We start from the raw sequence: 114103 nt of genomic DNA, 5'->3' as shown, positions 1-114103 counted from the left end.
TCATAAAGTTTTGGGAGAGCCACATTTTCACCTTTGCACTTTTTTCCTAAAAGAACCCTGCAGGTATTGCATATTCCACTTGGAACTCATGAGTCAGAAAAGTCAAGTGTGAATGAAACTGATTTCTTAATTTGTTCAATCAAAAAAGTTGTCAATTCTTGAGTACATTTGTTCAAACATAGGAAACAAACTGTTTTCCTACAGTCATCATGTTTTTTAACAGAATTTGGCATTTTTGCTTTGAAGTTAAAAAAAAGTTGTCATGCAGAATTTAACACTTCCTCAGGTTAGAATTATTTTGTTCTATCTCCCATTTTAAACTTTGAAAGAAAGTTTTTGATTTTTTTTCTATAAGTAAAAATTATTTAAAATTTTACTATTACTTTTTTAAGAAATAATAACTTATTCTTTAAATAATTCATATTTAAAGAAACTATTTAGAAAAAAAATTTCAAAAAAAAAATTAATTTTAAAAGTAATCATTAAGTAAAATTAACAATTCATTTTCTCCCAACGTTTAAAATTGGAGATAGAACAAAATAATTCTAACCTGATGACTTGACAAAAACTGCTTTTTCCTGGAATTACAAAAACTTGTTTAGAATTAAATATTACTCACTAGGGCTTCGTTATAATAACAAAATGTTTTTAATACAATTTCTGACTTATTTTTATGATTTTTATTCCAAAGATACATATTGTACCGTTTTGCAAACTTTTTGGACAATGCCGAAAACTTCAAATTGAATTTTTTTTCTCGGACGGTCATAAAAGATTTCAATTTTTGGATTTTTCATATCAGGAAGGTGTGTATATTGTTCCCACCAAAGGGTTTTTCCGGTGCTTTTCGGAGTAATTATTCTCATTTTTAGACAAGTGTGATAAGTTACATGAAATTAATTAATTGTTTTATTTTTAGTTATTTTTTCATAGGCATGATGTTTATGAGTGAATATTAGCATCCGCATGCATCATTTATTTAGTCATAAATGGTAATGCTTATGTCACATATGGTTTGTTATGTAAAAAATTAAACGTTATTGACATTAGATAATACTTATTTATAAAATTTGTTATATTTATTGCACAATTTTTACTTACTAAAAAAAAATATATATATATTTTTTAGAATATATATATTGTAATGAGTTGAGATTATAGAATACAATAATGATTTGACCAAAAAAGAATGCTGCTTGAAGCTTATAATATTGTTTTTAGTTTAAATGAAATATCTTCAAGTGATAACTCAAATGATGACTTAGATGATGAAGAAGATTCTATTTTTCTGATTACAATGATGAAGATGAATAACAAGAAAGTGATCATAATAATCAAATTTTAGAGCAAAATATGATATCAAAGAATGGTGAGGAAATATGGAGTGCATGTCCATAGCCTCCGAGAGAAGTTTCGGGCCCTGGAGAAGTTTTTCAAAGGGACCCTCATTATGATCAATTATATACCCAGGAATTAAAAATGAAAGTTAAATAAATCTTTTAAAAGTCAAAACTATTTAAATCTTTTAAAAATTGTTTTCCCCATTAGCTCAACTTTATTCAGATGCGGTTCTTTAAGTTAACTATATCAAAACTTATCAGTTAGCCATTTTCCTAGCTACTATTTCCTTTTAGTAGAAGTTTCAACTCGAAAATTGTTAACAACAAAACAAAAGTGTTGTATAAAGTTCTTTCAGAAAAGGTCTTACTTGAATAACTCATAAACTCTTTATATCTTCAAATATGGTCTTCTGTTGCATTTTTAATTGCAGTAATCGTTCTGAAAACTGCAAGAAGTCGTTTTATAGAATGCTTAAGGTTGTTAATCACCATGATACAGATACAAAATTGTTGTCAACAGAACGAAGAGCAAAATGGTTTGCTGTTATAAAACGTAAAGATATCGATACTAGTGCCAGTCACTACAGAGTTTGTTCTAATCATTTTGCTTCTGGTTAATATTAATATATTCATTCTTATTCATATAAAAACTATATATAAGATATTTTTGTACACGTAGAATAGCCTGCACAACTGAAAAATGTCTTCTTTCTTCTCTTATTGGGAATTTTGTTTATTTTGATATTGTCTTTATATAGTTAAAATATTAATACGGCTCTAAACTTTTAAAGCATTTAAGTTCTTCTTTGGTGGCAGGGCTTGGTGCAAACAATAAATATGTAACAATATCAGCATGGGAGATTTTAGGATAGAATTCTGGATCGGAGGGATAATCTGTCTTTTTCAACGTATATGGATCAATATTATCAATTTTTGAGATCTTAGTTCTATATCTAGTTTTACTTTGGTTTGAAAGGTTTTTATAATAATCGCTCTCTGCCATACTCAAGACAAAGATTGATTCAATTATATATTATATATACTAGATGTCTAACTTCGATCCGAAAAGTGAAGCCGTGGAAGCCATTTCTAATTCGGGCAAAAACATGCATTTTTAACTTTTATTTCGCACGTTGGATATAGCTTTTGCCCTTATTACAAATGGCCGATTTAACTTGTAAACAAAAAAAAGCGGCTTCACTTTTCGTCTAATAAAATCCCGCAAGTTAGGTATCTAGTATATATAATATATTATTGGATTGAATACGCTCAGTGTTATAATTTGTTTGTGAACCAACATGGCGGATACGCATAATTTAGTATAAATTAAAACTTCACTCGGAACACAGAATACCGTAGTGAATTCTTATTTTTTCGGTTTTCAAAATGATTCTACTATTGTTTCTTATGTCCCCAAGAAAAATAAAGCTGCCATATTATTATCAACCTTTCATAACAAAACTGAAATTGTTATTGATAAGAATAAAAAGCCACCCATCATTCAGGATGACAATAAATATAAAGGTGGTGTTGACACATTTTACCAGGTTGTCAGATACTATTCGAGTCGTAGAAAAAGCAATCGATGGCTACTCATAATGTTTTGTAATTTTTAAATATTGCAGCATATAATGCTTTAATTTTGTTCTTGTCAATTCCTTTAAATTATGAAAATGGGGCTTCACATGGAAGAAGAGAATTTTAAAAAGAGTTGCAAAGAATAATCTTTTACTCCAAAAGCAACCAGCGTGATCAATACAAGGACAGTAGATTAAAAGATGTCATATGTGTCCTCGTGTAAGTAACAGAAAAACTCGCCTGCAATCTGTTTCATGCAACCGTTCCAATTGCAAGGCTCATAGCAAGATTGATTAGGAGAAAGATGCTTTAATGCATTTTTTTTTTTTTAAGTTTTTATAATTTTTTTTTTTTAACTTATAGAAAAACGATTCCTGGAGTTAGTTAAACAAATTAAATTTAATAAAAATACAAAGGTCTCTGCAAAAAGTTAGTTGGGGTAATTTAAAATCCCACCCTGACGCGCGTTCTCCTTCCGGCTCGCCAGGTGCATACAAAATATTATAGCCTCCTCAAGACCAACGCCGTCAATACCATCTCTTTAGCGTACTGCGCGCCGAATAGTCTCTCAGCAAGAGTACAATTGAAACTCTCGACTATCAATTGCTCACGATGGTTTCCGATAGCTGCAACCCGCATCTGTGCACCTTGTTTCTTGAGGATCTGGGTAATAGCCCCCAGAATTTCGCGGCCGGGATTTACCTGAAGCAGATGCGGTCAAGTCATCGACCTCTTTAGGATATGCGAAAAAGAGCATCCGGAAAAGGAGGTGCGCAGAACTCACATCGTAACCATTCGCTCTGGCAACCCCCGAGAGGCAGATCATGCCGCGCTCTGAAATATTAATCAGGCTAATTCGGTCAGCCATGCAGCTATCCGTCTCAATCTCTTCAATATTGCAATTGCTATAATCACAATTGTTATTGCTACTATCACCACTTTATCATTACCCATTCTTCTTTTCGAGGTGAGAGGTTGATAACCATGTCAACTTTAGCAGTCAGCTCAATCGCTAACCCTTCGGATCAGCCATTGCTGATCCGGTTCCCAAGTCTAAATAGGGATATGGTTGTCGTTCCTGGCACAGTACGCTTGGTCTATGATGTTACTCTTACGAGGGGGATAGACCTTAACGCTCGTTTCGTAAAAAATCTCGGATGTGCCATAGTAAAGAAAATGACAATCCGAATGCAGGGAAGTGAAATAAATTGCCTTCAGTCCTATGGAAATTACTGAGCTATGCGTAACCTATTTATGTCTCCCTCTCAGCAAACCTCTTCAGATCGCTTGATATAGGGATGCGATGATCAAGCAGATCCTAGCAATCTAAACCTACTAAGGTCAGGGTCTTCCTCTGCTTCTGCTACTGGACTAAAATTCGGGCGCAGCTAACGCTTACGTTAAGAATCCCTCGAAGTATTCCACTCCCCTAGAATTTGAGATGGTTACGGGGAGGGGTCCTTTCCACCCCTCCAGCTTTGGGGATCACCTGGAGTATGATATCGTGCTCCGCAATATCATACTCCAGGTGATCCCCAAAGCTGGAAGGGTGGAAAAATTATATCGTGTTAATTTCACATGTGACAGTCTAAAATATGTTTTAATCGCCTGTCCCAGTTCTGTGAATTTGGCGCGCCGCACGGAAAAGGCTCTACCAAGTCTCAACCCTCTAAAAACAGAAATAGCTATAGAGGGGAGGAACAACTTGTTATACTCTAACAGTATGTCCCTCCACAGAATAATGGTGTAACTATAAATATAACCCCTACATCGGCTAGAGCAGCGTCTGTCGATACTAACGTATTCATCGTGCTTGATGCTCTAGCAAAGTTTGATGATGGTGGTTGCTTCATTGATGCCTTTATTGAGAAAAAATATCTCAGAGGCTACTTCAATCCTGCTACTGCCGGCTCACCATATACCCTGTTATATACTTCTGTTGATAATAAGATGGAAGAAAGATACCCAACTCCATTTAATACTTTTACTTTATCAGACTAACATTCCGTAGAGCTAAGGATGTTCGATCACTTGAACGTAACAGAAGAACAGCACATTCTTCTGGATTGAAAAACAGAGTTATACATTCGCGAGCTCACCAAGCCAGATAATACATGCGATTAATACAGGAAACGCTCTATCAGCTCAAAAAAAGAGCTTACAGAATATCCCCAAACCAGCGGCAAGAAATTTACGAAGAAATAGATTTAAAAAAAAAAAACTTTTCTCAAATCTATACTTTTTAACGGTCGACGAAATAATTGAAATTCTTCCTCAACATTTTTTTTAAAGAGCTAATTGAAATTTGAGCAATACAAAACGTCCGTGTTTTGAGCACGTTTCTATTGACCTTGAATATTTCCAAACCTAAAAAATTAGGGTAACATCAACACCAATCCTTTACTTTGACACTACGGGAGTTGTTTATCCGTGTTTTCTTTTTATAAGATAGAGTAGAGAGTGACATTCGATTCAATTTATCTAGCGTGACTGATGTAAAATTGGTTACTTAAGAGATTTGTCTAGAAAGAGATTAAAAAGATAAGCACAGTGGTATTTGCGTGAACTTTTGAAATGCAAAAACACGGGAGTTATTTTTAAATTTCTTTACTTCGTTATGTATAAATATTTTTATAGTAAAAATAATAACCTATTTCAAAGTTTATTAAAAGTAATTTTTAAATTTTTTGAAGCAAAATTTTTACTATACAATTTTTTCAAGTAAAAAAAATTTGAACTAAATTTAGTATAACCCCCGTGTTTGGACTAAAAAAATTAATTCATGCCGCTAAACTTAACATTGACCTTACAAAAGTTCATAGTTGAAATTAGAAGCGTGATATGTCAGCCTTATAACTCTGACGTTAATAAATTCTATGATTTCATGTAGTGCAATTTAACATGAGAAACCACCTTTTTAGTTAGTTTTTTTAGCATTTAAACGATGAGCCACGATAAGTTATTTCTAAGTGCTTTGCTTCAAGATTGAGCATAAGTTTAAAGCACAAGACTACTATAAATTTTAAGCACACAAACTATATGGCTAGAAAATTGCAAAAGGAATTTATAAAATCCTTCAAAGCGATAAAAGCTTATGCTTTTAGTGTAGCGTTCATTGTAATGTTGAGTCATTTAACTATAACAAGAAAAAGATACTGAAACAAAAAGTTTAAAATTTTAGGAAAGATAATTATTTCAGTTTGCTCCTGAAGTTTTTTTTATATATTTATGCTTCTTTAAATTACCTTAACTAGATATTAAATTTAAAAAGATAATAAGTTTGTCTTAAACTCTTCAAAAGTTAGAAACATAAAAAATCATAATGTAATTAAGATAGGAATAATAAAAATACAACAATAAAAATTTAATGTATTTGTAAAGAGAAGTAGTAGTAAATTATATTTACTGTATTTTTTTCAATTTAAGTTTGCTTGATCTGTAATGAAGAAAAGCAGGGTGGATTTATATATATATATATATATATATATATATATATATATATATATATATATATATATATATATATATATATATATATATATATATATATATAAATCCACCCTGCTTTTCTTCATTACATATATATATATATATATATATATATATATATATATATATATATATTTTCTTTATTACATATATATATATATATATATATATATATATGTAATAAGTTTTAAATATTTTTAATAGACATAAATCAAACTTTTAACATGTTTCTTTTGTAATTCATCTTTTTTTTGTTATTAAGCGATGGTTATCTGGTTGAGCTTTAATATCTAATTTTGAATTAAACAATTTTTCTTTTCTTTTCTTTTTTTTTTTTTCTTTATTTTTATAATAATCTCTACTCAAAATATGTATTGGTGAATTTTGTAATTTTATATTTAAAAGTTCTAAAATATATCAATCTGTTTTAAGGTCTAAATGACCACTTAAGAAATGTAAGCAGTGGCATGTTTTTTCCCCTGGTGTTGTATTGTCATTGTTAAAGTGATTTTTTATGAAGAAATCTGAAGACTTAAAAAAGTTATTCTTTTGTATAATATGAACACTAGTTGTAATAAAGTTTGAAGTTGATAAATATATGCTATTTAACTATAAAATATAGTTGTTAGTATTATTGTTATTAAAATTTTATTATTTGTGATTTTTTTTTATGTAGCAGGTTTTAAAAAAAGTAAAGTTTTGGTTCATACTTGTGAAATTAAAAAAAAAATTGAAGTTTGAATAATTAATTTAAAAAATTTTAGTTATTTAAAAATTATAATTTAATATATATATAAAAATAATATAAAAATAATTTAAATTTTTTACAATTTTTTTTTACTTCTGTTTGATCCTTTATGCACTTTATTATATAAAAATTTTTTTTTTTTATCTCTATTAAGTCTACTTTTTGTTTCTTGTTCGCAGTGATTTGTTTATAGGTTCACATATACATTGTTTTCCTAATGTATATTTATCTAATCTGTGAATGGTGTTGCTTTGAATTAGGACTTACCACTTCCATGAAATGATAAATATTTGCACAAAAAAAGTTTTAATCACTATTTTATACTATGTTAATAAAGATTATTTTTAACTTCTTGTTATAGATTTTTACAAATTTCTGACCATAGATTTTTAAAAAACTGTTTGTTTTAAATTATGGTGCTTTTGAGACTCATCAAGGATGTTCTTGGACTGGCATTGGTGATGCTTTTAATTTGTATGTTTTATTCATTTGTTGTTGTAACTATCATTTGTTTAAAGAAAAAGCAGAGAGAAAAAAGACTCAAAGCTGCTATGGTAAATGTACAAAATATAATTTTTTTTTTAGTACTAGTTTCTTCTGAAGATGAAATACCACCAAAAGAATGCTTTGAAAATAAAGAGATTCAGGATGTGACACGCTTGTTCTCCAAAAAGGATATTCCAACTTCTAGTGCTAGTGACATTAATCTAGAGATGGGCTGGTATCGCATTATGGGTGATGCTGGAAATAGTTTGAAACAAGGCTTTGATAAATTTCTAGGAACAGAAAGTTCACCTCCAAATTTTTGTGGGACTGAGTATGCTGGCACATTAATGGAGGAACATCCTACAAAAGAAGAAGGAATTGTAGAAATGACAGTTTGTTTTAGAGATAGACATTGTTTTTTTACTATTTTAAATGATTGTCCTTGTCAAAAAAACCAAACAATATATGCACGAAATTGTGGGAACCACTTTGTATATTGGTTATTCCCATCACCTGAAAAGATGAGATATTGCACTGGAAACATAGGATTGAAAGGTCCAGTAGGTATGCATTAATTTATCTTATTAATTGAAATTTTTTTTTTTTATTGAAAATACTTGAAGAGTTAATATAAGTAATATAGAAATAGTAATTCTATAATTTCTTAATTCAAGGCTAATTTATGGCATTTGATTGCTGATTGGACATAATTTCAGGACCTGAATTGAGATATTCTTCTAATTTGTTAAGCCAATAAAAAGTTTTTCTTTGTGTGCTATTGTTATAATAATGTTTGATATTTTACTTTAAAACTTCTAAAATAAAAATCAACAGGTTAATTACTGCTTTAACATCAAATTTGTTGAAGTCATGCTTTTTTTGATTTATTTTTTTGTCATTTTGCAACAATCAACAAATAATTCAAGATATATTGCTCTAGTTTTAATTTTTTACAAATGTGCTGACTGTTTTCACTTTATGCTCTACTTTTGATTATTTTTTACTAAAATTTATATTATTGATTCCAATAATATAAAATTCAGTAACAATTTTTTTGTAGTGCATTTTACACTATAAGTTGTTCTACTAGTACTGTAGGAAAATATTCCTGAAAGCAATCAGTATTCATTTAAATTGCAAGATATAGACATATGTTAAGAGATAGAGACATATATTTGATAAATCTTAAATTCCCTTACAGCATTACAGTTTAACTCAAATAACTGTCATTACTATGACTTGATACATTTATGTTTTAGTTTTAATGATTATCAAATCAAATCTAAAACTGACTTTACTATATCTAAATGAGTAAACTGTTATCCAAATGAGCAATGCAAGTGACAGTATCCCAAAACCATCTTTTTTGATACTAATTATGTCTCCTTTTTTTTATAGGTCTTTATAATGGCATAATAAGCAATTGAACTTTGTTTCCTGCATGCAGTTTCATAGTAACCTAATATTATTACAATTGTATTATTTACAATGTAAATATTAACATTTACATTAATATAATTGTTGCAGAAAGCTGCATAAAAAATCCCTATTGCATTTAATTTATTTCAGTCATTGAAGAAGACAAGGTCTAACAGAATGTGTTTTTTTTCTCTTTCTCTTTTTCCTATAAGAAACCGCAGAACAATAATTATGGAACATTAGGGGAATTATTTTTCCCTTTTTTTTTAATGGGGATTAAAGCAAATTTAATTAGTACTTTATGAAATCTGTCACAAAGAAAATATTTAAATATTGTTAAGAAGATTTGAGTATCATCAAGTAGATGAATTACAACTACTCAGCCTTTTTACATAGCACACAGATGTCAGAATAAAAATTGTCAAGTTCTCTACTTACCTTAAATTAAAAGTGGATATAATAAGTATGTAAAAAATGTGCAATAACATTTGACCCAATTTCAGCTTAAAGTTCAACTTTTTTTGCCATAAAAAGTATATGTTGAACTTAAATCATGCAATAGTTTAACATTTTTGTATTTTTAATAAAGGAATTTTTAAACAAATCTATTAGGTTGTATAGAGTATGCTTTACAAATGAGGTGTAGTGTAAACTAAAGAAATGAAATAAACATAATAAACTAAATAAACTTCAGAAATGAATAACATATAACTTCTTTCTCAGACACATTTCTCAGACCTCATGATAACTTAAAGTATGGTCTCTTAACAATATGTGCTTGGATACGTTGTATGGAATTTGTCTTGCACATATCCTACTAACTGTATATTGAAAAACATCAAGCTAGATCAGAAGAGAAAAAGATTCCTGTCTTGTTAAAAAAGTAAAAAATTTAAGAAAAAATGAAAGAACAATATGGGCTTTTTATTGATGTTTTAAGTCAGCTAAGTCAGGTACTAATGATGGAAATACTGGGAGGAAGTTTATTGAGAATACTCAAGTAGTATCTACCATTACTGGATTTAATTTACATTTGATAAAAATAATTCATGTTGAGTCACAAAGATTGTCTTCAGGATTGCAAATTAATGCTCTCTAAATGTACTGTAGAAATGTTGCATATGTAGAATTGTACTCATAGTATTATATGCCACCAAGTTTGCATCGTATTTTAACGCGAAGGCATAAAGTTGTACAACAATTTTCTTTACAGATTAAAATGCTTTCTGAAGAAGCTCAAGAATCTTGTAACAAGGATTTCAAGATCTTTTTCTTTCCTCAGATCCACTTATCAGTAATTTGAGCTGTCTCTAATTTTATTTAGTACAGCTTGGCAAAAATTACAACCTGCTGCAAACAGTAGTTCTGAAGATGATACAGATGCCACTCATGGGCTTAATCTTATTCTCTTTGTTTTACTAGATACAGAAAAAGTTCAATTATGATAAAACCATTCGATTCAGAAGTGAAGCATTTTTTTAAATTACTTTTCCTTTCTGGTACAGTAGATGTGTAAAATATTTTAACCTTCATTTTTAGTAATTTATTGTCATAATAGGCTCTACTTGGCCTATATGTTTTATTGAATATTATATTGAGTTATTTTTTTGTCAATTAATTCTATAATTAGTATAATTACTAACAATAATGTTACTTGTAGCAGTGTATGCATAAAAATATTTTTTAAAAGATATTTTCCTAATGTAACTGAGGAAAAATGGTTTACATAGCAGCCAGACATCAAAAAGTCATATAACCACTTCAGTTGAATTAATATATATAAAAACGAATAGTACTTACAGAGGACTGTAGATAACAAGTTATTAAATTGTCCATAAAAAGTTAAATCTTGTCTGCCTGAATGATTTTATTGCGAGAAGGACTGTTTACTATGTAAAAGTATGCTTTCCAATTTTTCTGTTGACATAAAATCATAAGTAGAATAATATTCATTACTATTGGATAAATTGCAAAAGATTAAATATAAACAGAAACTAAGGGTCTTGTGATTAATCATTTTGAGAAATTTTTGATTAACAATTAATTGGTTTAAAAAAAAACGATTAATCGATTATCAATCGATTATTAATCAATTAATTTATGAAAAATAAAAAAAAATTTCTCTTTAATTACACAATAAATAGTATTATTTGAGTTTTTTTTTAATGTAAGTTAATTTAGTTTCAAAGTAATAAAACATTCCACTGTAATAAGAATGGTTATAATATTATAATGGTTAAAAGAGGCAAAGAATTTTAATTTACATAGCTATTGAAAACATAATAAGTTTTATAACTAATTCATAATACATTAGTGAAAAACGTTTCAGAAGTTTAAATATAAGTTTTATAAGAAATTTTTAATATCAGCAAATTTAAATAATGTTAATTTTTCATGCTCATTTCTTTTTTAATAGATGAAATTTTATTTTGAAAATTTACTACAGTTTTCTTTGACAAAATGCGATTCAATTCTCCTTTTTTTGTTATGTTTTCAGTACATTCATGTGGCCTCATCTTCTTGATTTAAACTATTTTCATTAACATTCTCATCAATGAGAAATAAACGATGAACAATTTCTTTAATTGTTAGAGTAATTTCGTTTCTTGTTGATCGTTTTAATATTGCATTTTTTTGTGTAAGTGCTTTTAGATAAGTGTTTGGATCATCTAAATATTCTAACAAGCCTTCTACATTAATAATTCTACGTTCAAATATTCTTTTACTTACTGCTTCATAGAATTTCATACCAGTTTCACTTGATTGAGTATTCAATTTAGAAAGTAAAAATTCAAATATTTTTTAAGCATCAATTATATTGCAATCTCTAGTGATTTCCATTCGGGTCCAGCTCCAGCTGGAAATTTGGCCGGAACTGAAATTCTGGTTTTGGTTTTGGGTGTATTTAAGATTTCGGTTCCGGCCGGATTTCCGGTTCAAAATGCTACATAATAGTGTTATTATCATTTTGATAAAAATAATTAAAAATTTTTTTAAATTAGTAGTTAAGCTTGAGAATTAATGTAAATAAAATTTGGCTTTGTTTGAAAAATAATTGATTTTCTTGTTGAAATTAGTTTTAAATAAATATTCATATCTTGTAATGTTTTTATCGTTATTGTATGAGCTGGACTTACACCATTCTGATTCACACCAGCTCATTTGTTTAAACATATTGTCATGACCCAAATGGACAATTTTGAACTCCTAAAGATAAATTGGCTCCTGCAGCTCAAAATCTGACAACAATGAAAAAAAACATCTTTTTTTTTTTGAATTGGCTCCTGCAGCTCAAAAATCTGACGACAATTTAAAAAACCCATCTTTTTTGCACATTGTAAAAATTATTGCGCAATCTTAAACAGGACAAAATGCACATTCATCTTCCAAAATGATTAATATGCATTTTGACAATCCAAAAAATCATTTAAGTGTTAAATGATTTTTTTGGATTGCTTCTCTATGCCTTGGGTTTTGGAAAAACTTAGAAAAAAATGAAAATTTTTAACTATTTCTATTACTTTAACTTTTTAAAGATATATCACTTATTCTCGGTTCCGGTTTCTGTTCCTGTTCCGGTTTGGATTTATTTTCGGTTTTGGTTCCGGTTAGGAATATTTAGAATATATTACTGGTTGATCACTAGCAATCTCGCCTTCCCAATTCAAGTGAACTTACCTCAATGATTTCTAATGATTCTACAATTTCCTCAACCTACTTAATTTCACAATTTTTTGGATATAAATGAATAACTGACAAATTTATTAATATTAATTTTATTATTTCTTTCAACTCCAAGAACCGCTTTAACATTGCCAACATTGAGTTTCAGCGTGTATGTACATCAATTATCATAACTTTTTCCTTTCTCAGTTTTTCTTGACACTCTCTTTGCAGAAAATCATTTTTTACAGATGATTTTCTAAAAAAATGAACAATTTTTCTAATTTTACTTATTGCTGATGAAAAATCTTGAACAAATTTGATTTCATAATTGAAGACCGTTTTTTCAAAAGGGATATAAGTCACATTTTAAATATTTTGAAAAAACTAAAAAAAATTAATAATCTATTTAAACTTTCAACAAATAAAAATTTTTCTTTTTGTAAGCGGTAGTTTATTGTGATTTTCATAAAAATAATTTTACAATTAAAATTTTTCTTTTTTTGAAGTTATACTTATAACGGGTTAAAATGTAAGAAGTTTTTCAAAAAGGGCATAAGTCCACATTTTTTTAGAGAAAAATAAGTATTTGTGACAAAATTATGTTTTAAATTGTTTGCGAATTAAGTTTATTTGGATGTACTTACAAATTTGTAACGTAAGTTCTTAAAACACACCTAATATTTTGACCACCTCATCCCTTGTTACATGATAAGTGAAGACCCTCTCTGTGATTTTTCTTTTTTTGTAAAAATTTAAAATTCATACGTACGCTGTTTAAAAAATAAAAAACTGTTGTTTTATGCCAGAAATATGTTTAATGGAGATTTGAAAAGCGAAAATATTTTAAACGTTTTTCGATGGTTTTCAGCCATACCAGTTCAAAGCATGCTGCAGATCAGTTTTTTTATTTTCATAAAAATACTAAATTGAGTTAATCAAACATTGGTTAAAGAGTTTTTAAGGAATTAAAGATGCCTATGATATAATTAAATTGTTTAATTAAACATTTTTGTTTTAATTCAAAATTTTACCAATAATTACCATCTGAATTAATTTACTGATACTCCCTTCAGCAGAGACGTCATTAGTACCCCTTTCAGCAGAGACGTCATTAATGTATGAACCCTTAATGTTTGGGACAAAAAATTATTTGAATGGATTTAATATTATATTCTTTTAGTACATATTTTTAGACAATCTCATTTTAAGACAACAATAGAGAACATTTTATAATACAAAAAAACAAAACAAAAGTTTAGTAAAATTATTTTATTAAGTTTAAACAAACGGTTCATTTTCATCAAACTCATCAACATCATTCTGCATTACTCCCTCAATACCATCAAGAATACAGGCATAGAAGTCCTTTGCATCATATGGTACCTCAAAGAAAGCCATTAACTTTTTTACATCTGCTTTCTTTTCCTTTTTGACTTTGTTTTCTAATGGTCTTGGTATTGCTTCAGTCATTTTTGCAAATAACTGTCCTTTTTTTAATAAAGAACTAACTAGACAAGGCTCTGCAGAATATGCACTTTGCACTTCGATTTTCTTTTGAGAGTAAATTATAATTTTCTGATCTCTCATTGGAAATGGCTTTTTTTTTTTAAGAATCTGTTTAGCCATTTTTTGGTAATCTTTAAGAAACCAATCTTCTCCTAGTTTTTGCACTGCTCCATGCTCTGAAAATATTTTGTAATATTCCAGAGGAGAAAGAATGGTTTCTTTTTTGCGTACCACTTTTTCTATACGCCCAAAAACTCGATCAGGAGGTAAAAAACTATGACCCCTGATTGGAAAAAAATGTTTAACAGCATTAAACATAACACTCGTTTCCACAAAGTTTTTCAAACAACACAAAACAACAAAGTTTTTGTTCTGTGATGAACAAGCATCAGAAAATAAATGTAGATCTAATTTCACTTTAGCTCCTCTTTCTGTAATTAAATCTTTTTCCAACTTAGACAAATAGTGAACCAGGGCTGAAGAAACTTCATTAGATCCTCTACCACTCTGAGTTTCCAACCAGGTATAAATAAAAATGTTATCTTTGTTTTGTACTATTTGATCATGTCGAACAAATGTTAAATTATAGAGCCAAATTTGTCGAGCATAAAATACTTCACTAACACTTAATTTAGGAAGTGGTTGGTTTTGTTGCATGTCAAAGCACACTTTAATGACATTTTCATTTTTCTCTTTCATAAGAGAGTAGAATTTTTTTGCTCTTAATTTGTGCAGACGATATTTAGCAAACTCTTCTCCCTTTAACTTTGTATCAAATGTTTTTCTTATCAACTTCTTTTGTGCTTCACAAAAAGAACAGATATCTGTTCTTGGGTTTCCAAATCCAACATTAAACTTTGTGTAAAAAATGTTTTTAAATTTAGAAAGTGATGAAATACCCATATTTTCTTGGTTTCTATGAAGTTTCCAGTTTCTCCATAACTTTACAACATTTAATTCAGGTGAAAGGTACACTCTAACACTTTTCCCTCTCCCATAGTGTGAAACACAACCTTTATATTGACTTATAAAATTCACTATTGAATTGGTGATTTCTTTATCACCTATCGTTTGTCTAAATCCTCTGCGTTTTTCAGGTCTCAGACACCCATTTTTAGAGTAATATTTTATAAGATTATGCAATCTTTTTATTCCAACACATGTTATGGAAAGAAATGTTTTTTTACAAACTGGAACTGTTTTACAACTTCTGTCAGCAATACTGTAGTTTATTGAATGTTTTCTCAAACAAAAATATTCATTCCTTGGCCTGTGTCTTTTAACTTGAGTTAATTTAACAAACTTCAGAAGAAAATTATCCTGTTTAACTTTTAATTCTTCATTGTACAGCTTCTGGAAAAAACCTAAAAAAAATTTTGGTATGTCAAGATTGATATAATAAAGAATTATTTGTATTTTAAATTCATAGTATAGATTGAAACTCATAGCTAACTATAATAATTCTGAACTAACAAAAGTGGCTAGTGTAATACAACTGAGCTCACCAACAATATCCAGGTTGCCAAGATTGCCTGCTTTACATCTTTTGTTGTTGTGCCTACAAGCTATGACAGGTAATTTTCCAAGAGATGAATATCTCTGGCGTTTTTTCTCTCCTGTTTTGCTTATTTTCGATCTTTTCCGACCATGTCCAGGGGTTAGAGAGTAAGAAAATATTTCCAGTTCTGAATCTATTATTTTAGATACCATTTTTAGATAAAATTTGTTACGGAAGTTGCTACTGCGCAAGCGTGAACTTAAGTTTTTGCTATACTTTTTTCTAATGCTGGGACTTATGCCCTTTTGAAAAAACTTGGTGATTTTAATATTGAAAGTAAAGTGGATAAATAATTTTCTATCCATGTTATTATAGTTAGATTTGTTCCATTTACACTATAGAATCCAAAAGTAAAAAAAACTCGATTTCAGCAAAAATGGACTTATATCCCTTTTGAAAAAACGCTCTTCAATTGGCAGGAGCTACTTTAAACCAACTTTGTCCTTTGCTTCTTTCAAAATCTTCCTCATCATCATCACATTTGTCACTTATTGAAGAGTTATCAAGTTCTGTTTCAAAATATTCTTCATCAGGTTCTACTAAATTTGTATGATTAGTATATAAAACGTCTACCACAGCCAAATGTATGCCCTGACTATGACAACCTCAACTGCCTTGGTAGCTGGCATTGTGTCTTTTACTCTTATCATACCAATACTAATCACGTTTTTGTTTTTCATATGGATATTCATACACATATAACATTTGTTTTTTTTTGGAGCTCCACTCGTCTAATGATAATAAAAATCTCTCATCATCTTCTATTCTCTTTTTTAAATCACTTTTTACTTTTTCTCTAATCTGGTCAGCTCAGGTGTAGTACTTTTAATTCCTTGTCTTGTTAATGGCATTTTTAAACCTTGAGCTTTCCATCCCTTTCATAATTTCTTCACTATTTGCTAAAGTTGAAAACGGTATTTTATCTAAAGCTGTTAACTTTGCAAGAATTTTGCTTTTAAAAGTAGGATGAAACTATCTTTTGAGAATTACTTTGTGCAACTAATCAGCTTCCTGAAGCAGGCTCTAATAAAAGGTCGTGTTTGTGTTGCATGTGGTACATTAAGGATGTAGTTGATAAATGTGATTTAAATTTGGTGTCACAGTGCTTGCATTTTAAAGTTTGTGATTTCATTACAATTTCTAATAAATAAACCCAAATCTTAGACTTTCTTTTTTTTGGTTGCACCCACATATCATTGCTGTTGCATATATTGTGTGATAAATCCTAAAATTATAATATAATTTATAAAAATCTTTGCAGGTACACTATAATTTAAAACAGAACACACATTTCCACGAAAATACATTTAAAAAGATTGTTATCAACATACCATTATGAAGTAAAACACGTGGATTAAAGCTTTTTTTAAAAGTAATAAATGTAAATATTCAAGATGTTCTTGGAAATTATGGCTTATTCAGTTAGTTCCATGGTTTAACATGAAACAATTACTAAATCCAGTATCGATGATCCAGTGTATAAAGACAGAAAAACTCTAAAGTGCTTATTTTTATATAAAACCTAATCCTAATATAAAACGTCGATTAATCTTTCTAATTTTTCAAATAATCAAATAATTAATCAAATCAAAAAAAAAAAACGATTAATTAATCTATAACAGCCCTAACAGAAACCCATTTGTTTGGCCAAGATGTTGATTGATATTGTGTTGCACTGCTATGCAGCTCCATCAGGTTTTGCATGTAGAATTGACTCTACCATTGATCTTGTATGTCCTATTAAAAACCTTAGCAACAACTGCAACAGTAAAAAAAAACATTTAAATGCCAATTTTCAATGGTTTAAGATTTAATTATAGATATAAAGTGATCCATTAGAAAGGAAGTTTGAGACAATATGAATAAACAGTGGAATATATCTGACTGTTTTAAAAGCTTTAACTTGTTTCTGAAAAGTGTTAATGTCAAATATTGTAAAGATTTATTCTTAAGGTGCTTTGTGTTTGATGAAGTTTTCTTTTAAATTCTTTATTAAGATAATTACTTTTCATTACTAGTCTTATTTTTTTCGCTTGATATTTCTAGTGAAATCAGGGAACTCAACTGCTGTAGAATGCTCACAGTATAAGACAGAGACTTCATCATCTCGTATATGGGACAAAGTTTCTGATGTTTCTTGTGATACAAGGATTGGTTGGGTAAGGTTTACAGATGAATCTGGAACAGAAATAGCATCTCAATGTACTAAAAACACAAATCCTATAACAAGGTTTGGACAATCATGTGGAGCAGAGTTTCGTGGCTGGATGATAGATCCACATCCGTCACTTCAAGAAGGGCGTGTTGCAAGAAGAATTTGTTTTTCTTATTCGGACCAGTGCAAATGTGAATTTTTCACAAATATTTATGTCAGAAATTGTGGTGATTTCTATGTTTATCGTTTAAGTGAAATTCCTATATGTAATGCAAGATACTGTACTGCTCCATCTCATTCGCTCTCTAAGGGTAAGGTTATTTAACATTAGAGGTTTTAAAATTATCATTAAGTTTAAGTTTTCTATAAGTAAAAAACTATTAAATGGCATAATTTTCTTATTACTCATAGTTAATGATCCAGCGAAGCCAATTGTTCATAAAACCAAAGATCTTTGTTCTTCTTCGTATAACATTTTACATGATCCTGATCGTCTGTGGTCATTTACAAGTCCCACTGTTTTTAAATGTGATGCACATTTGTATGGAAAATACAGGTTTGGTTCTAAGTATACACCGTGGACAATTATAGAAGGATGCAATTCCTCAGACTCAACTATTGTGACCCATCGATGTGGATCAGATTACCAAGGTTATATGATAGGAAAGCATCCAAATAGAAAGGGCGAGTTAGTGCAACGAATTATTTGTTTCCAATCACCTAAAATTCCTTGCCAATGCCAGCATTCTGTTTCTGTGGACGTACAAAACTGTGGCGATTTCTTCGTGTACGACTTTAGGGGTGTTCCAAAATGTAACTCAAGGTTTTGCATGGTTGCAAATAAATCATCAGGTAAAGCGGAGTTTCAATGAGTAATTGTTGATGCAAAGCTTTTGGTAAGCTTTGGTGTTCTTTTTAATGATAAAGTGAAGCTTTGAATGTTACAAATCACTTTTTTAAATGTGGATTTTAAATGATGGTGTAAACCAGGCTTTAACTCAATCTGCTTTTAGTTTATTTAGGTATAATACCATTAAATTTCGTCTTTAAACTTTATTTAGCGATTACAATTGATGCTGACCGTCCTCCATTATATGAAATTCCGCCAAATGGCTACAATCCTGTAGTGGCTAAACAAGAACAAAAAAAAGGTGGGGGAGTGAATCATAAAAAGTTATTAAAAGTATTTTTAATTAAATTCTTTGTACATCAAAATGCTTAAAAAGAAATCGAAAGCTTTTTCTATTGGAAGTTTTTTGTTTTATAGATGACAGTGATAGTCTCGTTGGCACAACAACAGTTTTATCGATTATTGTATTCATTGTTCTTGTCCTCCTAATTCTGCTCGTTTTATTTGTTCTCTACATCGTCTGGCCTATTTATAGAAGAAGGCGTAACGAAAAATTTTATCACACTATTGAAGAACCTAAAGCTTCCTCCAATACCGTTAATCACGATGAGAAAGATGCAACGCCTGTTAACAGTTCTATCCCCCCCTATCCGGTGGAACCACCACCACCGAAACCACCTTCTGAAGCTGACTCGGAGATGGAAATGCATCGTGGACCTGGATCAGATGATGATTTACACACAATACCAGAAGATAAGGAATTGGATGACACTACTGACGAATATGACACGCTAGTAAAAAAAGGAGATGTCAATAAACCAAAACCGTACCACAATTTCGATACTGAAATCTAAGTTAGAAATCTACTTTCGTGTAATAACGAAAACTTCTGTGAAGTTTTTTTGAATTGAAGTTGCAACCATTTCGTATAAAACTTTTCACCTTTGTATACAAACTCAAGCACCACGGTGTACAGATTAAATTTATTTTTATAACAATGTTGATACCAATTTTTAATACTTTTCTTATGATTCATAGGGGATTTTTCATATTAGAGTTGGTTATTCCGTGTAGATTTGTACAGTGTTCCTAACATTCAGAAAACTTATGTTATAAATATACCTTATTATTTATTATTTAGGAAGCGTGTAGATAAATACTCAGAAGGCCAATGTCTATTATTTTAAATTCTGCTACCATCGTTACATTATGTAAGGTTTGATTTTGTGAAAGGAATTGCATTTCGTTTGATACGTTTTATATCTTAAATATAACGGTTTTGCCAAATTTTAACACTTAGCTTTTCTATGATCACCCAGGAAAAAAAGTTCTATAGAATTTCTATAAACTTTTGAAACATATGGCCTACAGAAGTTCTATAGGATTCTATAGAACTTCTGTTAAATCTCTGCTATATTCTATAGAAATTACTATAGAACTTTTTTTTTTTACATATATTAATATAAAAAAAAATTTTTATAGCAAGTTCTATAGAAATTAATAGAAATTCTATAGAAGTTCTATAGAATTTCTATATACATCCACACATACATACATACATACATACATACATACATACATACATACATACATACATACATACATACATACACACACACACACACACATACATACATACATACATACATACATACATACATACATACATACATACATACATACATACATACATACATACATACATACATACAAAGGACATAAACCATGAATCTTAAAGTGCACTGCTCATTTTTAGAGGTTTTAAGTTGAAGTTATTTTTACTTCAGATTTTTTTAACCACTCTTTCGAGCAGGTTGACATGAAATAGAAACCGTTGAAAACGAATGAAAAACCGCATCTTTTTTCTTTTTTTGACCATTTTTCTAAATATTTAAAAACTTTATGTGGCTGTATCTTTTGAGCGTCAAAATATATTTTGATAAAATTTGAAACCAAATTACAATTTATGATTGATTTCAAGATAAAGAATTTTTTTTTTTTTCAAAAAATAATTTCTTTCAATCAAGGGGATGCAGGGGTCATTTTTTAACGGTATTTCGATTTTGACTGAAAGTGTGGTGTCCACACTTTCAGTCAAAATCGAAAACCAAAGTTCTTTGACTTTTTAAATGAACTTAAATGTTTTCGAATTGCTAAAATATACAGCTCTTGACTGGCTCTTTCAAAATTAATGGAGCGCGGTTCCGAACAGACATTTTGATTTTGACTTTAATTTTGATTTTATCATTTTACGCAAATAAGTTTTAAAGTTTTATATAATTTATATTTAACAAGAAAAATGTTTTAAAAAGAAAAATGGTAAAATACTCTTGATCATGGATAAAAAAAAAGATTGAAAATAATACAAAAATGGAATAAATTTATTTTGAATGCATATTCAACAAAAAAAAAAAGTCTGATTGAGCAGAAAAATGTCAAACATAAGGATTAAATACGGGCGCATTTTGGGACTTCGTATTTCAGAGTGTCAAATTTACCAGTTTAAGATACAGATTAGTCAAATATAGTTGATCTCATTATTTCAGACACCAGAATCTAAAGATCACGCACATATAATGATTTTGTAGCCATCGATGAACGTAATTCATCGTTTAAAATAAATATCGGAGTAAAATTAAATATTTGTACAAATAAATTGATATCTACTTACAAAAATGGTGCATTGGCAAATTACAAAAAGAGATTTGAATAAAAAATAATAATGAAAAATACACATGTTGTATTTGAAGATACCAATGATATATTATATATACTAGATGTCTAACTTCGATCCGAAAAGTGAAGCCGTGGGAGCCATTTTTAATTCGGACAAAAACGTGCATTTTTAACTTTTATTTTGCACGTCGGATATAGTTTTTGCCCTTATTACAAATGGGCGGATATAGTTTTTGCCCTTATTACAAATGGGCGGATATAGTTTTTGCCCTTATTACAAATGGGCGGATATAGTTTTTGCCCTTATTACAAATCAGCGGATATAGTTTTTGCCCTTATTACAAATGGCGGATTCAATTTGTAAACAAAAAAAGCGGCTTCACTTTTCGTCCAACAAAATCCCGCAAGTTAGACATCTAGTATATATCATTGGTTATATAGACATCTATTATATATCATCTAGTATATATCATTGGAAGATACAATGTTCGTTTTACTTATATTTAAACTTAGGGAGATGTTCGTTTTACTTATATTTATATTTAGGGAGATGTTTCTTTTTACTTATATCTATATATAGGGAGATGTTCGTTTTACTTATATCTATATTTAGGGAGATGTTCGGTTTACTTTTATGCAGGGATTGTACTACTTTTAATTTAATTTATTTCATGAACAATTTTTTCATTACGTCAACCAACTTTTAAAATATATTCGATTCATGAAATTTGCATTTTGCTTCTTCAAAAACTCAAAAAAACGTGGGATCCATGTGATGGTAAAGCTTCAAAAGCATTCATTTGCTTCTATCTTAAGATATTTCATTCTATAAAATTCTCTTTTTTATGTTTTAAAACTTGGATAAGCGAGACTTTTAACTTTACCATTAACATTATTTTTTCATGTTGTTTCAAAAGATTTTTACTATTAATACTTTTTTTTGAAAGCACTTTTACTATTTAAATTGAAAAATAATACATACTGGCAAGTGATGCGCCAGAATAGCGACGATTCCTCTTCAGATTAGCGGCATATGCTGGCATATAGCCAAACCATACATCGAGACACAATACTGAAAAATGACAATGGGTAATTATTATTTCACGTAGATTCTTTAAATAAGTTGTTATCTTCAACAGGAGGAAAAAAAAATAAAACTTCCAAACCGTAAAAATAAAAAAAAAAGTAAAAAAACGTGAACAATTTGCTTTTCTTTTGTTTTTATATTGTTGTTTTTATTTTAACATGAATATTGTAGGTACGTGCGTATCTGCGATTTACGGCACCGATTTTAAAGATAAAATCTGTGACCATTTTTTCACCACGTGCTCGAGGTAGGTGTCGTATGGATGGATTTTTCTCGTCTCTTTTTTTAGAATTTTATATTGACTTAGATAATATTTTAAAAGTAGAGTGTTGTAAGTTTACTGTAATTTGTTTTTTTTTTGCACTTACTAACTTTTTTAGTGATTTCATTGCTATTGAAAACTTCATTCCTGTTCTGGAAGTGAATTGACATTGAAGGAGTGATGGGTTTTTTTTCTAACTTTTGGATCAATTTTATATATCTATTTTCTATGTACCTGCCAAATTTCATTAAAAAATAATGACACGCTCATATTCTATTTTTGCACGCAGTAAAGGTACCAAATATTCTTCTGTTGTAGAGGTTGGGGGGGGGGGGATTCACAATTATGAGCATTTTGTGTATTTGACTTTTTTATTCATTAAAAAATTGTTTTTTTAGAAAAATGAAACTTTATTTTAAATAATGGTGATTTTTTAAAGTATTCAAAACGTGATTTACACACAAACACACACACACACAAAAAACCATATTCTGTTATTAGTTGAATAAAAATATAACCGAGGCAAAGCAATGCGCTATAAACTAAACAATGAAGTTCAATTATAAAACCACCGTAAGCCGAACGCTAATTTTTTAGGTTGGTTGCAGTTTTCTTAAGCATTCCTTATAATGAATTTTTGTCACTTAAATGGGCATAACTTTTAGTGGAATCATTAGTTTTTTATGAAATTTTCACCATCGTAATACTGATTTAAAGCTCTTTACAAAGATGTATAATAATTAAATATTTGAATAGTTTAAAAATTTTGCACACATATCTAAATATTGGTGTTCTAGTTTCTTGCTTCTGTCATGTTTCTTCTTTCAGTTGAATTTTTTTCTGTGTAAAAACATGAAATTTATAAAGGAAATTATGCCTAAATCTAGCCGATGGCTATAATTAGGTAAGAAGCGGCTAGAATTAAGTCTTTTAGCTAGCATCTGAAAAACTGATGCATAAACACACATCTAGTTTGATTTTATTAAAAATTTTATGAATTACATCCTCCCTAAATATTCCTATTTATATGCTGATTTATTTATTCATGTAACACTGCATGAATTTTTATTTTTAAACAATAAGTACGATGTGGCCAGATATTGGTCAGTTAACTCTATTCCTTGTGTTTTAGAAAAACGATTTCAAAATGACGGATGGAATCCGTGAAATGAAAGTTCAAGTTACAAATAGAAAGAAATCCAGATATTAAGGATGCCAAAAAATCTATTAACCGATTAAGTAAATATCGATTAAGCGATTAAATAAATGGCTTGAAAATATCTTTTAAGCGATTAAAAAAATGGCTTAAAAATTGTTCCACCCTAAGTCTGTTTTTAAACGAAGCCGGGCTTGGGGTGATGTTTCACCCCGAGTGCGGTTTTTCGTTGAAACTCGGTGTAGGTCATGTTTCACTTGGAGTGAGTGACTTTTTAATGCGAATTAAAATTTAGAATTTCGTTTGTAGCGAGTTTTTAAATTCGTTTTACTACTTCAAAATACACAAGATGCACAAGAGATAATGGTTTTAAAAATATTTCATGATTTAAAATATAGTTTATTATATTATAATTTTAGATATAATAAAAAAATAATCATTTGAATTTCTATGAACATAATGTCTAATTTTTGTAATCATATGAATCATAGGAAAAACTGTACAAATGTGTAGCTTGAACTCTGAAAGGACTAGTAAAGCTAATGAGAGTAAACCTCCTCCAAAACCATTAATTCTTCCCAGACAGAGGTTTACTTCCAATATACAAAACAATATGACCTACACCGAGTTTCAACGAAAAACCGCACTCGGGGTGAAACATCACCCCAAGCCCGGCTTCGTTTAAAGACAGACTTAGGGTGGTACAATTTTTAAGCCATTTTTTTAATCGCTTAATAGATATTTTCAAGCCATTTATTTAATCGCTTAATAGATATTTATTTAATCGCTTAATCGATATTTACTTAATCGCTTAATAGATTTTTTGGCATCCTTAATATCAGCGTTTCATATAAAAACGAGTTTCATATAAAAACATGTTTACCCTAAGCCTAATTTATTTAAAACAAGGGCTGCGTTAACACATTTAATGACCTTGTTATTCATTAGATATTAAAGGTCAATTTGTAGCGGAGAAGAAGTTCGATGACATTAGATGATTTTTCTCTTCTAGATTTAGTTGATTTAACTCTTCTAGATCTTTCAACTTGTAATGGATAATCAATTTTAAAAAAACATGATAGAAGGATTAATATTAAGTAAGTGAAAAAATTTGGTTTATGAAGTGGGTTTTGTGAGCTTAGTAAGATTCAACTCTTCTTTCTCAAATAAAACTTAATTCTTTTCTTATTCAAATAAAATTTTAACTTCGAGCCTCAACCTTAGTCTTGGAGATTAAAAATTCGAATAATTGATTTTTGATTCGAAAGTTTAAAATTAAATGTAACGGCTATCCGCGTGGGAATATTTAACGTTAATTGTGTTGTTAGATTTCTTCGTTATAACACGGTTAATTTTCTTGAAATAGATTTTCAATTAAACAAAATATAAAACTAGGAATTTTTTTTAAAGTGAAAACTTATTAACTCTTAAGAAATAGTCAATCAAAATGAAATAAGGTACAATCGAAATATCATGCTTTATAAACCGTGTTTTCTGAGTTTCTGAGGATTAACAGGATAAACAGGTCAGTTGCAGAATTATAAAACTAACGTTAAAAACAACTCAAGAAAATGCTTTTGCGTTGTTAATTAAATGTAGAAAAATAAAATACAAAGTACAAGTTACAAAATACAAGTTTCTATGGCTTAACTCTGTCATCTATTAGGATTATCTCTGTCATCTATTAGGATCATCTCTGTCATCTATTAGGATTATCTCTGTCATCTATTAGGATTGTCTCTGTCATCTATTAGGATCATCTCTGTCATCTATTAGGATCATCTCTGTCACCTATTAGGATTGTCTCTGTCATCTATTAGGATTATCTCTGTCATCTATTAGGATTAGGCGTAAAAGATTCTCAAGGCGATCCTTTCGATATTGAAGTAGCTTCAAGAAAAATACATCACTATTTTGAAATAGAAAAAACGTTATTCATTTTGGTAGCATGGATGATGAAAGCATTGAGAATTTTGACAAAATGCGTGTCTGTTAAACCAATCGTATTTACTTTGGTAAAATCGCAATGAAAGACGTGGTCTGCCAATGCTCATCAAGTGCAAATTAATCATTTTTTGACTCTTTCACTACAGCAATTTTTTAAAAAACTTTTCACTGTGACTGCTTAAAAAAAAAAAAGAAAAAAGAAAGTTAAAATCACATTGTTCAAAACTAGTAGAAATTCAAGTGATAAATCCCTTTGAAAACACAACAAATTATATATATATAAAGAAAGCTTATGAAAAGATCTTTAAAATACATGAAAGTTAAATACACAGCATTTTATATAGAAAAATGCAAGGAATTCAAAAACGTTTTTTATTGAAAGGAAAAAAAATTAAATCAAAAACAAAATTCTTTTATATATTTAAAATATTTTAAGAATAAAATATTTTAAAAGACATAACAACTTACATAGGAAATGGAATCATAAGTAATAAAAAATAGTTTTACTTTTCTTTTGAGAAGAGAAAAAAGCTGAACCAGATTTATTTAGAACTGAATTTTGAAAATTTAAAAAGAAAAAAATCAAATTTTTGTAAAATAGGCTTTTAAAAAAGAAAAAAAAAAAACTCAAGTGCTTCCAATGATAAAAATAAATTATATGGAATGGTAAATCAAAAAACAATCTTTAGGATGCAAATGAGGTTCATTACTGCAGCCAGAACGTATAAAATTTTGGTGCTTTCTATTGACAGGAGTACTACAGACTGCACAATTTCTATTGCTTTCAACATATTTAATCAATTGTCTTGTATTGTTGAATCTTTCTAAGACTGGATTTGAAACTTGTCAAACTCTTTTTAAAAGTGTAGAATTATCAGGCAGCATGGTAATGCAAGAATTAACTAGTTCTTCAATAAGATTCCCTTTAAATTTTTTTAGAGTAATTCTTTTTGAATTATTTGGACGAGTTAACAGATATAATATGTAAAAGTTAATTTGAGTTACTTCTATTAGCCAACTAAAAAATTTTTTCCACCACTTAACTGTCTTTCTATCTAGATTACTGTAATATGAAACAGATTGGTATAAACCATCACAACCATTCATTGATAGATTGTACCGGTGAATAATTTCTGGTACTTCCCTGAATCTATTGTGACGAGAAGATACTGCAACAACATTTTTTACAAACTTGCTACAACTGGTTTTTTAGCTTTTTTATTCTACCACTGAACAAGTAGAATTTCAGATTCACTGCGATAATAATTTGTTTGTAGATGTTTCATTCTACAACCTTTTAGAACTTGATATTATCTGGAAAATTCTCACAATTTGTTTTTAAGGTTCCAGTGCAGTGAAATGATTTTGATGTTAGATAGTAGATCAAAGAGTGTGTTGTGTAATATCTATTAGCAAAAATATGGTTTTTTTCTTTTTTTCCTTTCCAAGAGCTTAAAGTAAGTATTCAAAGATATTTTGTGATTGTCCTTTAGTGTCAGAGTTATAAGATGAATCATTTCCAAAGTACATAAGGATGTTAAAGGCATAACCAGTAGCACTGTCACACAAGCCAAATGTTTTAATATGGTATTTGCTTGGTTTGCTGGGGTTATATTGTTTATTTTTCTATCTCCCTTAAATTTAATGACCATTTTATCAACAGAAGCATCTTCATGTGGATAAAATGCTTTTTGATAATTTGCAATAAGATTTTTCATAAACGGTTCAATTTTTTCTTTAGCATGGCTTACTTGAGATGGAGCAACTTGAAGCATTCTATGATATATTGCTTCAAATCTATTTCTTAGAAACATAAAGTTATACCAAGGATTGCAATATATATGTTAGTGACCAATGGTCTTTAATTGAGGGTCTTTTATCTAATCCCATTGCAACCATGACACTGATAAACTTAACAGGATATAGATGAACTTAAACATGGACTATTTATCTGCATTTTGTAAGAGGCAGAAGAATAAATCTAACTAGTTCATCTTAAATTTTGTCACTAAAAAGTTCTTTAAAACAGTCTAAAATAGTTGACTTTTCATCGAGATTTGCATTGACTCCATATCTTTTATAAGGACAAAATCAAAATGAATGTGTTGAACTATCGTTGAATCTTCTCTAAGAAGTACCCATGAATAAACATTGTCACAATTAGCAGATTACCAGCTTCTAAATCTTCTGAGTTAGAACTGCTTTCAGACTCACTTTCTGATTCACTATGATCTTCGTCTAACCATTCAAACATTATTTTAGAAGCTTCATTGGCACCATATGTTACTTTCAACGACTTCATTTTGATAGCGGTTTAAAAATCACAAACTTTGTATTATATCTTGCTTAATTTATACAATATGGGTGTTACTTTTTATTAGAAATGCAGAGGATTAAGTACACTTTTAGAATAAATCAGTCAAATGAGTCATAAATTAGTACTAATACTCAAAATATGATAAATAATGAAGCCACTGATCTCAAAATATTATTGGATAGCGTATATAATTGTCTTTTTCGAAAAAATTTGAAGCCAAAATTGGCCTCCCAAGATGGTGGCGATCGGAGCTTTTAGCAGTGACCGATGTACATTTCACAAGGCTTTTTATAGAAATATGAAAGAAAATAATTAGACAGAGTTTTTAAAGAAAAACTACACTATGAAATAAAGTTTTAAAAATTTTAATGAAATGAAATGATTTCTAAAAAAATCAGACAATTAAAGAAATTATTTAAATATTAAGGTACAAAATATTCAATATACTTTTTAAGTGCAATTTACGATTAAATATGCATATTTTATGTACCTTTTAGTTCTTAATTACCCAATGCAGTGTGCTAGAAGGTTGATAACATAACTGTATGGTAAGTGGCAGTGGTGTCTACTTACAATTTTGACAAATTTTATATTTTCAATTTTTGTAGCAAGATACCAGATATGTACATGCTGCATGAACAATTAGCTGAGTGCTGTGAGCACACACAACTCAGGGGTTCCTTCTAGGATTATTTAATACATAAATGTAATTAATGGATATAGTATTTTGTAAGAATGTTAAATACGAAATTTTATTTTTTAATATATATTATTTTACTTATATATTATTCTTTATAATATTTCAGCTCTAATTGATTGAGTCAATTGTTTTTGACTTGTTATTCAAAACAACTTATTAAGGGAATTTTTTGATAACATATATTTTGTATGTTATCAAACATTATCAACATTATGTATTTTCTCAAAAAATGTATGATACATAAGTTTACAAAAAACCATCTGCATTAAATGTTGGAATGCATTAGTACTTTCTTATCATTTCGAACAAACCAGTTTTTTAAAATTTAAATACAGAGGAGGTTTAATTAAACAAACCAAAAGTGTTGTTATCATATGCAAAGAAAACGAAAGATGTTTCCAAAGGTTGTTTGCCTCAATAAATGGCAACCTTCCAAATGAAATAGGAATTCAAAATGCCATTTCTAGTGCTGTTTTGAGATCAGTTGATTACTCAAAATTATTTAATGAACAAACTTCTCATATATTTGACTCAGCTAAAACTAATAACCATTTAATTGCACTGATTAAACTTATTTCAGAAAGCTATGCAAAAATACTTCTTTATCACCTGGGTAAAGAACAAACTGCCAAAATAACTGGAAAAAAAACTTAGGAAGCGATTTATCCTATTTTTATGATATTATATATATATATATATATATTTAACTCTAAAAGGAACCTCTGAATTGTGTATAATCACAGTGCTCAGCTAATAGTTCATGCAGCATTTATAATTTTGTAGTGCCTATCTGAAAAACTAATGCTTAAAAAATATTTTATCTTAAAAATAAAATCAGCTGCCTACCATGCAGTTGTGTTATTAACCTTCTAGCACACGGCATTGGGTAGTTAAGAACTTAAAGGTACATAAATTATGTAACAAATGCTAACTATTTGAAACTTGAGATTTCTGCACAAGCAAACAAATACTTTTTTTTCACTATTATCAAACAAACTAAATTTAAGCAAATTAAAATTAAAATTTGTACTTAGTTTTACTGAGAATTTTTATTTTCTTATATTTATTCCAAAAAACGAAAAACAGAAAATTAATATAGAACAACTTATTGTAAGAATATGTTTCATTAAATAAAAAAAATATTTATATTTGAAGTTTATGTAAATATGTATTATTCCGTTATTTTTGTGAAAAAAATCTTATGTTAGACAAATAAACTAGATTTTTATTAGAAACTTATATATTTATCAATTTTTGAGCTTAAGATATAAAACTTGATTATCATCAATTTCTTAATTTTCATATCACCATTCGTTAATTCCGCCACCATCTTGGGAGGCCAAAACTGGCTTCAAAAAATCTTTCGTATACGCTATCCAATTATATTTTGAGATCAGTGGTTTAGACTGGCCATGGACCTATAAGAGAAGGACGGTTGAGATACTAAAACTAGGGTTCATTATCGAAATTGCAAATTTCGAAAATTTTCGATTAAAACGGTACCGAAATACTTCTTTCTTTTCGAAATCTATAAAAACTTATGAAAATAATCGAACTAGCCAAATTAATTTCGAAAATAAAAAAGGAATTTCGAAATGTGAAATTAATTTCGAAAGAAAAAACGGAATTTCGAAAAGTGAAATTAACTTCGAAAAAAAAAAGTGTATTTCGAAAACTGAAATTAATTTCGAAAGAAAAAACGGAATTTCGAAAAGTGAAATTAACTTCGAAAAAAAAAAGTGTATTTCGAAAACTGATTTTAATTTCGAAAGAAAAAACAGAATTTCGAAATGTGAAATTAACTTCGAAAAAAAAAAGTGTATTTCGAAAACTGATTTTAATTTCGAAAGAAAAAACGGAATTTCGAAATGTGAAATTAACTTCGAAAAAAAAAAAGTGTATTTCGAAAACTGATTTTAATTTCGAAAGAAAAAACAAAATTTCGAAATGTGAAATTATTTTCCAAAGAAAAAAAAGAATTTCGAAAAGTGAAATTAATTACAAGAAGAAAAAAAAAGAATTTTGGAAAGTTAAATTTATTCCAAAAAGTAATTTTAATACCTTATATTTTATTTGCATAATAATATTAAAATAACCGGGTGCCTAAATAATTTACCACGGGGTTTTTCGGCAAGTATACCTTTTATTATATATATATATATATATATATATATATATATATATATATATATATATATATATATATATATATATATATATATATATATATATATATATATATATATATATATATATATATATATATGTATGTATGTATATATATATATATTATATATATATATATATATATAATAATTTGCCATATATACATATATATGAATAATATATATATAGATATATTATACATATATATGTATATATGGCAAAATAATACTATCTTGGTAATATTAAGGTGGCATACAACTGAAAACAAGTTGTTTTTTTTAGTAATCAAAATTATGATTTTTTTTTTTTTTGATGAGAATAAATTTATATTAAAATGAAATAAAAAGCAGCTATTTTTTTTTTTTAATTTTACTATCCATAATGGCCAAAAATGTGTTGTAAAACACGTGTTTTTAGTAAATCTTTAAAACCTAATAACTTGATTTTGCCTTAACAACTCGAACTAAAATTTTGAGTTATGTAACAAAAAGATTGCTAAGGTATAAATATAATTGTTTGAAATCGCTGTAAATCTCATCTAAATAATCCCAAGAGAGTAATTAGCCGTTTACATTGCAACAATTGTTTCATATACGTGCGTTACAGGCCTTAAAGGAATTGCATATTATAACTTTTAAATTATATCATTTAGGAAAAGCGCACGAACTTTTATGTAAATTCTATAAAATTTTATAAAGTTCTATAAAGTTCTATAAAAATTCTAAATCTAAAGTTTAAACTTACGTTATGCAAATTTAAAATTAAAGTGTTTAAACTGGTGTTGTTATCGACTAAGACTAAATCGACAAAAAGTCGAAATTAGTCGACTTAGAAAAATCTAAGAGTCGATGTAATCGACTTTGGATTTTCTACTAATCGACTAAAAGTCGATTTAGTTAAATAGTAGTACTTATACATGTATTTCTAATATCTTTTTATTTGATTGAACATTATAAATCTTTTTAATTTTATTTTGTTAACAAAAGCAAATATGACTGTTGAATAGAATGTAGTTTTTTCAGAGCCGGAATAAAATATTTACTCCCTTTCCTTTCATATTAAATTAGAAATTAAAATATAGTATCTCCCTCCATCATTCGTGGTCATTCGCAAATTATGTCACGCAAAAAACTTTTCAGATCCCCCTTCTCCCTTTTCCACAAAATGTCACAAAATATCAAACCCCTATCTTATCCTGAGCGTTTTAATCCCTGTAAAAGAACCTTTGGGGTTCTAATCCCTGCAAAAATATTTCGAAGCAAATTTTAGAATTTCGAAGGTAAAAAATCGTTTCGGTATTATTTTCAGAATTTCGAAATCGCAAAAACATTTCGAAGCAAATTTTAGAATTTCGAAGGTAAAAAATCGTTTCGGTATTATTTTCAGAATTTTGAAATCGCAAAAACATTTCGAAGCAAATTTTAGAATTTCGAAGGTAAAAAATCGTTTCGGTATTATTTTCAGAATTTCGAAATCGCAAAAACATTTCGAAGCAAATTTTAGAATTTCGAAGGTAAAAAATTGTTTCGGTAATATTTTTAGAATTTCGAAATCGCAAAAACATTTCGAAGCAAATTTTAGAATTTCGAAGGTAAAAAATTGTTTCGGTAATATTTTTAGAATTTCGAAATCGCAAAAATATTTCGAAACAAATTTGACAATTTCGAAATGAAAAAATCGTTTCGATGCAAAATTAATTAGTTTGAAATTATTTCGAACTTACCGAAACAAAAATAGAGTTTCGAAAACTTTTGCTTCCGTGAAGAACCTTAACTAAAACATCCCTCAAAAGGAGGTCACTCCGCAATGTCCGTAAAAATTACCGTAAATTTGATCAAAACACGGCCATGAACTTTTGCACTTTGTATTTTTACGTCCGTGGGTTGGTAATGGAAATGAATTTTTCAAATTTGATACAACTATATTGAGTTTTGTGAAACGAAGGTTTTAAATGTTATTAATGTTAGATTTTTTGCTGCATATTTTGCTAAAAGATTTTTTTTTTTACGATGCAAATTGGACTAGAGGTAGGCCTAAACCCGAGTATAATCCAGTAGTTTTGGCGAAACCGATAATTAGACTAAAAGGTTTCCGCCAGAAATAGTTTTTTGTGATACTGCGCAGACAATTTTTTAAAAATAAAGTTAATAACAATTGAATGTTAATAACTATTAAGATGTTACTTCTGGTATTAATATTTAACAGATTGTTTTCAATGTCAAATCTTAAATACAAATACAAGAAAGTGTCTACATTTTTCACTAATAATCATGTCCTGTAGCCAGGGAGTCGACTATAAGCACTATACTCATTTGTTCCTTCCACTCTCCAACTTTGTTGTCATCTTCATTCCCCTGTTGAAAATTACCCAGTACCGTCTTCTTTCTCCGTTACCGCATCTATCCCCGTAAAACAGTAAGTATTAAGGTAAAATATTCTTAAACTTCTTAAACAGACTTTTTGCGGGTTAGTAAATACCAAAACTGCTGCTCCCATTTCACGGAGAACTCAACTTATTAAAATCTTGTTGTAACTTTGTTGAGCGCTTTTCTAACGCTACGAATACAAAGATTGTAATCTTTTTTGATAGTTTAAATTTTAACATTTCAAAAAATGGGAGTAGTAGGAGAAGGGGACTCATAGAAAATTGGGAATATCAGATCAACGAAAGAAAAAGAATGATAAGAAAAATATAGATCTTTAAAATGTCATTTTGTAACAAGTAAAAATGTAAAATAATACCATGTAAAAAATGCCATGTAAAACAATATGTAAAATACTTACCAAATGTTGGAGACTTTTATTTATTGTATATTTTATTTATATATTTTAATTCATTTGGGTTCCCCCAGTTCTTTTCTAACTGGAATTCCATTTTCCTTTTTGGTGGCATTTGAAAATTTCTTTAAGACCTTTGCCAAATCTTCACAAACTTCACTGGTATCAATAGTTGATTCATCGACATCATATGTTAAGTTTTTTATCTGATTTAACATATCGCGAATATGTTAAGTTTTTTATCTGATTTAACATATCGCGAATATGTTAAGTTTTTTATCTGGTTTAACATATCGCGAATATGTGAAAGAGTTGAAGTTGTTACAACGGTTTTTTTCATCGAGTCATTAAGTGCCGGAGACAAACACTCTCCGTATAATATTGATTCATCACCAACTTCACATGGAGTTGGTGAATTGATTGGAATGTATACAGTATTCTCATCATCATTGTCCAGAGTCAGGAAAGGAGAATTTCTATATAATGATGACAAAGAATTCCATGACCATGTTTCAGGAAATCTTATAAATACCAGGAAAAAATGCTTGCATAAATATGCAGATTCACGCCAACTTGTGCAAGAACATTTTGGCATCAATTTGTCACTTCCAAAATCTACAGTGTAACTTTCATTATTACCTGAGAAACTGTTTACCGTAAATACTCCATGACTTTGTGGCCAAGCTCCAGTCATCTCAGAGTCATTAGCAAGTGCAATCTTCTCTAAACAGTTTTTGATAAAATCATGTGGTCTGTTGAATAGATATTCAGGGAAAGTTGTATTATAGAGTTTATAGCTGGAGTGCATTTTAAGGTTCGCTTCTTTCAGCTAAATAAGTTAATTAAAAATATTAAATTCATAAAACTACAGCATTTACTTTTGCAATACATTTGCTACTCTTTACATTACTATTTTATTTAGTTTAATTATGTACTAGTATATAGACACGCATTACTATTGCAAATTAAAATGCTCGTATGTATGACATTATAAAAGTATATGTATATATGTATAACTATAACTTTTTATCTAAATTATAGAATTCCAGACAAATTTATATTTTACCATACTGAAACTACTACTGTAAACCTATAAAAGATAAATGTAAAATATAAATAAACTAAAAACAAAGTAAAGAACTTCTCTAGCTTATCAGGAAAGAATTCTTCAATTAGGATTGTGAGCATGCTAGTAATTGAGGAGTTTTTATATCGTTGAAGGTATGAATGTTTAAATGATTGGTTTTGTCGTTCTACACCATTATTTGTATTGCAATTCACCAAAAATCTATCACTTCGATATGCCCAAACCCATCTCTATAAACATACTTGATAATTGATAAATCTAAAACTATTACATTTCTCTGTATCATACTTATAGTGTCATATCATAATTGATAAATCTAAAACTATTACATTTCTCTGTATCATATATATATATATACATATATATACATATATATATATATATATATATATATATATATATATATATATATATATATATATATATATATATATATATATATATATATATATATAGTATTGTAGAAATTATGTTAATACTTCCAGTAAGAGTGCTCAATACAGCGTAGAATAAGTAGAGCGAATATATTATTATTATTAGTTCGAAGTTTATTTGTTTGCGTAAGAACTTTGTTATTGTAATTTTTATTATTATTTCCTCTATTTTCCTTTTTTTTCTTCCTCTCTTCTTTTTGTTTTCTATACTTCTCCTTTATCTATTGTTTTTTTCTATTTATTCCTTTTTTATTTTTCTATGATCTATTTCTATCATTTTTTTTTTTAAACTTTCATTCAAACATCTTTTTTTAAAAATATAAAATATGCCTTTATAAAAATGCTTCCGCCATCGTGGAAGTCATTGCATTTGATAGTAATATTTCATTTAAACTTTTGTCATTTACATTACGGTGAGTAAACTATAAATGAGTTAAATTGATAAGATATTGAAATAAACAGTTAAAAGAAATTTTGCAAATATCAAAATTTGTTATTTTGCTTTTCCAGGGGGGGGACAACTGCCCCACCTTGCCCTTGCCTGCCGGCGCCCATGTATATATATATATATATATATATATATATATATATATATATATATATATATATATATATATATAAACTTGGTTAAAGTATACCATAACAGCCTTATGACATTAATTGAAAAATTTGGACAATTTTTTTCTTTATTGCTGGTGAAAATAGTAGACATTAGTTATTGGATATTAACTCCAACAGCTATAATTTGATTTTTCAGGAAGTTGTTTAGAGTGCACATATTTTAAGTTGCTTAACATTATTATCATCATTTTTTTGCATTATTTTACTATTACTAATAAAACAATACGAGAAGAAAAAGTTTAATAACCTTTGAATTCATGCTCACTATTATCATCACTATCATCTTCATCAGTACTATTCTGGATGTCATCATCTCTGTATACATTTTCTAAGATACCATTATCCGATTCCATCATTTTTAAAATTTTTAATTAGCGTATTTGTAACTTTTTTTGAAAGAAACTTAACATGCGAATAAAAAATTTACGGTAATTTTTATGGACCTCCTTTTGAGGGATGTTTTAGTTTCTCAACCAGAGAAGGACGTGCAACCTATTGTTTTTTTTTGCGAGCCACGCTCGTTGCGTATTGTTACAAATCTTGTTTAAAACAATAGAAATTAAATTACATTAAAGTCAGTCGGATTCCTCGAAACTTTTTGGTCTCGTCTAACCAGTCACATCAACTTCTTTTTAGTTATTCAAGATGACAGCAATAGAATCAGGTTTTAAGCTTAATTTTATAAAGCTAGATATTCTTAACATTTTAAGAAATAACGCTGATGATGATATAGAAATTGAGATCATTTACTTAACTACACAGTAAATAAAAAACCCGTTATATTTTTAAAAAACATAACGGGAGTTTTCCTCGCACATAACGGTTCATTGCCGTTATGTTTAATACTTAATATGTATGAAAATAACATAACGGTTTTAGCGTTATGTTTTTTCATAGCAAAATTGCCTTGAACATAACGGTTACGTAACGCCAATTAGCCGTTATGTGAGAGGAAAACTCCCGTTATATAACGCGTATTTTACCGTTATGTTTAAAACCTGATATAACGGGTATTTATCCGTTATGTTACCCGTTATGTCAAATTATAATTATTTTAAAGTAGGTTTTTTGAAACCCATGATTAATAACAGAAATTGCTAAATAAACTAACATTGAACATTTTTTATGTTTATAAAAGTTAATTTAAAAAATAAAACAAATTCATCCAGTTTAATTTCCTAATATATTTATGTTAAATTATTTTTCATAATCATGAAAATTATTTACAAAATAATTGAAGAAATTAACTTAATGACATTTATTAATTCAAAAATACTTCACATTGCTGTAAAAAGATTGCAAAAGAAAAATGCATTTTTTAGAAAGTAAAGCTGATCGTCCGAAGCCGCAAATATCTTGCAAACATCCCAGAAGCTGCCCAAAACAAGAAGGATATGTCAAATCTAGCAAATAGTAAACGGCCATCAAAACAACCACCATTTCACATGTACTGATCAAGGGCTGAACATCCATCTCGACACCTCTACGACTCCTTACTCCATATTCCGTTGTATTATAGATAACTTGTGGACCATACAAGCTTGGCACTCTTAAGTATTCATGTATTGAATCACACTAAAATATTATAAATACAAAATAAGTATTGCAACCATAAAAAAGAAACTATTATTAATACATTAAATGGGTTTGAATCAATGTTAAGTTTATATTTTATAGAACTGGCTTAATACCAAATAAAAAAAATAAAATAAAATTTACATCAACTTTCATAAACAATTTATCAGTTGTATTCTTAGAAATAAGTGATTTCTGGAGCAGCATTAAACTTTCAGTATGGGTTTGCGAATCGGGAGTAATCCATATCAACATCTTTTGAATCTTAAGAGACGAATCTTTAAAAATAGGATACAAACGAATCGCTTCTTCCAGCATCAATCCAGGAGCATATGTAACTCTTTTCGGAGATATACTATAAGTCTCGTTATTAAAAAGATGTCTGTTTAGAATAGACAGTGTTGAAAGTGATGGCTTTTTCTTATTAAGTTCATTCTAGGTAAAAGAAAGAGTTATATACATTCCTTATTTTATAACTATTTAATAAAATAAAGTAATGACCTGACACTTAATATTAATTATAACATTCAAAATTTTTTGCGTCTAAGTTTACTTAACTAGACTATAATTTCTGATATTAGAATTAGAAATGATTTTTATCCAAAAATTAATAAACACAGAAAAAATCTTACTTCAACATCTTGTAATAGCTGTTCTTTATCTACAACTGATTCGGACAAAATTGGATTTACTGCTCGGCTACTATTATTGATGGAACTATTTACAACAGAAAAATGAGGAAATCGCTTAACCTTTAAACTATGACATTTACTAAATTGTCTTTGGCGATAATTATTAGGCAACTTTTTGAACAAGAAATCCTAATAGAAAATTAAAAACTTTAATTAAATAAATTGAATCAAACAACTTATGTATACAGCAGCAAATTTGAAAATCTGAAGTAAAATATAAAAATGATGGAAAAGGAAGGAGATCAAAAATGAATATTAAAATAGTAAATATTACAAATTAAAAAAAATAAAAAATATTATAGTATCAAAGACGTGATTCTTACCCATTTATGGCTGTAAGAAGGATATAAAGAAATGCAAGTAGACTTTAACTTTGCAAAGAATATTTTCCGTAACAATATTCTATTTTTGATATTATTATGATTAGGCGCATGCAAACAGCAAAAAGCTAATAAACAAGACATTAGCTCTCTAGATATCACCTTATCTTCAATAGAAAACTTGTTGCTCAGAAATAGTTTAATGTGAGGTGGAAAAAAATCAATGAGAGTTTGTTTAATATCACCATCAAAAGGGATTCTGTTAATCTAAAAATTTATTATTAATGTAAATGTTAAAAACATAGGAATAATAAAAAACATTTTGTATCATCATGTGAAAATTGACAAAAGAAAGCATTTACAACTACTAAAGTTGACAAAATAAAGAAAACAAATTAGACTAAAGTAATCATATTTATTGCAAATAATATAAACTTTTTATAAAATTTCAATGCAACTATATGATAAGGAATGGCAATGCTGGGGGTACAATATAGAAAATATCCCCTTCTTTAAAATAAAATGCTGGCCAAGGAAAAGCTAAGCCTTCAGCTGCAATAGTTCTAAAAGGAACTGTGTTGTCCTCAACAGCAGTAAAAAAACCTCATAACACATTGTAATTAAGGCACTGAAGCTGTGAGGTAATAAATACTGTTTTTTCTCCTTTTACTTGAATTTCTTTAATAATAAAAGCAGAAGATTGAAAACCATCATGAAACCATAAAGACGATTCAGGACAGTATTTAATTCCATTAATCTGGATGCAGGTAACAATATTTTTTTTTATAGTAACTTGATTTAATTCACAAAGAACTCCATTACTAATTTCTCCAAAAGAATTATAAAAAGATGCAACAGTGTTTAAAACCATACTCTTCATAGCACTTAAAGGCATATTTTTGAAATTAAAATGCCTAACATTTTTTATTACTTGATGTTTCCTCTCAAAAGCCATACACATGTGGTATCGTAGTGAACCAAATTGTCTGGATTGCTCAGGATAATGAATAAGAAAATGAAGCTTTGGTATAAACTTATCTGGGTATAAATTCATAAAAAGAGTATGATGGGCTGCAATTGTTTCTTCTAAAGAGACGAAGTAAGCCTCAGTGGTAACTGGAGAGAGACACATTTGAAGAATACGCAGCAGCTTAATAAGACACAAGAAATGACAATCAATAGTGATACTTCTTAAAAAAATTGGTAAAATACGACAAATAGAAAGAACTTGAGCACTGCCAAATTTCCCTTTAATAACCAAATCTACTATTACAGGTGGTTTTTCACTGTCTTTTGGGTATTGAAACAATTTTATAAAGTTGTTCAAGCTATCTATTGTAAAAAAACCTTTCAAAACCCCATGATTCAAGTAAAGTTCTATCTGCAAAGGTATTACACCTTCTAACAAATCATGCATTGGATCAAAAAGAACTTGCTTTGTCACATCAAATTCATTAATTTCAGATAGAACACTGTTAGATTGAACGCCATATAGTTTTGACCATTTTAAACGTTCAACTCGGGGAAGACTAGAATTATCTAGTTCTTTGACTCTCATCTTGTGTTCCTCTAAACTCCTTATTTTACACTGAGAATGTTTATTATAAACTAACATTTCTGACCTGGTTGAATTACAAACTCTACAGCACCTAACAACTTTCTTGCTAAAACCCTCTTTAAAACCAGCAATTGCATTGCAAGTTAATGAAACTCCAATAAAGTGTTTTAACTTTACCATGAATTTTTTACCATTAGCATTAGTTAAAGTTGAGAAATCAATCGATGATAGTTCATTTAGAGATTGTACCAAGTCAAGAAGAAGAGATTTCATAAAGCCTTTTACCTTAACAGATTTAGAACCAGTTATTGCTAAAGGGAATATTGAGAAAGATTTACTTAAGCAGCATTGCGGAATGTTTAACAACTGAAAATATAAAACCCACAACTTGTGCTTTCCTCTAGATTTGCCTATTGGATTAGTTACACCTAAATCATCTGAATACAATGAGATAGATATTTCTGAAGAATACTCTAGAAACTTATCATATTCATTTGATGTAAAAATAAACTGAAGTATTTCTTTAAATGGAATAAAACATCCATGTAAACTGTTTTTGTATACTAACTGAATTTGTGGCATTTTAAAAGCAGTTTGAAAATATCTTGTTCTAGAATATTCTGTTGATAGTTCTTTACAAATTGTAGAAATCTCTTCATTTTGTGATTTATTATTAAAAATATTTTGCAAGCTTGAAAAAATAATGTTTACCACATTTTCAGAGCATCGATATTTTCCTCGCAAATGAAGAGCTAATGCAGCAAGTTGATCTTTTCTATTCTCCTTCAAAAATTGAAAATCATCCGGTTTTTCAATATTAAAATCATTATTATTGTTAATTACTTCAATTTCAGTATCAAAAGGAGCAAAACAATTTCTATTGTGAAGTTTAAAACCTTTAACACTTTTAAATTTTGAAAAACAGTTTTCACATACAACTGAACCTTCCTGACCATGTAATTTAAGATGTGATATCATTACATATTGTTTACTTGTTTGAAAACTACAATTAGAACAAGATAAAATTACTTTTTGAGATCCAGGTGGTTCAGCACTTGATTTTGGTGGTTCAGCAACTTGTGCAGCAGTTGATATTAAACTTAAATTTTGCGATCTTGAAGACACATCTAAATCCTCAAGTACATCTTCATAATTAGAGTCTTGGTATAATGTTGATTCAGTTGGAAGTTGAGGAATAATGGATTGTTGGTTGTTAAAATCAAATGAAACAGGATCAGAGTGTCTATCTACAGCTGAAAAAACAGCTTTAACGGGAGAAAATCCCTTTAAACTTTGAACAAAAGTGCTGAGCTCATTATTTTTTGCTAAGGATACAACTTCCACTTCTAGATTTTGTTCATTTAAAATGGCAACAAATGTTTCAGAATCGACTTCACATCCATTCCACATGATGCCACTTATATCACTGTTATCAAACTTTTTAGAAGCTAAAAAAGTATAATTTTAAATTAAATAGCTCAACCATTGTTTTTGGCATATATAATAACTTGATTAGTATGAAGACAAAAATGAACTGTAAAGAATTTGAAGATTGATTAAAAAAAAAAAGAAGATTGAATAAACAAAGAATGTGCATTAAAAAATAAGCTTACCATTAGTTAAAAAGTCTGCAATATTGCTATTACTAGCAAGAACAATTTTCTTTTCACCAAGATACTTGACAACAACAGCCTTTATCATTTTGAACTGTTAATTATTGTAGAAATCAGTAATATTATTACTTAGAAAACTTAAATTATACAAATAGTATATTTAACATTATTTAATAATCGCAATATAAAATAAAATTAATTTTAAGAATAGTAATAAGTAAAAAATGGTAAGTATTAAATAAATAGTAGTAAAGAACATTATTAAGCAACATACAAATACAGTGAACTCCTAAAATCTTTAAGCCTCCAAGGGACCAAGAAAATAGTTGAATTAGCAATATTACATACATACATACATACATACATACATACATACATACATACATACATACATACATACATACATACATACATACATACATACATACATACATACATACATATATTGTTATTATTATTATTATTATTATTATTATTATGATTATCAATATTATTAAATAATATTAATAATATAAATAAATATATAATATTAATCATTAACAACCCAAATGTCGTTTAAATGCTAAGAAGTAACTACCTTGAGAAAATAAAATAAGAAAACTAAAACAGTAAAGACCTTATAAACAAAAATTGCAAAGATTCTTTAAACTCGCGCTATTTTTTACTGATAAAATAATCTGTTTAACATAACGGTTAAACATAACGCTTTGCAAATATATATTACTATACTAATGATTTAAGCACCATTTACGCATTATAACACTTTCAACACTATTTCAACTTAACATAACGGTAAACATAACGCCAAAATTTTCGTTTACCGTTATGTAACCGTTATTTTTGCGTTATGTTTTTTGCTGTGTACTCTTTACATAGACAAAGAAAAAGTAAATAACATTTTTATGTTAATTACTTTTAGTAATAATAAATTACTTTAACAAGTAAAGTTACGCATTTTTAAAATTAACTTTATGTAAGTAATTTTTACATTTAACATATTATTTTACTACGCTACTTTTTAAAAAATGAATTACTTTTAAATGTAAATATACTTGATAATTTAATTTAAGTTATGTAAAGTAATATTTGTTTAAAAGTAACTTTTTAACATCAACTTTTACAGCTTTAATAGTTTTCTTTTCTTCGGTAATTAATTTCCAATTAATTTCCGATGGAGTGTTAAATGCGAAGGGAATTTGCGAAAATCTAATTCGGATTTTACAGTTAATTCACTCTTTTAACTAAGGATCTGGGTATCGAAACTTTTCTTATTACGATACGATAAGATATCGGAATGTACGTATCGTAAGTTTTTTTATATTACGATAATATCGTACCCAAAAAATTTGCACGATAAAGTTTCGATACTTATCGATTCATTACGATATTTATTGGTCAATTACCATAAATATCGTAAATCATATCGTAACTCAAACGATAACGATACTTAACGATTCATTACGGTATTACTTTTTCCAACTAAAAAAATAATTTTTTTAAAAACCTAAATAACTGTCATAAAATTGCTGACAAGTGCACTATTTAATGTAAAAAAAGAAATAAACAAAACTTTATTTGTAATTTTTTTACTTGATAAATTGTTGACTTGACATGTTTAACACACTACTCCACAAAATCACAAGATACTACTTTGAGCTGTGCCAAGAAAATGACTTATATTGGCTGAAAGCCCTGTGCATCCAGACTCCAAAAATGTAAGAATTGAAATCCATCTATTTTGTCCACAAGAGAAAACCAATTTCAAATTTTATTACCTTTAGCACATAATGATGAAATGACAGCTTTTCAAAGTTTTGCGTTTTTACAGCATTCAAAACAATTCGATTTCTGTAAAAAGCAGTTGAAGCATAATGCAACATATTCTGTTGTTACTTAAGGCTGAAAATACAGAATATTTTTACACTGAAATAAATAATCTTAAAATTTCGAATTAGATCATGTTCTTGTTATTCTGAAAATCTTTAGTTCTTATACTCTCGAGTTCTCTTCACAAGTGCTTACTGTTGTAGTCATTAATGCAGGCAAAAAGCTTTTGGCCATAGTCAGGATGACCAAGAGATCGCTTGTACCTCTGTTAATGGGCACTAAATTGTGATGAATTGCTTCTGTTGCTTGTTCACCAAAAATGCCAAGAATTGCTCTCTTCATTTCAACAAATTGTTTGATGTGAAAAAACACAGCATGCACCTTCGGAGTAACACTACACATTGACAGTGCCAAGAAAACGGCTTTGAACTGGTTGATGCTTTCTGAGTAATCTGATCCAAGTTTTGTGCCAAAGAAGATACAACCACTTGAAATTTTCTCATGGTTTCCACAAAACCAAAAGCCTGGAAGGCAGAATCTTTTTCTGCAAGATGCTGAAGCAAGTCCAGATTGTTGAGGAGTTTGTAGCATTGATTGCCTGCAAAGTGTCCTCCATGGAAAGGTTCTTCATCAATATGAAGAGCAGCAGACCATTCTCTGGCTTTGGGCCAAACATTCTTTAAAGATTTGTACAGGTGATTTACCACACCAAGCAGAAGATGGAGATTCATTGGAGGTATCACCTCTAAAATCAATGAGTCAGAAGAACCAGTGATTATTGGCTCATGAATCACATTGCCAAAAGATTTTGCCACTCTCCAGATCGTTTAAATGGTTGGTAGCAGTTTATCAATGATCCAAGTGTCCTAAATGAGCCACAACTTGAAAGGCATCTTGAATCCACATCACACCATGTGCAAGGATGTGAGCTTGCATGGTTTTGCAGCCCACACATGATGTTAGCCAACTTCAAATCACATGAAATGATGAACTTTGATGAATTTGCTTAAATCAGTGACCAGATGTGCTTGACATTCAGATAGTTTTCAGGTAATTCTTCAGCAATGCCAACAATCAACTGTTGTTTGACACCACAGTCCTTGGCTATTCTCTGAGTCAAGAGTTGCTTTGAAGGTGGGGAGCTGACATCCTCTCTCTCGCCCATTTCAATGATTCCAAGGCAAACCTTCAAAAATCCACCACCTCCATCAATCCCAACCTCGATCAAATGATCAGAGAAAACCTTTCTTGACAAGAAAACCTCATCAATTAGCTCTTCCAAGCTTTTGCAATGAACAACAAGGTTCTCTGTCTGTTCAGTACTGTTTTCTGGTTGTGATGAAATTGTTGTCTGAGTGAAAAAGTTGGACAAAAGCTTTGACTTTAGCTGAAACTTGGCTCGAAAGTTGGGTTCAACAATCCTTGATTTAGCAACTTGGTTAATGGTTGAGACAAGCTTTTTCATTCCGTTGTTTGATAGCCCAGTATTAAGCTGAACTTGAACAAGATCTACTGTTGTCATACTGGGCTCATGGAATATTCTCTTTGCACTGGATGGTCCTTAAACATAAAAAATATTTTACTTCCATTTAGAAAAGAAAAATAATGATTGAGCGCAAAATCAAAGTATTTTCAATTTGTAAATCAGATCTTCATTATGATACCTGCTCTTACACAAAGTTGTCGACTTTCTTGAGGTTGAGAGATTTTGACTGATCCACCAGGAGTTGCATCTTTGGTTGTGATCACTTGTGAGGCAATCCGCTCTGCTGCTTTTGGGTCTTCAGATGCAAAATGTTTCAAATTCTGTCGGTACTGAAACTGATTACAGTTGTGTGTCAAACCTTTGCCAATAAGGCTCAGGCAGGTAGAGCAACGTTTTTGTGGCTGACAATCCTTCATTTCCTTTGGTTCTAATGGACTTTCATTTAGCTTTGAGTGACCTATCTGGCATATTATGCTGTGACATTCTAGGTCTCTGGTTGTCATTCTCACATTGATAGACTTGATGTTGAAAAGGGAGGGAAGCTCAACATCTTTTCCTTGTTCTTTTCTCAAAAGAGTAATCTGGCATGCTTAACAAATGCCTCTGGGCACTCCTTGGTCTAGGAAGTCGAGATTTTCTTCAAAGATTTTTTTCACTCTGTCCGCTTGAAACTGAGTCAACTCTCTAGTAGCCATCTTCATGCACATAAAACAAACAGTTTTCCTGCAATCTTCATGATCTTTTGCTTTGTTAGGCATTTTGACGATTAAAAACGATCCTGCTACGGCCGCACATTTCAAAACAAATAAAGGTTTTTCGTAAAATAACCTGTGGTTTTGCAAATTTGCAATAATTATGACGTAATTGGGTTTAAAGTTTGGGTAAAAATTGGGTCAAAAACTACAAGTAGGCATGAGTTTTTAATAATATTTACAGGATTAAAGGGCTTACTTATCTGTATCTTCAGCAGCAATAATTGTAACATATCATTGTATATAATTATCATTCTTACTCCTAAAAGTCTGCAGGTCAGGTTTGTATGTTTCTGGAATATTTATATGGTGCTGTAAAAATGCAAAATTTTGAAAGGCTGTCATTTTTTCATATTGTGCAAAGTAGGTAAAAACTAAAACCTAATTTTCTCCAACAGACAAAAAATAGGTGGATTTTAATTTTTACATTTTTGAAATCTGGTTGCATAGGGCTTTCAGATTATGTAAGTCATTTTCTTGGCACAGCTCAAAGTAGTATCTTGAGATTTTGTGGAGCAGTGAACACGTTAAGGTTTGTGTTTGTGACTTAATATAAGAAAAAGATTAAAATTTAATCTTAAAGACAAGGGTTATTGAAATCACTAAATCACTATATGACTAAATTTATAAACTCTATGCATTGAAATAGACCAATGACGCCACTAAGGCAATGAACCAATTTAAGTTAGTCATCCATTTCAACTGCTGATGTAAGAGTTGAAGTAGGAGGTCCCAGACTTGAAGCAGCTGAATTCTGAGAGTAATTGGTAGAAGCCTCTTCAAACAACTTTTCTTTTTCATCCTGACTGGTTAGAAGCCATCTTTTGAGCTTCTTCCATTCCAACATTATAGAAAGGATCATCTTCTGAAACATGACCTTGGATTTCAGCATGTAACCGTTCATTAAATAATGTTGTTGCAGCAATCCATTCCTGATAAGCATTGGATTGAGTAATCAGTGCCTCATAGGCTTCATCAAATCCACCCAGTTTTTTCAGAGCTCTTCCCTTGTACAAGGGGTTAAGCAAGTTGGCAACAGAGTAAAAAATGTTTTGACAACCAGTGTCCGGAAAACGAACATCCAAGTTTTCCACCAATTTTTGGTGAAACATTTGTGCTGTTGGTGATGCCGCACCAGCCTTGATGAAATCCAGGCATTTGTGCCTCAGTGTGTAAATGATTGAGATAACGAGGTGAATGCTTACTTCTTTGTTAGCAGAGAAGCATTCTGAAATCTCAGCAACTCTCCTCAGAATAAGCAAAATTTCGTCATAAAGATTGAATTCATCTTCTGAAGGAATGACTGGAGCTTGTTTGGTGTCATCTTTTCCAGGAATGTCTCTAATGGAGCTGAGGGTACGACGCATTTTTAAAATGCTTTCCAACATCATAAAAGTTGAATTCCAGCGTGTTTTCACGTGAGTGATGATTTTCACAAATTTCAACTTATCCTTGCTAACAACATCACTCTCATCAAGCAACAGCTTTAGCTAAAAATTAAAATAGAATTATAAGAAACATAACATAAAAGGTGATTAGTATTATTTACTATTAATAATACTATTTATAAAAAACTGATATTAACTATGTTATATGTTTTTACTTTTTAAGTGTTAACATTTTATCAGTTATTAATGATAGCTATCATTAGAAAAATTTTGTCACACAAAGTGTACTAATAAGTTTATATTGCGCTTGTATTGTATAAAACTATAAACTAAATTACTATAAAAGCGAAAAAGGATGTTAAACTAAAAACTAGTTACCTCTTTTTTAATTCTTTGCTCAGACAAAGATGACTTGTGGCATCTTGAACTTAATTAGTTGCTCTCTGGATTGCTTCGTGAAGATCCAAACTGTCAAACCCTTTCTTTGACAGTTGCTTCAACTGCCAAATTTAAAAGATGATCAGCACACAAAAGAGATGCATCTACAAAATTGCACTTGTTAATTGCCGCCTTCATATTAGCGGTTGAATCATGGACACACACAACGGACGAAACTCCATTATTTCCAGCCAACTCTGAGACATTCCTGAAAAGCAAAGTAAAATTAGTTGTTTGCTTTTTGATGTTTTAAAATACAAACTAATACTTTTGTTATTTTAGATATAAGTAAAAGTATTAATTTATGCCATTAATTTTAAACTAAATGGCGGATTTTGCTTATCTAAATAATTCAAACGGTTAACTTTATTTACAAATATTTTAACCTAATAAAAATAAAATACTAAAGCATACTTATCCAGACGAAGAGCAATGGCTTCAGCTGTATGTCGTCCGGAAAACGGAAAAACTCCAATCACAAACAACCGGAAGTCTTCACTCTTTTAGTGCAATCTACTGACTTGGTATGCATTATTGTTTCTACTTTGCCAGAGGTCAGTTAAGATTGTAAATCCAGCGGTCTTTGGTAATTCCTCCTTAGAATGTCATCCACACAGATTTTCACATTTTTGTACAACAACGGCAACCTAAATTTGAAATAAAAAATTATTGGTATTTCTCGTCACATATCAATTTGGTTACCTACTAAGATAACCAAAAAAAAATTGGTATGGTTGGTCTTAAAAAAGAAGCTTTTTAAAAAATTTAGTTCTCTTGGAACTCCTATTGAATTAACTCCCCACAATAAAATTTATATAAAACAATTAAAATTTTGTATACTTGAACCGGGGGTATGTTGTTGCAGTCTTCACATTCGTTTTTGGGTTCCAGTAGTGAACAAAATCTTTAAAAGCTTCATGTTCAACCAAAGAGAATGGCAAATTTAAACGGGCCAAAAACTTGACAATTTCAATGTCTCCTCTAAGCTGTTCGTTGTCTTGTGGCTTGTATTTGACCCAATGCTTTAGATTTTGGACCTTTTCTGCTGATGGTCCGGAAAGTCTTCCTCGTTTAACTCTACTGCCCAACGCTAATGGCGTCTTATCATCTCGGACCTGCTCATAACCCAGTAGGCACTGGACGTCCTCAGACGTCCAATGGACGTCCAGAGGACGTCCATGGACGTTTTGGACGTCCTTAGACATCCGGTGGACGTCTAAGGACGTCCAATGCCTACTGGGAAGCCTCATCTTCATTGTAGGTCTAAAAATTAATATGAAACCCATTAAAATACCTAATATTGAAACATTCTTCAGCATTTATCGAAAGTTATTGACATTTATCGTTAAATCTTGTTAAATCTTGGTATTGTAATAGTAAAAATAACTAACACATATGAAAACAAAAGTTAATATTTAAATTAAAAAAGTAAAAACGTTTCTAAACTTTATTGCACCTGTTCTAACTCATCAAAAGCAAAATGGCGCTTTTTCTCCAGGGCTGCAAACTGAACAGGATGCTTCCTTGTCAAATGTGATCTCATGACAAATGTGTTTCTGTCCGCCAACTTGCAAATTGCAAAATAATACTTGCATTTTGCAGTAATAAGTCGCTCTTCATCAGGTGTTGTACTGACCTCTTCATAAAAGTGATTCCGAATTTCGGTCCTTGACATTCTTCAAAACGCTGTTCAATTACAATTTTAATACTAATTCAAGCTAAAATTTTAAATCTTTCCTTAAAAAAAAAAAATTTATTTTAAGAGCCAAATTTTGTACATCTAAGTAATTTCAAGATTAATTTGTTTATTAAAATGTAATTTTGTAATGAACAAAATGACATTCCATTTATTGTTTGCTTAATTTTTTTTTTAATATTAAGATATTGTTAAGTTATTTCTTTATATTACTTATATTTTAACAAATGTAAACGTAGGTCTTTTTGCATCTGAAAAGGCGTTTAACATTCCTAACTTTTATCTATTTAAATGTAATCTGCTTAGATAAGGTTTAATTAGGTTCGGTTTCACTAAATAATTAAAAAGAGTATTAAACTTTTCAGGAGAAAACAAATAAAGTTTTTGATTGGTCAGAGCAACCTTGATTATTACTTTAATTTCTCCTAAAAAAAAATTTTAAATAAATGGAATTGAATTGTTCAATTTTAGTTTAAGACAAAATGTAATTATCTAAGTTATTTAAAGAAAAACTTTTTCACAGAGAAAAACGTTTTTAAAAACGTTTTTATTACAATTAGCTAGTTAATTTCGGTTTAGTATAACCGTAATTAAAACCGTAACCAAAACCGAAACCGAAGTTTGAGTGAAGCCGAAATCGAAACAATCTGAAACATGAAAACCAAATCAACATCAAAATAACATGAAATAACTATTTTACATATACAGTGTCTCATAACTCATTACAAAAACTAATATATTATTCAAATGCATCTATCTATCAATCGATCTTGTAGTTTTCTCACAACCCATCGATGAGATGACAACAATATTCTCTTCAAACAAAAACCTATCTTTACAAATTTAGTCCTTCTTTTATACCAGACAATATCCCTCAAAAACGTCATAAAGCCAACAAGGTTACGGAATTTTGATAGTTGTTCGTAACAACTATCAAAATTATTAATTCCGTAACCTTGTACTGAATCATGGGATATAAGGCATTTAAACGATCAGTATGTAACATGATTTGATAAAAAATAGAACATGTGAAAATATTTAAATATTTAATCATCGCTTAAAGAATGATTTGAGAATAGAAACTTGATTCAATTGTCACGTGATTTCAATAAAAAAAACTACTACAATTGCTGTAATTGAAAATTGATTTACCCACAAACGATTTAAACATCGATATAATTAGGAAATCATCATGATCCCACACCAAATAAAAACAAGTTTTCTAAACTTAAAGAAAAAACCTCCCTATAAAAAGTTTTGGTTCATTACAGTAGTAGTTTGAACCGTAATTTTGCTTGAAACAGAATAAGTAAAAGGTTGTCGAAGCAGAAATTTTGAGTTCGGTTTCGGCCGAAGCCGAAAGTTTCCATTCGCTACAATTAGGGGCAACATTTCAGCAAGACGATATTTTAATTACATAAGTATTTCTTATTATTAAAAAAGCGGACATTAATAATGAGTTTTAATCGAATAAACCACAATTGTTACGACTATTTAAAGAATAACTTTTTCTTTTTTAAAAGAATAAAAAATTTTTGGAGTGTTTACCGTGGTGTGACCCAACAAAGTCCTATGCTTTAAGAAAGTCCTAATTTAAGAAATGACAAATTTCGTGTAAATAAAATAAACATTTAGAGAAAAAAATTTAGTTATTTTATCTAACTAGATATGTAGTTAAAACAACAGAGTTATTTTCCGCAAATGTTTCTTTTATATATACGAAATTTGTCAATTTTTAATTTAGGAATTTCTTAAAGCATAGGACTTTGTTAGGTCAGACCACGGTATGTTTTTATTTAAAAAAATAAACAGTTGGATTGTTTTCCTAACCGCCTGAGCCGTTTTTGACAACTTAATCTAAAAAATGGGGTTAAAAAATTGGCGATTATTAATTTTTATTAATATTTTAATCAATAAATTGAGAAAAAATATTGCAAAATAACTTAAAATTTAGTTATATCTAATACAAAATTTTGTAAAATATCGAAAAGTTTTGAAAACCAAACAATATTTTATCGGAACGTATCGAATTATATTGAAACTCGAAATATTATCGTTTTACATTTTTTAACGGTAAATTATGCGTTATTTATCGCTAAAAGCAATAATGATATCGTGCATATCGAAACCCAAACGATATTTTATCGGAATCATATCGAAACATATCGATCATACAAATTCATATCGAAACCCATTATCGTAAAAAATATCGGTTAGTTTCGATATTTTGATAACGATACGCAGATGCTTACTTTATACAGATTACCATCAAAGTTTAATCAAATACCTCGTATTATTAGAAATACAGACAGATAGATTCGCTAAAGAAAGACAGATAAACAAGCTCTAAAACGTGTTACTCTTGCAAAACATGCAACATTCTCCTATTTGTGAATTTTAATTTTATAACAGAATTTACGGCTATACTCTAATAATGTTAAATCTTTTATAATATTAAAAAGAAAAAAAGTAATTGAAAAGACGAACTTTCATAGAATAATAAATATAGAAATCCTTATAATGTTGTTTGCAAAAATGTTTTTAGCTAATTTGTGTGGTAATGAAAATAGCCGTTTTTGGCTTCAATCAATCCTCGGCATGAATTATAATGTATGTAACATTTGATGCACACAGAAAGCTTGATTTCGAAGTAATCAGTTTTTGTTTACATGAAGGCATAAAGGATTATGCTTTTTAGTAGATGTAAGATGCGAGATTTTGCTCAACCTTTTTTGACCAAATAGTTATCCATCAAGCTGTGTTTAAATTTATAATTGAAAAGTTTAAAAAGAATTTTTAAAAAAAGCCATTTTTAACCATATATTCAATTATTAAGCTGTATTTCAACTGAACGATTTATTTTATTTTTGCTGAAGAAATCAAAAAGTAATTTCAACCATATTCCCAACCATTTACTTAACGTCAAATTTATGGTTAATAAATTTAAAGCTGCATCGCCTCGTTTTCAACCAGATACCAAACTATTAAGCTATTATAAAGTTTCAACCATTTATAAAAATTGTGGATGAAATTATAAAGACGTTTCTCACAACCGTCAAACAAGCATCAAACAAGCTGTGGTTAAAATTAAACTTTTTATAAAAAATTTAGCAGAACTTATAAGGAGTTTTCTCACAACCATTAAGCAACTATAAAGCTATTGTAAAGTTTCAATCTTTGTAAATACTGAAAAAGTCATTTAAAAATGTTTTGGTTTTATAGCAAGCCGAAAAGAAAATTTATTGAAGATGCAAGAAGAACAAATAGATATATTACTTTTAGAGAAGCAAATACAAGACAAAAGTAATTATGTTAGAACAACAAAATGAAGTGAATGCTTGAGTGACGGTAGAACTATAAAAGGGATTTGTATTTACTTTAGAGCTAAAACATATTTGGAAGGAGAGAAGAAGAAAAGAAGACGAAGTTTTAAAGAAAAAGTTTTAAGAAAGTTTTAAGAAGAAATTTAAAAAGAGAGAAAATTTTGTGATGAGAAAAAGACTTTGATGAACAAGCAGTTTAATAAGCAGTTGAATAAATGAAGAAAAGAAGAAGAATTTAATATTGATTAAAGAAGAATAACCAGAAGATTAAAAAAAAGAAGAGATATTTGTAATAAAAAAGAAGATATAAAAAAGAGGAGTAATTAATATAAACATTTTTGAACACTGCAAGAAGCGTAAGAGAATATTATTTGTATTATATAAACGTTATGAGCAAAAGGGTGCTAACCATTACACCCTGATAGAACGTTTGTTGAGTTTTATTATGTAACGGAATATACTGGTGAGGAAAAGCCATCCTAAACAAGTCTTTAACTAGTTGCAGACGTCTAGACGAGTTAAAGATAAGTCACTTACGTCTTAAAGTCGTCTCATGTTGGGTGGGTAGCGGTTCCTTAAATTGACTTAATTTTGTTTTGAAAATCACTCAGTTTTCTGCGAATAATCTTTTTATTTTCGCAAAATTATGTAATAAAAAAGAATTGGAAAAATAATTTTATGAAGGAAATCAACCACCTTGATTTTTGTCAAATCAAGGTGGTTGATTTCCTTCATAAAATTATTTTTCCAATTCTTTTTTATTACATAAATCTACGGAATCAAAAATAAAAAACCGAAAGAAACATCTGGAAAAGTTTTTGGCTTTTGTCGACATAAAGTCAATTCTGCGGTCGATCCGATGCCCCAAATTGCAATAAGATCTGTTTATGAAACAACATTTTTAAAAAAATTTTATAATTGACCAAAACTTTGCTGTGCAATATACCGACGTCATAAACTCGTCGTCGGAAAGAAACTTTAAAATCACTGGGGAAAAGAGGACTTTTTACGAAAAAGTATAAAATAAACGAAAATTAAAGGAAACGATATAAAATAAAGAAATTGCTGTTACTTTTAAAAAAATTAGTGTCGCTTTATGATTAACTTAAACTTTTATCCCTCTGTGGGGCCTGCGCCCCATCTTGGGTAAAACTGATATCTCAAATCTTGACTGCGCTCTACCTACACCTCTTCAACCATTTTTTAAAATTAGTCTGTTAAAAGAATTTTCAAAGCTTTTTGGTTTCTTGGCTTTGTGTCTGTATTTAAGCAGCATACCTAAAGGAGGCCCTTTTAGTTCGCCATTTTACTGCTTCAAAAATCCTATAAACACTTAAGAATGAAAGTGTTATAGAATATAACACTTGTTAAAGTGTTAAAGTGTTATTTAAGTGTTAAAGTACTTAGGAGATACGTTTGAATTTTAAAGGATAATGAAAAAATTATACTGTTGCAAAGGTATCGAGCATGTTCTTTAATCAGTTACAAGAAGGGCAAACAATCAGTCCCAGCTCTATCAAAATCTGCTGTAAATAAATAATAGCCGTCTTAAATTTTTATTGAAATCAGCAATAAATTTAGTGATTCTAATCATTAGAAATGAATTAAACATTTCTTTCTAATGATTATCAATACTAAATTTGTTGCTGGTGTTAAAAAAATTTTTTCTCTGCGTTTTTAACCCAATTTTAATTCTATTTAATATGACAATACACATATTGTATTTTGGTAGCACGACACAAAAATAAGGAATCTAAATTCTTTTTTGCGAGCAATAAAATTTATGGGTGAACCTCAAACGTTTAATCGATTTTCCCCTAAAGCAATGGCTTTTTGTTCTTTTAGCTTTTGTTAATCCTTTGGGGATGGCAGATGTAGATAACTTTTGAGTTATCTAGTTTGGGGTTAGTGATGTAAAACACCAGATGCGAAGTTTTTCCAGTAAAATCCTAAGTTTTTTTTAATGCATAGTTTGCAAGGAAAAAATTGCGCGAAGCTATAAACGATGAAAAAATTACAAGATATTATAACCGTTTTTCATTCCTGCTCTTGAACCATATTTTCAGAAAAAGGTTCGTTTCTTATCGGAAAAAGTTTAAAATTTTCTAATATTTAAGATTTTTCTTCGTAAAGCACATCAAACTTTACGCTCTTCTTAATTTTATTTTTTAATCTAATTTAGACTTTGGTAATACAGTGCAAAAAACCTCCTGGAGCCGTTAAAGTTTCAACTTCGGATTTGAGGTCAAAAGATGTTTGATTAATTCCATTGGGAAGTTATAAAACTTGTTTTTAAAACTTGACGCGTGTTTGGAAAAACTGTATGGAGTAAAATCGGCGCAAATAGATCGCCGGAGCATTAAAAACCAAACAACTTTAAGTTTTCAGAGTTTATTTTTCTTTTTTTACATGAGATACAAATTAGAAAAAAAAGCAAATAACAGTTAAAAAGATACTTAAGAAATTGATAAATGGAATTGGAAAATATGCAATTACACTATATGCATTTTCACACTATATTCTTTTGTCACTTTTTCCCTCCAGTTTTATAGCGGACTGATAAAGAAAAAAAAAAATTTTAATAAATAAATATAAATAAAAAAAAATATTTGAGGATTTTTTTTTTGTAGGATAGGATTTTTTAAGCGAGATAACGTATTCACTTAAAATATTGGATTCGACGAATTTTTTACCCTAAATCTAAAGGCTGATATTTTGAAGTTATAAGATTATGGAAATTTCTTTGAGGACTGTAACTTATAAAAGTAATTCTATACTACATTATAAAAGAAATTCTTCACTACATTATAAAAGTAATTCTTTACTGCATTATAGGAAGCTTAATAGAAAATTCTTCTATTCTGAGATTATTACGTTCGTTCTACAAAAGGATACCGTTCTGACAATTATCACTTGTTACGTAACTTAAAACTTGTTGAGTTATCGCGCTACAATTATCCGTCCTGTCATTGCCACAGCCAATTAATATATTATCAGATCTCCCTAAAAAAATATTCTTTGCGAATTTAAAGCAATAATATTATGAAATTGACCTTATGTTTTTCAAAAAATAAACGTTCGCAAAAACTATTATGCTATTGGATACTATTTTTAGAGCGTGGGTAAACAAATTCCTCGAGTAATTAATTTCATTGAAATTCATTGAAATTCATTGAAATTCAATGAATTTCAATGAATTCCATGAAATTCTTAAGGAACTTCTTTGAAAACCTGACATTCTTATCTATATCACATGAATATGATAATTATGTCAAATATATAGAAAAGAATTGCTAATAACTTAACGGTTGTTAATAATATCAAAAAAGGTTGTTAAAACTTTTATATTTATTTGAGAGCATCCTATTATCGCGTGATGCCAGTCTTCCTTCATCACGCTTTAAAACGTTTCAAAACTCAACGCAAATCCAAACCAAAAGAATGTTTTGTTTTCAGCAAACGAAACAAACATTAGAAATGAGATTTTCTGACAGTTGCACCTTACCCTGTTTTATTTTTTTCAATGTCTTACTTTGTTTCAATACTAAACAAATAATTAAGTCGATTCACTTTGGTAAGATAAGGTCTCGTCATTTGATATACAAACTGGTTTTCTATTTGCTTAAGTTTTTGCATGATTACGAAATAAAACTCTTTGTTAACATGGTGTAACCTACATTAGAAATGTTGATTGTAAAGGACGCATTAGGCAGCGTTATGGAAAACAACCTGTAATCCTTATTTTCATGGTAATCAAAGGTGGAACCAAGCGCGTTTCAGGAAATATTGCAACGTTACTGTAGCCGTTAATTTTAAAAGAGAAATTACGCAATAAATTTTTCCATTGTTTCAGCAGGCGCCCGTGAACCACCTGCTAACTGCAATTTCGAACGGTATAAATTGATTGACAAACGCGGTTAACATTCTCTTTGAACTTGCAACTTGATGCGACTCGTGAAGTAGAGAATCTTCAAAGAAGTCCAAAATGCTTTCACAACGCATATCACTCTCGTTGAACTAGACATTTCATTTGTTACAATGGATTGAAGTTTTTCTTCACGTAAGTTCATCTTTTGTTAAAATATCGTTTTCAAGTGAAATTCTGCCCGATTTAAAAGAATTTATTTTTTTGGAATTTTTTTTTTAATTTTTTTTTTCGAAGTAAACGAACAAAACAGTCGCATTATATTTATGAACTCATTTATGACGGTTTCAATCTTAGTTTGTTAATGACATTGACTTTTTTTTTTTAATTTAAGTATTAAATCCTAACTATGATATGTTTTATTTACAACTATGACTCCATCCATTTTTACATGTTCAAGTTTTATGCAAACATGCGATGAAACAAAGCGGTGCTCCGCCTAATCTGAAACAGTAGCGTCGCGTGCTTAAATAAAAATAAAATTTGTCAATCTCGGAAGAATACTGGAATAAGTTGTTACGATAGCTTACTAAGATAACCATAGAAGTTAACATTTAAAAAGTATATTACAAAATAGTTATTTTCCGAGCTGACATTTTAAACAGAAAAGATTCTAAAAGAGAAAGTTTTAGTTTGCAAATTGTGTCAGTTTTTTTTTTTTTTTAACTTGACATCAAACTTCATCACTTATTTTAAAATGATTACTGTGAGGATAGTAGATAATGAACGAAAAGTGTTCGACCATTTCAACCACTTCTCTTAGATATAATGTACTGTAAATAATGTACTTAAATATAATGTACTGTAAATAATGTATTTAAATATAATGTACTGTAAATACTTTGTACTGCTGACTCCTTTGCTCTCATAACTATGCCAAAAGAATAGCGTAATTAAAATTCGAAATTTTAATGTTTAAAGTAAATTCGAGAAGCTTGTTTTTATAAATGAAATCCCAGTATTTCAAATTCGGGGAGTGGGGTGGGTGGGGTGGTTAAGGTATTAATAAAATATTACTGTTTCAAATAGTCTTTTTTTAAAAATTCTTTTAACGAAAAGTAGAAATTAAAAATCGTTTTTATTCATTTTCTACTCCAAAGGTTTATTGTCTGGAACATCCTTATAAATGTATTTATATTTTTCGCTTGAAGCCATTCGAAGCAAGTCGACAGCTATGAAGTTGTTCATTTACTTTTAGTTAAATTATATTTAAACCTGAAAGCAAACTTCATCCGAAGTTCTCTCAGCTTTTTCTCATTCACACGAATATGGTTAATTCTGTTACTCTTATTATGCTAATACCTGTTACAGTGGTTTTTTTTAGAGGTCTTGTGTTGTCTTGCTGTAGGTGTTGAAGAAACTGAAGTGAAATAATAAAATATGCGAAGTGAAATGATTTAAAAAAAATAAGGTTATGTTAAAGTTGGCTAGTATCAATCTGACTTAAAAATAATATCATGTAACGTTGTATTTAGTGCAAAGTTTGAACAGCTCAACAGTTATCAACAGCTATCGGTTTTGAATGTATTCGCTGTTTTCAAGTCGATCCTTCTTGCACAATTGTTTCGTCGCAATTATTTTAGGTAACTAAATTTCCTCTTCTACAGAGTTTTTAATTTTGTTGCTATCTATTGCTGCAATGTTTCGTTGCTTTGTTGCTACGTTAAACATTATTGAGCTGAAAAGTTTATTAATCTGGAAAAATTAAGTCGCGAAATTATTTCAGCACCCCCTCATGATAGCAAACAAGTGGATAAAGGGTGAATGATGGGATAAACAATCCTAAATTACCTTATCGTATCTCAACCAGTTCAGTCTAATGATGGGATTAATGATGGGATAAACAATCCTAAATTACCTTATCGTATCTCAACCAGTTCAGTCTAATGATGGGATTAATGATGGGATAAACAATCCTAAATTACCTTATCGTATCTCAACCAGTTCAGTCTAATGATGGGATTAATGATGGGATAAACAATCCTAAATTACCTTATCGTATCTCAACCAGTTCAGTCTAATGACGGGATTAATGATGGGATAAACAATCCTAAATTACCTTATCGTATCTCAACCAGTTCAGTCTAATGATGGGATTAATGATGGGATAAACAATCCTAAATTACCTTATCGTATCTCAACCAGTTCAGTCTAATGACGGGATTAATGATGGGATAAACAATCCTAAATTACCTTATCGTATCTCAACCTTCAGTCTAATGATGGGATTAATGATGGGATAAACAATCCTAAATTACCTTATCGTATCTCAACCTTCAGTCTAATGATGGGATTAATGATGGGATAAACAATCCTAAATTACCTTATCGTATCTCAACCAGTTCAGTCTAATGACGGGATTAATGATGGGATAAACAATCCTAAATTACCTTATCGTATCTCAACCAGTTCAGTCTAATGATGGGATTAATGATGGGATAAACAATCCTAAATTACCTTATCGTATCTCAACCAGTTCAGTCTAATGACGGGATTAATGATGGGATAAACAATCCTAAATTACCTTATCGTATCTCAACCTTCAGTCTAATGATGGGATTAATGATGGGATAAACAATCCTAAATTACCTTATCGTATCTCAACCTTCAGTCTAATGATGGGATTAATGATGGGATAAACAATCCTAAATTACCTTATCGTATCTCAACCAGTTCAGTCTAATGACGGGATTAATGATGGGATAAACAATCCTAAATTACCTTATCGTATCTCAACCAGTTCAGTTTAAGTTTAATCACTCAAATCAAATTTTTTAAATACTGAAAATGCTCAATTATCAGTAAGACAAACACTTTAAAAAAGTTTACTTAAAAAGATGCCTATCCCAATCTTACAAAGTTTTTAAATCATGGCATTTAAGATAACTTAAAAATTCCAAGAATTTAAACAAACTTTAGCGCGGGAAATTTTAAAGTGAAACTAAGGGTCTTTTCAGTGATCTCGCTCTTAATTACTTGGCGAGTTTTTCTCTGAATTTCCAATAGAAATTACATGAACGACTTAAATAGCTGTACTATTAGTCTCAATAAATAAAGGTAATATTTAGTATAATTATTTATAAACTATAATTATGCATAAACACAAATTAAATTAAGATATTTACAACAAGCTCTTTCAAAAGTCAACTAAGTATGCTCGAGATTTAAAAATGACCTTTAAGGAAATAAGTCTTATCACACTCTCTAATTATGGTTTACTTAATTTTTTCTGTGCAAGATTTGCACATTAAACAAGATGGGGACTAATTTAAGAATTCCAAATTGTACATTAGCAAGATCTCCCTGAAGTTCTAAGTGATTCTTTACAAAGGAATTATTAAAACACGAATATCTACTCCTTGCTCATTGTTTGCATCTTTACCAGAAGTTGCCAATAATAACATCCATAATGACAACAACTTTGCAAGTTCATTGAATTTTAAATTGAAATATTAATGCCTGAAGATATTTCACTAAAAAAGCAAGAAAGAGTTGAATGGTATAATTCATGTAAGAGATGCTTTCTTCACTAATTCTCTCTATGATATAACAATTAGGTATGGATTTTTAAACTAATGTTTTGAAAAAAAAAGTATTCAACTGTAATTTAGTGCTTTAGTAGCCATTTTGGTTTTAAGCACTTCCTCCACTCTGCACATAAAGTTTTAAATTTATAACTTAAAGCAATTTGGAGTAGGAAAAAGTTTCTCCTTGTTAAGTTTATTAACTGGTTTTTATGAAATTTTAAATTTAGATTTTGTTTAAGGTCTAGTAATACAAAAAGAAAAAAAGAATTACTATACATAGTTATTAAAAATTTTCTTTTTATTAAATTTATTTGAAAATAGAACTAAAAAAATACTAAGATGTTCTTACAGTTTTAGGTACAGAAAAAATCAACATGACACCCACTTCAAGCCTAAATGAAAAGAAGAATTATAAAGTTGATTTGAAAACTTGGAGGCACATAGAGTTGAAGTTTGCAAAGGTATTTCTTTTAGTTTTAAATCATTTTTCTTTTCCTAAGTTTTAAATCACAAATTGATTAAAGTTAGCAAAAATTTTATTTTCTTATATTGCTGAATAAAACTATTTACATACTGTTTTGGCCTGAATTCTTGAAAACTTCTTGGAAGCTGCTGACCGAATGTTAGCAATCTATTCTTTATTTAAAAATTGCATTTCACTATAGAAATCTACTCATAACTGAGAGAATGGAGGTTGTGGTGTGGTGGAAGACTTGTGGTTTTTAAAATTATGTGACTTTTGAAACAGAATTCTAAAGTGATTGCAGGATTAATTTCCTTGAAATCTTTTAGTGTTTTTAGATTAAAATCTACTTCTACACTTTTAATTTATTTAAATTCTATTTTATTTCTTAATCTTGTTTTTAGTTATTTAAAAAGTGAAAAATTTGTAAAAAAATTTACCTAACAACAAATAACAAGTAATTAGTTATTATTATTATTATTAGTTATTATAGTTAGTAGTTATTGTTATATTAGTTATTAGACATAAAGTTCTGTTAAAGAAGCAGGCTTATGTCAATGAAGGAACTATTTTATGTACTAGAGTTAGTAAAGTTGTAAAATTGGTGACTCATCCAAATTTCATAAAAGTTAACCCATATCTCTTAACTTAAAAGTTCAATTTACCACTTCTCATTTCATTAGGTACATTTTAAATTTTAGTGACCACTAAGAATCACCTCAAGAGTAATAGAATTGGTCGTGATTTCAGCAAAAAAAAATTCTGTAGCAAGTTTTAAAATTTTTCTACCTAATTAGAGTTAAAAGATTTCAGTGAATATAGGTTAATGGTCTTTAGAATGTATTAGCTGCAAGAATAATTTTATGTTTAGCTGAAAATCTTACTGGTAAATTACATTTTAAATGATCTTTTAGTTGTTGACTATCTTAGCACTTATGTAATAATTATCTCTTTAGTCACTTATTTCAATTTGTTTCATTTGATTTCTCATGAGAACTCTGCAGGTTGTAATTTCATTTTGTTCTTATTTTATAGTTAGGATTGTTTGCTCACTTTGTCTACTTATTTACATTTTAATACTTACAGTAGTACACTTATATTTTGGAACTGTCAACTTAATGAAATTTTTGATATATAGTTTTTATTTCTTTAGACATGTCATTGCCTTAATTTTCTTTGAGGAGAATTCCTTCAGATTATTAAGGTTTTTAAATATCTGATTTAGAGGCAACTTGAGAATTTTTTTGGCATTGTATCATTTTCGTTTCATCTTTAATTAAAAATTTATTTGGATATTCTACAGAAGAAAACACCAATCTTTCAGATAAGAAAGTAAAACCTCCCTTGTACAGTGACAGAAAAAAAGAAGTGAAGGAGAAGCAGCGATGGTAGAAGTAGAGGCAGCGATGGTAGAAGTAGAGGCAATCTTTTAAATAATTGGTTTTCATTTAGTTTTACATTTATAAATAAGATTTATTTGATTGTAAAGTTTTAAGTTTAATTTCTCAACTACTTTATTAAAATAAGTTTGAAATGTCAGTTCTTTTAATACTATTTGTTGGTAAATGTTGTATTTAGTTTTTACATCAGCTTTTGTTTACACTTTGTATACTTAGTTTTTTTATGCAGTTTGTATGTAGCTGTCTATGTGTAGTTGTCTGTGTATGTAGTTGTTTGTAAAAGTGTAGTTTATCACAGTATAACAGTTTATTTTATTATATTTATTAAATTAGTTTAGTATACTTAGTTTCTTTTTGTAGTTGTCTGTTTGTAGTTAGTTGTCTGTTTGTAGTTGTCTGTTGTCTGTAAAAGTATAGTTTATCACAGTATAACAGTTCATTTGATTATAGCTATTATATTAGTTTATTAATAATTATTGGTTAACAGATTGCAAAAGAAAAAGTTTTAAATGTTTTGCCAGTCAGAAGTTTTTTATTTCATCTTGAAGAATGTTTTTGATTTAGTTTCACATACATAAAGGTTTGAAACGTCAGTTCTTTAAACACTATTTGTTGGTAAAAGTTGTATTTAGTTTTTACATCAGCCTTTGTTTACTTAGTTTCTTTATGTTGTTGTCTGTTTGTAGTTCGTTGTCTGTTTGTAGTTAGTTGTCTTTTTGTAGATGTCTATTTGTAGTTGGTTGTCTTTTTGTAGATGTCTATTTGTAGTTGGTTGTCTGTTAGTAGTTGTCTGTTTTTGGTCTGTCGTCTGTTTGTAGTTAGCTGTCTGTAGTTGTCTATAAAAGCTTGATTTATCACATTACAGTTTATTTTACTATAGTTATTAAATTAGTTTAGTATACTTAGTTTCTTTATGTAGTTGTCTGTTTGTAGCTAGTTGTCTGTTTGTAGCTAGTTGTCTGTATGTAGCTAGTTGTCTGTAGTTGTCTATGAAAGCTTGATTTATCACAGTATTACAGTTTATTTTATTATAGTTATTAAATTAGTTTAGTATACTTAGTTTCTTTATGTAGTTGTCTGTTTGTAGTTAGTTGTCTGTTTGTAGTTGTCTGTTTGTAGTTGGTTGTCTGTTAATAGTTGTCTGTTTTTGGTCTGTTGTCTGTTTGTAGTTAGTTGTCTGTAGTTGTTTATAAAAGTTTGATTTATCACAGTATTACAGTTTATTTTATTACAGGTATTACATTAGTTTAATAATAATTATTGGTTAACAGACTGCAAAAGAAAAAGTTTTAAATGTTTTGCCAGTCAGAATTTTTTTATTTCCTCTTGAATGTTTTTGATTTAGTTTCACATATATAAAGGTTTGAAACGTTAGTTCTTTAAACACTATTTTGTTGGTAAAAGTTGTATTTAGTTTTTACATCAGCCTTTGTTTACTTAGTTTCTTTATGTAGTTGTCTGTTTGTAGTTAGTTGTCTGTTTGTAGTTAGTTATCTGTTTGTAGTTGTCTGTTTGTAGTTGTCTGTTTGTAGTTGGTTGTCTGTTAATAGTTAGTTGTCTGTTTTTATTCTGTTGTCTGTTTGTAGTTAGTTGTCTGTAGTTGTTTATAAAAGTTTGATTTATCACAGTATTACAGTTTATTTTATTATAGTTATTACATTAGTTTAATAATAATTATTGGTTAACAGACTGCAAAAGAAAAAGTTTTAAATGTTTTGCTAGTCAGAAATTTTTTATTTTGTCTTAAAGAATGTTTTCATGGCTTTTAAGAAAGTTTTTTCAAATATTAAGAACTTTTTTCTGGAACTATAGAGTCTGCTTCTGTTTTGCTTTTAGAAATCTGTTTAATGTGAAATATTGAAAATAGTTAAGCAATAGAAATTATTTACTCAGCTAGAAAATTCCAAGAAGTTAGTTTTTCATCTGAATTCTTGACATTTTTAAAGAATTTTTAGCTGAACAGTTGTTTTTTAGATTTAACACTTAGCTATAGTTTATAAAAGTATTAGCTTGTTAACTAAACTCTAGTTTATTATTAGTATCTGTCATAATATATCACCGTAATGTAAAAAAATAAAATAAAAAACAAAAAAAAACTTTTAAAATGCCCATTTTAATTTTTGATTTTTAAAGAAAGTTTTGAGTGAAAAACTTTCCATGAAAAAATTTGTTTTTTTTTGCCCTTGAATTTTTGTGAAATGAAATAAATTTAAACTTTTAAATTTTGAATTTTTACAATGATAAATGAATTTTGAAATGAAGTTTTGCAAATAATAAATCAATTTTCCTTGTGCACTTATTTAAATTTTCTTTCCTTTGTTGTGTGCAAGTTATGAGTTTCCTATGAGGTTTTTCTTGTGTTTGAGTTTTTGTTAGATACCTTTGATTGTTTTAAACTTTGTACTGTCTTGAGTTAGTTGTAAATTTTCAACTAATTTTTAGATTTTAATGTTTTGTTTACAACTCTCTTGTTTTGCTTTCAACTCCCTCGTTTTGTTAGATTTTATCAGGTAGTAAGTTTCATGGTATATAGTTCTGAATGCAGAATTAGATAAAGTTGAAGCCTGTAGTCAAATAGAGATTTTCTGCTTGTACTGAATTTTTTTGTTTTATTTACTTATGAAAGATGTAAAAGATTTCTATCGTTTAAAAAGTTAATTTGAATTGGCTTCAAATTAATTTATAGCTTAAAAAAATCGCACGATTTCAAGTGTGTGTAACTGAACCTTTTGGTCATTTTTTTCTGCTAATTCTATTTTATTTGACTAAAACCAACTCTAAAATACGATTTTAAATAGCTAGATGTAGTTGCTGTTTACACTGCAGCTTGAAATGTTTTAAAATAACACTCAGGATACAATATTACAAAAGGAAGATAATTTTAATGTTGAATGCTTAACAAATTTCATCTGATATAAATTTGAATGTATAAACAGATTAAAAGGAGAATTTAATATCACTTATTTGCTTTATTTTGCTTTGTTTTATTGATGCAGCAACTGTTTTAAATTAGTTAAAGCAACTATACCATAGAGATATATTTGAAATGTATCACAGGGAGAAATACAAATCAGTTATCCCGTTTATTCCTGGAAGTTTTATTTTCTGCAGGTACATTAATAGAATTGTTCTTTGTTTCAGATTCATTAAAATATTTTTATTGGAAGTTAAAAATATATAACAATATTCCTAATTCTCATATACCCTTAGTTTTTGAATACCTCATGGAGTCTTTGGCTAACTAATGTAATAGTTTCATGAGATGGCTAATTATGTCATGTATCTCATCCAGTGTTAAGAGGCTTATCTGAACACTATCTAGAAAATAAGATTTAATTTTGGTAGCATTTTCCTCACGTGAGGTTTTTTCTCCCCATGGGAACATTTTAAGCTGTGCAATTTTATTTTATTATTATATTATTATTATTTTAGCATTTCTCCCATGTTGTAAATGGCAGTTTATTAATTTTGATTTAGTTTTTTCCCTTTAATTAAGAATTAATTAAGTTCTCCTTTAGTTTCAACCAAATCTTATTCTGGCATTGAGTCAATAGACTTGTCAAATAAACCTCGTCTGATGGACAGTGCATCTTCTAGTTCTTCAAGTGACTTCGACTTGGCTGTTCCTTTCTCTACATTTGTGTTGTCACGTAGCAATGCACATTGATATGCTTATCACATTAATCCTCTCTCATCAGAATTTTCTACTGTAAATTCTGCATTTGTTTTATACTTTGGTAAGTACATCTATCAGAAAAATATGTGCAATTGTAATTTATCGGTAATAGTGTAGTATATTTGTATTAAAATATTTGTTTTATGATTATGCAATTGACTACTTATTCACTTACTTTTAAGTTACTGAATGAAAGTTATGTAAATAGCATAATTTCTTCTAAAATACTATCAATTTTTATTGTAAAGTGCTGAAATGTATTGCCCCACTGCAACTACTTCAAGCTCTAGCCTTTTCTAAACTAAGAGTTAGTCCATTATTTTGAAGAGGTTTACTCTTGTTTTATAAGTAAATTGAGGTGAACACGGTGTTGGAAGAAAGTTAAGCAACAAGTTTTTGTTCAGGAGAAAGTTGGTATTGTAATTATTCTTCAGTTTGAAATAGTTATGAGTTCTGAAAATCAGCAAAGAATGGTGTTAATGAAGGTAGTGAAATGTAAAACAGTTGCTCAAGTTTAAACTGACCAGGATGGATGATTCTGATCAAAATTCCAGAGATTCAGCTTTTTTAATTAGTCAAAGAGTTTTTGGCAGGAGTTGATATAATTTTAAAGAAGTAAATGTAAGTGAATAGCATAATCAAGTCACTAAAGTATGAACAAATATTTTCAGAACATATATTGATACCATTAAATTTTTTAATTGTAAGCATTTTTTAAAATTCTGATAAACCAACAATATAAGACCGACTTAACAAAAAAAATTTAAACTGTACTGTTCGATGTAGAATTTGATGGTGATTATCTGAAAAATAAAAGTAAAAAATTAGCAATAGTACATAAGATATCATAAAAATAGTTCTTCTGCATAAGTAAAACGTTTTCAAAATTCCAAATAGATTTTGGAATGCAATTTTTGTGTGTGTGCCAAAGTTAACGTTTTTACGTGCAAGTAATTAACATTTAACAATAATATTTTAAAATTACAAACTTAGAAACTAATGCTTTTAACCTTTTTATTGAATGTCTAAATATCTTATCTAAATGCTTGTTAACAAAAAAAATGTATAAAATAGATGATGCACACTCTGCATCAACACAATGTTATACCTTTATATTAAAACAAAAGTAACCTAAAATATTTCAAATCTCATTACCTAACTCTAAGCTAGAGATCTATGCTAGTACAAATTATTTACTCTCTTAAATTATATGCCATTTTTTGGTATTTGATATGTACATTCAGAATTAGGAACATGTGTTCCTTATTATAAAGGAAAAGTTTTCTTTTTAAATTTAAAAATTAACAATATTACAATAAATATACTTGTTGTTTATCATGGTCTGATTCAGTCTACTTTCCAGTTTATTCATTTAAAAAGTTAATATGAAATTCAAAAAGCAAGCGGAGTTATTCAATTTTAAGCACGATTTTGTTCAGAATAAGTGAAATCTATGGTAAGTAGCTTAACTGTCTCACATTCTTGAGATTCTTGAGAATCTCTGTATTTCTCTTCCATTGTTTTTCTTTTAATTTCTTTTTCAGCACTGAATATTATTATAATTCTACAAAAGATCATTCCAAAGTTATCTGACTTTTCTAAACTGAACACTATAGGTCCCTGAGTCAAATCTCTTATCCAATTGTCTATCTTTACAGTTTTAATAACTACTCAAGTGTACAAACAACTGCTTTATGCTGGATATTTATTTGATTTAGAAATAGCTTCCAGATATTAGTGTTCCTGTTTTTCCAATCAACTGTTATTCATGGTATTTTAAGGTTTTTGTTTTTACTTTTAGAGTGACTGTATCTGATGATGGATCAGGAGAGCTTGATGTACCATTAAAAGAAGTTATTTCCTTGCAGCTTTTTCAAAAATGGCAAAAAGTATCAGTCAAGTTATCTGATGGCTGTTACTATGATGGTTACATTTATGCATTGGATATGTAAGGACTTCTTTTGTTTTGATATATATCTCAAATAATTTCTTAACAGCAACCTAATCTAAAACAACATAGAACTGCAAATTGTGACGTATTTATGGGAGAAAAAGGGAATCTGGCCTACTAGTGAAACATGGTTCTTTTCATCTATGCCAAAAGGTTGTTTAATTTTTTTGCCTCGACTTTAATTTAGTTTGTTCATGTCAACTGTCATTTTAAAATTATTCAAATTTTTAGAAATATTTTAAGAATTGATCCACGTTATTGTAATTATGAGGTTTACTGCTATATTTAACAATCAACTTGCTAATTCAAAAATTGAGAGGGGGTGGGGTGGGAAAGTTTTATATATGTAAAATCATTATTTTTTTATTTTTTGTTTCACTTACAGTTTTAGCTTATTTACTGCTTCAGTTTTATAGTTGTAGTGTGGACAACCAAAACTTCTGCTATGTTATTTTTAGTGTGAATAATCAACACTTCTATTGTGTTAATTTTACTGGCAATAGTCGAATTGTTCAAAGAAGTTTTATCTGTTTCAAAAAAGCTCACGTTGATGGATTGCTGATGCATGACAATGAAGAAATAAAAAAATGTCAAACTATAAAATCATTTTAGAAAATTCCACTTGATTAGATTTGTATGAACAAAGTTTTTAGAATTACATAAATTTTCATTATCTATCCACTGTATCTGAATATAAAGAAAATGAGAGGAGATTAAAATAAGGCCATTAGTTGATAGGTTTTTGTAATAAATTCATCTTGAATATCAAGAAACATTCAAATAACATTCAAAATTGTAACAAAGTTGATAGTGAGACATTGTAATTGCTAAAGATTAAATCTTTTCAACCATATGTCCTCATAAAATTAATTGCCACTATCTTTATCTTTAAAGGGGTGATATGTTAAACATTTTAGAAAATGGTTTGTGAAAGTTTTTTATGTGGAACAATAAAATGATGACAGCTTTTTTAAAATAAAATAGAAATTATTTAAAGAGTCATTTAAAAATGGTATACAGATTTTGTCATTAGTGTCATTAGAATTATTTATTTCTTTAAGAATATCTTATGACATGTAAAAAAATTATATTTAAGGTGATAACAAGGGGGATCAAGGGAAAGTATCCAACTGAAGATCCTCTATTGTCAAGCAGCTGTATAAATAAGAAACCTCCTATTTTTCAAAATATGCTTTTCTTCATTACAGCCGCAGGTGACTTTTCAATGGCTTAAATAATTATTATTAGGACAAAGTCTCCTTAAACATCTCGCACTTTACATTCTTTAACATTTTATAACATACCTGAAACATAGCCAGATAAAACGATGGAATTGTAAACAAAGTATATATATAAATAATATAGTTTAATTTTAAAGTATTGGTTTTATTTTTATCAAGTCCTTATTATTTAGGAATATTCAAGTTAAAGGGTTGAAAATTTTTATTTCAAGAAATTTAATTTTGAACATTTACTGACAGTCTGCTTATACGTGCATCAAGATGCCAAAGAAGACACCAAGGATTTTGATTTAGTATTATCAAAAGCAGACTGTATACAAGTTGCACCAAGAATAATTGTGATCGACCGAACTCGGATCTTAAACTTCAGTCGGCTAAATTTAGATATTATACTATTATTGGCCAAAACGGTCCCAAGCGTTATTTGGGATGTATCCGCCTTTAACAAAAGTCCAATCCTCGCTTACAAATGGCTCGTTGCATGCTTAACAACGAACAAAAAAGTTGATGTTACTGCAAGTCCGTTCTCATATGAAACCTTTTTATCTTCACAAAACGAAAAGTGGAAAAAACGATCTTTATCTTACGTATGGATTCCACTTCCAATATTTTTACAATCGAAGCGAAACTAGGGGTTTTGTTTCTTGAATTGGAACGTGTTTTTATCTTAACTTTTCAAGATTATTATATTGCATGTAAATGTGACAGTTTTGTTTATTTGATCAAAAAATGCCCATTTCTTTTGAAAACTTTCCTTTATTACCAACATCTCCATTTTTTTTTTGCAGCTAAAATGTCCACCTGTAAAGGACGCTTCTGTGTGATCAGTAATTTTTCTGCTCATTTAAATCTAAGTTTTTACAAGCTCGGATAAAATTCTTAATCGGCAACTGGAAGTTTTTCTAAATGTTGAAGTTTCTTTAACATGTTTTGTTATGATATTTTGTTTTGATGTTTTGTCTTATTTCATATTAAGTGTTAATATTTAAAAAGGGAAATATTTTGTTATAACTAGAGATGATTTTTCCTTACCCTAAATTCTCTACAGATGATCACGCCCTTTAATTTACGCGAAAGTAGGAGGAAAGTATCTTTATAGTAATCCTTACAATATTTCTGCTCTATTAGATAAATCTATAATGCATATACGTTTTTAATTGTAATAGGAAGTGAATTTAAATGTAATAGGAAGTGAATGAGTAGCTTACACCGATCATCCTGATAAGAAAGACTCTAAAGGAATTATCCTGTAAACTACAGCTTAATCATATGAACTTTTTTGAAATACCTGAAGGTGTAGAGTTATGAATTAATTATGACTGTCAATCAGCCAAAATTTTGTGTGAGCTCATTTTTAGGTGTTTTCCTGAGAAAAACACCTAAAAATGAGCTCGCATAAAATTCATGTACAATGTCACTCATCTGACTGTCAATTGGTGACTTTATGTAAAAAGACAATTGAAGTTGATAAAGCCTACATATTCTAATAACGAGACATGTGAATAATATAGTGTGCAGCACAAGTGTCATATTTTTACTTTGGTTTCGTTTTGCGGAATTCTTTTTCTCAGCATTTTTTGCAGAATAAAATTATTAAGTTTAAGACATCCTCCACTGGCAAAAATGTAAACTATGTTCAAATTACCACCATGTGTTGAATTTTTATTGTTGATGCTGTACAAATTCAAGATTTAATGCTGCCATTTTAAGCAAAGAAAATTAAGCTTAGTTCTCCTGAGGTGAAAATGGCTGAAATCTAAAAATTGCACTGAGAACATTTAAGGTGGCTCACCCCCCATTAAAAATCAAAAAAAAAATTTTTTTTTTTGAATTATGTTATTTTAAGCATCGAAGTACAAAATCCATAATATATTTTTACTATTATATGCTTAAAAAGTAACAAAAAATACCATTTTTGTGGTTAATACAGTTTCCTACTCCTTAGCAACGTCATAGCAACGGTATAAACAACAAATTTATTCATTACTTCTGGAAGGTTTCAACTTTAAGTTTTGAAGTATTTTTCAATGTCAGATCTATTATGCTTTTCTACTGTTCTGTAAAATATAAAATTTCTTAAAAATATGCTCTGTAGCATTAATACAATGTAACTGAGCTGAAAACTATCTATCTGGATATGGCGAACAAAAGAAATAATATTAGAAATTTAAAGTGAAAATATCAAGGAAATAGGTATACATGGAGAGCAGAGGAAGTAAATGGTCGTAGCAGGAAATTAGAAACAACAAGTGTATCAAAGCTTAATAAATAACATGACTTAAGTGCTGCAACAAATTGTGATTCCAAAGTTGACAGTTTTTTCTTTATTTGTAACTTTAGAATTATTAAAAATGTATTTGAACAGTATTCTACATGCAGTGAGTGTAATAGCAAGCTAACTATTTTTCATAATGAATCTATAGGTATGGGATTTTCTATTGGAATTATAATACAATGTCCAAACTGTGACTTTGAAAGTACATTTTATTCATCACCATCTATAAATTGAAGTGCTTCCAGTTCAAAGCTAGTGACACAATTCAGAACTTTGTTGAAATGGCTATAAGACAAAATAAAAATAACCTACTGAGTATAGGAAACTCTGTAATAGCTGTACTTTACCATTGTACAAACTTTCCATATGAAGTCACTCGTCATCAATTTTGTTTAAAAGTGAAAAACAGTTGGTGCAAATGGCAATCAGATAACGTTATGGGTAAAACAAGCTATGGATAAAAAAATTAATTTACCTGTGACAATTATGGAGGAAATTAAACCTATTTTTCAAGAATTGTCAAACCCTGAAACGCTAAGAAAGTGTTTACATGGGATGACACAAAACTGCAAAGAGTCATTGAGTGGTTTCATTTGGAAGTGATGCCCTAAAACTACTTTTACTGCAAGGAAAATTCTTGGAATATCTGTTTATTCTTCTATTTTAAATTACAATGATGGATTTTCTTCTTTAAGTTGCATTTTTAAAATGCTTGGGTTTTCTGGAGGTGTTAATTTCGAAAAAAGGAGCTTATAAAAAAGATAAAAAGTGATAATCAAGTATGTCAAGAAAATTGACTGATATTAATAAAAAACGAAGAAAACATATAAGATCAATAAATGAAGGTTATTTAGACATTGAGAAAGAGAAGGATGATGTGAACTCTTATGCTAGTCGCAGTTTTTAGTAACTTTTTATAAAAAAAACTTTTTGTTTTTGTTGTTTTTTTTTTTAATAGTGTTTTTTAAGACTTATTTTAATATGTTTTTCTTACGAAAACGTTAATATCTTCAGTTTGGTTAAAGCTTTTTTCTTCAAATTTTCACAGTATGTGTATTAACTTATTTATGAGGGCTGGAACTAGAATTGTAATATTTTAAGTATAAATGAGTTAGTTTCAATGTAGTTTGTCAGACTGACACAGGCAATTAATCGATTTCAGCACATTTATTGCTGCCATTTTAGTTTTTTTTAACATTTGAAAAAAATTTTAGTTCCAGCCCTAAAGCAACTATTTAGCTACAATTTGGCAAAATATGGTGTAATAAGTGCAAATTTTACTCAAGATATCATTGTTTTAGATAAGGTAAGATTTTAGACAAATTATGCTGACTCAGCATCAAAAAATGCAAATTTAGGGTGGAATGCAAGAACCGAACTTCAAATTTGAAGTCGAACTTCAAACCTAAAGTGCGACTTGAGCGAATGCACAAAGCGAACTTCAACTCAAGTCAGACTTGAAAACCGCTAAAAATAGACCTTTTTCAAGTCTGACTTCAAACCAGACTTGAGAGAGCAAAAATTCCTTCCGAATGCAAGAACCCAACTTGAAATTTCAAGTCAGACTTCAAATCTCAAGTCTGACTTGAACGGAATGCAAGAAGCGAACTTGAACTGAAGTCAGACTTGAAAAACGAGAATTTTTGAATTTTCAAGTCATTTTTTCAAGTCTGCTCCAGACCAATCTTGAAACCAAACTTGAAAAAAAAAACAGACCGCCATTATCATTTTGCTGATGCGTAACAAAACTTTACTATTACTATATAACTTATTACAACCTTTGCAAGTATGAAAATGAGTTTTTAACAAGCAAAAGTAGTTACTTGGGCATATTGACCTAATTAATTTAGAAGGTTACATTGTGAAAGTATATTTTTAAATGAATTCATTACAGAAAACTGAATATTAACATTGCGAAAACGTGTCTTTTAAAACATCCTGTAACTCGTATGTAATGATTCAACATGTCATATTTTGATGCCATTAGAAATGTTTATTAGCTTTTTGAAATGTCGAACATCCTAGCATTATAAAAGGCTGTTGATTAAGGCACATTTTTGTGATACAGTATAAAAGTAAATTCCATTTAGTAATAAATAGTTGCAGTTATACAAAGAGGTGATACGTGTAAAAGGAGTAAAAGAGAGTTCATGAGAAGTAGTTACAATTACATGAAGTATTAAAAAAACTTTTTTTTAAATGTTCAAAAATGAATCGGTATGAGCTGAGTTTTAGAAGAAGAAGAAGAAAAAATAAGCCAAGTCACATACCAAGGTTTATTATTGACAGAGCTAATCCTTTAGAAGTTTACCACGGTATAGAATTTAAAAGGTGCTACAGATTTTCCAATAAAAACCTTTTTAATATTAGCTAATGACATTATTAACAACAATGTTAACAATCGAGGGTGCCCTCTTTCAACTGTACAACAACTGGCTATTGCATTTCGGTTTTATGCCACTGGTTCATTCCAAGTGAGTAGATATTCAAGAAATGGTATCAGAAAATAGCACCTTCTTATTGTAGATTTTACATTACGTTTTTAAATAACAACATTTTATACCAACAAATGATAATATACTTAAGTAACAATAAATAAACTCTCTTAGAGAATAACAGGAGATTTGGAAGAGCTGAAACTCAACTGGTTGTCCAGTGGTTTAGAACATTTCAATTCAAATGGCTAACAAAAGATATCAGTACATAAAGTTTCCAACAGAAGCTGATTCTTTGATAATTCAGCAAAAGTGATTATAAGTTTTCATGGATATCTGATTTTGCTATTTCGTACAAACTTCAAACTTTTCTTAGATAAAGAAAATATTTATATTTATCAACCATTATTTAGATTTTACCAAATTCAAGGATTCCCAGGATGTATAGAAGCAATTAATGAACACATCTTCCTATAATAATTCCTTGTGGAGAAAGCGCAGAAATTTATCGAAACAAAAAGGGATTTTTTTTTTAATTGCCAGGTCATTGCAGGTGCTTCATATGAAATTTTATCTGCTTGTGTTCAATGGCCTGGAAATGTTCAGGATTCATTTGTTTTTGCTAACTCAGCTATTAAACAAGTTTTAGAAGCTCGCCAACATGTTCATGTTTCAGGTGATTCTGGCTATCCTTATAAACAATATTTAATGACACCTTTTTCTAACCCAAAAATGAAAATGAAATCAGATACAATTACAACTTGAGAAGTACACACATGTTGAATGTTGTTGTTGAATATTGTTTTGGTATATCAAAAAAAAACAATCCCTTGCATTAACATTCCCTTAGGAACAAAACTGCAAAATTCCATAGCTATAATAATATCCTGTTTTGCGCTTCACAACATTGCCCTTCTACAAAATGATTATTGTGGAGGCAAAGAAATACAAAATAGCAATGAAGAATGTGGTGCTAAAGCATTCACTAAAGATATTTTTGCAGAAACAAAGCAAAAGTCAAATTTCAGACTTATTTTTTTAAAAAAAAAATTGTGTCTGATAATGGATAAAGGGTCTAATAACAAAAACATTATTTTCAAATATTTATAATACATATTATTTCAAAAGAATTACATTTTATATTTCAAAATAGTATTATATATGAAAAAAACAATTTCACTAAAAAATAAAGTGATAAATTAAAACATTCCAAAAACAATTTGGATCTGATATTGTTAGAAAATAATAATCCTCACATAGAATAATTCTGTTGTGTTGCTTTTTTAAAACTTTGTGAAAATTTTAACTGTGAAAATTTTCACAAAGTTTTGTTTGTATTGTTGCTTTTTCTGGAGAGAGTTTTTTTTTATATCATCTATTTCTATTTGTTTTTGCATTAGTTCTTTATCAAGATCATGAATTTCATTATATTGCTTTTTTGTATTTTTTTTTTATTAAGAGATTTTTGTTTAACGTTAAACTTTGTTTTTTTTTTCATGTGTTAATGAGCAAGATGCTATCAATAGTTTTTAAAAGTTTTCTTTTCTGTTTCTATAAGTTGCCCAATAATTTCAGAAGACCTGTCTCCATATGTGATCGCTATTGACTTACATATGTAAATGGTATATATATATATATATATATATATATATATATATATATATATATATATATATATATATATATACACACACACATAGTATTATGTAGTATCAGTATTGAGAAAACTAATTTTGTTTAAAGTAATTTTCTCAGTATTTTTAAAAAAAAAACCATTATTTTCATTAAAGTATTAGTAAAAAGATAAATAAAAATACATTGTAGTATAGTATCATCCCCAAAAAGCGTCAAAATAAGATTCTGCATTTTCTAGAACATTTGCATGTATTTTAATTCAAATGGAATCTGTTAAAATGGAGAAATCAAGAGAAATTGTCTTGATCACTTAAGTGGTACATATGACCAACCGTTGTTTACCAACAACTTAGGATTTGGAACTGAAAGTGCCAAGATGAATTTGTTTTTCTGATGAAAAATACATAGCAAGAACTTTTTTTTTTTTTACTGTTATTAACTTTTTATTTAATCGTATACTATACAAATATCATTACACGGAATTTGTTTCAGTAAAAGGTTTTTCCCGTAAAAAAAATCCATTACCGCTATTGGTTGCGAAGTGCATTTTCCGATAAACGCCCTAAATTCAACGCCTCGACTATTTTTCAAGTTCGACTTTCTCAAGCACGAACTTGAAATTTTCAAGTCTCGTTTACGCATTCGCTCAAGTCAATTTTTCAAGTCTGACTTGACAAAGTCGAACTTGAGATTTCAAGTCGAACTTGACTCAAGTTCGGTTCTTGCATTCCACCCTAAGTAGTCTTGGCAATCCCTAGTACTAGGGATTGCCAATTCTGCGTCATTGACCATTCGCCAACCACGAATTTTTTAAATTGCGTTTCTGAACCATAATGTGAGCATGATTTTTTTATTCCGCGCAGGATTCGTGCAGTATTTTTGTGTTTTAGGGAATTTCCCCGTGCAGGATTTCGCGCCGTGACGTAATGAAAAATTAAAAACATTTAAAATTTTTCTCGTCGTCATTTTCAGTCTGAATTTTTTTTCTTCTCATCATCGTGTGCGCTGATGCGTTTTATTTTCCAAGTTGTCTTACTCTATCTAATCTTGCATTTCTTCTGAGGTTGTATTCTTCGTCTTCTTTTTGTTTTTCGAGTAAACTTTTATATATTTCTTTTTCTTTCCATTTCAGTTCTCTTAAAATTTTATATTCTTTAGTGAAGAAGACTGGAATTTCCATTCTGTTTAATTCTTTATTAAACTTTTCAATGGAGTAGGTTTCTCGAATGGGGTAGCAGCTCATTTTTTATAATAAGAAAAAATTTATTTATATCATTTTTACAAAATATTTTTCATACGTGCGCCAAAAGAACCAATGCGTAATAATAGACCTGCCCAAGAAGCAGATAAAAGCTTCCGGATTGACCGACTTGCGCGTTTATTTTCGCAAACTGATCAACTCTTTATTATCCACCCACGAGTTGAATGAATCTGGATAGCAGTACCACTTGACTAATGATTTGTTCTTTTGTTTACGAATGACTTTTTCAATTCTAAATATTTCTTGATGAGTTTTTTGCATTTCTTGTTCGTAAAATGTGCCTTGTATTTCTTCGCCATGAATGTCGGTTATTTTATACGTGGGTGGGTCTGTGTACTGAATTTTTGATACATTAAAAACCTCCTTAGTCCATCTTGGCGTGTATCCTTTTTCAAAACTTGACTTCTTTTTAGTTATCCTAACTTTGTCACCAATGGTGAATTTCGGATCTGGTCTTTCGGATCCATCTCCATTTAAATTTAGCCAAACAATATTCTTATTCTTTTTATCGCTGGCTTCAACTGGAGTCATTTTAATGGAAGAGTGTTTTGTGTTGTTGTAGTTGTTTACCAGCTCATCTAAAAAGTCAATATATTTTTTAGTATTATTAGATGAAAAACACTTGAACATTTTTTCTTTCATCGTTCTATTCCATCTTTCAACTACACAACTTTTTTCTTCATTTTCAGTGGAGTATAACTGCACGCCTAACGCTTTCACATACTTGTTATAAAATTCTTTTCCTTTATCCACCCATATTTTAGTGCACCTTCTTTCTTTGAAGATTTTACTTAAAGCGTCAGCCACATCAAGATCAGTTTTACTTTTAAGGGTACAATCCATCCGTACTTTGAAAATACATCTATAACCATGAGTAAGTATTTTATACCGTTATTGAATTTTGAAAAAGATTGCATGTCGACTAAATCTGAAGCCCATATTTCATCAATGTCATTTACAATCACTTTTCTTCTTCTGAAATGATGTATCACAGGTTTATGAAGGTCATCTGCAAGTTGATCAGTCCATTTCAGTTCTTTGTTTGCCGGTAGTTTTTTTTTACTCCTAGCCCAAATTTGGCTTTGGCCTTGATGTGTGATGATTTTTTCTTTGGGTGTGATGATTTTTCTTTCGTTTATTTCTCTTTGGCTTGGATTTGGTATGGAGTCCATTTCTTCAAGCATCATTTGATCTGCTAAACTTCTACTTTGCCGATCGCTAAAATATTTGTAGGCTAGATCGTGATGGTATGTGGCATTATCCACCCTGTCAACTGGTTTGCTCCAATCTTTATAGGCATCAGTGGAAGTGAGTCTTTCATCTAAATTTGTACAGGAACCGGCAAAGTTCATACCAGGAATGTGCATTTCTCCAGGAAATTTAGCCCACGGTAGTTTGATTTTGCTGGATATTTTGTTGATGAAGTTGACCAAGTCTCCTCCTTTTTTAGATCCTTTGGATCCATATGAATTAGGTCTTTCAGACCCATTCGAAGTCACAGATACAAATTTTTTTTTTGTTGTTTGGAAAGTCTGGTTGCAGAAAAACGACATTGCTATTAAATCTATTACTGAAACCTGGATGGTTGGATTACAACAACTTGCAAGTTTTTGGAAAGTCTCTTTTTTAGCCAGAGTATGAAATACTGAAAAGTTCTTTTGAGAAAAACTTACCGAAAAATGTCATTCTTGAAATGTTTTACAATAAAAATAAGATAAAAGAAGAAGGTATGAGTGCTGATTTCGTCACAGAGGAGATTTCAAAAAAATTGAATGGTAAAACAAATATGGAGTGTAAGTTTTTTGAAACAGCGGATGACGTACCTGATCCTAAAGATCTTGATGCTAATAAGAATAATTTGATGATATTTGATGATTTACAATTGACAAAGTAAAATATGTGTGAAAATTATTATATAAGAGGAAGGCATTTTAATGTAGATTGTTTCTATTTAGTGCAAAATTATTTTTTGCTTCCTAGACAGACGATCAGAGAAAATGCAAATTTTATTTGTTTGTTTCCACAGGATGATAAAAATGTAGATCATATTTATAGAGATCATGTTTCTAGCGATATGAAAAAAGAAGAGTTTTAAAAATTTTGTAAGTATTGTTGGTCTGAACCTCATGGATTTGCGGTTATAGATTTATCATCTAGAAAGGATTATGGCAAGTATAGAAGTGGTTTTAATGATTTTTTTTTTTCCAGAATTGAAAAATTAAAAAATCTTGCGCTATAAAAAATGTCAGATTTATATATAACAGTTACTGGAAATGATTCGGAAATACGGACTCGATTTCCAGAACCAATTTATTTTGATAGAAGTAGAGCGTATGAGATGGCGCTAGTCGGCCTTGAGACATATAACAGTTTTATCAAAGTTAGTTTTGAGACATATAACAATACTATCAAAGTTAGTTTTGATAATGGATTAAAATGGAATGAAATAAAAATTCCTAAAGGGAGTTATGATCTTAAAGACATAAATGATTATCTTCAAAAAGAAATGCAATAGCAGAAATGATTAAACAAAGTCCAGTATACGTTGTTGTGCATGGTATTAAATACTCTCTAGATAACATAAAAATTGGCGCAGATTTGAATACGCTAAGATCAACTTTGACAATTGCTACTAATTATCTAGTTGATTTTAACATAGCAAACTCTCTTGCTTCAGTTCTTGGATTTTTGAAACAACAGTATGATTCAGGTGAATATGAGTCTCCTTATATTCTTAGAATATCATCTGTTAACACTTTACGAGTATTAAACGATAAAATAGGTTCAACATATCTTGACGGAAAAACCACAAACGACATATATGCGTTCTTCCCAAGCGTTGGTCCTGGGTATAAAATTATTGAGAAACCTACAGATCGGATTTATCTTCCATTAGTTGTTAGTGTACTTTCTGATATGGTTACAAAGTTAGTTGACCAAGATGGAAATAAAATTGATATACAAAAGGAGGCAATACTATTAGATATCATTTAAGGGAAAAACGAGATTCTTTTTATGATAGAGCAATTACAGAATCTCTGGAAAAATTTTTTCGTAAGTTATGAATTTTTTTTCGTACGTTATAAAAAATGAGCAGTTATGAAAATATCAAAGTGAATATTTCACAGGGAAACTCGGTTAGTATTAAACTATCTCATCAAGATCTAGATGGTAATCACGTACTAGCAGTGACAAAGACTCAACTGAATAAAATTATAAAAGTGTACAAGAATGGTAAAGGTGCAACATTTACACTTAGTAAAAGACAACTTGAACATAACTCAAAAGTAAATGGTGGATTTATAGGAGCTCTTTTACCTATATTAGGGATGCTTGGAAGTACACTTGCAACAAGAGTTGTTCCAGCTCTAGCAACAGGATTGCTAGCGGGAGTTGGTTCGTCTGCCGGTTCTGCAATGATAGATAAAATTGCAGGTAGAGGAGTAGTCTATTTGAAAAAGAATGGAGGAGGAATGAAAGTGAAAGCTGCAGGATCAGGCTTGTTTTTAACACCTTGGGTAAAAGGAGGATCTATAGGAGACGGTATTTACTTACGAAGCGGAAATGGATACGAATTAGTGGGGGCAGGTTTATTGCTAGGACCAAACTCGCCATTCTCAAGCATTCCGTTTTTGAATTTGATTCTTTAACAAAAAATATTTTTTTTATCATAATAAAAAGATGAGCGCTCCTCACAAGTTGTTTAAGCATAACGGTGCAGAAATTCCGCATTATAATTTATAGTTTTTTTTATCATTACGATGCAGAAATTTTGAATTATAATTTGTTAAAACATTTCGATAATCAATTTAAGACAAAAGAACCAAAAACAACGATTGTTTTAAAACATTTGGCTTTAGAACATCCCCCAGTGTTTGCTAATGGGAGATATTAGATATTTGCACAAAAAGACATTAGGCTCGTTCAATTATCACATCAGAAATTATCTTTAAAGATTGGTCTTCAAGTAACAAGTAGTGTAGCTTTAATGACGTTGAGGTCGGAGATAAAATCCAAACTAGATTATTTTAAACAGGAAAATATATTAGCAGAGTCAACTGATGATATTATAATGGAAATTTACAACAACAGCAAGCCAGACGTGATCATCAAAAAAGGAGAATGTTTATGCTTTATTAATTTTTTCTTTACTTTATAAAATGGAATATAATTGTGATGCTATTTGTTATTTATCTGGGTCTGAAAGACATAATAATAAACTGTATCCATTTCTTCCGAACGCCCCTGTGGATGAAGGTCATAACTACCGGCTTCAAGAAATCAGCGAAATACAGAAAGAGAATGAAAGGGAGAAGAGGAGCTGTAAGAATCATCTACTCTGTAGATAGCGTGTTGCAAGAAGGTGGAATTGCGCTTGGAACCATTGGATTGGGTCTTTTAGAACAATGATTGCAGCTCCAGTGGTGATTGCATGCGAAAGTGTTGCGCTAGGAGCAGGGTTTTTGTCGATCGTTGGAGGACAAGTCAACAAAAAGCTGAGCTTAAAAGCAGAAAAGCATGAAAAGATAAAAGTGCTAGCTGATTCAAAGCTAAATACAATAAGCGATTATATTTCAAAGTCATTAAAAGATGGAAACATAAGCGACAACGAGTACGAGCTAATATTTGGTGAGCTTCAAAAGTTTAAATCCATGCTTGATGACATTAGAGCAAAAGTGCTTGACAGTAATAACATAATAAAAGAAAGCTTGAAAGGTGCTGTTGATAAATTAAATAAAGGGATGTTGGCTGTTTCTTCTTTTACAGATACATCTCCAGAGATTTATGATAGCCCATCTTTAGATACCACTCCAGAGATGATAACTCCAGAGATGATAAGCAGAACATTATGAATTTGGGTAAATATGCAGCGCAATATTTGGGAATGTACACTTTAAGAGGAAATCAAGGAGACAAAACATTTGGAATTAAATCAGAAAATGGAAAGTTTTTTATTGGAAAAGATTAAATATCTATTAACAACAATGAAATCATTGTTGGTGGTAAAACATATAATGGAACAAGAGGACTTTGGGAACTGTTAACAAAGCCTAGTACAAATGATAAAATATATGATGAAGAAGATATTAAAAATTACAAGAGTATACTTTTAGAGACGGATGCAATTCCAACTGAAGCAAATCCAAATGAAGGAAGTATATAAATACAATAGCACCCATTTGGGAAAAAATGAGATTAAAAAATAAAAAAAGGGTCAGGTGTAGTTGTTCTTCCAGGAGATCCAAACACGCTTGTAGAAAGACTTAACTTGAGCGTTGCTTCATTGGCAGCTGGAAATACAGGATCTAGAAATGTGGCTGTGGGCATATGCGATGAGCTTTTAAGAGAAGGAGAGATAAATAGAGAGGAATATAAAGCAATTCAAAATTATATCGCGCATCTGTGAAATAAAAAAAAAATACGCTTTATAAAAATGATTATTTATAACAATAGGCATGCAAAGAAGTATGTTGTTGGTGAAAGTGGTATATTTGATACAATTAAAAATTTATTAAGAAGAGCCGCAGCTACAAGTGCGTCTAAATCATCACAAGCTTTACTTGAAAAAATGGCGGCTAGTGAGTTGGGAAGAGAGGCAGTCACTGCTGCAAAATCAGCAGGAAAAGAGCTAGCTTCTACAGCCATATCCACTGCTAAAGACGTTGCCATCGATAAAGGGAAAAAAGCGCTAGATAAATTGTATTTACGTACTGGAACAGCGAAGCCTGAGCCGAAAAATCTTACTAAAAAAGTAAAGACATACTTTCAAGATTGGTCAATAGATGAATTCGATTCAATGTTCGGAAGGTCGTTGAAAACTATTAGAATATGAGGGTCGTTGAAAACTATTATAATATAGAAAAATTTGAGTTTTACGAGTACATGCCAGACAGTTTAGCAAGTATAAATAGAACTGGAGAAATAAGAATCAAAATCATGTAGTAAGACGCGCATTTTCTTCCATCTAAAGCATATATTTTAATTGAAGGTAGGCTGACAAAAGAAGATGGAACATCCTATGCAGATGTAGATATAGTTTCGCTTGCAAACAATGGTATAATGCACATGTTCAGTCAGATATCTTATCAATTATCAAATAAAGATATTGAGATGGTATATAGTCCTGGGCAAGCAACTACAATGTTTGGATTTCTTAAATATCCAATTGAGTTTCAATTGTCAGAAGGTATGAATCAACTTTGGCAAAGAGACACCACAGATACACCAGATTTTACTGATGCTGCTGGAAATGCTGGATTTAGAGTAAGACAAAACTACATCATCAAGCAGCCTGCTGCAAAAAGATCATTTTCATTCTGCATAGGGCTCAAGCATATTTTTGGATTTTGTGATGATTATAATAAAGTGCTTTATGGATTTAATCACACTACAGTTTTTACTAGAAAGGATTATAGTGATGCAATTTATAGAAACAACGCTGCAGCAGCAGGAAAAATAAACCTTGATAAATTGTCCTCGTTTATGTCGCGAGTCACTCCAACTCTCAAGGAGGGTTTAACTCTTTTAAAAGTCATTGAATCACAAGTGTCTTTTCAAGTAGCATTCAGATCGAGACAGTGCGATTCAATTGATGTACCTCAAATCACTTCACTCAATTGGAGATTAGGTACTAAAACAGCTAGTGAAAGACCAAGATACATTATTGTTGGATTCCAAACAAATAGACATGGTTATCAACCATATAGATATGACTGAAGCAGAAAGGTACCTTATGTATCAACTAAGAAATCAAACTAAAGAACTAAATGCTTCAATTACTAATGCATCGTCGATATATTATGGTATCAGAAATTACAAAATAATGAAATTAAAACGTACACAAAATTAGCAATCAATGAGTTTAAATATTAGTTCATTTAAACCAATTTTGTCTAATGATAAATTCAAAAAAAAAACATTGCAACTAACACATTGACTAAATAAGTTAAAAAATCTCAGACTCGTGATGTAATTTATTCCGAAAAACATAGTATAGATATAAATAAAAATTGTCTAAGTCGTAGATGCACAAATGCTACATCATTAAACAATAAATTTGAGTTAGATATTGCATCCTTTAAACCTGATATCTATATGATCACAGAAACATGGTTTAATGAAAACTCAGTTACACATGTAAATGGTTATCAAAAAAACCATAATAATAGATCAAAAAGTCGTTCAGTTAAAACACATGGAGGTGGTGTTGCTATCTATGTAAAAGAAAGTTTTGTAGTTTACTCACCCAATGATAGTTTTACTAAAAACAACAACATTGAACATACTTGGTGTATTTTAAGTATAAAAAATGATCAAATTTTACTTGGTTGTATTTATCGGCCACCTGATGCATCTGAAGAAATAAATAACTATATCTGTAAAATAAAAGAATCAGCTAAAAATAAAATTAATCATTATAGGTACTCTGGTTTATTTATTTCAGGAGATTTTAATTATCCAAATATTATATGGAAAAAAAACAATGTTCAAAACATGAAAAAATATGATAAATACTCCACCAAATTTGTTGAATATATAAATGACAACTACTTACATCAAGCAGTTATATCACCTACATATAATGCAGCTTTAATTAATGGTAATATCTTAGATTTAATTTTAACAGAAACACCTGAACGTACAAATAAAATCCATCATAACCCAACTTTAGGCAACACTAGAAAGGGACACCAAATACTTAGCTGGAAATATTTTGTAAAAAACACTAGTAAAAATGAAATGTCAAAATTTTGAGAAATCTGGGTTTAACTATAAACTTTGGGAAATCTGGATTTAACTATAAACTTTGGGAAATCTGGATTTAACTATAAACTTTGGGAAATCTGGATTTAACTATAAACTTTGGGAAATCTGGATTTAACTATAAACTTTGGGAAATCTGGATTTAACTACAAACTTTGGGAAATCTGGATTTAACTATAAACTTTGGGAAATCTGGATTTAACTATAAACTTTGGGAAATCTGGATTTAACTATAAACTTTGGGAAATCTGGATTTAACTATAAACTTTGGGAAATCTGGATTTAACTATAAACTTTGGGAAATCTGGATTTAACTATAAACTTTGGGAAATCTGGATTTAACTATAAACTTTGGGAAATCTGGATTTAACTATAAACTTTGGGAAATCTGGATTTAACTATAAACTTTGGGAAATCTGGATTTAACTACAAACTTTGGGAAATCTGGATTTAACTATAAACTTTGGGAAATCTGGATTTAACTATAAACTTGGTAATTACACAGTCATAAGTAATGCTATTAATGAAAATGATTGGGAAATTTTTTTTGGAAAAAATAGTATTAATGAGTGCCATGAAATATTCCTAAATATCTATAATGAATTATGCAACAAATACATTCCTAAAAAAAATATATACTTCAAAACAAATTACAGCCCAAACCTTGATTGATAGAGAAGCAAAAAAAGCAATAAGAAACAAAACAAGTTTATGACACAAACTATTATCTAATGGTTTTAAATGTGACAAGCTAAAAGTCTAATATTTTTTAATCAACAAAACAATAAAAAAATCTAGTTAAATCAAAAAGAATAAATTATGAAAAAAAATAGCTGAGTCATCAAAAGAAAACTATTTTATGCATATGTTAATTCAAACAGAAAAATAAAATCAGGCATTAATATGATAACAGATAAAAATGGTTCTTTACAAACAAATCGTGATATCTATGCTAATATCTTCAATGAAAACTTTCATTCAGTATTTGTTATAGAAGATCTAACAAATCTTCCTAAAATTACAGTAAAAACAAGCAAGATTTTAGAATTAGATATAGACTCAGTAATAACTCAAGACACCGTTAGAATTAAACTAAGTGAACTAAATGTCAATAAAGCATGAGGAGAAGATGGTGTAAGTTCATATGTGTTAAAAAAATGTCAAAATAGTTTTTGCAAACCTCTAGAGTTACTATTCAAAAGATCCTTAAAAGAAGAACAAGTTCCACTCATATGGAAAATGGCAAATGTAACACCTATATACAAGAATGGAGATAAAAATGATCCTGCAAACTATAGACCAATTTCATTAACGTCAATACTATGCAAAATTCTAGAATCAATCTTAGGTGAAAAAATAATGGATTACATGTTAACAAACAATTTATTAAATAGTAACCAACATGGTTTTCGAAAGAACAAAAGCTGTACTACTAATCTACTAGAAACACAAGATATTTTATTTGATGCTATTGAAAATGGCTGGTGTGTTGATATGTTGTATACAGATTTCTCAAAAGCCTTTGATAAAGTACCTCATATGCGATTGATGTTAAAGTTAAAATCATATGGCATTTATGGAATAATTCTAAATTGGATAGAAGCCTATTTACATAATAGAAAGCAATGAGTAATTTTAGGGGATTGTGTATCAAAATGGCTAACACAAGGTTCTGTCCTTGGAGTTCCACAAGGTTCTGTCTTCTATTTTTTATTTTTTTAAACGATCTGCCAGACACATTAAAAAATAATATTAAATTATATGCAGATGATAGCAAAATTATAAATATTTTTAATTCAGATGAAGATATTCGCATAAACAAATTACAACTAGATATCGATAATATTATGAAATGGTCGTCATTATGGTTAATGAAATTTAACTATGAAAAGTGTAAAATTATGCACATTGGCTTTAAAAATCCATGTATAACTTATTCAATGTTCGACGTTCAACTCAACAGAATAATATCTTAGCAACATCAAAAGTAGAACGAGATTTAGGAGTAATGATGCTATCTAATTTAAAATGGACCAGTCATATTGATAAAGCTGTCGGAAAATCAAATCAAATGCTTGCGCTTATTATACGAATATTTAAATATTTTGACTCGAATATGGCAAAAAAATTATACAAGACTTTTGTAAGACCCCATCTTGAGTTTGCGATCCAAGTATGGTGTCCTTATCTGAAGCAAGACATCTTAAAGTTAGAAAAAGTACAGAGAAGGGCAACAAAACTCGTATTAGCTTTTAAAAAAATGCCATATGAAAAAAGGCTACAGTTATTGCAACTAACAGCTCTAGAAGAACGTCGTTTAAGAGGAGATCTTATTTTTCAATATAAAATACAGAACGGTTATGAGGAAATAAATTGAATAAACGAGTCAATATCTAAAGTTCAATTAAAACCTTACAATTTTCGTAGTCCAAAACCAAAAGTTAACAAAGGCATACTGTAAGAGTAATGCTAGATATAACTTCTTCTCGTGTAGAGTCGTAAATGCTTGGAATGGTTTAACACCAGATATTGTCGAATCAATAACAATTGACCAATTCAAAAATAAACTTGATAAATCAGATTATTGCAAAAATTATTTATTAAGTACTAAATAATATTTATATACATTGAAAAGTAAATAGTGCTATGTTTAAAACATTTATAGCTGTTATAGCACAACATCTTCTGTTGTTGTACTCCACAATTGATTTCATCGATTGTCACAGTGTACATTAATATTATTATTATTATATAATTAAATTTATAGAGTATAACTGACATAAAAATATATAAAGTATAACTGATATAAACAAAAATGAACGTACATACATATTACAAAATATTCTATGTTTGATAGGATGAAAAACATTTTGAACATAATGGGAGGTCATATTCCAGACAAATTGTTTTTATTCGTTTTATATTTGGTTTTCAGCACATCTACATCTACGTCTTGGTGTTCCTTCCACAGGAATATGTGGAGATTTTGAAGATGCGCAGTTTTTTCATATGGTCCTCCTCTCGACAATAAACGTTATACAGCTGCAGTTTTTCTTCTCTCATTTATCATTTCCTCTGCCAGGGGAAACAATAATTGCTTCCAAAGAATTTTTTTATTTGTGGCCTCCTTATGTTTTATCCAAGAATTTGCAAGGGACATCATAAGTAAGCAATAAAACACTTTCTTCCACCATTTATTCGATTTACGATCCAGTTCATATAGTCCTATCATTTGGTCCGCTAAATCCACCCCCTCCCACAATTTCGCGATGAAACGCAACCATCTCTGGGCAAGAATCACTAGATTTTAAGCCGTCTTTCAAAGTTTTCGTCACTTCTGTAACATCAGCTTTATGAAAATTACTCAACATAAGCACTTCTTTCGTGTCTTGCCATTTCACAAATAGCAGTCCATCTTCACTGCACTAAAATACATATTCACCTCTTTTCAGCTTTTTATTGATTATAGGTAAATATTTTCTATTTCTGTTGCACGCTCCTAAAGCGTCATCAACAAATAAATATATATGCATTTCAAGCGAATTTTACTCACAAAAGACGTCTAGATCAGCTATGTAATTTAGTGGTACATATCGCGAGGTTAGAATTATTTTGTTCTATCTCCCATTTTAAAAGTTGGGAGAATATGAGTTATTAATTTTAGTTAGTAATAATTACATTTAAAATACGCTTTATTTTATAAATCTTTTTTCTAAATAATTTGCTTAAACATAAATTATTTAAAGCATAAGTTATAATTTCTTTAAAAATTAAAGCTAAAATTTTAAATAACTTTTACTTTTAGAAAAATCAAAAACTTTTAAATTTGGAGATAGAACAAAATAATTCTAGCCTCGCGATATATGTACCGAGAGTTTCGAAAGGGTGAAAGTGATAAATTTTGTTAAAGGGTTAAAATGATAAAATTTTTATTCAAATATTTCGACTAAATCGACTTTTAGTCGACTAAGTCGATTTTAAAAATGTATTAGTCGATTTTCGTCGACTTTAAAAAATAGGGGAGAGTATGCACCCATGATCCTAAAAATCTATCCGGCCAATTTACTGAATATATGTTTTCACTTTGACCTCTAAATTAACAGTAAATGATAGCAAACTTTATATTTTATTATAATTTAATAATAGTTTACTTACCAAAATATTTAAAATGAATTAAAAATAATAAAAATTGATATAACTCAATTGTGATCAAGGGTGCATACCAGTATGCTCCCTTGATCCTACATTTATGCACCCTTGATCCTATTTTTGTATACTTGATCCGAATCCAAATTTATACCGTGAATGTGTAAAAATTGTTTTTAAGTCATTCAAACAATGTCCATATTAAAAAACATTTAATTTTTTATAAACTTTATTACAACTTTGTTCCTCTTATTAGAAGAAAGAAAAGCAAAATCAATGAAAGAAAAAAATTAATGCAACAAAAAAAGAAAATTCAATGATAAAAAATGTTGTCTTTTTACTGAGGCTCTATGTTTCCTTAGTTGTTAAAGTACGAAATTACTTCTTCACAATATCCTTGAGTAGATCTACAAGACAATTCATTAAAATGCTGTGCTTCTAATATATTACTGTCACTGTTATGGCTGTTCAAAATATTTTCATTTTTTCTTTTATAATGTTTGACATCAAGTTTTCTTTTTCTTGTCATGAAGATTTTTTTTGGCATAAAGCTTTCTGATTTTTTGACTTTTTAGACTGACATTTTTTTTTCATTTCCTGAAGTCTATTTAGTTCATTTCGAACAGGAGTATCAGTGAGTATTAGGGTGCATACATACATACAAAATATGTTAGGATTAAAGGGTTTAATGTTTCCAAGCTATTTGTGACCTATTCCATGACTTAGGAATACGTTTACAAAGAGTCATTGCAAATTCATTTGCCAGTTTTCGTGTTGTTTTGGTTGACAAACCATAATGAAGTTTTGAAGCCTTTAAAAGATAGTCTGATAAAGTTGTTTCTTCTTCATCGCTAAAGATTTGCATTGTAACAAAGTTAGGTTTGCAGACTGTATATACATACATACATACATACATACATACATACATACATACATACATACATACATACATACATACATACATACATACATACATACATACATACATACATACATACATACATACATACATACATACATACATACATACATACATACATACATACATACATACATACATACATACATACATACATACATACATACATACATACATACATACATACATACATACATACATACATACATATGTATATATGTATATGTATATGTATGTATATATGTATATATGAATACAAAATAATATTTTAAGAACAAAAACAAAGAAATAATAGCATAAAAATCTTTATCATAAGGCTTTATCCTAAAAAAAAAATTACTAAAATACAATATGACATATTGTACAGAAATGTTCATGTGACTATAGTTTTTACATTTTGTTATTTTCTCTTTCTGCGTATGCACCTTTGATCATAGGATCAAAGGTGCATAAACGCATTAGGATCAAGGGTGCTAACCCGCTCTATTTTCACAAAAATTTCTTTTTTTTTTATATTAGATGGTTTTACAACATAACAAAAACAACCATAGAAGAGGTGAATAATTTAGTTACAAAATGGTACAAACAGAATTTCTCAACACAAGCAAATGTTAAAGATCTGAGGTTCCTTCTAAAAGTAAAAAAAATACTTTTTACCGTCAAAATAAAACTTTTTAGAAACAACTTTAACAATGGCCTATTTTCTAACCAAAACACAATAAAATTTGTAGAAGTAGTATTTATAACACGATGGCTATCAGCCATTTTTAATAAGTTATGTAAGTATAGAGATAACACTGTAGGATCAAAGGTGCATACGGATCAAGGGTGCAATTTCTCCCCTACATTAATCGATTTAGTCGACAATCGAATAATTTCAAAGTCGTAACAACACTAAGAATTAGTGGATGAATTTGAAAGGGGGGTGAGGGGTGGTTAAATCATTAAATAGTAGTCGCCATCGTCGAATAGAAATTTTTTTTTTATTATTTGATTATTTGATATATAATATTACATATCAAACAACAACAAAAAAAATTTAAGTTTATTTCTATTTTCAGATTTTCTTAAGAAGGTTTCAAACAATTTTAAAACCCAATTCTGCATTTAACACTGGGTACCAGGCTACTAAAATTAAACTTGCTATTATTGTTTAAATTTCAAATATATTTTTTTAACTAATCAAATTAAAGATTAATAAAAACCGTTGTAGCACATCTAGAATGGCTACTAGAGTTGGCTGTACTGAAGAAAATATAGCGGAGGCTGTTGCAGATGTAAAGAGGTAAGCTTAAACTATATTTGCCTTTACGAAATGTTACTCTCTGTTAACCATTCACTATCTAATAACCTATGCTATAAGTTCTTACTGCGTAGGTAGCTACATATTTGATTATTTTTTAGCGATTGAAGAAGCACCACTTGTGCATCAAAGCAATATGGCATTCCTAGAACAATCTTGAGGGACAAGATTAGTGGAAAAGCTCCTATGATCAAAAAAATGGGCCTCTGCACTTTTTTGATCGAAGCTGATAAGCAAGTGTTGGTTAAATAATCAATCCACAAAGGAGAGCTCATTCTATCACCTAAGACACAATAGACTGGACAGAAGTGACACATCATGTCACTTCTGTCCAGTCTATTGTCAGTTGAATGTTTTATGGGTAAAATAAACTGGGATAGACGAGAGTAACCGATAAATACCGATATGAAAAGATATGAAACAATACATTGTTCTATTTCATAATTTATTCAACTTAAGGAAATATAAATTCATAATAAATTTCTGAATTTTTGCTTCTGTCTAAAGTTCCAAACTAATCATTGTCTTCAACTGCCAGATCAACCACATTAGGAGTACTGGTACGAGAGGCAGCAAGAGACGGAGAGGCAGGTCCTTCAACGGCAGCAGCTTCATCGGCTTGTTCTTCAGCAGAAGTGAGCAACCATTTCTTGATTTTAACTTTGCCATAGTTTTGCTGGTTGTACAGGAGTTTCTCTACTGGTTCTGGTTGCAACTTGTTTCGTTTGTAGGAGACAATAGCACTTCCAGCACTTAAAGCTCTCTCTGACGAAGCACTAGATGCAGGCACAAAAAGCCATTTTCTTGCAGATCCTTCCAACAATGGGAATTTGTGTTTGTTGGTCCTCCAGAAGTCCAAGACATCCAATCCAGTGACTGCAGGTACCTTGAGGTACATTTCCCATTCAATAGTAATGGAAGACTGATCAGCTGGGGCAGAGGTAACTCTAACTAGGACGTCACTAGCCAAATCAAAAAAAGGGTCGTCATCAGATTGGGAACCTTGAGATCTTGCCTCTTCTAGCTGCCTGGCATCCATCTCTTGTGTTGCCTGGATCCATCGTGATGGTTCTGAGATTTTGTAATAAGAGCGTCATAGGCCTCATCAAATCCACCAATCTTTTTCAAAGCCTGGCCCTTGTACAGAGGATTCAGTAAGTTGGCGACTGAATAATGCAAGCTGGTCGCTCTAGATTTTGGAAACCGGAAATCAATGGCTTTAACTAGTTTTCAGTAAAACATCTCAGCATTAGGAGACAGGCCACCACGAATAGCTTGCAGAAGTCGGTATTTCAATCCATACAGATGAGAGATAACTCAGTGAATGGAGACTTTCTTGTCAGCAGAGAAGCTTTCCAAAATGTCCGAGATTTTCCTTAAAATTGGCAAAATTTCGTCAAAGAGGTCAAATTCATCCTCACTGGGAATAGCGGGTACAAATTTGTTAGGGTCAGAACCTGGATAATCCCTGATTGAGCTCAAAGGTCTTCTCATCCTTACAATACTGTCAATCATCATTAATGTGGAGTTCCAGCGGGTTTTGACAGGTGAGATCATTTTCACATACTTTAATTCATCCTTGTTAACTGCGTCGTTGTCATCCAACATGTTTTGATTCTCCTTCTTGATTCGCTGTTCTGACAAAGAGGACTTGTGGCATAGAGATGACAATTCTGTGGCTTTTTTAATGGCTGATTCCAGATCCAAACTTTCAACTGATTGGCTTCTTTAATTGCACCTTCCACAACCAAGTTCAAAAGGTGATCAGCACAAAGCCCAGCAAGCACACAACGTTGAAATAACGTTGAACGACGTTGATCAACGTTATTTCAACGTTGTTTCAACGTTGTGTGCTTGCTGGGAGCAGAGACTCGTTAACAAACTTGCATTTAGGGATGGCTGCCTTCAGGTTGGAAGCTGAGTCATGAACACAAACAACATAGCTGTGTCCGGCATTTCCGGGAATCTCTGAGACATTTCTGAAAAAAAAAAAAAAAAAAATTAATAAGTATAAATATTATGCAAATTAAAATTTACATGTAACAATTTTATACCTTTAGTTATAATATTACAGTGGGTTGCATAAATATAGAGTCACTACTTAGTTTGTGTGAAATTTTCGTTTTTTTCACAATTATCTTTGAAACCAACTAACTAATACGATTAAAAGTGTATTAAATGTCTTAATTAATTGATTCTCTATCGAATGGTATATAATTCGAACTCGTTAGGTTAACCAGTCTTGAGTAATTATTAATTCAATTAGAACATACCTCTATTTCTTATGTAGCAAAAATATAGAGTCAACTAAAATTTAACGACTTAAGTTGAAATATCTCAACGAAATGTTTTCCGAGCGATGTAAAACTTGGTGGTTGATTTCTTTCGAACTATATAAACGTACTTGCGAAGATAAAATTAAGTTATCATTTTTATATCTTGAGTTATTTGCATTGATAATTATTTGGTAAAGTAAAAAGATAAAAATGGGCAGAAAAGCTGTTTCAGATAACGTACGATGGAAAATTGTTGGTCTGCTAAAAGATAAAACAAAAAGCCAAAGAGAAATAGCTCGAATGTGCAATGTTTCGCTTAAATGTGTACAAACAACGTTGAAAAACCACGAGCTACATAATGATGTCAAAGATTTACCAAGGCTTGGTAGGCCTTTAAAGCTAACTTCAAGAGACCAAAGTTATCTCTATCGAAAGGTTAGACAAGACCCTAAAATTTCTTACCGCGAACTTGCTGAAGGGTTCACAAATACGCCTGGTAACGTTAGTGTTAGTAAATGGACTGTACGAAGATGCCTAAATAAGAAAGGCTTAGATTGCTATGTCGCTGCTCGAAAAACACTTTTGCGTGTCTCAGATCGCCTAAAAAGATTAAAGTGGTGTAGAGAAAGACTTCACTGGTCTGTAGAAGACTGGGCCAAAAGTCATTTTCAGCGACGAATCCAATTTTGAGGTGATAAATCGCAAGTCAAGATTAATAATCAAGAGGCTGGCTGGTGAAAAGTTCAAAGAGCGTTTTTGTGTACCAAGGATACAAGGTGGAGGAGGATCAATTGGAATATGGGGATGCTTTTCCCATAAAGGAACAGGGTCATACAACATTTATAACGGCAGAATTAACCAGTACAACTACAAAGAGACCCTCGAAAGTAAACTTTTGCCAACAGCCAGAGCTTTTTGCGGAAGACGAGAACAATGGGTTTTTCAGCACGATGGCGCAACGGCTCACACTGCAATCTCGGTTAAAGAGTGGCTTGATCGGAAAAACATTACGGTCATGCCTTGGCCAGCTCGTTCTCCAGATCTCAATCCCATCGAGAACATTTGGGCTTGGATAAACAAAAGATTGGTCAACGAGAAAATAGCCAGTGTTGCGCAATTACAGCAGGCCTTAGAAAAGCTTTGGAAAGAATTTCCAAGAGAATTATGCATCCGACTAGTTGAATCTATGCCTAGACGTGTTCGTGCTTGTGTGAAAGTTCGTGGTGCGCATACAAAATACTAAAATGCACCCTGACTCTATATTTTTGCTCTGTTTTTTTTTTTTTTTTTTTTTAACAGCTGTATATATTTCTCATAAAAAAGTATCTTAAATTTTTTTTTTTGAAAGAGTTTTTTTTCTTATTTTGTTTATAAAACCACTCTTAATAAAATTTAAAACAATTTATATTATGAATTTTTTTGTGTGCTTTAAATTTTAAAAAAACATTAAAAAAATCAAATTAAAAATCAAGTGACTCAATATTTATGCAACCCACTGTATATTATAAAATTATAACTAAAGATATAAAAAATATTACATGTAACGGGTAATATCACTAATATGTTAAATTGTATAAAAATTTGTACAACAACAAATCAACAAGTACTACGTAATTAGCTTACTTAGTAATAGTAAGTTAAAGTATTAGTATAAGTACTACTATACCAAGTTTCTATAAAATTTACTTATTGATCCAGTCTGTTTGCAATAGCTTCTGCGTCCAGAAAAGGGTGACACACCAATAACAAACATCCGGTGGTTGAAGTCTTCATTGATGAAGTGGAGGGTCATGGCTTGATAAGCGTCATTATTCCGACTTTGCTACATGTCAGAAGAAATGGCGAATCCAGGACTTTTTGGCAACTCTTTCTCCAGAGCTTGATCCAATTCTGTTTTCACGTTTTTGTAAAATAATTTTTGTTATCTAAGTTTCTCCATATTTCACTTAAAAAGTTTATTAACAAAGTAAAAATAGACATTTCGTACATGCTACTATATTGTAACAAATAAAATAAAACAAAATTTATCATATCTTACCTTCAAAATTGCTTAAATTTCAATGTTTTTTTTGTGGGGAATTGTTTAGACTTTCCCTGAGACACTAAAGAGTCACTGTTTTCTTTTTGAACTTGATATTATTGTTCCCATCTGACTGCGAATCATGCAATTTACAAACTACAATCCCTTTTTATACAGTTTTTCAACCGCGCCATTTCGACACATTAAATACATTAAGACATTACATGCGTTAACACCCACATACATTAACACCGACACACATTATTACCTTACATACATTAACACGCTAATTGCATCTTGACGACAATATTCCTGACTTTTTTGACTTTAGTTGATCAACAAAGTTTTCAGCTGACATCCTATTTAATTGGTCTGGAAGGATTAATGATATCTATTAACTAGATGTCTAACTTGCGCTTCCGCAGTGAAGCAAATATTTTGCCAGCCAGGTTAGTTTTGCCAGACTGAAATGACGTAATGATAAATCAAAGCAAAACAAAACTGAAGTATTATCAGTTTAAATAAAATGGCTACCGGCATTAAAAAGTTTAAAAACTTACTTCACTTTTTCTTATACAATAGGGAAGGATTAACTTGTAAAACCGGTAAAGATAGGCAAAATGACATCTTGACTCGACTTGAAAATATATAACATATTTGAACTAAAATTTGGCATTTAAAAAGAAAAAAAAAATTGTGATATTGTAAAAAAATATCGTTATTATACCGATAAATATCGGTATTCTCGTTATTTTTATGTATTCCGATAAACCGATAAAAAAAGCCGATATTATCGTTTCAACCGATACTTTTCTAGTCAGTTATTATTTCAAACGATAAGTTATCGTTTCATAGACAAACTCATATCCTTTGATATCGTTATAAACGCCTTTTTGTTCTTTTAGCTTTTGTTAACCCTTTGGAGATGGCAGATGTAGATAGCTTTTGAGTTACGGCAATCTAGTTTGGGGTTAGTGATGTAAAACACCAGACGCGATATTTTTCCAGTAAAATCTGAAGTTTTTTTAATGCATAAATTGCAAAGAAAAAATTGCGCGAAGCTATAAACGATGAAAAAATTACAAGATATTATAACCGTTTTTCATTCCTGCTCTTGAACCATATTTTCAGAAAAAGGTTCGTTTCTTATCGGAAAAAGTTTAAAATTTTCTAATATTTAAGATTTTTCTTCGTAAAGCACATCAAACTTTACGCTCTTCTTAATTTTATTTTTTAATCTAATTTAGACTTTGGTAATACAGTGCAAAAAACCTCCTGGAGCCGTTAAAGTTACAACTTCGGATTTGAGGTCAAAAGATGTTTGATTAATTCCATTGGGAAGTTATAAAATTTGTTTTTAAAACTTGACGCGTGTTTGGAAAAACTGTATGGAGTAAAATCGGCGCAAATAGATCGCCGGAGCATTAAAAACCAAACAACTTTAAGTTTTCAGAGTTTATTTTTCTTTTTTTACATGAGATACAAATTAGAAAAAAAAGCAAATAACAGTTAAAAAGATACTTTACAATAAATAAGAGATTAGAGAAATATTTAATTTTGTATTAGTGCTGTAATATATTGATTTTTTGAGGTAACTTTAATTGAAGATATCTTTTTAATTGAATAACTCTTATGCTATTATGAAAGCCTTGCAAAACCTAAGGTAGCACACTAATTACTGCATTATAGGAAGCTTAATAGAAAATTCTTCTATTCTGAGATTATTACGTTCGTTCTACAAAAGGATACCGTTCTGACAATTATCACTTGTTACGTAACTTAAAACTTGTTGAGTTATCGCGCTACAATTATCCGTCCTGTCATTGCCACAACGCTATTTTTGTAACTTAGCTTATTATGGGACATTCCGATCTTAATCATGCGTGGTTGTGGTATTTGGGTGCTTTACCATAAGTGCTATATATAGCCCATTTATGAAGATTGATAAAAATAATTTAGCTAGTTTTAACCGATCAAAACTGTATAAATAGAGTAAAAATTTATCAAGAACATGTTAATTAAAAAGTAACAAAAGCGGTGTTGATCTTCAAAAAAAAAAAAAAATGTAATACGCAATCGGTATTAATCTTGATCACCTTCGGATCAAAGTTGGTAGCAGAGGGTAGTTTCTTCACAACGGAAGAATGGTAAAAAGAAGAAATCAGAAATTAACAAATCAAATGGAAGATCAACTAACCGTCCAAAATGAAGTGTCAGCATTAAACAGGAAGAAAACGATTTTAAACTCTTCGTTTACGCAAATTAAACATCAAATTATTCAGCTTCTTGGAGACGACGATCCGACATGTAAAAACGAGTTACGCGATTTAACTCATCAATTAACAAAGACACAAAACGAAGTTCTCGAGGTGATGGTTGATTTATCAAACAAATACGAGTTTCTGGAGTCAAAAGAAAATTTAGAAAAACTCAATCAAGAAATTGAAAGAATAAATGGCGAATTCACGGAAGCGATGGAACATGTAAATAGATGGATATTGTGCAACGGAAGTGAAAGATCTAATTTTGACCAAAGGATGGATCGAGAACCTATGCGGACAATGGAAAAGCAGCAACGTGATCAATGGTCGAGTATTCGAAAATTAAATGACGAAGAAAAAGATAATAGCGAATATGAATCAATCAAATCGACTCATAGCCGTTTGCGTACAACAAATAATTTAGATGAAAAGACTGCAAAAATTGGACAGGATTTATGGAAACAACTAAAACGCGTTTCTATACCAATATTTAATGGCGATAAAAAGAGCTACGAAAATTGGAAAGCTTCATTCAACGCATGTATCGATCAAGCTCCAGCGACAGCTGAATATAAATTACTTCAGTTACGTCTATATTTATGTGGCGACGCATTAAAAGCAATTGAAGGACTTGGGCATTCATCGTTTGCCTATGAAGCTGCAAAAGAAAGACTTGAAAGAAAATATGGCGGAACGAGGAGAAAGGTCCTCATGTATTTGGATGAATTGAACAACTTCAAACCTATGAGGGAAAACCAACCAAGAGATTTGGAAAAATTCGCCGACTTGTTGGACGTGGCAGTAATAAACTTAAAAGAAGCTAATAGAACTGAAGAACTTGGTAACGGAACATTATACCACCAACTGCAAAAAAAGGTTCCAGAGATGATGTTGATAAGATATAAACGTTGGGTGCATGAATACAGATTAAACGAAAATGTTGAAACTCTAAAAAAGTTTATTGTTGAAGAAGCGGATTTTCAAATGGCAGCAACAGAGACTCTTCATGGCTTAAAAAAAGGCACTGGTAGCAAACCGTCTGAAGGAAATTCATACTTTACAGACAATGAAAGAAAAAAGAAAACAAATTGGATAAAAAAATGTGCTGCTTGCAAAAACGATCATAAAATATGGGAGTGTCCAACATTTAAAAATCAAGTTGTTGAAGAAAGATGGGAAACAGCCAAGAAATGTAAACTCTGCTTCAGGTGCTTAAACTCTAATCATTTGTCAAAGGAATGCAGGAATACAAGAAAGTGTGGGATTGACGGCTGTACAGATACTCACAATCGCTTGCTTCACAAAAAGAAACGTCAAAATGAGAGAATTTCTGAAGAACCCAAGAACATGGTAATTGAAAACTCTCATATATCAAACATCCAACTACATTCAAAACACGTCATGAACTGTATATCGCTTCGAACGGTGCCGGTTATTCTTCGTAATGGAAATAAAAGAGTTTTAGTTAACGCATTGCTTGACGATGGAAGTACAAAAACGTATCTGAATTCTGATGTGGCGGCTGAGTTGTCACTGCAGGGTAAAACAGAAAAAGTAACTGTAAACATGATAAATGGAAAAATTGATTCATTCGAAACCATGCCGGTGGAATTCCAGCTGGAATCATTGAATGGAAAAACAATTATAACAGTGGAAGCCTTTACAGTAAATAATGTAACTGGAAACTTAAAAGCCGTTAATTGGAGAAAAATGTCAAATAATTGGAGACATCTGAGAAACATCGAGTTCCCAAATATTGGACCCAAACCAAAAATTGACATTCTAATTGGTGTAGACTATTCTGAGTTGCATCGTGCAATTAAGGAAGTAAGAGGAGAATTTAATGAACCAGTGGCCCGGCTAACACCGCTTGGATGGACATGCATTGGCGGCACTGGAGGATCCCTTCAAACACACTTTACGAAAATGATACCAAAAGCAAAGGAAATAGAAGATGCGAATGACACCATTAAAAAGTTATGGACAATTGAAGGTAAGAAGAGATGCAATTAAAAAAAATGATAACAAGCCCAGAAGACACTACCGCCCTTAATATAGTTACAAGTTCGCTGAAAATAGAAAACGGAAGATATGAGCTAAAATTACCATGGAAAGAAAATAGACAGCTGGATGATAATTATATAATGGCGTTAAACAGACTACAAAACACGGAAAAACGTCTAATGAAAAACCAAAGTCTCGGAGATGAGTATAAAAAAATTATTAAACAGTATCTAGAAAAGGGATACTTGGAGAAAATTGATAAAAAGAATCTAGGAGATGGTTGGTACTTACCACATTTCCCAATTCTCCGTCCCGAAAAATCAACCACAAAAGTCAGAATAGTGTTCGATGGATCTGCAAAATACAATGGTAAATCCATTAACGACTTTATTTACCAAGGACCAAAACTTCAACAAGATCTTGTAACAGTTTTACTTCGATTTCGAAAATATTCAGTCGCTTTAGCTTGCGATATAGCAGAAATGTATTTAAGAATCGGAATACATAAAGATGATCGAAGGTACCAACGAATTCTATGGAGAAATTTGGATCCAACTGCTGAGCCTGATGTGTTTCAGTTTAATCGACTGGTTTTTGGGATCAACTCAGCGCCTTTCATGGCTCAATTTGTAACACAAGAACACGCAAAAAAGTATGCACAAACATTTCCTTTAGCTTCTGAAGCTGTTCTTGAAGCAACTTACATGGACGATACAATAATTTCTGTAGTTGATGAAAAAGAAGGAATTCAATTGTACAAAGAACTCACGCTACTATGGAGTTCAGCCGGAATGTTTGCACGAAAATGGCTTTCAAACTCGGTCAAAGTTCTTAAAATAACACCCGAAAATGATCGTGCAGAACATATAAACTTAGATTCTGGAGAATTACCTGCCATGAAAACGCTTGGAGTTGTCTGGGAAGCAAAACCTGATTTATTTACTTTTCATTCCGTCGCTACCGAAGAAAATGCGGTATATACAAAAAGATTTTTGTTAAAAAAAATTGGCAACTTTGTTCGATCCATTGGGTTTTTTATCACCATACATCATTCGAATAAAAATAATTATGCAAGAGTTGTGGATTGACGGAATTGAGTGGGATGATCGAATTCCGGATAGGATTTTGAAAAATGTTAATCAATGGTTTCAAGAACTAAAAGATCTTTCTATGATAAACATTCCTAGATGTTTACAAACAACTTCGACAGTTGTAAACCGATCCATACACGTTTTTACGGATGCGTCTTGTAAAGCATACGGTGCTGTTGCTTATCAACAATGTTTGTATGACACAGGAGAAGTGACCTGTGTAGTCATAATGTCAAAGGCCCGAGTAAGTCCATTGCAGTCTATCAGTATACCAAGACTGGAGTTACTTGGAGCTGTTCTCGGTTTACGACTTGCAGAGAAGATTGTTAAGGCCTTGAAGCTTGAAATTAAAGACGTAACTATATGGTGTGATAGTCTTAACGTTTTATGGTGGATAAGGAATCACAGTCGAAAGTTGAAACCATTTGTTGCTAATCGTGTCGGACTCATTCAATCAAAGACTGAACTAAAACAATGGAGGTACATACCTACAAAAACTAATATAGCCGACTTATTATCTCGAGGAACATCGGTGAATGAGTTAAAAAACAATAATGTATGGTGGCATGGACCAAGTTTTCTGAATTCTTTAGAGGAAAAATGGCCTCAGAATCACGTTGAAATCACACATGAAGCTTCAATTGAAGTAAAGAAAAACGCTGTGTTAATAAATTTCGCATTATCTTCCGAAGTAGTAAATCAATTGCTTGATATAAACCAATTCTCATGTTGGAAAAGACTTGTCAGAGTTAACGGATGGATGTATCGATTTATAAAGAACTGTCGATGTAAAATTGATTTGCGTATGATAGATGATATAACAGCTGATGAATATCATGAAAGCGAAAAGGAAATTATTGTTAAAGCTCAACAGGAAAGCTTCAAAGAAGAATATAACAACCTTAAAAAAGGAAAAACTATCAGTATCAAGCAAAATTATATCTTTAAATCCACAAATTGATGAAGATGGCTTATTACGCTCTTGTAGTCGATTACAAAATGCTTACTACTTGCCTTACGATGTTAAGCATCCAATCATTTTGCCGAGAGGTCATGCGGTTACAAAATTGATTGTTAAACATTACCATGAAGAAGGAAATCATGTAATGGGAACAAATCAGTTACTCACAAAATTATCAGAACGATATTGGATTATACGAGGACGAGAAGAAATCCGCGATGCAGAAGCAAAATGCAACAAATGTAGAAGAAGAAAATGTAAACCTGCTCAACAGTTTATGGCTCCTCTGCCAGCAATTCGCTTTAAGGAACCATTACGTGCGTTTGCCCGAATTGGCATTGATTTTGCTGGGCCATTTCTAACGATGCAAGGTAGAGGGAGGACACGACAAAAAAGATACTTATGCTTGTTTACCTGTTTACTATCACGAGCAGTATATCTCGAGATAGCTTATAATTTAGATACAAATTCATTCCTCAATGCCTTTTTTCGAATGGTGAATAGAAGAGGATTACCACTGGAAGTTTTGACGGCCTTTACAGGTGCTGAGAGTTTATTGAACTCCCGCCCATTAACGTATCAGAGTGCTGATATAAAAGATGATGTTCCATTGACTCCTAATCATTTTTTAACTGGACAAGTGGGAGGACAATTCGCTCCCGACTCAAGTCAATCAAAAAATTATCATCCTAAAACACGTTGGCGTCGAGTACAAGAATTATTACGTCACTTTTGGAAAAGATGGTTGCGAGAATGGCTTCCCTCTTTATCAAAGCGGTATAAATGGAATCAAGAAAGCCGAAGAATGAAAATAGATGATATTGTATTAGTCATTTCTCCGGATACAGCCAGAGGACATTGGCCGCTCGGTAGAATTACAGAAGTATTTGAAGGAAAAGATGGACGTGTAAGAGTTGTAAAAGTTAAAATTGGAGAAAAAGAATTTATACGACCAATTACAAGATTGTGTCTTCTTGAGTTCGATAATTGAAAAGGTTTGATAGACTGGAGTCTATCAAAGAGGGGGAGAATGATCGGAAGAAATTTACGTTAACGCTATTTTTGTAACTTAGCTTATTATGGGACATTCCGATCTTAATCATGCGTGGTTGTGGTATTTGGGTGCTTTACCATAAGTGCTATATATAGCCCATTTATGAAGATTGATAAAAATAATTTAGCTATTTTTAACCGATCAAAACTGTATAAATAGAGTAAAAATTTATTAAGAACATGTTGATTAAAAAGTAACAAAAGCGGTGTTCAAAAGCGGTGTTCAAAAGCGGTGTTCAAAAGCGGTGTTCAAAAGCGGTGTTCAAAAGCGGTGTTCAAAAGCGGTGTTCAAAAGCGGTGTTCAAAAGCGGTGTTCAAAAGCGGTGTTCAAAAGCGGTCTTCAAAAAAAAAATAATGTAATACGCAATCGGTATTAATCTTGATCACCTTCGGATCAACGGTTGTTAATAATATCAAAAAAGGTTGTTAAAACTTTTATATTTATTTGAGAGCATCCTATTATCGCGTGATGCCAGTCTTCCTTCATCACGCTTTAAAACGTTTCAAAACTCAACGCAAATCCAAACCAAAAGAATGTTTTGTTTTCAGCAAACGAAACAAACATTAGAAATGAGATTTTCTGACAGTTGCACCTTACCCTGTTTTATTTTTTTCAATGTCTTACTTTGTTTCAATACTAAACAAATAATTAAGTCGATTCACTTTGGTAAGATAAGGTCTCGTCATTTGATATACAAACTGGTTTTCTATTTGCTTAAGTTTTTGCATGATTACAAAATAAAACTCTATTAACATGGTGTAACCTACATTAGAAATGTTGATTGTAAAAGACGCATTAGGCAGCGTTATGGAAAACAACCTGTAATCCTTATTTTCATGGTAATCAAAGGTGGAACCAAGCGCGTTTCAGGAAATATTGCAACGTTACTGTAGCCGTTAATTTTAAAAGAGAAATTACGCAATAAATTTTTCCATTGTTTCAGCAGGCGCCCGTGAACCACCTGCTAACTGCAATTTCGAACGGTATAAATTGATTGACAAACGCGGTTAACATTCTCTTTGAACTTGCAACTTGATGCGACTCGTGAAGTAGAGAATCTTCAAAGAAGTCCAAAATGCTTTCACAACGCATATCACTCTCGTTGAACTAGACATTTCATTTGTTACAATGGATTGAAGTTTTTCTTCACGTAAGTTCATCTTTTGTTAAAATATCGTTTTCAAGTGAAATTCTGCCCGATTTAAAAGAATTTATTTTTTTGGAATTTTTTTTTTAATTTTTTTTTTCGAAGTAAACGAACAAAACAGTCGCATTATATTTATGAACTCATTTATGACGGTTTCAATCTTAGTTTGTTAATGACATTGACTTTTTTTTTTTAATTTAAGTATTAAATCCTAACTATGATATGTTTTATTTACAACTATGACTCCATCCATTTTTACATGTTCAAGTTTTATGCAAACATGCGATGAAACAAAGCGGTGCTCCGCCTAATCTGAAACAGTAGCGTCGCGTGCTTAAATAAAAATAAAATTTGTCAATCTCGGAAGAATACTGGAATAAGTTGTTACGATAGCTTACTAAGATAACCATAGAAGTTAACATTTAAAAAGTATATTACAAAATAGTTATTTTCCGAGCTGACATTTTAAACAGAAAAGATTCTAAAAGAGAAAGTTTTAGTTTGCAAAATCTGTTAGATTTTTTTTAATTTAACAACTTCAGTGGACTAATGAACGAAAAGTGTTTTATAATTTCAATTACTTCTCTTGAATATAATTGTACTGCTGACTCCTTTGCTCTCATAACTTTGCCAAAGGAAAAGCGTAATTTTAATTCGAAATTTTAATGCGTAAAATAAATTCGAGAAGCTAGTTTTCTCAAATATAATCCTAATATTTCAAGTTTGGGAGGGGGGGGGGGTTTGAGTGGTGGTTGAGGTATTTTAATCAAAAATATTACTCTTAAAGTTATTTCTTCTTTGAAGAAATTCTTTCAACAATCAGTAAAAAATTTAAAAGCGCTCTTGATCACTTTCTTCAAAATTTAATTGTCTAAAACATCTTTAACTATTTAAGAATTTCGATTGAAACAATTTGAAACATGTCGACAGTTATAAAGTTGTTCTTTTACTTTTATATAAAATTATATTTTAACTTTGAAGCAAACTTCATCCGAAGTTCTCTCAGCTCTTTCCAATTCACACGAATATATGGTTAATTCTTTTACTCTTATTATGACCTGTAACAGTGGCTATCTTAGAGTTCTTGCGGTGTATTGCTGTAGTTGTAATATAAGCTGTGAAGTGAAATAATGAGAAAATGCGAAGTGAAATGATTAAAAAAAATAAGGTTATGTAAAAGTTGGCTAGTATAAATCTGACAAAAATAATATCATTTTAACGTTGTATTTAGTGAAAAGTTTGAACAGCTCAACAGCTTCAACAGCTCAGTTATCAACAGCTATCGGTTTTGAATGTATTTGCTGTTTTCAAGTCAGTCCTTCTTGCATAATTATTTCCTCGCAATTATTTTAGGTAACTAAATTTCCTCTTCAAGTTTTATTTTGTTGCTACGTTTAACGTTCTTGAGCATAAAAGTTTTTCTATCTGGAAAAATTAAGTCGCAGAATTACTTTAACACGCCCTCATGATGGCAAACAAGTGGGTAAAGGGCGAATGATGGGGTAAATTATCCTTAATTACCTTATTGTATTGAATAGTTCAGTGTAAGTAAAATCACTCAAATTAAATTTCTTAAATATTAACCATCGATACGCTCAATCAGCAAGACGAACACTATTTTAAAAATTTCACTTTGAAACATGCCTATCCTAATCTTTCAAAGTCTTCTATTTTTAAATCACGATATTTAAGATAGCTAAAAAATTCCAAGAATTCAAACAAGATTTTGCGCGGGAAATTTTAAAGTGAAACTGAGGGTCTTTTTTTTAATGATCACTATGCTAATTAATCATTTGGCAAATATTTCTCCGAATTTTTAATAGAAATTACATGAACTACTTTTACAGCTGTACGATTAGGCTCATTAAACAATTAGTAATAATTAGTATAACTATTCCTAAACACAAGTTACACAAAGACATTTAAAACAAACGACTTCGAAGTCAGCCAGGTATGCCTGAGATTTAAAAAAATCCTGAAAGGAAATAAATCTTTTACAAACTCTTTAATGATGGTTTCCCTTATTTCCCTTATCTCTGCAAGATTTGCACATTAAACAAGAGTTAAGGGTTAATTTAAGGAATAGTTGAAGGATTAATTTAAGGATTTGAAAGTGTACATCATCAAGGTCTGCCTGATGTTTTGAATGATTCTTTGTAAATGATTTAGTAAAACATGAATATCTACTCCTCTTTGATTGTTTGCATCTTTACCAGAACCTGCCAATTAAAACATCCATAATGACAACATCTTTGCAAGTTCATTGAATTTTAAATTGAAATAGTAATGCCTGAAAATAATTCACTTAAAAGAAAGTCAGTTGAATGGTGTATTTCATGTAAGAGATGCTTTCTTCACAAATTCTCTCAGTGTTTATGATTTAACAGTCATGTATGGATTTTAAATTTATGTTTTGAAAAAAAAAAGTATTGATCTGTAATTTAGTGCTTTAGCCATTTTGGTTTTATGTACTTCCTCCACTCTGCACATAAAGTCTTAAATTTTTAACTTAAAACTATTTGGAATAGAAATAAGTTTTTCCTTGTAAAGTTCACTGCTTTTTATAAAATCTAAAATTTAGAATTTAATTAAGGTCTAGCAATACAGAAGAAAAAAAGAATTAGTATATATATAGTTATTTAAGAAGTTTAAGCTGCTTTTATTTTTTACTAAACTATTTAAGAAATAGATTTAGAAAAATACTAAGAAGTTCTTACAGTTTTAGGTACAGAAGAAATTAACACGACACCCACTTCAAATCTAAGTAAAAAGAAGAATTATAACATAAATTTGAAAACTTGAAGGCACCTAAAGTCGAAGTTTGCAAAGCTATTTCTTTTAGTTTTAAATCGTTTCTCTCTTTCCCCAATTTTAAATTACAAATTGATTAAAGTTAGCAAAAATATTATTTTCGAACACTGCTGAAAAAAAATTATTTACATACCTTTTTGGCCTGAATCCTTTAGAACTTCTTGGAAGCTTCTGACAGAATTTTAGCAATCTATTCCTTATTTGAAAACTGTATTTCATTATAGAAATCTCACAACTGAGAGAAAATGGAGGGTGCAGTGGAAGACTTCAGGTTTTCAAATTTATGTGATTAACTTTGGAAACAATTCTTATCTTAAGCGATTGCAGGCATACTTTCCTTTAAATCTTTTAGTGTTTTTAGATTTAAATGTACTTCTATACTTTTAATTTATTCTAAATTCTATTTTAATTCTAAATTTTATCACAAGTTCTTATTTTAAAAGTGAAAAATTTTTTAAAAAAATTTGCCTAACAACAATTAACTAGTTATTAGTAGTAGAACTTTAAATTCTGTTAAAAAGTAGGCCTATGTCAATAAAGGAACTATTTTAGCTGTTGATTATCAATTATCTCATTTGTCACTTACTTCAATTTGTTTCATTTGCTCTCTCAGAGCTCTGTACAGGTTGTAATTTTATTTTGTTTTTAATTTATAGTTTGGACTGTTTGCTGACTTGGTCTAATTATATTTTGATACTTACAGTAGTACACTTATATTTCAGAACTGTCAACTTATAGAAATTTGATTTTTATTTCTTCAGACGTCATTGTCTTATTTTTCTTTAAAGAGAATCCCTTCAGATTATTAAGATTTTGATATAACTGAGGCAACTTGAGGATTTATTTGGCATCGTATCATTTTTGTTTCATCTTTTATTAAAAATTTATTTGGATATTCTACAGAAGAAAACACCAATCTTTCAGATAAGAAAGTGGCAGAAGAAAAGAAGTTTACTTTATTATATTTATTAAATTAGTTTAGTATACTTAATTTCTTTTTGTAGTTGTCTGTTTGTAGTTAGTTGTCTGTAGTTGTCTATAAAAGTTTGATTTATCACAGTATTACAGTTTATTTTATTATAGTTATTACATTAGTTTATTAATAATTTTTGGTTAACAGACTGCAAAAGAAAAAGTTTTAAATGTTTTGCCAGTCAGAATTTTTTTATTTCGTCTTGAAGAATGTTTTTGATTTAGTTTCACATACATAAAGGTTTGAAGCATCAGTTCTTTAAACACTATTTGCTGGTAAAAGTTGTATTTAGTTTTTACATCAGCCTTTGTTTACTTAGTTTCTTTATGTAGTTGTCTGTTTGTAGTTAGTTGTCTTTTTGTAGTTGTCTGTTAGTAGTTAGTTGTCTGCTTTTGGTCTGTCGTCTGTTTGTAGTTAGTTGTCTGTAGTTGTCTGTAGTTGTCTATAAAAGCTTGATTTATCACAGTATTACAGTTTATTTTATTATAGTTATTACATTAGTTTATTAATTATTGGTTAACAGACTGCAAAAGAAAAAGTTTTAAATGTTTTGCCTGTCAGAAATTTTTTATTTTGTCTTAAAGAATGTTTTTGGTTGTATTTAGTTTTTACATCAGCCTTTGTTTATGTTCTGTATACTTAGTTTCTTTATGCAGTTAGTATGTAGTTTTCTGTGTATGTAGTTGTTTGTGAAAGTGTAGTTTGTCACAGTATAACAGGTTAGTTTGTTATAGTTATAAAATTACTTTAAAAATAATTGTTGGTTAACTGGTTGTAAGAGAAAAAGTTTTTATTTTGTCTTGAGGAATGTTTTGGTATTTAAAAAAGTACTTTCTCTAATGTTGAATTTTTTCTGGAAATAATCAAAGTCTGCATCTGTTTTGCTTTTAGAATTAATTATTATTGGTCAACAGGTTGAAAGAGAAAAAAATTTTATTTTGTCTTGAATATTATTGGTATTTCTGAAAGTTTTTTCAAACGTTAAATTTTTTTTTGGAACTATTTAAAGTTTGCTTCTGTTTTGCTCTTAGAAACCTGTTTAATGTGAAATATTGAAAATAGTTAAGCAATAGAAATTATTTACTCAGCTAAAAATACCAAGAAGTTAGTTTTTCATCTGAATTCTTGACATTTTTAAAAAATTTTCAGCTGAAAGGTTATTTTTTAGATTTTGCACTAAGCTATAGTTTAGAAAAGTACTAGCTTGTTAACTAAATATTAGTTTATTATTAGTAGCTGTCATATATCAACAAAATGTAGAAAAAAAACACTTATGTAATGCCTTAATACATTTGGTGGATAACTTAAGACTTTAAAATTTTAGTTTTTGATTTTTAAAGAAAGTTTTGAGTGTGGAAAACTTTTTTCCATGAAAGTTTATTTTTGCCCTTAAATGGAGAACTGCTTGTTTGAAATGAGAAATGGAATAAAAATTTTAAACTTTTTAATTTTCATTTCTTACATTGATAAATTTTGTTTTGCAAACAAAAAATCAATTTTCCTTGTGCACTTATTTAAAATTTCTTTGCTTTGCTGTGTGCCTCTTCAACTTATGAGATTTTTATGAAGGTTTTTATGAGGTGCTAAGAGTTTTTTCTTGTGTTTGAATTTGTTAGGTGCTTTTGATTATTTTGATTGAATTTTAAACAGTCTTAAGTTTACTGTTGTAAATTTTCAACTAATTTTTAGATTATTTCTTTCAATGTTTTGCTTACAACTCTCTTGTTTTGTTTTCAACTCCCTTGTTTTGCTAGATTTTATCAGGTTTTGAGCTCCGTTGTATATAGTTCTGTGATATAGTTCTGAGTGCAGAACTAGTTGAGGTTGAAGCCCGTAGCCAAATAGGAATTTTCTGCTTGTACTGAGTTGTATTGTTTTTTTACTTATGAAAGCTGTAAAAGATTTTTACTCTTAGAGCAGTCTATTTGATATGCCCTTCTCGTTACTATATAGCAGGAAAAAAAGAAAAAAGTTTCACGTGTGAAACCTTTTAATCACAGTTTTTTTTTTGCTATTCCTATTCTTACTAACACCAACTCTAAAATACCATTTTAAAAAGCCGGATGAAATAGCTGTCTTCAGTGCGGCTTAAAATGTATTAAAATGTAAGGACTGAAGTTCCCGAAAAACGGTTCTTCGGTTCTTCGGTATTTTTCGGGGAATCGAAGGTTTCGGTTCTTTATCAGAATAGGAATCGAAAAGAACCGAAGTTATCGGTTCCTTATAAAAAAAGGAATCGCAAAGAACCAAAGTTATCGGTTCTTTATCAGAATAGGAATCGAAAAGAACCGTAAATTGATTACTCACCTTTTTTTTAATAATATACTTCCGTTATAATCAATATTTTCGATTCTTTTCAATATTTTCAATTATTTCGGATATTTCGATTCTTTGTAATAAAAACGGTAAATTTCAATTATTAATTAAAAAATCGTTCTTATTGTAAAGAATCGTTTTTATTACAATTACGTTTTAACAATGGCGTGCGAAATTAAATTCAAATTCATTCAAATTTAATTTACCTCCCCTAAGGGATTCCCCTTTACCAGTATAAATAGTGGGGTTTTGTGAAAATCTAATCAGTTACAATTTATTGTTTCACAAAAAACTCTTACAAACAACAACAACATTACAATTTACAACAATGTCTCAAGTTAATAATGCAATTTGGAATTACTTTACCAAACTACCAGAAGTGACAGTGAATTCTGTCACCAAAAAGAAAACTTATAAATCAAGTTGTAATCAATGTCAAGCAGTGTTAACTTGCTGCCATGGAAGTACATCAGGAATGAGTAAACATTTAGGGTAAGTAATGTTTTTTCAATTTTTTCGGTAATTTCGATTCTTTTTAATATTTTCAGAATTTTTGCAATTTAAGTTAATATTAAGTAAAGATTTACTTTATAAAAAAATAAAAAAATAAAAATAGTTCTAAATAACTAAATAAACATAAGCACTGATTATTATTTATTATACAGTAACAGCTAACAGTAATACTGTTTGTTACATTTAATTTAATATAGCGCCATCTATAGGAGTTATTTCAATTTTTTCGATTCTTTTCAATATTTTCAATTATTTCGGTAATTTCGATTCCTATCCCTATAATTATTTAATTTAAATCTTTTTTTATACAGATCTCAGCATCCCATTCAAGCCAAAGCTTATCTTAAGGCAAAGAATGACAAGGTAGTGCAACTGGCTGCTGACAGGGAGGAAGTTGAAAAGGAGCTTGATAGATCTTCAAGTTTGAGAGGTTTCTTTCCAGCCACAACCACTAGTAAAAAAAGGGTGGATAACCTTAGTAAAAAGTCTCCACCATCCAGTCAGCAAGGTGGTCATGAAAAACTTCAAGTAACTCTGGATGAGTATGTTAAGGTGAGAAAAATATTGTAATTTTTTAGTAGCTTAAATAATCGTTTTTATAATATTTTACCATTTTTATTTGTAAATATTCGAATCAAAATCAAGCCCAAATTGGTAAATTGAGAAAAAATATTTCTTCAAAATAAACTCGGATCTTTTGGGCGCCGTTTGGGCCATGCAGAAAATTTTTTTTTTCTCAATTTACCAATTCGGGCTTGATTTTGATGAAACTAATGTTAGAAATCTATTTTTATATTCAATTAGAAACTTTTGAGCCCTTTTCCAAATTTATAATATACTTTAAAGTTTAATAACTCTGTAAATTAATAAAAAGTTAAATTTCCACACTAGACAACAATTTAATGATTCCAAATTAATGTCCTTTTTGCTGTAAACTCAATATTAACAAAGTTATTGAGGTTTAAAGTTTTTGATTTGACCTGTCACCTAACATGTGCATGTAGATTTAGTAAACACGTGTTTTTCAAACGTTTCAAAACTTTAAAGGCTTTTAACTTTAAACTTCTTTGTTTTAATAGATAGAGTGATTAGCACTGTCTCTAGAAACTGCAACAACTTACCCATATATATTAGGTTGTCAGGTCTTGTTTAACGTAATTTCGATTCCTTGCGGTAATTTCGATAATTTCGATAATTTCGATTCCTTTCGATATTTTACATTTTTTTTATTATTTCAGATAACTAAATGGGATTCACAAAGCAGCTGTCAGCTTGATTTTGATACAGTTCTCACTCTGGCCTGCATCATGTCAAATCTTCCTTTCAATATTGTGGAAACTCCAGGAATGAAGTTGCTCTTGAACTATTTGGCACCAAAAGCAATCATAAAAACACCAAAAACACTTGCTACAACAAAGCTTGACATGATTCATCTTAATGTTGAAAAGGCAATAACCAATCAACTTGAGGAAGAAGTACCAGAATGTGAAAGTGTAGCTTTTACATCAGATGGTTGGACAGCAAAAAATGGTGATCCTTTTGAATCTCTCACACTCCATTACATCAACAGTGATTTTGAGTTGAAAAAGTACAGTTTGGACTGCCAGGCTCATTTAAATAGGAAAACAGGTCCTTTACTTGCCAAAGGATTAGACACTATGATTTCAAAATATGAAGTCTTGGCAAGGCCTGACCTAGAAAGAACATGTGTGACTGATGGTGCAGCTAACATGAAGGCAGCTGTCAGTTTATCAACTTTATTGGACAAGCAATTGGTGTGTGTTGATCACATGTTGAACAATTGTTTGAAAGACACATTAGAAAATGGTGAGGTTAAGGTAATTGTTGATAAGTGCAAGAGACTTGCTCAAAGGACACATCAAAGCACTAAGGATTGGTATGAAATCAAACAAGAATGTGAATCTCTAGGGTGTAATCCAATCAAGCTAATCCAACCAGTGCAAACAAGATGGAATTCAAATGCAATGCTGTTCAAGTCAGTGTTAAGAAATGAGCAAGGTTTGAAGTCTGTCAGAGATAACAGCCTGAATGCAAACTTGACAATACTTATACCAGGTGATGAAGATTTTCAAGTAATTGCAGAACTTCATCCTTTCTTGGCAAAATGTCAAGAATACTCAGAGATTTGGTCCTCAGATAAAACACCTACAGTTCACAAGATCCAGCAACACCTCTTTTCATTGATTACTATGTGCCATAGGACAGTTACACAAAATACTTCAGGTAAAAAATATTTTTTTGTGATTCTTTCGATTCTTACTAATAATTTCGATAATTATCAACAAATTTCGATTCTTTCGATTCTTTCGAATAATTATCAACAAATTATGCAATTTAGATTATTTATATATTTTTTTCTTTTCCAGGTTCAAGAATTGCTAAAGATGCAATGACCAGGTTTATAGAATACTTGGAAACTAGGATTCCAGATAAAGGCACTGAAGTTAATGACTTTAATCTTGCAAGTGTGTTTGATCCATTTTATAGAGGTTATTCTATCACATTAATCAAGGGCAACAAAGATCATTTAGATGGAATAGTAGACCAACTGGTAGACAATCATCCAACTACCAGAGAATACAATGAGGCTTATGAGGCTTCATTACCTTCTGCACAGCCAAACTTAGATGAAGATATGGATGATTTTGAGAGAATGGCCATGGAAAATGATGGAAATGATGCACCAACTTTGGCAGGACCATCAGAGCCTCCTCTAAAGGTAGATATTCATTTTTATTAATAATAATTTCGATTCTTATAAATATTTCCGATACTTATAAATATTTTTTCGATTCTTTGCGGTAAATTCAAATTCAAATTTTTTTTTTAGATGGAATTTAAGAGGTACTTGTCTATGCAAAAGCCAGCTAAGGATGTGAAGGTTTTGGAATGGTGGAAGGTCAATCAAAAGGAACTGCCATTACTAGCTGCTATGGCAAGGAAGTACTTGTGTCCACCAGTGACTTCATGCTCTTCAGAAAGGCTATTTTCATTAGGAGGAAATATTATTAGTGATAAAAGACACAATATGAAGCCAGAGACCTTTCAAAAAATGTTCATAAAAGAAAACTTTCCACTAGTCAAATTAAAAATAAGGTCCTGGGACAAAAAATGCCCTGGTGAACCAGGCTATCAGTCTCAACCTCTACCATCCACCTCTCAAGATCAACCTCTACCATCAACTTCACAGACTCAACCTCTACCATCACCTTCTCAGACTCAACCTCAACCATCTCCATCTACACAAACCCAATCAACCAAACAGACAAAAATGAAAAGTTTTTTGAAACCAAATGAATCACAGTCTCAAAGTCTACTACAAAGAGCTAAAAAAAGAAAACTTGTACTTGAATCACCAATGAAAAAATCACCAATGAAAAAAAACCCTATATATGATGCATCTAAAGATTTATTTAATACTGAAGCTAGTGATAGTTCTACTAGCGTAGCTTATAGCAGTGCTAGTGGTAGTCGCAAGGGCAGCAAGGACAGTGTCACTGATCTCACTGATAGTGATTTAGAATAACTGTATTTTTCAACTGTATTTCAACTGTATTTTTGAAAATAAAAATTAAAAAAAATTCAAGTTTTTCAATTCTTAGTAACAATTTCGATTCTTTGTAGCATTTTCGATTTTTTGCGATATTTCCTGCTAAGAACCGAAATTGGAACCAAAATTTACGGTAATTTCGATTATTGCTTAAAATTAGCAGTCGAAAAGAACCGAAGTTATCGGTTCTTTATCAGAATCGGAATCGAAATTTACCGTTATTTCGAATCTTGCCTAAAATAAGGAATCGAAAAGAACCGAAGTTATCGGTTCCTTATCAAATTAGGAACCGAAATTAACCGAAGGAACCGTTTTTCGGTAATTCCAGTCTCTATTAAAATGATACTCAGGTCATAATATTACAAATGAAAGGTAATTTTAATGATCCAAGCTTAATAAATTTCTTTTGACAAGTTTGAATGTAAAAATATTGAAAGAAGAAATTTACATCTTTTATTTGCATTTATTTACTTAGTTTAACTGATGCAAC

The 114103-nt window shown here is 30.0% G+C and overlaps 9 protein-coding genes and 3 long non-coding RNA genes across 15 annotated transcripts; 9 read left to right on the top strand and 3 right to left on the bottom strand.

The window, feature by feature from the left end:
- The first annotated feature begins 7472 nt into the window (after positions 1-7472).
- LOC145181072 (uncharacterized) lies at positions 7473-20046 on the top strand. Its single transcript, XM_090073934.1, has 6 exons — positions 7473-7629; positions 7741-8205; positions 17837-18256; positions 18357-18797; positions 19007-19096; positions 19213-20046. The coding sequence occupies exons 1-6, from the start codon at positions 7569-7571 to the stop codon at positions 19647-19649; spliced, it is 1914 nt and encodes a 637-aa protein (XP_089930060.1). The 5' UTR covers positions 7473-7568; the 3' UTR covers positions 19650-20046.
- Positions 13458-16190, bottom strand: LOC149877946 (uncharacterized). The gene is made up of 2 exons (XM_090073933.1): positions 15738-16190; positions 13458-15596 (listed from the first exon to the last, which is right to left on the bottom strand). Exons 1-2 carry the CDS (start codon positions 16093-16095, stop codon positions 14005-14007), a joined length of 1950 nt encoding a protein of 649 aa, XP_089930059.1. The 5' UTR covers positions 16096-16190; the 3' UTR covers positions 13458-14004.
- A 13745-nt stretch (positions 20047-33791) lies between the features above and the next one.
- On the bottom strand, positions 33792-36420 carry LOC149877945 (uncharacterized). Its single transcript, XR_016448016.1, has 2 exons — positions 36274-36420; positions 33792-35201 (listed from the first exon to the last, which is right to left on the bottom strand). It is a non-coding gene; the product is annotated as an uncharacterized LOC149877945 (long non-coding RNA).
- A 770-nt stretch (positions 36421-37190) lies between these two features.
- On the bottom strand, positions 37191-41909 carry LOC149877944 (uncharacterized). 2 transcript variants are annotated; one of them, XM_090074159.1, is made up of 6 exons: positions 41785-41909; positions 41201-41619; positions 38617-38880; positions 38234-38422; positions 37746-38036; positions 37191-37601 (listed from the first exon to the last, which is right to left on the bottom strand). In XM_090074159.1, the coding sequence occupies exons 1-6, from the start codon at positions 41870-41872 to the stop codon at positions 37293-37295; spliced, it is 1560 nt and encodes a 519-aa protein (XP_089930285.1). In that variant the 5' UTR covers positions 41873-41909; the 3' UTR covers positions 37191-37292. The 2 variants fall into 2 exon arrangements, with proteins under 2 accessions (XP_089930285.1, XP_089930286.1); XM_090074160.1 differs by lacking the exon at positions 38617-38880.
- A 14707-nt stretch (positions 41910-56616) lies between these two features.
- On the top strand, positions 56617-64105 carry LOC149877943 (uncharacterized). 3 transcript variants are annotated; one of them, XR_016448102.1, is made up of 5 exons: positions 56618-56754; positions 58095-58202; positions 60498-60607; positions 61566-61613; positions 61835-64105. It is a non-coding gene; the product is annotated as an uncharacterized LOC149877943 (long non-coding RNA). The 3 variants fall into 3 exon arrangements; XR_016448104.1 differs by having other exon boundaries at positions 61763-64105; XR_016448103.1 differs by lacking the exon at positions 61566-61613 and having other exon boundaries at positions 56617-56754.
- Positions 64106-65003: 898 nt separating this feature from the next.
- On the top strand, positions 65004-68850 carry LOC149877942 (uncharacterized). The gene is made up of 3 exons (XR_016448105.1): positions 65004-65120; positions 65528-65746; positions 67487-68850. It is a non-coding gene; the product is annotated as an uncharacterized LOC149877942 (long non-coding RNA).
- A 13462-nt stretch (positions 68851-82312) lies between these two features.
- LOC149877941 (uncharacterized) lies at positions 82313-83200 on the top strand. The gene is made up of 2 exons (XM_090073628.1): positions 82313-82385; positions 82473-83200. The coding sequence occupies exons 1-2, from the start codon at positions 82313-82315 to the stop codon at positions 83198-83200; spliced, it is 801 nt and encodes a 266-aa protein (XP_089929754.1).
- A 2971-nt stretch (positions 83201-86171) lies between these two features.
- Positions 86172-86624, top strand: LOC149877940 (uncharacterized). The gene has a single exon (XM_090073627.1). The coding sequence runs from the start codon at positions 86172-86174 to the stop codon at positions 86622-86624; it is 453 nt and encodes a 150-aa protein (XP_089929753.1).
- A 10431-nt stretch (positions 86625-97055) lies between these two features.
- On the top strand, positions 97056-99185 carry LOC149877939 (uncharacterized). The gene has a single exon (XM_090073626.1). It carries the CDS (start codon positions 97056-97058, stop codon positions 99183-99185), a length of 2130 nt encoding a protein of 709 aa, XP_089929752.1.
- Positions 99186-99190: 5 nt separating this feature from the next.
- On the top strand, positions 99191-100264 carry LOC149877938 (uncharacterized). Its single transcript, XM_090073625.1, has one exon. It carries the CDS (start codon positions 99191-99193, stop codon positions 100262-100264), a length of 1074 nt encoding a protein of 357 aa, XP_089929751.1.
- An 82-nt stretch (positions 100265-100346) lies between these two features.
- LOC149877937 (uncharacterized) lies at positions 100347-101228 on the top strand. The gene has a single exon (XM_090073624.1). The coding sequence runs from the start codon at positions 100347-100349 to the stop codon at positions 101226-101228; it is 882 nt and encodes a 293-aa protein (XP_089929750.1).
- A 145-nt stretch (positions 101229-101373) lies between these two features.
- On the top strand, positions 101374-102219 carry LOC149877936 (uncharacterized). The gene has a single exon (XM_090073623.1). The coding sequence runs from the start codon at positions 101374-101376 to the stop codon at positions 102217-102219; it is 846 nt and encodes a 281-aa protein (XP_089929749.1).
- The last annotated feature ends 11884 nt before the right edge of the window (positions 102220-114103 follow it).

Source organism: Hydra viridissima, unplaced genomic scaffold, assembly GCF_058129835.1.
Source record: "Hydra viridissima isolate aposymbiotic clone 2 unplaced genomic scaffold, HvirCarnegie_v1 scaffold_16, whole genome shotgun sequence".
NCBI lineage: Eukaryota > Metazoa > Cnidaria > Hydrozoa > Anthoathecata > Hydridae > Hydra > Hydra viridissima.
The sequence above is the reverse complement of the archived record's forward strand: the minus strand, read 5'-3'. Positions and strand labels throughout refer to the sequence as shown.

What these genes read in the sequence shown, in the direction of transcription:
- LOC145181072 (XM_090073934.1), top strand. Translation starts at nt 7,569, where the DNA reads ATGGTGCTTTTGAGACTCATCAAGGATGTTCTTGGACTGGCATTGGTG. An exon ending in ATTGGTGATGCTTTTAATTT is followed by an intron (nt 7,630 to 7,740) that starts GTATGTTTTATT and finishes TTTTTTTTTTAG; the next exon opens with TACTAGTTTCTTCTGAAGAT. An exon ending in AGGATTGAAAGGTCCAGTAG is followed by an intron (nt 8,206 to 17,836) that starts GTATGCATTAAT and finishes TGATATTTCTAG; the next exon opens with TGAAATCAGGGAACTCAACT.
- LOC149877946 (XM_090073933.1), bottom strand. Translation starts at nt 16,095, where the DNA reads ATGGATAGAAAATTATTTATCCACTTTACTTTCAATATTAAAATCACC. An exon ending in TGGCAACCTGGATATTGTTG is followed by an intron (nt 15,597 to 15,737) that starts GTGAGCTCAGTT and finishes AATTTTTTTTAG; the next exon opens with GTTTTTTCCAGAAGCTGTAC.
- LOC149877944 (XM_090074159.1), bottom strand. Translation starts at nt 41,872, where the DNA reads ATGATAAAGGCTGTTGTTGTCAAGTATCTTGGTGAAAAGAAAATTGTT. An exon ending in TGCAGACTTTTTAACTAATG is followed by an intron (nt 41,620 to 41,784) that starts GTAAGCTTATTT and finishes ATACTTTTTTAG; the next exon opens with CTTCTAAAAAGTTTGATAAC. An exon ending in AGCTATTACAAGATGTTGAA is followed by an intron (nt 38,037 to 38,233) that starts GTAAGATTTTTT and finishes TCTTTTACCTAG; the next exon opens with AATGAACTTAATAAGAAAAA.
- LOC149877941 (XM_090073628.1), top strand. Translation starts at nt 82,313, where the DNA reads ATGAGGGTCGTTGAAAACTATTATAATATAGAAAAATTTGAGTTTTAC. An exon ending in CATGCCAGACAGTTTAGCAA is followed by an intron (nt 82,386 to 82,472) that starts GTATAAATAGAA and finishes TTTTAATTGAAG; the next exon opens with GTAGGCTGACAAAAGAAGAT.
- LOC149877940 (XM_090073627.1), top strand. Translation starts at nt 86,172, where the DNA reads ATGTATAACTTATTCAATGTTCGACGTTCAACTCAACAGAATAATATC.
- LOC149877939 (XM_090073626.1), top strand. Translation starts at nt 97,056, where the DNA reads ATGGTAAAAAGAAGAAATCAGAAATTAACAAATCAAATGGAAGATCAA.
- LOC149877938 (XM_090073625.1), top strand. Translation starts at nt 99,191, where the DNA reads ATGATAACAAGCCCAGAAGACACTACCGCCCTTAATATAGTTACAAGT.
- LOC149877937 (XM_090073624.1), top strand. Translation starts at nt 100,347, where the DNA reads ATGATAAACATTCCTAGATGTTTACAAACAACTTCGACAGTTGTAAAC.
- LOC149877936 (XM_090073623.1), top strand. Translation starts at nt 101,374, where the DNA reads ATGGGAACAAATCAGTTACTCACAAAATTATCAGAACGATATTGGATT.